This window comes from Mustelus asterias, chromosome X (genome assembly GCF_964213995.1).
Source record: "Mustelus asterias chromosome X, sMusAst1.hap1.1, whole genome shotgun sequence".
Taxonomy (NCBI): Eukaryota; Metazoa; Chordata; class Chondrichthyes; order Carcharhiniformes; family Triakidae; genus Mustelus; species Mustelus asterias.
In genome coordinates, this window is record NC_135834.1 from 4,422,999 (window position 1) to 4,544,894 (window position 121,896).

The window sequence follows — 121,896 nt, forward strand, 5'->3', positions numbered from 1 at the left end:
CCGGTTCCCCTCTGTCAACCGCACTAGTGACATCTCCATAAAAGTCCAGTAGATTCGTCAAACACGACTTTCCCTTCATGAATCCATGCTGCGTCTGCTTGATCGAACCATTCTTATTCAGGTGCTCTGTTATTTCCTCTTTAATAATGGACTCTCGCATCTTCCCAACTACGGACGTTAAGCTAACTGGCCTGTAGTTACCCGCCTTTTGTCTACTTCCTTTTTTAAACAGCGGCGTAATAGTAGCTGTTTTCCAGTCAGCCGGCACTACCCCAGAGTCCAGCGAATTTTGATAAATTACTACTAACGCATCTGCTATTACCTCAGCCATTTCTTTCAGTACCCTGGGATGCATTCCATCCGGGCCCGGGGACTTGTCTACCTTCAGTCCTATTAGTCTACCAAGCACCACCTCCTTAGTAACAGTAATTGTATTAAGGACCTTCCCTCCCGCCAACTCTCGATCTCTAATATTCGGCAAACTATTTGTGTCTTCCACCGTGAAGACCGACACAAAGAACTTATTTAAAGTCTCAGCCATTTCCTCGTTTTCCACTATTAAATTCCCCCCTCTCATCTTCCAAGGGTCCAACATTCACTCTAGCCACTCTATTCCTTTTTATATACTTGTAAAAACTTGTACTATCATTTTTTATATTTTGAGCTAGTTTAGTTTCATAATCTATCTTTCCTTTCTTAATCGCTTTCTTAGTTGTTCTTTGTTTTTCTTTAAAGCTTTCCCACTCCACTAATTCTCCACTATTTTTGGCCACTCTGTACGCATCTGATTTTCTTTTAATACTCTCCTTTATTTCCTTCGTTATCCACGTCCGGTTATCCTTTTTCTTACAGTCCTTCTTTATCACCGGAATATATGTTTGCTGAATACTTTAAAAAATCTCCTTAAAAATCCTCCACTGTTCCTCAGCTGTCCTACCTACCAGTCTGCTCGCCCAGTCTACATTAGCCAATTCCACCCTCATCCTATCGTACTCCCCTCTGTTCAAGCAGAGGACACTGGTTTGGGACCCTACTTTCTCACCCTCCATCTGTATCAGAAATTCCACCATATTATGATCACTCATCCCAAGAGGATCCTTCACAAGAAGATCTTTAATCCTACCTGTCTCATTGCACAGAACCAGATCCAAGATAGCTCGCTCTCTCGTAGGTTCTGTAACATACAGTTCAATGAAACAATCCTGACAGCATTCCAAGAACTCTTCCTCAAGCCCTCCACGTCCAATTTGAGTCGACCAATCAATATGTAGGTTAAAATCCCCCATGATTATTGCCGTTCCACTTTTGCACGCATCCATTATTTGCTTGTTCATAGCCCTCCCCACCTCTAAGTTATTATTTGGGGGCCTATAGACCACGCCTACCAGTGTCTTTCTCCCCCTACTATTCCTTATCTCCACCCACAACGATTCCACGTTTTGCTCCTTAGAGCCTATGTCGTCTCTCACTACCGTCCTGATATTATCCTTTATTAACAAAGCTACCCCACCTCCTTTTTCTACCTGTCTATCCTTCCTAAATGCCTGGTAACCCTGTATATTCAGTTCCCAGTCCCGGTCACCCTGCAACCACGTTTCTGTGATGGACACTAGATCATATTCATTTGCATGGATTTGTGCCATCAACTCATTTACTTTGTTTCGAATGCTTCGTGCATTCAGGCAAAGTGTCTTCATGCCAGCCTTTATCTGGACCCGGTTTGTTGAAGCGCTACTAACATCTCCCAAGCCCTCTCCTCCTTTAGCTAGTTGTTTATTCACTATACTCCTGGCATTAGAGTAGACACCTCTCAATCCTATGGTCTGACCTCTCCCCTTCTCTGTTCCCAGTCCACCTGCCCTCTTGCACTGCCTATAACCCTTCTCTGTTTGCGAGCTACCTTCCTCACTCTCAGTCATGTCGCATTGATCCCCTCCCCCCAACCTATCTAGTTTAAACTCTCCCCAGTAGCCTTAGCCAACCTTCCTGCCAGGATATTGGTCCCCCTGGGATTCAAGTGCCACCCGTTTTTAGTATACAGGTCACACCTGCCCCTAAAGAGGTCCCAATGGTCCAGAAACCTGAATCCCTGCCCCCTGCACCATTCCCTCAGCCACACATTCATCCTCCACCTCACTCCATTCCTTTCCTCACCTTCCCGTGGCACAGTCAGCAATCCCGAGATTACTACCTTTGCTTTCCTCCTTCTCAGCTGTCTCCCTAATTCCCTATACTCTTTTTTCATGTTCCCTTCCCCCTTCTTACCCACATCAGCGGTACCAATATGTACCGCTACCTCCGGCTCCTCTCCCTCCCACCTCAGGATTTCTGGGACTCGCCCAGCGACATCCTGGATCCCAGCCCCAGGGAGGCAGACCACCATGCGAGACTCCCGCCTGCCTCCGCAAAATCGCCTGTCCGTCCCCCTGACTGTCGAGACCCGATTAATACCGCCTTCCTCCTCCTTTCCTTAGCCCTCTGAGTTACAGGGCCGGACTCCACCCCGGAGACACGGCCACTGCTGCTTCCCCCAGATGGGCTGTCCCCCCCAACAGGACAAGTGACGGAAGTGTGTGTAGGGGAACACTTTGGTTCCAGTGATCATAATGCCATTAGTTTCAACTTGCTCATGGATAAAGATAGATCTGGTCCTCGGGTTGAGGTTCTAAACTGGAAAAGGCCAAATTTGAAGAAATGAGAAAGGATCTAAAAAACGTGGATTGGGACAGGCTGTTCCCTGGCAAGGATGTGAATGGTGAGTGGGAGGCCTTCAAAGGAGAAATTTTGAGAGTGCAGAGTTTGTATGTTCCTGTCAGGATTAAAGGCAAAGTGAATAAGAATAAGGAACCTTGGTTCTTGAGGGATATTGGAACTCTGATAAAGAAGAAGAGAGAGATGTATGACATGTATAGGCAACAGGGAGCAAATAAGATGCTCGAGGAGTATAAAAAGTGCAAGAAACTACTTAAGAAAGAAATCAGGAGGGCTAAAAGAAGACATGAGGTTGCTTTGGCAGACAAGGTGAAGGATAATCCTAAGAGCTTCTACAGGTATATTAAGAGCAAAAGGATAGTAAGGGATAAAATTGGTCCTCTTGAAGATCAGAGTGGTTGGCTATGTACGGAACCAAAAGAGATGGGGGAGATATTAAATGGGTTTTTTGCATCCGTATTTACTAAGGAAACTGGCATGGAGTCTATGGAAATAAGGCAAACAAGTAGGGAGGTCATGGAACCTATACAGATTAAAGGGGAGGAGGTGCTTGCTGTCTTGAGGCAAATCAGAGTAGATAAATCCCCAGGACCGGACAGGGTATTCCCTTGGACCTTGACAGAGACGAGTGTTGAAATTGCAGGGGCCCTGGCAGATATATTTAAAATGTCGGTATCCACGGGTGAGGTGCCGGATGATTGGAGGATAGCTCATGTTGTTCCGTTGTTTAAAAAAGGCTCAAAAAGTAATGCGGGAAATTATAGGCCGGTAAGTTTGACGTCAGTAGTAGGTAAATTATTGGAAGGAGTACTAAGAGATAGGGTCTACAAATATTTGGATAGACAGGGACTTATTAGTGAGAGTCAACATGGCTTTGTGCGTGGTAGGTCATGTTTAACCAATCTATTAGAGTTTTTCGAGGAGGTTACCAGGAAAGTGGATGAAGGGAAGGCAGTGGATGTTGTCTACGTGGACTTCAGTCAGGTCTTTGACAAGGTCCCGCATGGGAGGTTAGTTAGGAAGGTTCAGTCGCTGGGTATACATGGGGAGGTAGTAAATTGGATTAGACATTGGCTCAGTGGAAGAACAGTAAGTCTCGCAACACCAGGTTAAAGTCCAACAGGTTTATTTGGTAGCAAATACCATAATACCATACCATAATACCATTATGGTATTTGCTACCAAATAAACCTGTTGGACTTTAACCTGGTGTTGTGAGACTTCTTACTGTGCTTACCCCAGTCCAACGCCGGCATCTCCACATCAATGGAAGAAGCCAGAGAGTGGTAGTGGAGGATTGCTTCTCTGAGTGGAGGCCTGTGACTCGTGGTGTGCCACAGGGATCAGTGCTGGGTCCATTGTTGTTTGTCATCTATATCAGTGATCTGGATGATGATGTGGTAAATTGGATCAGCAAATTTGCTGATGATACAAAGATTGGAGGTGTAGTGGACAGTGAGGTAAGTTTTCAAAGCTTGCAGAGGGATTTGGACCAGCTAGAAAAATGGGCTGAAAAATGGCAGATGGAGTTTAATGCAGACAAGTGTGAGGTACTGCACTTTGGAAGGACAAACCAAGGTAGAACATACAAGGTAAATGATAGTACACTGAAGAGTGCAGTAGAACAGAGGGATCTGGGAATACAGATACATAATTCCCTAAAAGTGGCGTCACAGGTAGACAGGGTTGTAAAGAGTGCTTTTGGTACATTGGCCTTTATAAATCAAAGTATTGAGTATAGGAGTTGGAATGTTATGGTGAGGTTGTATAAGACATTGGTGAGGCCAAATTTAGAGTATTGTGTGCAGTTTTGGTCACCTAATTACAGGAAGGATATTAATAAGGTTGAAAGAGTGCAGAGAAGGTTTACAAGGATGTTGCCGGGACTTGAGAAACTGAGTTACAGAGAAAGGTTGAATAGGTTAGGACTTTATTCCCTGGAGCGTAGAAGAATGAGGGGAGATTTGATAGAGGTGTATAAAATTATGATGGGTATAGATAGAGTGAATGCAAGCAGGCTTTTTCCGCTGAGGCTAGGGGAGAAAAAAACCAGAGGACATGGGTTAAGGGTGAAGAGGGAAAAGTTTAAAGGGAATATTAGGGGGGGCTTCTTCACGCAGAGAGTGGTGGGAGTTTGGAATGAGCTGCCAGATGAAGTGGTGAATGCTTTTAACATTTAAGAAAAACTTGGACAGGTACATGGATGAGAGAGGTGTGGAGGGATATGGTCCAAGTGCAGGTCAGTGGGACTAGGCACAAAAATGATTCGGCACAGACAAGAAGGGCCAAAAGGCCTGTTTCTGTGCTGTAATGTTCTATGGTTCTAAAAAGCATTTAGACAGTTACATGGGTAAGATGGGTATAAAGGGATATGGGCCAAATGCGGGCAATTGGAACTAGTTTAGGGGTTTCAAAAAAAATGGCGGCATGGACAAGTTGGGCCAAAGGGCCTGTTCCCATGCTGTAAACCTCTAGAACTCTATGATTCTACATGGGGCTGGCATTTATCAGGTTAATGTGTGACCACCCACACAGTGATATCAGAAGGCACCTTGGGTCAGATGTGGCGTTCTGACCAGAGATGTGTTAAGACCTAGTTACAAGGTGTTAAGGATCAGATCAGAATATTGTGAAGTTAGCCTGGACCCTAAGTTTTACATTTGATTTTGGCATTAGGGTGAGCACAAGGTGTTTCACTCCAGGCATGGTTCAAGTGACCCACTAGGGAGCTTTTATCAAACAAAGTGTATTTAAGAACACAGTTAGAATATAACAAAAGTATTTTCCAATTTAAATACTTAAACATGACAAAATATAATTCTTAGCAGCTAGCTATCTTTATTGTTCTAATTTAGCAGCATCCTCATGAACATAAATCCCTTCTTTAGAATCAGATAACATAGAAACAAAAAATGCCGATGCAGGTTCTAGATTTCCAGCCTTTTGAGAGTGATCCAGACAGATACCTGCCTTCTAATTCTAATACAGCAACTTTCAGAAAAAGCTCCACCCCCGAACAGTAGAATCTCAAAGAAACTCAGAGAGGGGAGGCGATGGCCGAGTGGTATTATCACTAGGCTATTAATCCAGAAACTCAGCTAATGTTCTGGGGACCCAGATTCAAATCCCGCCACGGCAGTTGGACCACCATCCCATCTGAATTCAATTAAAAAAAAATTAGTATTAAGAACCTACTGATGACCATGAAACCATTGTCGGAAAAACCCATCTGGTTTCCTTTAGGGAAGGAAATCTGCCGTCCTTACCCGGTCTGGCCTGCATGTGACTCCAGAGCCGCAGCAATGTGGTTGACTCTCAACGGCCCTTGGGCAAATAGGGATGGGCAATAAATGCCAGCCAGCCAGAGATGCCCATGTCCCATGAATGACTGAAAGCTTATTTCTTGGCAGATTCCAGTCTCCACTTCAGACAGAGCAAGAGATGCAACTGCTCTCCAAAAATCCCTATAGCAGACAGCCTTGAGTTCTCTGTGAAAACCTAGCTGTACCCGGTCACATGACCTCACCTGTCAATCAACATAATCAAGCCCCTCTCTGCAATATCCCAGGAGAAAACACAAACCAACAGAACCCTGCATTAGTTCAGATTAAAACAATCATTGTATCAATTGAGATCAATTATACTGCTGCAATAACAACACACTGCTGCTGGATGCAGACAAAATGGCTCCCATAAAATGGAAGGGACTGGTAAACACATACAGCACAGAAACATGAATAAAATACATTACTTAAAGGTACAGTGGCATCAGACAACTTGATGATAAAAATTTGCTGTCACTGTTAGATTGGCCATGTTAAATTGCCCCTTAATGTCCAAAGATGTGTAGGTTAGGGGGATTGGCCAGGCTAAATTGCCCCTTAGTGTCCAAAGATGTGCAGATTAGGTGGATTGGCCATGCTAAATTGCCCCTTAGTGTCCAAAGATGTGTAGGTTAGGTGGATTGGCCATGCTAAATTGCCCCTTAGTGTCCAAAGATGTGCAGGTTAGGTGGATTGGCCGTGCTAAATTGCCCCTTAGTGTCCAAAGATGTGCAGGTTAGGTGGATTGGCCATGCTAAATTGCCCCTTCGTGTCCAAAGATGTGCGGGTTAGGTGGATTGGCCATGCTAAATTGCCCCTTAGTGTCCAAAGATGTGTAGGTTAGGTGGATTGGCCATGCTAAATTGTCCCTTAGTGTCCAAAGATGTGTAGGTTAGGTGGATTGGCCATGCTAAATTGTCCCCTAGTGTCCAAAGATGTGTAGGTTAGGAGGATTGGCCATGCTAAATTGCCCCTTAGTGTCCAAAGATGTGTAGGTTAGGAGGATTGGCCATGCTAAATTGCCCCTTAGTGTCCAAAGATGTGTAGGTTAGGAGGATTGGCCATGCTAAATTGCCCCTTAGTGTCCAAAGATGTGTAGGTTAGGAGGATTGGCCATGCTAAATTGCCCCTTAGTGTCCAAAGATGTGTAGGTTAGGAGGATTGGCCATGCTAAATTGTCTCTTAGTATCGGTCGGATTAGCATACGTGGGGTTTGTTAAATACATGGGGTTACAGGGTTGGGTCCTGGGTGGGATTGATGTTGGAGCAGGCTTGATGGGCTGAATGGTCTCCTTCTGCACTGGAGGGATTCTATGATAACGATAGAGAAAATTATTTATAGTTGATATAAATAAGTTTATTTATTTACTAGTCACAAGTAGGCTTACATTAACACTGCAATGAAGTCACTGTGAAAATCCCCCAGTCGCCACACTCCTGTTCGGGTACACAGAGGGAGAATTTAGCATGGCCAATCCAGCTAACCAGCACGTCTGTCGGAATGTGAGCGGAAACTGGAGCACCCGGAGGAAACCCACGCAGACACGGGGAGAACGCGCAGACTCCACACAGACAGTGACCCGAGCCGGGAATCGAACCCGGGTTCCTGGAGCTGTGAGGCATCAGTGCTAACCACTGCGCCGCCCCATCCGATTACCTGGAGTGTTGTGTTCATTTCTGGGTGCTATCCTTCTTTGAGATCTTCAGATTCATTTCAGCAAAGCGGTCTCACATGTGCTGACAGCCACTGCCAGGCTAATGACTGTTCAAGCGTTTCAGAACTGCAGGTTTGTGGGTGGAGAAAGGCACTCATTGCTCTATGATAACCATCATTTTTGTTTTGAGTGTTTGACTTAGATTACATTTTAAACTCATTGAAAGGAATTGGTCTTTCAGTGCAGAAATCCTTCTTAAAAGAGAATATATCTGATTGTAAACAAGATTGAGATATGAAATTGACTGTCCGTACTCAACATTCACTGGCTGGCTCTGGTCCAATGGGCCTTGATGAGTCTATTGCAAGAGTTCACCAGAAAACTGTAGGCACAATGATTCTGATTTTCTTTTGATTTGATTTGCCTTATTTTTGTCACATGTATTGGGATACAGTGGAAGGAATTGTTTCATAGAGTCTCCCTACAGTGCAGGAGGAGGTCATTTGGCCCCTCGAGGCCACACCGACCACAATCCCACCCAGCCCCATATCCCCAAACATTTACCCTAGCTAGTCAACTTGACACTAAGGGGCAATTTAGCATGGCCAATCCACCTAACCCGCACATCGTTGGAGGAAACCGGAGCACCTGGAGGAAACCCACGCAGACACGGGGAGAATGTGCAAACTCCACCCAGACAGTGACCCAAGCCGGGAATCGAACCCAGGTCCCTGGCGCTGTAAGGCAGCAGTGCTAACCACTGTGCCACCTGTTTCTTGCACACTACACATACAAAGCATACTGCTCAAAGAGTACATAGGGGAGAAGGGAAGGAGAGGGTGCAGAATGTAGTGTTACAGTCATAACTAGGGCGTAGAGAAAGATGAGCTAAATATTTGATTTTGTTTATTATTGTCACATGTATTGGGATACAGTGAAAAGTATTGTTTCTTGCGCGCTTAGAATCATAGAAACCCTACAGTGCAGAAAGAGGCCATTCGGCCCATCAAGTCTGCACCGACCACAATTCCACCCAGGCCCTACTCCCATATCCCGACACATTTACCCGCTAATCTCTCTAACCTACGCACCTCAGGACACTAAGGGGCAATTTTAGCATAGCCAATCCACCTAACCCACACATCTTTGGACTGTGGGAGGAAACCGGAGCACCCGGAGGAAACCCACGCAGACACGGGGAGAACGTGCAAACTCCACACAGACAGTGACCCAAGCCGGGAATCGAACCCAGGTCCCTGGAGCTGTGAAGCAGCAGTGCTAACCACTATGCTACTGTGCCGCCCTATACAGGCAAAACATACCATTCATAGAGTACATAGGGGAGAAGGAAAGGAGAGGGTGCAGAATATAGCGTTACAGTCATAGCTAGGGTGTAGAGAAAGATCAGCTTAATACTTGATTTATTATTGTCACATGTATTGGGATACAGTGAAAAGTATTGTTTCTTGTGCGCTATACAGACAAAGCATACCGTTCATAGAGTACATAGGGGAGAAGGAAAGGAGAGGGTGCAGAATATAGTGTTACAGTTACAGATAGGGTGTAGAGAAAGATCAACTTAATATTTGATTTGATTTTTTATTGTCACATGTATTGGGATACAGTGAAAAGTATTGTTTCTTGCGCGCTATACAGACAAAGCATACCGTTCACAGAGTACACAGGGGAGAAGGAAAGGAGAGGGTGCAGAATGTAGTGTTACAATTGCAGATAGGGTGTAGAGAAAGATCAACTTAATATTTGATTTGATTTATTATTGTCACATGTATTGGGATACAGTGAAAAGTATTGTTTCTTGCGCGCTATACAGACAAAACATACTGTTCATAGAGTACATAGGGGAGAAGGAAAGGAGAGGGTGCAGAATATAGTGTTACAGTCACAGACAGGGTGCAGAATCTGATCCAAGCTCAGGGAATTCTATCCTGTCGAATAAGGTTCCCCACAATCAGGCCCCCATCCCACTGTCCCAGGGCAAAATCTTCCATTTTCCACTTGTATCCTTGCTGCACAAGGTTGGCATTTAAAGAAAGAAAAAGTGTTTATTTAGAGCCTATCTCTCAGGATATCCCAAAGTGTGTTTCATGACCAATGATATAATTGGCAAGTTCAGTCACATTGCATGGCAGCCAGCATAAAAAAAAACACATTTTTCAACTAATAACTATGGGGTGGAGCACTTGTCTGTTTAGTTCATGCTTTTGATAGAGAGCAGCAAGTGGACTGGAGAAGCTATTTGCAGAGCAGAGTCATGACAAGAATGCACTGCATTATGGTGTTTTTCTAAAAATGGCAACCTTCCATCCCAGTCTGTTCCATGGCACAAGCCAGCTTTTCAATAGCTTGACCTTAAGTACCACACCCATGCTCTCATCTCCTGGGGCCGTATCTAAAAATCAACACTCACAGCAATGTGGACAAAGATCCTGTTGACCGAACTGTACTTGCTGCCCTGTAAATTAATAATCAAAATCTTGCATCCCTTTGCATGCCGCACAGCTCCTGTGACCTCATTTGGTGCCCCTGTTTGGAAGAGTGAGGGTGATCTCAGAGAAACTTATAAAATTCTAACAGGGTAGATTCAGACAGAATGTTCCCGATGGTGGGGGGAGTCCAGAACTAGGGGTCATAGTTTGAGGATAAGGGGTAAACTTATAAAATTCTAACAGGGTTAGACAGGGTAGATTCAGAAAGAATGTTCCCAATGGTGGGGGAGTCCAGAACTAGGAGTCATAGTTTGAGGATCAGGGGTAAACCTTTTAGGACTGAGGTGAGGAGAAATTTCTTCACCCAGAGGGTGGTGAATGTGTGGAATTCACTACCACAGAAAGTAGTTGAGGCCAAAACGTTGTGTGATTTCAAGAAGAAATTAGATATCGCTCTTGGGGCTAAAGGGATCGAGGGATATGGGGGGGAAGGGGGGGAATCAGGATATTGAATTTGATGATCAGCCATGATCAATATGAATGGCGGAGCAGGCTTGAAGGGCCGAATGGCCTCCTCCTGCTTCTAGTTTCTATGTTTCAATGTTTCTGGATGTCATGCTTGGCATTTTTTATATTTATTTCAGGTTTCCAGCATCCGCAGTGACATTGACATCGCATGTGATGGTAAATTTCTGGCTGATTCTTCCAACATGGTGAATCTGGGATAGGCACGGTTTGTGGATGCCGAAGGTAACACTCCAGGGTTAGCTTGGAGTCTCTTGGAATTCCCAGGACATAGCAGTGTACAACCCTGGAGAAAAATCATCCGGACATTAAAATCAAAGTCATTTTCTGGAAACTTCTGTTTATCGGATATAAAAGTATTGGAAATTGAGAGAAAAATGGCTGTTTGGCTTCATCCAAATGGGTAATGAGTCTTTTTGCTTTCCAATTAGTGTAGGAAGGTCAGTACATCACGAGGATGGATGTGTTGGCCGACCAGTGGCTGGAGTGGGGGAATGTCATATTATAAGACCTCCAGGAATACATTTCATCACATCTAGCAACTCTGGAGGCAACTGCATCAACAGCACCGGTTAAAACACCCCACAAGGAAGCCACAACTGTGCTTCGCACCACACTGATAATTGTGAGTTCTGCTGAAAAATGGCTGTACGGGCACTATGTTCTTGAGCTATCAGGTCAGTACATCGATGCACAGGTTAGGTGGATTAGCCATGCTAAATTGCCCCTTAGTGTCCAAAGATGTGCAGTTTAGGTGGATTGGCCATGCTAAATTGCCCCTCAGTGTCCAAAGATGTGCAGGTTAGGTGGATTGGCCAAGCTAAATTGCCCCTTAGTGTCCAAAGATGTGTAGGTTAGGGGGATTGGCCATGCTAAATTGTTCCTTACTGTCCAAAGATGTGTAGGTTAGGTGGATTGGCCATCCTAAATTGTCCTTTAGTGTCCAAAGATGTGCAGGTTAGGTGGATTGGCCATGCTAAATTGCCCCTTAGTGTCCAAATATGTGCAGGTTAGGTGGATTGGCCAAGCTAAATTGCCCCTTAGTGTCCAAAGATGTGCAGGTTAGGTGGATTGGCCATGCTAAATTGCCCCTCAGTGTCCAAAGATGTGCAGGTTAGGTGGATTGGCCATGCTAAATTGTCCCTTAGTGTCCAAAGATGTGCAGGTTAGGTGGATTGGCCATGCTAAATTGTCCCTTAGTGTCCAAAGATGTGGAGGTTAGGTGGATTGGCCATGGTAAATTCAGAGAATTCCAGAGATTCACCACCCTCTGCGAGAAGAAATTTCTACACACCTCAGTTTTAAATGACTGGCCCTTTATCGTGTAGCTATGTCCCTTGTTCGAGACTCTCCCATTAGTGAAAACATCTCACCATCTACCCTGTTAAGTCCCCTTAGGATCTTATATGTTTGAATAAGGTCACCCCCTCCTAACTCCAATACAAACCCAGACAATTGAGTCTCTCTTGATAGGACAACCCTCTCATCCCAGAAATTGGCCTGGTGAATCTCCTTTGCACTGCCTCCAATGTTACTGTATCTTTTTTTAAGTAAGGGGACCAAAACTGTACGCAGTATTCCCGGTGAGGCCTCACTAACACCCTGTACAATTGCAACAAAACTTACATATTTTTAAACTCCAACCCTTTTGCAACAAAGGCCAAAATGCCATTTGCCTCCTTAACTACTTGTTGGACCTACCTGCTAGCTTATTGTGATTCATGCACTAGAACATCCAGATCCCTCTGCACTTCACTCACCCGCAGTGTCCCTCCATTTAGATAATAATCTACCTTTTGATCCCTCCTACCGAAATGCATGACCTCACACTTCCCCACATTAAACTCCATTTTCACTCAGTCACCCAATCTATCCATATCCCATTTCAGAATCCCAATATCCTCAATACAAGCTGCTTTCCTACCTATACAATAGAATCATAGAATTCATACAGTGCAGAAGGAGGCCATTCGGCCCATCGAGTCTACACCGACCACAATCCCACCCGTAGCCCCATGTTTTACCCTGCTAGTTCCCCTGACATTAAGAGGCAATTTAGCATGGCCAATCCACCTAACCTACACATCTTTGAACATTAAGGGGAAATTTAGCATGGCCAATCCACCTAACCTACACACCTTTGGACACTAAGGGGCAATTTAGCATGGCCAATCCACCTAACCTACACATGTTTGGACACGAAGGGACAATTTAGCATGGCCAATGCACCTAACCTACACATCTTTGAACACTAAGGGGCAATTTAGCATGGCCAATCCACCTAACCTACACATCTTTGGACACTCAGGGGCAATTTAGCATGGCCAATCCACCTAACCTACACACCTTTGGACACTAAGGGGCAATTTAGCATAGCCAATCCACCTAACCTACACATCTTTGGACACTAAGGAGCAATTTAGCATGGCCAATCCACCTAACCTACACATCTTTGGACACTAAGGGGCAATTTAGCATGGCCAATCCACCTAACCTACACATCTTTGGACACTAAGGGACAATTTAGCATGGCCAATCCACCTAACCTACACATCTTTGGACACTAAGGAGCAATTTAGCATGGCCAATCCACCTAACCTACACACCTTTGGACACTAAGGGGCAATTTAGCATGGCCAATCCACCTAACCCGCACATCTTTGGACACTAAGGGGCAATTTAGCATGGCCAATCCACCTAACCTACACACCTTTGGGCACTAAGGGGCAATTTAGCATGGCCAATCTACCTAACCCACAGATCTTTGGACTGTGGGAGGAAACCGGATCACCCGGAGGAAACCCATGTAGACACGGGGAGAACGTGCAGACTCTACACAGACAATGGCCCAAGCCAGGAATCGAACCCGGGTCCCTGGTGCTGTGAAGTAGCAGTGCGAACCCACTGTGCCACCGTGCCACCCACCTATCTTCGTATTGTTGGCAAATTCGGAAACCTTACATTCAGTTACTTTCTCCAGGTCATTAATATAAATAGTAAACCAGTTAATAAGATCATGGCTGATCTAACGCCCAGGTAGTCACTCAGCCTTCTCTTCATAACCCTTAATTTCCCTCCTGATTAAAGAACTATTGATCTCAACTTTGAAAATGTTCCAGGATTCAGCCTCCAGAGCTTCTTGGGGTAACGATTTCCAAAGATTCATTGTATGAGAGAAGAAATTGTTCCTCAAATCTGTGTTAAATGAGCCCCCCTCTTAATCTTCAACTCTGTCTTAAATGAGCCTCCCTCTTAATCGTCAACTCTGTCTTAAATGAGCCTCCCTCTTAATCTTCAACTCTGCCCTCTGGTCCGACACTCTCCCATGAGTTTTTGATTTGATTTGATTTATTATTGTCACGTGTATTGGGATACAGTGAAAAGTATTGTTTCTTGCGCGCTACACAAACAAAGCATACCGTTCATAGAGAAGAAAAGGAGAGCAGAATGTAGTGTTACAGTCATAGCTAGGGTGCAGAGAAAGATCAGCTTAATATATGGTAGGTCCATTCAAAAGTCTGACAGCAGCAGGAAAGAAGCTGTTCTTGAGTAGGTTTGTACATGACCTCAGACTTTTGTATCTTTTTCCCAAAGGAAGGAGATGGAAGGGAGAATGTCTGGGGTGCGTGGGGTCCTTAATTATGCTGGCTGCTTTGCCAAGGCAGCGGGAAGTGTAGACAGAGTCAATGGATGGGAGGCTGGTTTGCGTGATGGACTGGGCTTCATTCACAACCCTTTGTAGTTCCTTGCGGTCTTGGGCAGAGCAGGAGCCATACCAAGCTGTGATACAACCAGAAAGAATGCTTTCTATGGAGCATCTGTAAAAGTTGGCGAGAGTCATAGCGGACATGCCAAATTTCCTTATCCTCCTGAGAAAGTAGAGGCTTTCTTAACTATAGTGTCGGCGTGGATGGACCAGGACAGGTTGTTGGTGATCTGGACACCTAGAAACTTACAGCTCGGAAACATCCTCCCAACATTGACCCAGTCTAAACCCCTAAGAATCTTTAGGTTTATGTGACCAATGCACCTTGAAAAGACTTTAAGCCACAAAGCTTTTAATCTAGCACGATGAGTGGAGGAAGTGTGTTTATTGCATACAACTTGCTCACTATAGGGCTAATAATAGAAATGTATCAAACTGGAGATGGAATGGTACAGCACAGAGTCCATTCAGCCCACTCTGCCTGTGCTAGCTTTCCCCTGCCTTTACCCCACAGTCTTGCAAATTCTCCTCTTCAAATGGGCAAACTGCTCCTTGGAAAGCTAGCCGAGACACAGCGGGCCGAGTGTCCTCCTTTTGTACTGGAACCACTCTGTTTTTATCCAGTCCAGCTGCAATTCACCACTGAATCTCCCCCACTATCCTTTGAGACAGCGCATTCCATATCATTGCAACTCCATTCATACTTAGAAAAAAAATTCTCCTCATCTTTTGCTAATTACATTTAATCTGTGTCTTCTGGCACTGACTCCACTGAGACCAAACTCCAAATAGACTATCAAAAGCTTTTTCATGGTGTGGGGAACATACTGACTTGATTGTGGAATTAGAATAGGGAAATAAAAAGCATAAGTATTGACTACAATCACTCTACTCTGGAAAATCAATTTATTATCGTTTCTTAAATCATACAATCCCTACAGTGCAGAATGAGGCCATTCAGCCCATCAAGTCTACTCTGACAGCATGGCCGGAACATTATCGGCAGGTCTGTCCCAGAAACGGGCCGGGCGAGGCTCGCAGAACGGAACTCTCCATTGGCCTCGGGCGAGATTTTACGAGCCTCGCCCGAGCAATGTCGTAAAATCCCGGCCCGTATCTCTGCCCCGCCCGATCCCCATCACCCCACACACATTTAACATGGCCAATCCACCCAACCTACACATCTTTGGACACTAAGGGGCAATTTAGCATGGCCAATCCACCCAACCTACACATCTTTGGACACTAAGGGGCAATTTAGCATGGCCAATCCACCTAACCTACACATCTTTGGACACTAAGGGGCAATTTAGCATGGCCAGTCCCCCTAACCTGCACATCTTTGGACACTAAGGGGCAATTTAGCAGGGCCAATCCACCTAACCTACACATCTTTGGACACTAAGGGGCAATTTCGCATGGCCAATTCACCTAACCTACACATCTTTGAACACTAAGGGGCAATTTAGCATGGCCAATCCACCTAACCTGCACATCTTTGGACACTAAGGGGCAATTTAGCCTGGCCAATTCACCTAACCTGCACATCTTTTGACTGTGGGAGGAAATCCACACAGACACGGGGAGAACGTGCAAACTCCACACAGACAGTCATCCGAGGCCGAAATCGAATTCGGGTCCCTGGCGCTGTGAGGCAGCAGTGCTAACCACTGTGCTGCCTGCATTGTGATGCACTAATTAATTAGTGGAGTGCACATTTCAGATGGATTTGAGGACAAATTTGTTCTCTGAAACAGTGAATTTTTTATTTATTTCATTAATTGTCACATGCATTGGGATACAGTGAAAAGTATTGTTTCTTGTGCATTATACAGACAAAGCATACCGTTCATAGAGTACATAGGGGAGAAGGAAAGGAGCGGGTGCAGAATATAGTGTTACAGTAACAGCGAGGGTGTAGAGAAAGATCAACTTAATATTTGATTTGATTTATTCTTGTCACATGTATTGGGATACAGTGAAAAGTATTGTTTCTTGCGCGCTATAACAGACAAAGCATACTGTTCATAGAGTACATAGGGGAGAAGGAAAGGAGAGGGTGCAGAATTGATGTTACAGCCACCAATAGCGTATAGAGAAAGATCAGTTTAATATTTGATTTGATTTATTCTTGCCACATGTATTGGGATACAGTGAAAAGTATTGTTTCTTGCGTGTTATACAGACAAAGCAGACCGTTCATAGAGTACATAGGGGAGAAGGAAAGGAGAGGGTGCAGAATATAGTGTTACAGTCACAGCTAGGGTGACGAGAAAGATCAGCTTAATATTAGATTTATTATTATCACATACTGGGATGCAGTGAAAAACATTGTTTCTTGTGCATTATACAGACAAAGCATACCGTTCATAGAGTACATAGGGGAGAAGGAAAGGAAAGGATGCAGAATATAGTGTTACAGTCATAGCTAGGTTGTAGAGAAAGATCAACTTAATATTTGATTTGATTTATTATTGTCACATGTATTGGGATACAGTGAAAAGTATTGTTTCTTGCGCTATACAGACAAAACATACCGTTCATAGAGTACATAGGGGAGAAGGAAAGGAGAGGATGCAGAATGTCGTGTTGCCGTTACAGAGAGGGAGAAGTAAAAGATCACAGCTTAACTATATATATATATAGAATCTTTCGAAATCTTTACCCCAAGAAGTTGTGGAGGCTGACCCCTTGAACATGACATGAAAGTCAGTCGCTAATTAATAAGAGTTTCAAGTCATGAACTGGCATTTGGGTTCTCCTGTACCGTATTATTGGGCTGCATGGGTGCATTCCTCTCTCTCTCTGTCTCTCCACCCACCCCGGCTCCTATGCTGTTCTGCAGCCATCCCACTGGAGGGAGTGAATTCGAGGTCTCGGCAGCAAGCCGCTCTACCATCGACCAGGGAAGCGGCGCAGATATCAGAATGTGGAACGCATCCGTCCATTCCCACAAAGAGAGGATGCATGTAAATGCCTAACAGGTAGGACAAGTCTTGCGTTCGCCAGCTGATTGTAAACAGCCCCCCCCTCCCCCTTTTCCTTTTTTAAATGCCATCTTTCTGGAGAAGGAATCCTTTGGAAATCCGCCCCCTTTCTGGCGTTGTTATTTTTTCCTGTCTCTTGCAGAATGATTTGTACGGTGGGACAATAGAATTTAACAAAAAAAATAACACACGTTCGACTATTTTATTTTTGGTGCATGTATGGCCATTATATTCCGAGGTGGGGAGGGATAGATCCCAGTATTGGACATTTCATTTAGTGATTCTGGAAAGGTAAGTGACAATCTGTCCACACAACCTTCATCCCAAATGTTCTTTGTGATTTTTAATCTATTGTGAAATTGCACTGCAGTGTGTGTGTATATTTCTCACTGGTTCGGGTTGCGTCCTGTGTCTTCATAGGTTATTTAGAAAGATATGATTATTTAAAATTCTGGCACAGCTCACATTTCTCATATATAATGTTTGTTTTTTTATTTGGGGGGGGGGGGGAGTGGACTGCAATATCATCACGTGGTAACGTGATGGCTTTGCATGTTGAGAATGGGGAGTGAGAGATTCTTGTGATTTGCATTCAGACTCTTCGCTGGAATATAACACTGGTCAGGAACTACAAATAGTCAAAAGCTTCTTTCTGGGGCAAGGGAAGGGAGGGGGGGGGGAAATCCCCAGCTCTCTCCAAAGATATTTGCATTTAAACAGCACCTTTAATGTGTCACCGGAGTAATTGGGAAGAATTTGACACCGAAAAATCTCTGACGAAGGGTCATCCAGACTCGAAACGTTGGCCCGATTCTCCCTCCACAGATGCTGTCAGACCTGCTGAGATTTTCGAGCACTTTCTGTTTTTGTGTGGATTAATTAAAATTGGTGAACCTCAAGATGTTGGAATTGGAACGGTGCAGAGATCTTGTGGACGGCACAGTGGTTAGCACTGCTGCCCCTCAGCGCCAGGGATCCGCGTTCGATTCCGGCCTTGGGTCACTGTCTGTGTGGAGTCTGCACGTTCTCCCCGTGTCTGCGTGGGTTTCCACCGGGTGCTCCGGTTTCCTCCCACAGTCCAAAGATGTACAGGTTAGTGGATTAGCTATGCTAAATTGCCCCTTAGTGTCTAAAGATGTGTGGGCTAGGTGGATTGGCCATGCTAAATTGCCCCTTAGTGTCCAAAGATTTGCAGGTTTGGTGGATTGGCCATGCTAAATTGTCCCTTAGTGTCCAAAGATGTGTGGGCTAGGTGGATTGGCCATGCTAAATTGCCCCTTAGTGTCCAAAGATGTGTAGGTTAGGTGGATTGGCCATGCTAAATTGCCCCTTAGTGTCCAAAGATTTGCAGGTTAGGTGGATTGGCCATGCTAAATTGCCCCTTAGTGTCCAAAGATTTGCAGGTTTGGTGGGTTGGCCATGCTAAATTGTCCCTTAGTGTCCAAAGATGTGTAGGTTAGGTGGATTGGCCATGCTAAATTGCCCCTTAGTGTCCAAAGATTTGCAGGTTTGGTGGGTTGGCCATGCTAAATTGTCCCTTAGTGTCCAAAGATGTGTAGGTTAGGTGGATTGGCCATGCTAAATTGCCCCTTAGTGTCCAAAGATGTGCAGGTTAGGTGGATTGGCCATGCTAAATTGCCCCTTAGTGTCCAAAGATTTGCAGGTTTGGTGGGTTGGCCATGCTAAATTGTCCCTTAGTGTCCAAAGATGTGTAGGTTAGGTGGATTGGCCATGCTAAATTGCCCCTTAGTGTCCAAAGATTTGCAGGTTTGGTGGGTTGGCCATGCTAAATTGCCCCTTAGTGTCCAAAGATGTGCAGGTTAGGTGGATTGGCCATGCTAAATTGCCCCTTAGTCATGGGGATTAGTAGGGTAAAAACATGTGGTTACGGGGATAGGGCCAGGTTGGGACTGTTGTCAGTGCAGGCTCGATGGGCTGAATAGCCTCTTTCTGCCTCCACAGATGCTGCCGGACCTGCCGAGTTTGTCCAGCAGTTTCTGTTTTTGTGTGGATTAATTAAAATTGGGGATGCTTGAGATGCTGGCATTGGAAGAGTGCAGAGATCTGTGGGTGGCACAGTGGTTAGCACTGCTGCCTCACAGTGCCAGGGACCTGGGTTCGATTCCAGCCTCGGGTCACTGTCTGTGTGGAGTCTGCACGTTCTCCCTGTGTCTGCGTGGGTTTCCTCCGGGTGCTCTGGTTTCCTCCCACACTCCAAACATGTGTAGGTTAGGTGCATCACCCATGCTAAATTGCTCCTTAGTGTCCAAAGATGTGCAGGTTAGGTGGATTGGCCGTGCTAAATTGACTCTTAGTGTCAGAGAGACTTGTGGGGTAAATACTTGAGTAATAGTTTTAAGGTTTGTCAGTGTCACAAGTAGGCTTACATTAACACTGCAATGAAGTCACTGTGAAAATCCCCAAGTCGCCACACTCCTGTTCGGGTACACTGAGGGAGAATTTAGCACGGCCAGTGCACCTAACCAGCACGTCTTTCGGACTGTGGGAGGAAACCGGAGCACCCGGAGGAAACCCACGCAGACACTGGGGAGAACGTGCAGACTCCACACAGACAGTGACCCGAGGCTGGAATTGAACCCAGGTCCCTGGCGCTGTGAGGCAGCAGTGCCAACCACTGTGCAAAATGTGACAGAATGGGTGAGAGAGGAGGAGCAGCGTAAGAAAGGCTTGCATTTGTGTAGCCCCTTTCATGACCTTGGGATGCCCCAAAGCACTTGCAGCCAGTGAAGTACTCTGGAAGTATAGTCAGCGGCACGGTAGCACAGTGGTTAGCACTGCTGCTTCACAGCTCCAGGGTCCCGGGTTCGATTCCCGGCTCGGGTCACTGTCTGTGTGGAGTTTGCACATTCTCCTCGTGTCTGCGTGGGTTTCCTCCGGGTGCTCCGGTTTCCTCCCACAGTCCAAAGATGTGCGGGTTAGGTTGATTGGCCAGGTTAAAAATTGCCCCTTAGAGTCCTGAGATGCGTAGGTTAGAGGGATTAGCGGGTAAATATGTGGGGATAGGGCCTGGGTGGGATTGTGGTCGGTGCAGACTCGATGGACCGAATGGCCTCCTTCTGCACTGTAGGGATTCTATGATTCTATGTTGCAATGTCGGCGACAGAGCGGTCTGTGTAGCTCTCTCGAGCAGCAATTTATGTTTGCGATGTTAATGCCTGTGCTGAACTCTGTTGCTTGTCTGCACAGCAAATGAGAATTGAGGTTGATGTTGATTGAGAGAGGTATTGGCCATGGCATGGGGGAACGCTCCGCCATTCAAAATGCAGGGTGCCTTCACGTCCTCTTCAGGAAGGCTGACGGGCTGCGTCTTAAAGATGGCATCTCGGACAATGCTGCATTTCCTTCACGCTGCAGACGACACAAAGATAAGTGGAAAAGTGAATCGTGTGGAGGACGGAGAAGATCTGCAGAGAGATTTGGACAGGCTGAGTGAGTGGGCGAGGATATGGCAAATGGAGTATAACGTTGAGAAATGCGAGGTTATACACTTTGGAGGAAATAATAACAAATGGGATTACTATCTCAATGGAAACAAATTAAAACATGCTACCGTGCAAAGGGACCTGGGGGTCCTTGTGCATGAGACGCAAAAGCCCAGTCTGCAGGTACAACAGGTGATCAAGAAGGCAAATGGGATGTTGGCCTATATTGCGAGGGGGATAGAATATAAAAGCAGGGATGTCTTGATGCACCTGTACAGGGCATTGGTGAGGCCGCAGCTGGAATACTGTGTGCAGTATTGGTCCCCTTATATGAGGAAGGATATATTGGCATTGGAGGGAGTGCAGAGAAGGTTCACCAGGTTGATACCGGAGATGAGGGGTTTGGATTATGAGGAGAGGCTGAGGAGATTGGGTTTGTACTCGTTGGAGTTTAGAAGGATGAGGGGGGATCTTATGGAGACTTATAAGATAATGCGGGGGCTGGATAGGGTGGAGGCGGAGAGATTCTTTCCACTTAGTAAGGAAGTTAAAACTAGAGGACACAGCCTCAAAATAAAGGGGGGTCGGTTTAAGACAGAGTTGAGGAGGAACTTCTTCTCCCAGAGGGTGGTGAATCTCTGGAATTCTCTGCCCACTGAGGTGGTGGAGGCTACCTCGCTGAATATGTTTAAAGCGCGGATGGATGGATTCCTGAGCGGTAAGGGAATTAAGGGTTATGGGGATCAGGCGGGTAAGTGGTACTGATCCACGTCAGATCAGCCATGATCTTATTGAATGGCGGGGCAGGCTCGAGGGGCTAGATGGCCTACTCCTGCTCCTATTTCTTATGTTCTTATTATGTTCTTATGGAGCTGCGTCCAAGCTTTGTGTGCTCTAAGCTGCTGGAGTTGAAATTGAACCCTGAACCTACTGAGACAGGAACTCTGTCCACCGAGCCAAGGCTACTACTGGAACTTTGGTAAAAGAGGAAACAGCTGCTTCCAGCGTGAACTCACTGGCTGAGGATTTGATTTGATTTGATTTATTGTTGTCACATAGGAACTAGAAGCAGGAGGAGGCCATTTGGCCCTTCGATCCTGCTCTGTCATTCATTTTGATCATGGCTGATCATCGAATTCAATATCCTGATCCCACCTCCCCCCATATCCCTTGAACTCCTTAGCCCCAATAAATGGGTAATTTAAATCTCAATCAACAACAGTTAAACAGTTGAGGCCAAAACGTTGTGTGATTTCTTCTTGAAATCTCACAACGTTTTGGCCTCAACTACTTTCTGTGGGAGTGAATTCCACACATTCACCACCCTCTGGGTGAAGAAATTTCTCCTCATCTCAGTTCTAAAAGGTTTACCCCCTTATCCTCAAACTATGACCCCTAGTTCTGGACTCCCCCCACCATCGGGAACATTCTTTCTGAATCTACCCTGTCTAACCCTGTTAGAATTTTATAAGTTTCTATGAGATCCCCTCTCACTCTTCTAAACTCCAGTGAATATAATCCTAACCGACTTAGTCTCTCCTCATTTGACAGACCTGCCATCCCAGGAATCAGCCTGGTAAACCTTCGCTGTACTCCCTCTATAGCAAGGACATCCTTCCTCAGATAAGGACACCAAAACTGCACACAATAAACCAAAACTGCACACAATACTCCAGGTGTGGCCTCACCAATGCCCTAAGCAATTGGGATACTGTGAAAAACATTGTTTCTTGCACACTATGAACATACCGTTCATAGAGTACATAGGGGAGAGGGTGCAGGATATAGTGTTGCAGTTACATGCAGGGTGAAGAGAAAGATCAGCTTAATATGTGATAGGACCATTCAAAAGTCTTACAGCAGCAGGGAAGAAGCTGTTCTTCAGTCAGTTGGTACATGAACTCAGACCTTTGCATCTTTTTCCCGACGAAAGAAGGTGGAAGAGAGAATGTCCTGGGTTCGTGGGGTCCTTGATTATGTTGGCTGCTTTTCTGAGGCAGCAGGAAGTGTAGACAGAGTCAATGGATGGGAGGCTGGTTTGAGTGATGGATTGGGCTATGTTCACAACACTTTGTAGTTCCTTGTGGTCTTGGGCAGAGCAGGAGCCATACCAAGCTGTGATACAACCAGAAAGGATGCTTTCTATGGTGCATCTGTAAAAGTTGGTGAGAGTCGAAGCGGACATGCCAAATTTCCTTAGTCTTCTGAGAAAGTAGAGGCGTTGGTGGGCTTTCTTAACTATAGTGTCGGCATGGGGGGACCAGGACAGGTTGTTGGTGATCTGGACACCTAAAAACTTGAAGCTTTCGACCATCTTCATTTCATCCCCATTGATGTAGACAGGGGCATGTTCTCCTTTACGCTTCCTGAAGTCGATGACAATCTCCTTCGTTTTGTTGACATTGAGGGAGAGATTATTGTTGCCGCACCAGTTCACCAGATTCTTTATCTCATTCCTATACTCTGTCTCGTATGGTGGTGTCATCAGCAAACTTGAAAATCGAATTGGAGGGGAATTTGGCCACACAGTCATAGGTGTATAAGGAGTATAGTAGGGAGCTGAGGGCAGAGCCTTGTGGGGCACCGGTGTTGAGGATGATCGTGGAGGAGGTGGTGTTGCCTATCCTTACTGATTGTGATCTGTGGGTTCGGAAGTTCAGGATCCAGCCGCAGAGGGAGGAGCCGAGGCCCAGGCCACGGAGTTTGGAGCAGAGTTTCGTAGGAATCGTGATGTTGAAGGCTGAGCTGTAGTCAATAAATAGGAGTCTGACATGGTGTTCTTGTTATCTAGGTGTTCCAGGGTTGAGTGCAGGGCCAGGGAAATGGCGTCTGCTGTGGACCTGTTGCGGCGGTGGGCGAACTGTAGTGGATCCAGGTAGTCCGGGAGGCTGGAATTGATTCATGTCATGACTAACCTTTCGAAGCACTTCATAATGATGGATGCCAGAACCACCGGGCGGTGGTCATTAAGGCACGCTGCCTGGCTTTTCTTTGGTACTGGGATGATGGTTGTCTTCTTCACAGAAACCCTACAGTGCAGAAGGAGGCCATTTGGCCCATCGAGTCTGCACTGACAGCAATCCCATTCAGGCCCTATCCCTGAAACCCCACATATTTACCCTGCTAATCCTTTTGACGTACATCCCTGGACACTAAGGGGTAATTTAGTATGGCCAATCAACCTGACCTGCACATCTTTGGACTGTTGGAGGAAACCCACGCAGACACGGGGAGAACGTGCAGATTCCGCTCAGACAGTGACCCAAGCTGAGAATCGAACCCGGGTCCCTGGCGCTGTGAGGCAGCAGTGCTAACCACTGTGCCGCCCTATCTTGAAGCAGATAGGAGGAGAAGCCATTCAGGGAGATGAGTGGGACTAACAAAATTGTTGTTGATGGAGATTTAAATTACCCATTTATTGATCAGGACAGGGAAGGAGCAAATGTCTCCTGGACTGCTTCCCCGAGCAATCTGTTCATTTGATTTGATTTATTATTGTCACATGTATTAACAGACAGTAAAAAGTATTGTTTCTTGCGCACTATACAGACAAAGCATACCATTCATAGAGAAGGAAACGAGAGAGTGCAGAATGTAGTGTTACAGTCATGGCTAGGGTGTAGAGAAAGATCAACTTAATGCAAGGCAAGTCCATTCAGAAGTCTGACAGCAGCAGGGAAGAAGCTGTTCTTGAGTCGGTTGGTACGTGACTTCAGACTTTTGTATCTTTTTCCCGACGGAAGAAGGTGGAAGAGAGTATGTCCGGGGTGTGTGGAGTCCTTAATTATGCTGGCTGCTTTCCCGAGGCAGCAGGAAGTGTAGACAGAGTCAATGGATGGGAGGCTGGTTTGTGTGATGGACTGGGCTGCATTCACAACCTTTTGTAGTTTCTTGCGGTCTTGGGCAGAGCAGGAGCCATACCAAACTGTGATACAACCAGAAAGAATGCTTTCTGCGGTGCATCTGTAAAAGTTGGTGAGAGTTGTAGCTGACATGCCAAATTTCCTTAGTCTTCTGAGAAAGTAAAGACGTTGGTGGGTTTTCTTAACTATAGTGCTGGCATGGGGGGGACCAGGACAGGTTGTTGGTGATCTGGACACCTAAAAACCTGAAGCTCTCGACCCTTTCTACTTCGTCCCCGTTGAGGTAGACAGGGGCATGTTCTCCTTTACACTTCTTGAAGTCGATGACTATCTCCTTCGTTTTGTGGACATTGAGGGAGAGATTATTGTTGCCGCACCAGTTCACCAGATTCTCTATCTCATTCCTGTACTCTTATGCTTGCAAAGGAAGAGTTTTAGTTGTGACTTATCAGTTTAATGTTTAACTGTAGGTGAAGACCCAGCAGCTATAAGATTTACAAAAAACAAACAAGTTCATACAACGCCAAGTGCACCAGATTGGAAGAGGGCAGATTTTACGAAGACGAGGAGTGGGTTGGCTACGGTCCGATGATAACTTGGTACCTGGGAGTGCAAATTGATAGGGGGATTGGGTAAAGAGTGAGTGAATGACATTGTAGATTTTCTTTTGTGTGGTTTGAAAAGGCGAGTTATTCTATGCTTCTAAATTCCATGAATGAATAAAGAGATTCAAAAGTAAATTAAACTTGAATAAGCGTGCGTATAGATATAGAAACATAGAACATAGAAAAGCTACAGCACAAACAGGCCCTTCGGCCCACAAGTTGCGCCGAACATGTCCCTACCTACTAGGCTTACCTATAACCCTCTATCTTACTAACTTCCATCAACTTATCCAAAAGTCTCTGAAAAGACCTTATCAAATCCGCCTCCACCACCACTACCGGCAGCCAATTCCACGCTCTGAGTGAAAAACTTACCCCTAACATCTCCTCTGTACCTACTCCCCAGCACCCTAAACCTGTGACCTCTTGTGGCAACCATTTCAGCCCTGGGTAAAAGCCTCTGAGAATCCACTCTATCAATACCTCTCAACATCTTATACACCTCTATCAGGTCACCTCTCATCCTTCGCTTCTCCAAGGAGAAAAGACCGAGCTCTCTCAACCTATCCTCATAAGGCATGCCACCTAATCCAGGCAACATCCTTGTAAATCTCCTCTGCACCCTTTCTATGGCTTCCACATCCTTTCTGTAATGAGGTGACCAGAACTGGGCACATACTATTCCTCTCCAGATGTTCATAAATCCTGCCTCTCAGGATCTTCTCCATCAACTTACCAACCACTGAGGTTAGACTCACTGGTCTATAATTTCCTGGACTATCTCTTCTCCCCTTCTTGAATAGCGGAACCACATCCGCAATCCTCCAATCCTCCGGAACCTCTCCCGTCTCCATTGATGATGCAATGATCATCGCCAGAGGCACAGCAATCTCTTCCCTCGCCTCCCACAGTAACCTGGGGTACATCCCATCCGGTCCCGGCGATTTATCTAACTTGATGGTTTTCAAAAGCTCCAACACATCCTCTTTCCTAATGTCCACATACTCAATCTTCTCAGTCCACTGCAAGTTTGCACTGCAACTACCAAGATCCTTTTCCACTGTGAATACTGAAGCAAAGTATTCATTGAGTACCTCTGCCATTTCTACCGGTTCTATACAGACTTTCCCACCGTCACATTTGATAGGTCCTACTCCTTCACATCTTATCTTCTTGCTCTTAACATACTTGTAGAATGCCTTGGGGTTTTCCTTTATCCTGTCTGCCAAGGCCTTCTCATGACCACTTCTTGCTCTTCTAATTTCCCTCTTAAGTTCCTTCCTACTAGTCGTATACTCTTCTAGATTTCTAACATTACCTAGCTCCCTGAACCTTTTGTAAGCTTTTCTTTTCTTGACTAAATTCGTTACAGCTTTTGTGCACCATGGTTCCTGTAACCTACCATAACTCCCCTGTCTCATTGGAACGTTGCAGAGCTCCAGACAAATTCCTTGAAAATTTGCCACATTTCTTCTGTACATTTCCCTGAGAAAACCTCCTTCCAATTTATGCCTCTAATTTCCTGCCTAATAGCCTCATAATTGCCCTTACTCCAAATAAACACTTTCCAAGCTTGACTGATCCTATCTCTCGCCAATGCTAATGTAAAGGAGATAGAGTTATGATCACTATCCCCAAAATGCTCTCTCACTGAGAGATCTGACACCTGCCCAGGTTCATTCCCTAATACCAAATCAAGTACAGCCTCTCCTCTTGTAGGCTTATCCACATACTGTGTCAGGAAGCCCTCCTGAACACACCTAACAAACTCCTCCCCATCTAAACCCCTTATCCTAGGGATATTCCAATTGATATTTGGGAAATTAAAATCTCCCATCACGACCACTCTGTTATTATCACATCTCTCCAGGATCTGCTTCCCAATCTGCTCCTCCACATCCCTGCTACTATTGGGCGGCCTATAGAAAACACCCAGTAAAGTTACTGACCCCTTCCTGTTTTGAACCTCCACCCACAGAGATTCTGTAGACAATCCCTCTGTGGCGTCCATCTTTTCTACAGCTGTGACACTATCCCTGATCAACAGTGCCACTCCCCCACCCCTTTTGCCTCCTTCCCTGTCCCTCCTGAAACATCTGAAACCCGGCACTTGAAGTATCCAGTCCTGTCCCTGAGATAACCAAGTCTCTGTAATGGCCGCCACATCACACTTCCAAGTAGTGATCCACGCTCGAAGCTCATCCATTTTGTTCACTATACTCCTTGCGTTAAAATAAACACATCTCAACCCTTCGGTCTGAGCGCTCCCCTTCTCCGTCACCTGCCTATCCTCCCTCTCACACTGTCTTCAAGCCCCTTTTATTTTTAAGCTAACCTCCTCTCTCTCAGTCACCTCATTTTGATTCCCACCCCCCAACCATTCTAGTTTAAACACTCCCCAGTAGCCTTAGCAAACCTTCCCGCCAGGATATTGGTCCCCCTGGGATTTAAGTGAAACCCGTCCTTTTTGTACAGGTCGCACTTGCCCCTAAAGAGGTCCCAATGATCCAGGAACCTGAATCCCTGACCCCTGCTCCAATCCCTCAGCCACGCATTTATCCTCCACCTTATTCCGTTCCTTCCCTCACTGTCTCGTGGCACAGGCAGCAATCCCGAGATTACTACCTTTGCGTGAGCACAATCTTCTCGAGAGAGAAGTGAAAGCCACTTCACAAAATATCTAACTTTCTCATTTATCAGGTGCCAAAGTGCCCCTGATGCCTCCCATAACCTCGATTGAAAATGGATAAAATTTGTCCCTGTTATCACACATGCTCGTAGTCTTGTTGTATGGATGGCTCACTCCATGCTGTATCTTGCTAGCGTGGAGCAGGATGGTACGGTGGTACAAGTGGTTAGCACTGCTGCCTCACAGCGCCAGGGACCCAGGTTCGATTCCCGGCTTGGGTCGCTGTCTGTGCGGAGTCTGCACATTCTCCCCGTGTCTGCGTGGGTTTCCTCCGGGTGCTCCGGTTTCAAATAACAGTACAGCACAGGAACAGACCCTTCGGCCCTCCAAGCCTGTGCCCATCACATTGTCCTATCTAGACCAACCGCCTGTATCCTTCTATTCCCTGTCTGTTCATGTGTCTATCCAGATAAGTCTTAACTGTCGCTAACGTAACTGCCTCATCCACCTCACTTGGGAGTGCATTCCAGGCCCCCACCACCCTCTGTGTAAAAAAAACTTCCCCCGCACATCCCCACTGAACCTTTCTCCCCTTATCTTGAACTTGTGCCCCCTTGTAATTGTCATTTCTGCCCTGGGAAGAAGCTTCCAACTGTTCACCCTATCCATACCCCTCATAATTTTATAAACTTCTATCGGGTCACCCCTCAGCCTCCGTCTTTCCAGGGGGAACAATCCCAGTTTATTCAATCTCTCCTCCCACAGTCCGAAAGACATGCAGGTTAAGTGCGTTGGCCATGCTAAATTGTCCCTTAGTATCTAAAGATGTGAAGGTTAGGTGGATTGGTCATGCTAACTTGTCCCTTAGTATCCAAAGATGTGTAGGTTAGGTGGATTGGTCATGCTAACTTGTCCCTTAGTATCCAAAGATGTGCAGGTTAGGTGGATTGGCCATGCTAAATTGTCCCTTAGTGTCCAAAGATGTGCAGGTTAGGTGGATTGGCCATGCTAAATTGCCCCTTAGTGTCCAAAGATGTGCAGGTTAGGTGGATTGGTCATGCTAACTTGTCCCTTAGTATCCAAAGATGTGTAGGTTAGGTGGATTGGTCATGCTAACTTGTCCCTTAGTATCCAAAGATGTGCAGGTTAGGTGGATTGGCCATGCTAAATTGCCCCTTAGTGTCCAAAGATGTGCAGGTTAGGTGCATTGGCCGTGCTAAATTCTCCCTCAGTGTACCCGAACAAGCGCCGGAGTGTGGCGACTAGGGGATTTTCACAGTAACTTCGTTGCGGTGTTAATGTAAGCCTACTTGTGACAGTGATAAATAAATTTAAAACATGAGATGGACCCTTCTTTTGTACCCTTTAGCCTGAAAAATGTTTTGTGGAACGATTTACTTTTAAGTGTGAGTTAATAACGGTGCTTTAGGGAAGGAAATCTACCGTCCTTACCTGGTCTGGCCTACATGTGACTCCAGAGCCACAGCAATGTGGCTGACTCTCAACTGCCCTCGGGCAACTAGGGATGGGCAATAAATGCTGGCCCAGCCAGCGACGCCCATGTCCCACACCCATGTCCCACGAACGAATAATAAAACAATGTCGCTGAGAACAGATAGTATAATATGGGACAAAAATGCGCTGTGATCTCAAAGAGCCACGATCCACTATTGAAAGAGACTTGAGCTAATTACACTGCTGTAAATCACAGAGTGTTTTTGGCTCAGACTTTCCCTGACTGTTTTGAAGTTATTTTTCTATTGCTTTCCTCTTTTTTACTTCACTTTTTATGATTTGTTCTTGGGGTGTGGGTGTCGCTGGCTGGGCCAGCATTTATTGCCCATCTCTGAGGGCATTTAAGACTCAACCACATTGCAGGGGCCTGTAGAGTGGCAGCGCCCACCACTGCCCGGTGGGCAGCGACAAGGTGTCAGACTGGCAGTGCCAAGGTGCCAGGTTGGCACTGCCCACGGGGCACCACCCCCCCTTGCCCTCAGCCTCCCCGGGAAGCCTCCGGTTCTGCCATCGGGGGCAACATGGCTGTTCCCCGTTTGTGGGGGGGGGGGGGGGGGGCTGGTGTTTTCCGCGCCGGAGAGAACCTCTCCCGGTGAGGCAATCAAGGCAGGCGGGCCCAGATGAATGAGCGCCAGGCTCGCTAATCACATTGAAATGAACATTATACGGAATTTAAATAAATTAACCAGCTTCTCGCCGGAAACGTGCGAGAGGCTGACCGCGCCGGATATCCGGTTCTGGTAAGATCGCGAGAGCCGCGAAATTGGGCGCGATCCTGATTTAAGCATGGAAACATAGAAGATAGGAGCAGGAGGAGGCCATTCGGCCCTTCGAGCCTGCTCCACCAATCATCACCATCATAGCTGATCATCCAACTCAATAGCCTAATCCTGCTTTCTCCCCATAACCTTTAACCCCATTCACCCCAAGTGCTATATCCAGCCGCCTCTTGAATACATTCAATGCTTTGGCATCAACTACTTCCTGTGGTAATGAATTCCACAGGTTCACCGGGTGAAGAAATGTCTCCTCACCTCCGTCCTAAATGGTCTACCCCCAATCCTCAGACTGTGACCCCTGGTTCTGGACTCCCCCACCATCGGGAACATCCTCCCTGCATCTACCCTGTCTAGTCCTGTTAGAATTTTATAAATCTCTATGAGATTCCCCCTCATTCGTCTGAACTCCAGTGAAAACAATCCTAACTGAGTCAATCTGTCCTCATACATCAGTCCCGCCTTTTCCCCCCATCACTCGGCTCTTGCAGGGTTGTACCGGCTTGCGGCCGATATGTTTTTATGTCAAGAGATATTCCCACATTTTTTCATTATTCGGAGTCAAAACAAGAGTCTGCGTGAGGATGAAAGCACCTAACAATTCATTTGTCTAATTAATGAGCTCCGGCAGAGGCTGTTATTAGTTTAAAAAGAGTGGGCGCCATCAGGATTTTTTTTAAAGTAAAGATTGAAACAGAAACACAAAATCCTCTTGGGATTTAAAAAAAAAACATCAGGGAAATGACAGCTTGCAAGGAATCCGATCACATCAACGTGGATATACCTAACTCACCAATGAACAAGGGATGCACGGCAAGGATGAGATGGAATAAAAGCAGACGCCAAGTGGTTAGGTTGGGAGTGCTGTTAGATTTAATCGTTTAAAGTTTAAAGTCAGCACGGTAGCACAGTGGTTAGCACTGCTGCCTCACAGTGCCGGGGACCCGGGTTCGATTCCAGCCTCAGGTCACTGTCTGTGCGAAGTCTGCACGTTCTCCCCGTGTCTGCGTGGGTTTCCTCCGGGTGCTCCGGTTTCCTCCCACACTCCAAAGATGTGCGTGTTTGGTGGATTGGCCATGCTAAATTGTCCCTTAGTGTCCAAAGATGTGCAGGTTAGGTGGATTGGCCATGCTTAATTGCCCCTTTGTCAGGGGGGACTAGCAGGGTAAATATGTGGGGTTACGGGGATAGGGGCTGGGTGGGATTGTTGTCAGTGCAGGCTCGATGGGCTGAATGGCCGCCTCCTGCACTGGACGGATTCTATGACTATTTATTAGTGTCACAAGTCGGCTTATATTAACACTGCAATTAAGTTACTGTGAAAATCCCCCAGTCATAACACTCCGACTCCTGTTCAGGTCCACTAAGGGACAATTTAGCATGGCCAATCCACCGAACCTACACATCTTTGGACACTAAGGGACAATTTAGCATGGCCAATCCACCTAACCCGCACATCTTTCGGCGTGTGGGAGGAAACCGGAGCACCCGGGGGAAACCCACGCAGACACGGGGAGAATGTGCAGACTCCACACAGACAGTCACCCAAGCTGGGAATCGAACCCGGGTCCCTGGCGCTGTGAGGCAGCAGTGCTAACCCATTGTGTAATCGTGGCTATCAAAGGGGAATTGGATGATTCATCCCAAGAGGAAGACAGTTGCAGGGCTTCAGGGAAAGGGCAGGAGTGGGGAGTTGCTTTCGCAGAGAACCGGCTTGGAGATGATGGGCCAAATGGCCACCTCCTGTGCTGTACCCATGTTATGAATCGAAATGCACCAAGATCCTCAAAACCGCTAAGATATGGAATTTGCACAGTTATTGATTCTTTGTGTCATTACTGCATGGGATTTGCATAATGTTGTTTTCTGTTCCTTTTCTGTGCACAGCCTGCACTCTCTGAATAGACAATAAGAGTAATACCAAGTGGGATACATCAGTAAAATGTGTGATCCACTTGTTCACTGTCGAACAATATGTTCCTTTGTTCTTGGGCTAAGCAGAGACATTTTTAACAACAGTTTTTGGCTTGTTGAGAAACATCAACAACAGGGCCTGCGCCCCATAATGGAGGCCAGTGTCAAGGGCCAATGAGAGTTGGGAGAGATGATGAGGTAAGTTGTGGCTGGTTGAGCCACTTTTCAGTCGCTGGTGGTTGGGAATGAAGCCTGTGGGAAGGTGAAGGCTTGCACAGATTGGCAGCCCCTGGGAAAGAATTGGAGGTGGCAATGGTGTGATGAGACTAGATTCCAACACTGTGAGGGAAATATTTGGTTTATTCTTGTCACATGTATTGGGATACAGTGAAAAGTATTGTTTCTTGTGCGTTATACAGACAAAGCATACCATTCATAGAGTACATCGGGGAGAAGGAAAGGAGAGGGTGTAGAATGTAGTGTCACAGTCATAGCTAGGGTGTAGAGAAAGATCAGCTTAATATTTGATTTGATTTATTATTGTCACATGTATTGGGATACAGTGAAAACTATTGTTTCTTGCGTGTTATTCCGGCAAAGCATACTGTTCATAGAGTACATAGGGGAGAAGGAAAGGAGAAGGTGCAGAATATAGTCTTACCGTCTTACATAGAACATAGAACAGTACAGCACAGAACAGGCCCTTCGGCCCACGATGTTGTGCCGAGCTTTATCTGAAACCAAGATCAAGCTATCCCACTCCCTATCATCCTGGAGTGCTCCATGTGCCTATCCAATAACCGCTTAAATGTTCCTAAAGTGTCTGACTCCACTATCACTGCAGGCAGTCCATTCCACACCCCAACCACTCTCTGCGTAAAGAACCTACCTCTGATATCCTTCCTGTATCTCCCACCACGAACCCTATAGTTATGCCCCCTTGTAATAGCTCCATCCACCCGAGGAAATAGTCTTTGAACGTTCGCTCTATCTATCCCCTTCATCATTTTATAAACCTCTATTAAGTCTCCCCTCAGCCTCCTCCGCTCCAGAGAGAACAGCCCTAGCTCCCTCAACCTTTCCTCATAAGACCTACCCTCCAAACCAGGCAGCATCCTGGTAAATCTCCTCTGCACTCTTTCCAGCGCTTCCACATGACCAGAACTGCACACAATATTCCAAATGTGGTCTCACCAAGGTCCTGTACAGTTGCAACATAACCCCACGGCTCTTAAACTCCAACCCCCTGTTAATAAAAGCTAACACACTATAGGCCTTCTTCACAGCTCTATCCACTTGAGTGGCAACCTTTAGAGATCTGTGGATATGAACCCCAAGATCTCTCTGTTCCTCCACAGTCTTCAGAACCCTACCTTTGACCCTGTAATCCACATTTAAATTAGTCCTACCAAAATGAATCACCTCACATTTATCAGGGTTAAACTCCATTTGCCATTTTTCAGCCCAGCTTTGCATCCTATCTATGTCTCTTTGCAGCCTACAACAGCCCTCCACCTCATCCACTACTCCACCAATCTTGGTGTCATCAGCAAATTTATTGATCCACCCTTCAGCCCCCTCCTCCAAGTCATTAATAAAAATCACAAAGAGCAGAGGACCAAGCACTGATCTCTGCGGCACTCCGCTAGCAACCTGCCTCCAATCCGAAAATTTTCCATCCACCACCACCCTCTGTCTTCGATCAGACAGCCAGTTACCTATCCAATCGGCCAACTTTCCCTCTATCCCACACCACCTCACTTTCATCATAAGCCGACCATGGGGGACCTTATCAAACGCCTTACTAAAATCCATGTATATGACATCAACTGCCCTACCTTCATCAACACACTTAGTTACCTCCTCAAAAAATTCAATCAAATTTGTGAGGCACGACTTGCCCTTCACGAATCCGTGCTGACTATCCCGGATTAATCCGCATCTTTCTAAATGGTCGTAAATCCCATCTCGAAGGACCTTTTCCATCAATTTACCAACCACCGAAGTAAGACTAACCGGTCTATAATTACCAGGGTCATTTCTATTCCCTTTCTTAAACAGAGGAACAACATTCGCCATTCTCCAGTCCTCTGGCACCATCCCCGTGGACAGCGAGGACCCAAAGATCAAAGCCAAAGGCTCTGCAATCTCATCCCTTGCCTCCCAAAGAATCCTAGGATACATTTCATCAGGCCCAGGGGACTTATCGACCTTCAGTTTATTCAAAACTGCCAGGACATCCTCCCTCCGAACATCTATTTCCTCCAGCCTATTAGCCTGTAATACCTTCTCTTCCTCAAAAACATGGCCCCTCTCCTTGGTGAACACTGAAGAAAAGTATTCATTCATCACCTCGCCTATCTCTACTGACTCCATACACAAGTTCCCACTACTGTCCTTGACCGGCCCTAACCTCACCCTGGTCATTCTTTTATTCCTCACATAAGAGTAAAAAGCCTTGGGGTTTTCCTTGATCCGACCCGCCAAAGACTTCTCGTGTCCCCTCCTAGCTCTCCTAAGCCCCTTTTTCAGCTCATTCCTTGCTAACTTGTAACCCTCAATCAAGCCATCTGAACCTTGTTTCCTCATCCCTACATAAGCTTCCCTCTTCCTTTTCACAAGACATTCCACCTCTTTCGTGAACCATGGTTCCCTCACTCGGCCATTTCCTCCCTGCCTGACAGGGACATACCTATCAAGGACATCCAGTATTTGTTCCTTGAAAAAGTTCCACTTTTCATTAGTTCCTTTCTCTGACAGTTTCTGTTCCCAACTTATGCCCCCTAATTCTTGCCTAATCGCATCATAATTACCTCTCCCCCAATTGTAAACCTAGTCTTGGCTAGGGTGTAGAGAAAGATCAGCTTAATATATGGTAGGTCCATTCAAAAGTCTGATGGCAGCAGGGAAGAAGCTGTTCTTGAGTCGGTTGCTCAGACTTTTGTATCTTTTTCCTGACGGAAGAAGGTGGAAGAGAGTCTGTCCGGGGTGCGTGGGGTCCTTGATTATGTCGGATGCTTTCCTGAGGCAGCGGGAAGTGTAGACGGAGTCAATGGATGGGAGGCTGGTTTGCGTGATGGATTGGGCTACGTTCTCAACCCATCGTAGTTTCTTGCAGTCTTGGGCAGAGCAGGAGCCATTCCAAGCTGTGATACAACCAGAAAGGATGCTTTCTATGGTGCATCTGCGCCATGGATCTGCATGGATGTTAGGGAACTTGGGGAAATAAATAATGATGTCTTGAGGAATGGACATATTACAGAGAAGGAGGTGCTGGAAGTCTTAAAGCGCATCAAGGTAGATCAATCCCCGGGACCTGATGAAGTGCATCCCAGGACACTGTGGGAGGCTAGGGAGGAAATTGCGGGTCCCCTAGCTGAGATATTTGAATCATCGATAGTCACAGGTGAGACCTGAAGATTGGAGGGTGGCAAATGTGGTGCCTTGGTTTAAAAAGGGCTGCAGGGAAAAGCCTGAGAACTACAGGCTGGTGAGCCTCACATCTGTGGTGACTCAGTTGTTGGAAGGTATTTTGAGAGACAGGATCTACAGGTATTTAGAGATGCAAGGACTGACTAGGGACAGTCAGCATGGCTTTGTGAGTGGAAAATCATGTCTCACAAATTTGATTGAGTTTTCTGAAGGGGTAACCAAGAAGGTAGATGAGGGCAGTGCAGTTGATGTTGTCTACATAGACTTTAGCAAGGCCTTTGACAAGGTACCGCATGGTAGGTTGTTGCATAAGGTTAAACCTCACGGGACCCAGGGTGAGGTATCTAAATGGATACAAAATTGGCTTGACGACAGAAGCCAGAGGGTGGTTGTAGAGGGTTGTATTTCAAATTGGAGACCTGTGACCAGCGGTGTGCCTCAGGGATCAGTGCTGGGTCCACTGTCCCAGTCCCAGTCTATCCAGCCTCTCCTTATAACTCAAACCATTGATGGTTTGAGTTATAAGGAGAGGCTGGATAGACTGGGACTTTTTTCTCTGGAGCGTAGAAGGCTGAGGGGTGATCTCATAGAGGTCTATAAAATAATGAAGGGCACAGATCAGCTGGATAGTCCATATCTTGTCCCAAAGGTAGGGGAGTCTAAAACTAGAGGGCATAGGTTTAAGGTGAGAGGGGAGAGATACAAAAGGGTCCAGAGGGGCAATTTTTTCACACAGAGGGAGGTGAGTGTCTGGAACGAGCTGCCAGAGGTAGTAGTAGAGGCGGGTACAATTTTGTCTTTTAAAAAGCATTAAGACAGTTGTGGTGAACCATTGTTGGTTCCCACCAGGTAGTGCTGAGCCAGGGTCTGGCCAGTACTATGAGTCTGTATATATGTTACTGTTGGGGTTAGGGTTGGGCTGTTCTACATGTTACTGTTGGGGTTAGGGTTGGGCTGTTCTACATGTTACTGTTGGGGTTAGGGTTGGGCTGTTCTACCTGTAATATAGTTATTATGGTACATCCCAGTCTGGCTCCGCCTCCTGGGAGAGGTATAAAGGTCACTGCTCTGTCTGGGACCCTTTAGTCTGGGATCGTGTATTATATATGGTAGCTCTATTGTTGTAGTCAATAAAAGCCTTTATTTCCCCGAGTACCTCTAGCCTCGTGAGTTATATCGCGCATCAACAGTTAAATGGGTAAGATGGGTATAGAGGGATATGGGCCAAATACGGGCAATTGGGACTAGCTTAGGGGTTTTTTAAAAAAAGGGTGGCATGGATTAGTTGGGCCGAGGGGCCTGTTTCCATGCTGTAAACCTCTGTGACTCTATCTGTAATAATTGGTGAGAGTCGTAGCGGACATGCCAAATTTCCTTAGCCTCCTGAGAAAGTAGAGGCGTTGATGGGCTTTCTTAACTATAGCGTCGGCGTGAAGGGACCAGGACAGGTTGTTGGTGATCTGGACACCTAGAAACTTGAAGCTGTTGATGGCGTTACATGAAGAAGAGGTGGGAGGAGGCTTGTGTGGAGCATAAACACTGACGGAGGCCTGTTAGTTCAAATAGCCTGTTTCTAGGTCACAGATGTGATTTAAGGGAAGCAATGGCCTCATGGTAATACCGATAGATTATTAATCAAGATACTCAGCTAATGTTCTGGGTTCGAATCCCGCCACGGCAGATGGTGGAATTTGAATTCAGTATAAAATATCTGGAATTAAGAATCTACTGATGAAACCATTGTCGGAAAAACCCATCTGGGTCACTAATGTCTTTCAGGGAAGGAAATCTGCTGTCCTTACCCGGTCTGGCCTACATGTGACTCACAGCTAGGGATGGGCAATAAAGTTGGCCCTGCCAGTGACGCCCTTTTCCCGCCAATGAATAATAAAAATAAATTTGTGTGCAGGATGGGTTTTTTGGAGTTGAGGGACAAGAAGAGGGAAGTTTGGACAAGCACTGACCATACTGGTGTATGAAAAGAGAAAGTGAAAGAGGTTTCTGCTAGCTGAGGGGTCAATTAGAATTTTAGGTGATTGGTAGAAGGATTAAAGAGTTCATGAGGAAAAACCTTTTCACCAGAGGCCGCTCAGTGTCTGGAATTCACGGCCTAAGGTGGCGGTTGAGAATGAAACGCTCAAATCGTTGAAAAGGTACCTGGATCTCCGTTTGTAGAATCGCTACGGTGCAGAAGGAGGCCACTTGGCCCATCGAGCCTGCACTAACAATAATCCCACAAAGACCCTATCCCCGTAACCCCACGTATTTACCCTACTAATCCCCCTGACACTAAGCGGCAATTTAGCATGGCCAATCCCCCTAACCTACACATCTTTGGACACTAAGGGACAATTTAGCATGGCCAATCCACCTAACCCACACATCTTTGGACACTAAGGGGCAATTTAGCATGGCCAATCCACCTAACCTGCACATCTTTGGACACTAAGGGGCAATTTAGCATGGCCAATCCACCTAACCTACACATCTTTGGACACTAAGGGGCAATTTAGCATGGCCAATCCCCCTAACCTGCACATCTTTGGACACTAAGGGGCAATTTAGCATGGCCAATCCCCCCTAACCTACACATCTTTGGACACTAAGGGACAATTTAGCATGGCCAATCCACCTAACCTACACATCTTTGGACACTAAGGGGCAATTTAGCATGGCCAATCCACCTAACCTGCACATCTTTGGACACTAAGGGACAATTTAGCATGGCCAATCCACCTAACCTGCACATCTTTGGACACTAAGGGGCAATTTAGCATGGCCAATCTACCTAACCTACACATCTTTCGACAGTAAGGGCAATTTAGCATGGCCAATCCACCTAACCTGCACTTCTTTGGAGTGTGGGAGGAAACCCGGGACACCCGGAGGAAACCCACGCAGACACGGGGAGAACGTGCAAACTCCACACAGACAGTGACCCAAGCCGGGAATCGAACCCGGGTCCCTGGCGCTGTGAGGCAGCAGTGCTAACCACTGCGCCACCGTGCCGCCCCGAATGTGTGGAATTCACTCCCACAGAAAGTAGTTGAGACCAAAACGTTGTGTGATTTCAAGAAGAAATTAGATATCGCTCTTGGGGCGAAAGGGACCAAGGGATATGGGGGGGAAAGGGGAATCAGGATATTGAATTTGATGATCAGCCATGATCATAATGAATGGCGGAGCAGGCTTGATGGGCCAAATGGCCTCCTCCTGCTTCCAGTTTCTATGTTCCTATGGTGTGCTGACTTGGATGTGCCAAGTATGCGTGCATGGGTGTGCCACGTGTTTGTGTGGACATGTCGCGCTGTGCCAGTGTCCGGCCATGCAGGGGTGGACATAGACGGTGTACACTGAGTGGTCGGGTCAATTCTAACATGTGGATGGACGGGGAGGGAATTGGGACTGGCGTGGCAGTGGGATTTTAGTGGAGCCAGGATTATCTGCAATCTCTTGAACGGATTGAAAAATCTCTCCCTGCAGTGAGAGTACTGCAGCACAATTACTCTGTGTTTATTGGCTTGCCTGGGTTTGTATTTCTTTTGCATTTTGGAAACTTCTCGTGTTAAGATTGATCTCCTGGGTACTTCTGCAAGCTCAGCAACTTTCAGATCTTGGCTCTACCAGTTATGACTGAATGTTTATTAACAACAGTAACAGTGGCACGGTGGCACAGTGGTTAGCACCGCTGCCTCACAGCGCCAGGGACCCGGGTTCGATTCCCGGCCTCGGGTCACTGTCTGTGTGGACACTGCACATTCTTCCCGTGTCTGTGTGGGTTTCCTCCGGGTGCCCCGGTTTCCTCCCACACTCCAAAGATGTGCAGGTTAGGTACAAAGAACCGTACAGAACAGGCCCTTCGGCCCTCCAAGCCTGCACCGACCATGTTTACCTATCTAGATCAACCGCCTGTATCCCTCTATTCCCTGTCATGTGTCTATCCAGATAAGTCTTAAATATCGCTAACGTATCTGCCTCAACCACCTCACTTGGCAGCGCATTCCAGGCCCCCACCACCCTCTGTGTAAAAAACTTCCCCCGCACATCTCCACTGAACCTTTCCCCCCTTATCTTCAACTTGTGCCCCCTTGTAATTGTCATTTCTGTCCTGGGAAAAAGCTTCCAACTGTTCACCCTATCCATATCCCTCATAATTTTCTAAACTTCTGTCAGGTCGCCCCCTCAGCCTCCGTCTTTGCAGGGAGAACAATCCCAGTTTATTCAATCTCTCCTCATAGCTAATACCCTCCATACCAGGCAACATCCTGGTAAATCTTTTCTGTACCCCCTCCAAAGCCTCCATGTCCTTCTGGTAGTGTGACGACCAGAATTGGACACAGTATTCCAAATGTGGCCTAACCAACATTTTATACAACTGTAACATAATTTGCCAACTCGATGCCCCGTCCGATGAAGGCAAGCATGCCATATGGTTTCTGCACCACCTTTTCCACCTGTGCTGCCACTTTTAAGGATCTGTGGACCTGTACTCCCAGATCTCTCTGTGTGTCTATACTCCTGATGGTTCTGCCATTTATTTTATAGCTCCCACCTGGATTGGATCTACCAAAATGCAACACCTTGCATTTATCCGGATTAAATTCCATCTGCCATTTCTCCGCCCAATTTTCCAGCCTAACTATATCCTGCTGTATTCTCTGACAATCTTCGTCACTATCCGTAACTCTGCCAATCTTGGTATCATCCGCAAACTCGCTAATCAGACCAGCTACGTTTTCTTCCAAGTCATTATATATATTACAAACAGCAGAGGTCCCAGCACTGATCCCTGCGGAACACCACGCGTTACAGACCTCCATTCAGAAAAACACCCTTCCACCGCTACCCTCTGTCTTCTATGGCCGAGCCAGTTCTGAATCCATCTAGCTAGTTCATCCCTGATGCTGTGAGATTTAATCTTCTGCACCAACCTGTCATGAGGGACCTTGTCAAATACCTTACTAAAGTCCATGTAGACAACATCCACAAGTAGATTGGCCATGTTAAATTGTCCCTTAGTGTCCAAAGATGTGTAGGTTAGGTGTATTGGCCATGTTAAATTGTCCCTTAGTGTCCAAAGATGTGTAGGTTAGGTGGATTGGCCATGTTAAATTGTCCCTTAGTGTCCAACAATGTGTAGGTTAGGTGGATTGGCCATGCTAAATTGTCCCTTAGTGTCAGGGGGATTAGCAATGTAAATAGGTGGGGTTACGGGGTTAGGGTTTGGGTGGGATTGTTGTCAGTGCAGGCTCGATGGGCCTAATGGCCTTTTTCTGCACTGCAGGGATTTTATAATTCTATGCATGAAGTAAAAATTAAAAGAAAAATCATCTTCCTGTCTACAGGCACTATGTTGCCCCAGGCAAAGTGGGATTTTACAGTTTTTCCTTGGCCCCCAACTCTTGAATCGCCACTATCTGGTGCCTGGTCTGCTGGAGGATCCGCAAACTAAGAATACTCCTCTGACACTATGAGGTGGGACCTGTACAAACTGGATGGGCTACACCTGGGCAGGATCGGGACTGACGTCCTTGGGTTGGTACTTGCTAGAGTGGTTGGGGAGGGTTTAAACTAATATGGCAGGGGGATGGGAACCTTTGCAAGGATTTAGAATAGGGGGAATTAAGAACTAGAGGAAAAGACAGTAAGGAGAATAAGGAAAGTGATGGGCAGAGAAATCAAGGGCTAGACTCAGATCAGGACTAAGTAAAAAATAGTAGGAAAGGGAAAAGAAATTTTAGAAGTGCCCACCTTAAGGTTTAGTACCTGAATGCTCGGAACATTCGAAACAAAATGGTTGAATCAGTTGCACAGAGAGATGCAAAGGGGGATGTGGTTCCTATTTTCAAGAAGGGGAATAGGGATATCCCAGGAAATTACCGACCGGTGAATCTAAGCTCAGTGGTTGGTAAACTGATGGAGAAGACCCTGAGGGACAAGATTTATGAGCATTTAGAGAGGTCTAGTATGCTCACGAATACTCAGCATGGCTTTGTCAAAGGCAGATCGTGCCTTACGAGCCTGGTGGAGTTCTTCGAAAATGTGACGAAATACATTGACGAAGGGAAGGCGGTAGATGTGGTTTATATGGATTTTTAGCAAGGCATTCGATAAGGTCCCCCCATGCAAGGCTTCGAGAAAAAATGAGAGGGCATGGGATCCAAGGTGCTGCTGCCCTGTGGATCCAGAACTGGCTTGCCCAAAGGAGGCAGAGAGTGTGTATAGATGGGTCTTTTTCTAATTGGAGGTCGGTCACCAGTGGTGTGCCCCAGGGATCTGTTCTGGGACCCTTGCTGTTTGTCATTTTCATAAATGACCTGGATGAGGAAGTGGAGGGATGGGTTGGTAAGTTTGCCGACGACACGAAGGTTGGTGGGGTTGTGGATAGTCTGGAGGGATGTCAGAAGTTACAGAGGGACATAGATAGGATGCAAGACTGGGCGTACAAGTGGCAGATGGACTTCAACCCAGATAAATGCGTAGTGGTCCATTTTGGCAGGTCAAATGGGATGAAGGAGTACAATATAAAGGGAAAGACTCTTAGTACTGTAGAGGATCAGAAGGACCTTGGGGTCCGGGTCCATAGGACTCTAAAATCGGCCCCGCAGGTGGAGGAGGTGGTTAAGAAGGCGTATGGTGTGCTGGCCTTTATCAATCGAGGGACTGAGTTTCGGAGTCCGGGGATAATGATGCAGCTATATAAGACCCTCGTCAGACCCCACCTGGAGTACAGTGCTCAATTCTGGTCGCCTCACTCTCAGAAGGATGTGGAAAAGATTGAAAGGGTGCAGAGGAGATTTACAAGGATGTTGCCTGGATTGAGTGGCATGCCTTATGAGGATAGGCTGAGGGAGCTCGGTCTTTTCTCCTTGGAGAGACGTAGGATGAGAGGAGACCTAATAGAGGTATATAAGATGTTGAGAGGCATAGATCGGGTGGACTCTCAGAGGCTTTTTCCCAGGATGGAAATGGCTGCTACGAGAGGACACAGGTTTAAGGTGCTGGGGGGTAGGTACAGGGGAGATGTTAGGGGTAAGATTTTCACACAGAGGGCAGTGGGCGAGTGGAATCGGCTGCCGTCAGTGGTGGTGGAGGCAAACTCAATAGGGTCTTTTAAGAGACTCCTGGATGAGTACATGGGACTTAATAGGATGGAGGGTTATCGGTAGGCCTAAAAGGTAGGGATATGTTTGGCAGAACTTGTGGGGCCGAAGGGCCTGTTTTGTGCTGTAGCTTTTCTATGTTTCTATATGGTGACATTACGGAAATGTGGCTCCAAGGTGAGCAAGGATGGGAACTAAACATTGAGGGCGAGTCAGTGTTTAGGAAGGACAGACTGAAAGGAAAAGGTGGTGGAGTTGCATTGTTGATTAACGATGATATTGATACGATATTGAGGAAGGATATTAGCATAGATGATGTGGAATCTGTATGGGTCGAGTTGAGAAACACCAAGGGACAAAAAACATTGGTGTGGGTGGTATACAGACCACCAAACTGTTGTGGTAATGTTGGGAAAAGCATTAGACAGGAAATCAGATGCATGTGTTAAAGAAACATCTGTGATTATGGGTGACTTTAATCTGCATATAGATTGGGAGAGTCAAATTAGTCACAGTACAAAAGAAGAGGAATTTCTGGAGTGGATACGGGATGGTTTTCTGGAGCAATATGTTGAGGAACCAACAAGGGAGCCGGCCATCTTGGACTGGGTGCTGTGCAATGAGAAAGGATTAGTTGGCGATCTAGTTGTGAGAGAACCCTTGGGGACGAGTGACCATAGTATGGTAGAATTCATTGTCAAGGTGGATAATGATGTAGTTGATTCTGAGTCCAGGGTCCTGAATCTCAGTAAAGGTAACTATGATGGTATGAGGGATGAATTGGCCATGATGGAGTGGGAAACATTACTGAAAGGAAAGACAGTGGACAGGCAATGGCAGGCATTTAAAGAACGAATAGGTCTTAACGGGGAATAAAGAAATGGCCGAAGAATTAAATTCATACTTTGCTTCAGCCTTCACAAAGCAAGACAAGAACAATGTACCAGAGGTGCTGAGAGAAACATGTCTTAGTGAAGGAAATCAGCATGAGTAGAGAAATGGTTTTGGGGAAATTGATGGGATTGAAGGTGGATAAATTTCCAGGTCCTGATAATCTTCATCCCAGAGTACTTAAGGAAGTGGTCCTGGAAATAGTAGATCCATTGGTGGTTATTTTCCAAAATTCTTTGGACTCTGGAATCGAACTCCAGAAGGTGTTTATTCCTATTTGGCGCAAGAGCGCTAAGGGAATTGTGGCCTAACTATGGCTTCCAAGGGAAATTAGAGATAGTATCAGATTCGAGGAAGAAGCATAGAAATTGGCAAGAAAAAGAATAAGCCTGAGGATTGGGAGCAGTTCAAAATTCAGCAAAGGAGAACCAAAGGATTGATTAAGAAGGGAAAAATAGAGTATGAAAGTAAGCTCGTCGGGAACATAAAAACTGACTGTAAAGGTTTCCATAGATATGTAAAGAGAAAAAGATTGACAAAAACAAATGTAGGCCCCTTACAGTCAGAAACGGGAGAATTCATAACGGGAAATAAAGAAAGGGCCGAGGAATTAAATTCATACTTTGCTTCAGTCTCACAAAGGAAGATATGAATAATGTACCAGAGGTGTTGAGAGAAACATGTCTTAGTGAGGAACTGAAGGAAATCAGCATTAATAGAGAAATGGTTTTGGGGAAATTGATGGGATTGAAGGTGGATAAATCTCCAGGTCCTGATAATCTTCATCCCAGAGGACTTAAGGAAGTGGCCCTGGAAATAGTAGATCCATTGGTGGTTATTTTCCAAAATTCTTTGGACTCTGGAATAGTTCCTACAGATTGGAGGGTGGCTAATGTAAGCCCGCTGTTCAAAAAGAGAGGTAGAGAGAAAACAGGGAACTATAGACCAGTGAGCCTAACATCGGGACTGGGGAAGTTGCTGGAATCTATTATTAAGGATTTCATAACTCAGCATTTGGAAGGCAGTGGTATAATCAGACAAAGTCAGCATGGATTTACAAAAGGAAAATCATGCTTGACGAATCGATTGGATTTTTTTGAGGATGTAACTAGCAGAGTTGATCAAGGAGAACCAGTAGATGTGGTTTATCTAGACTTTCAGAAGGCTTTCGACAAGGTCTCACAGAACTGACTACTATGTAAAGTTAAAGCACATGGGATTGCAGGTAATATCTTGAGATGGATAGAAAGCTGGTTAGCAGATAGGAAGCAAAGAGTTGGCATAAATGGGTATTTTTTCTGATTGGCAGTCAGTGACTAGTGGGGTTCTGCAGGGATCTGTGCTAGGACCCCAACTGTTCACATTATATATTAATGATTTGGAAGAGGGAACTGAATGTATTATCTCTAAATTTACAGATGATACAAAGTTGGGTGGGAGGGTGAGCTGTGAGGAGGATGCAGAGATGCTTCAGCGTGATTTGGACAGGCTGAGTGTGTGGGCATCTGCATGGCAGATGCAGTATAATGTGGATAAATGTGAGGTTATCCACTTTGGTAGCAATAATAGGAAGACAGATTATTAGTTGAATGGGTGTAAATTGAGAGAGGCGGATACTCAGCGAGACCTTGGAGTCCTCGTGCATCAGTCGCTGAAAGTAAGCGCGCAGGTACAGCAGGCAGTAAAGAAGGCAAATGGTATGTTGGCCTTCACAGCGAGAGGATTTGAGTACAGGGATAGGGATGTTTTGCTGCAATTGTACAGGGCGTTGGTGAGGCCACACCTGGAGTATTGTGTGCAGTTTTGGTGTCCTTATCTGAGGAAGGATGTCCTTGCTATAGAGGGAGCGCAGCGAAGGTTTACCAGGCTGATTCCTGGGATGGCAGGTCTGTCATATGAGGAGAGACTAAGCCGGTTAGGATTATATTCACTGGAGTTTAGAAGAGTGAGAGGGGATCTCATAGAAATTTATAAAATTCTAACAGGATTAGACAGGGTAGATTCAGAAAGAATGTTCCTGATGGTGGGGGAATCCAGAACTAGGGGTCATAGTTTGAGGATAAGGGGTAAACTTATAAAATTCTAACAGGGTTAGACAGGGTAGATTCAGAAAGAATGTTCCCGATGGTGGGGGAGTCCAGAACTAGGGGTCATAGTTTGAGGATAAGGGGTAAACCTTTTAGAACTGAGGTGAGGAGAAATTTCTTCACCCAGAGGGTGGTGAATGTGTGGAATTCACTCCCACAGAAAGTAGTTGAGGCCAAAACCTTGTTTGATTTCAAGAAGAAATTAGATATCGCTCTTGGGGCTAAAGGGATCGAGGGATATGGGGGGGGGGGGGGGATCAGGATATTGAATTTGATGATCAGCCATGATCATAATGAATGGACGGAGCAGGATCGAAGGGCCGAATGGCCTCCTCCTGCTTCTAGTTTCTATGAGTCAGAATGGGACATTGGGAAGCAGATTTGTCATGTGAGCCTGAATGTGGAAGTGGACAAAGCTGCCTCAGAGGGCGCCTGTCCTCCTCTGATAGTGTCCCATCTGTAAATCCATCTTGACAGCTGTTAACTGAAGTGACATGATCCTTGGGTTTTTACATTTGAAGCTTAGCAATTAAAAATGAAGACAAGTCATTGCTCACGGCATGGCCATCACTGAGCAGTGAATTACGCTGCAGTTGTTGTGAGGTGCAGCAATATATAGGAACATCGGTTACTCAATCATCTCAGCTGACACAACATCTGGACACTTCAACAAGTAACCCAAGGGTTGGTGGTGACTGTGGGGCCATTTATAACTAAGCTTAAAGTTAAAATTTAAATTATTAGTAGGCTGACATTAACACTGCAATGAAGTTGCTGTGAAAATTCGCTAGTCACCATACTATTCAGGTACACTTTGGGAGAATTTATCATGGCCAATCCACCTAACCTGCACATCTTTGGACACTAAGGGACAATTTAGCATGGCCAATCCACCTAACCTACACATCTTTGGACACTAAGGGACAATTTAGCATGGCCAATCCACCTAACCTGCGCATCTTTGGACACTAAGGGACAATTTAGCATGGCCAATCCACCTAACCTGCACATCTTTGGACACTAAGGGACAATTTAGCATGGCCAATCCACCTAACCTGCACATCTTTGGACACTAAGGGACAATTTAGCATGGCCAATCCACCTAACCTACACATCTTTGGACACGAAGGGAGAATTTAGCATGGCGAATCCACTTAACCTGCACATCTTTGGACACTAAGGGACAATTTAGCACGGCCAATCCACCTAACCTGCACATCTTTGGACACTAAGGAGCAATTTAGCATGGCCAATCCACCTAACCTGCACATCTTTGGACACTAGGGGACAATTTAGCATGGCGAATCCACCGAACCTGCACATCTTTGGACACTAAGGGGCAATTTAGCATGGCCAATCCACCTAACCTGCACATCTTTGGACACTAAGGAGCAATTTAGCATGGCCAATCCACCTAACCTGCACATCTTTGGACACTAGGGGACAATTTAGCATGGCGAATCCACCGAACCTGCACATCTTTGGACACTAAGGGGCAATTTAGCATGGCCAATCCACCTAACCTGCACATCTTTGGACACTAAGGGGCAATTTAGCATGGCCAATCCACCTAACCTACACATCTTTGGAGTGTGGGAGGAAACCGGAGCACCCAGAGGAAACCCACGCAGACACGGGGAGAATGTGCAGACTCCGCACAGACAGTGACCCAAGCCGGGAATCGAACCCAGGTCCCTGGTGCTGTGAGGCAGCAGTGCTAACCACTGTGCCACTGTGTCACCCACACTAATAAATATAGAAACAGTTAGAACCTTCAGGTGAGAAAGGGGAGATAGGTATATTCTGTAATTTATATGGACTTTATAACAAAGTCAGTTTAAGAGACAGCATTGAAAAGTTTGAAAGGTTTACTGCATGAATGGTTTTTTAATCTCTCGGTCCTGGTCCCCCCCATGCCGACACTATAGTTAAGAAAGCCCACCAACGCCTCTACTTTCTCAGAAGACTAAGGAAATTTGGCATGTCCGCTACGACTCTCACCAACTTTTACAGATGCTCCATAGAAAGCATTCTTTCTGGTTGTATCACAGCTTGGTATGGCTCCTGCTCTGCCGCCAGGAACTACAAAGGGTTGTGAATGTAGCCCAATCCATCACGCAAACCAGCCTCCCATCCATTGACTCTGTCTACACTTCCCGCTGCCTCGGAAAAGCAGCCAGCAGAATTAAGGACCCCACGCACCCCAGACATTCTCTCTTCCACCTTCTTCCGTCGGGAAAAAGATACAAAAGTCTAAGATCACGTACCAACCGATTCGAGAACAGCTTCTTCCCTGCTGCCATCAGACTTTTGAATGGATCTACCATATATTAAGCTGATCTTTCTCTACACCCAAGCTGTGACTGTAACACTATTCTGCACTCCCTCCTTTCCGTCTCCCCTATGTACTCTATGAACGGTATGCTTTGTATAACACGCAAGAAACAATACTTTTCACTGTATCTCAATACATGTGACAATAATAAATCAAATCTAATATTAAGCTGATCTTTCTCTACACCCTATCTGTAACTGTAACACTATATTCTGATATCGTGTTACAGGTGACATAATGATTATAGCATTGGGTCTCCTTTCAATAAAATGAGTAGTTGACAGCAGTAGTTTTAATGCTGTAAGTGCTTTATTTTGTAAGACTCATCACCCATAAACCCTGAGTATAGTAAGCGGACACCAGGATGTTGCCTGGTCTCGAGGGTGTTGACCATGAGGAGAGGTTGAATCAACTAGGATTGTTTTCACTGGAAAGACGGAGGCTGTGGGGAGACCTGGTCTACAAAATGATGAGAGGCACAGACAGGGTGGATAGTCAGAGGCTTTTTCCCCCGGGTGGAAGTGTCAATTACAAGGGGGCACAGGTTCAAGGTGAGAGGGGGAAAGTTTAAGGGAGATGTGAAGGATCCTCTTGGGATGAGTGATCATAATATGGTGGAATTTCTGATACAGATGGAGGGTGAGAAAGTAGGGTCCCAAACCAGTGTCCTCTGCTTGAACAGAGGGGAGTACGATAGGATGAGGGCGGAATTGGCTAATGTAGACTGGGCGAGCAGACTGGTAGGTAGGACAGCTGAGCAACAGTGGAGGATTGTTAAGGAGATTTTTTTAAGTACTCAGCAAACATATATTCCGGTGATAAAGAAGGACTGTAAGAAAAAGGATAACCGGACGTGGATAACGAAGGAAATAAAGGAGAGTACTAAAATAAAATCAGATGCGTACAGAGTGGCCAAAAATAGTGGAGAATTAGTGGAGTGGGAAAGCTTTAAAGAAAAACAAAGAACGACTAAGAAAGCGATTAAGAAAGGAAAGATAGATTATGAAACTAAACTAGCTCAAAATATAAAAAATGATAGTAAAAGTTTTTACAAGTATATAAAAAGGAATAGAGTGGCTAGAGTGAATGTTGGACCCTTGGAAGATGAGAGGGGGGGATTTAATAGTGGGAAACGAGGAAATGGCTGAGACTTTAAATAAGTTCTTTGTGTCGGTCTTCACGGTGGAAGACACAAATAGTTTGCCGAATATTAGAGATTGAGAGTTGGTGGGAGGGGAGGTCCTTAATACAATTACTGTTACTAAGGAGGTGGTGCTTGGTAGACTAATAGGACTGAAGGTAGACAAGTCCCCGGGCCCGGATGGAATGCATCCCAGGGTACTGAAAGAAATGGCTGAGGTAATAGCAGATGTGTTAGTAGTAATTTATCAAAATTCGCTGGACTCTGGGGTAGTGCCGGCTGACTGGAAAACAGCTACTGTTACGCCGCTGTTTAAAAAAGGAAGTAGACAAAAGGCGGGTAACTACAGGCCGGTTAGCTTAACGTCCGTAGTTGGGAAGATGCTAGAGTCCATTATTAAAGAGGAAATAACAGAGCACCTGAATAAGAATGGTTCGATCAAGCAGACGCAGCATGGATTCATGAAGGGAAAGTCGTGTTTGACGAATCTACTGGACTTTTATGGAGATGTCACTAGTGCGGTTGACAGAGGGGAACCGGTGGATGTGGTGTTTTTAGATTTCCAGAAGGCGTTCGATAAGGTGCCTCACAAAAGGTTGCTGCAGAAGATTGGGGTACACGGAGTTAGGGGTAAGGTGTTGGCGTGGATTGGGGATTGGCTATCTAACAGGAAGCAGAGAGTTGGGATAAATGGGTGCTTTTCTGGTTGGCAGTTGGTGACCAGTGGCGTGCCGCAGGGATCGGTGCTGGGGCCTCAATTGTTTACCATTTACATAGATGATCTGGAGGAGGGGACTGAATATAGGGTATTCAAGTTTGCTGATGACACGAAGGTGAGTGGGAAAGCGAATTGCGTGGAGGACGCGGAAAGTCTGCAGAGAGATTTGGATAGGCTGAGCGAGTGGGCGAGGATCTGGCAGATGGAATATAACGTTAGCAAATGTGAGGTTATCCACTTTGGAAGAAATAATAGTAAATTGGAATATTATTTAAATGGAGAAAAATTACATCGTGCGACTGTGCAGAGGGACCTGGGGGTCCTTGTGCACGAATCGCAAAAACTCAGTCTGCAGGTGCAGCAGGTGATCAAGAAGGCGAATGGAATGTTGGCCTTTATCGCGAGGGGGATAGAATATAAAAGCAGGGAGGTCTTGCTGTAACTGTACAAGGCACTGGTGAGCCGCAACTGGAGTACTGTGTGCAGTTTTGGTCCCCTTATTTGCGAAAGGATATATTGGCCTTGGAGGGAGTGCAGAGAAGGTTCACCAGGTTGATACCAGAGATGAGGGGTGTAGTTTATGAGGAGAGATTAAACAGATTGGGTCTGTACTCATTGGAGTTTAGAAGGATGAGGGGTGATCTTATAGAGACATATAAGATAATGAAGGGGCTGGATAGGGTAGAGGTGGAGAGATTCTTTCCACTTAGAAGGGAAACCAGAACTAGAGGGCACAGCCTCAAAATAAGGGGGGGGCCGGTTCAGAACTGAGTTGAGGAGGAACTTCTTCTCTCAGAGGGTAGTGAATCTCTGGAATTCTCTGCCCATTGAAGTGGTGGAGGCTTCCTCGTTGAATATGTTTAAATCACGGGTAGATAGTTTTCTGATCGATAAGGGAGTTAGGGGATATGGGGAGCAGGCGGGTAAGTGGAACTGATTCGCTTCAGATCAGCCATGATCTTGTTGAATGGCGGGGCAGGCTCGAAGGGCCAGATGGCCTACTCCTGCTCCTATTTCTTATGTTCTTATGTGCGGGGGGGAAGTTTTTCACGCAGAGAGTGGTGGGTGCCTGGAACGCGCTGCCAGAGGAGGTGGTGGAAGCAGGAACATTAGCAATGTTCAAGGTGTATTCTGATAGACACATGAACAGGAGTGCATTATTGGTCCCCTTATTTGCGGAAGGATATATTGGCCTTGGAGGGAGTGCAGAGAAGGTTCACCAGGTTGATACCAGAGATGAGGGGTGTTGATTATGAGGAGAGACTGAGCAGATTGGGTTTGTACTCGTTGGAATTTAGAAGGCTGAGGGGGGATCTTATAGAGACCTATAAGATAATGAAGGGGCTGGATCGGGTAGAGGTGGAGAGATTCTTTCCACTTTGAAAGGAAGCTAGAACTCGAGGGCACAGCCTCAAAATAAAGGGGGGTCAGTTTAGGACAGAGTTGAGGAGGAACTTCTTCTCTCAGAGGGTGGTGAATCTCTGGAATTCTCTGCCCACTGAAGTGGTGGAGGCTACCTCGTTGAATATGTTTAAATCACGGATAGATGGGTTCCTGATCGGTAAGGGAATTAGGGGTTATGGGGATCAGGCGGGTAAGTGGAACTGATCCACTTCAGATCAGCCATGATCTTATTGAATGGCGGGGCAGGCTCGAGGGGCTAGATGGCCCACTCCTGCTCCTATTTCTTATGTTCTTGGGAGGCGAACAGAGGGTTAGAAATCCCGCAGGCTTGGTGGGCCAAAGGGCCTGTTCCTGTGCTATATTGTTCTTTGAGTCTCGGGTGCTGTGGGAATCATAGAATCCTACAGTGCAGAAGGAGGCCATTTGGCCCATCGAATCTGCACCAACCACAATCCCACCCAGGTCCTATCCCAACCCTATGCATCCATCCTAGTTAGTCTCCCTGACACTAAGGGGTAATTTAGCATGGCCAATCCACCTAACCTGCACACCTTTGGAGTCTGGGATGTAACTGGAGTACCCGGAGGAAACCCACGCATACACAGGGAGAAAGTGGAGACTCCACAAATACAGTGACCCGTGGCCGGAATCGAACCCAGGTCCCTGGCGCTGTGAGGCAGCAGTGCTAACCACTGTGCCACCATGTGGAATGAATCCGACAACATCAAATTTTATTTATGTAATGCGGTGAAGCATCCGAACGTGCTTCGATCAAAATATAACATTGAGCCACAAAACAATGACGAGACAGAGTACAGGAATGAGATAGAGAATCTGGTGAACTGGTGCGGCAACAATAATCTCTCCCTCAATGTCAACAAAACAAAGGAGATTGTCATCGACTTCAGGAAGCGTAAAGGAGAACATGCCCCTGTCTACATCAACGGGGATGAAGGAGAAATGGTCGAAAGCTTCAGGTTTTTAGGTGTCCAGATCACCAACAACCTGTCCTGGTTCCCCCATTCCGACACTATAGTTAAGAAAGCCCACCAACGCCTCTACTTTCTCAGGCATGTCCGCTATGACTCTCACCAACTTTTACAGATGCACCATAGAAAGCATCCTTTCCGTATGCATCACAGCTTGGTATGGCTCCTGCTCTGCCCAAGACCGCAAGGAACTACAAAAGGTCGTGAATGTAGCCCAGTCCATCACGCAAACCAGCCTCCCATCCATTGACTCTGTCTACACTTCCCGCTGCCTCGGAAAAGCAGCCAGCATAATTAAGGACCCCACGTACCCCGGACATTCTCTCTTCCACCTTCCTCCGTCGGGAAAAAGATACAAAAGTCTGAGGTCACGCACCAACCGACTCAAGAACAGCTTCTTCCCTGCTGCTGTCAGACCTTTGAATGGACCTTTCATATATTAAGTTGATCTTTCTCTACACCCTAGCTATGACTGTAACACTACATTCTGCACCCTCTCCTTTCCTTCTCCCCTATGTACTCTATGAATGGTATGCTTTGCCTGTATAGTGCGCAAGAAACAATACTTTTCACTGTATCCCAATACATGTGACAATAATAAATCAAATCCAATCGGAAGGAGGTATTGAGAAAGGGGACCAAAATGGTGGCGAGTGATGAGGTATTGTGCTCTGATTCTCCCACAGCTGAACCGAATGGGGATCAATCCTCATCGATGCTTGAACTGAATAGTTTAGTCCTCCACAAACAAGTCACTGGGCGACACCATGGCTGCCTCAGTGCGCCAGGGACCCGGGTTCGATTCCCGGCTTGGGTCACTGTGCGGAGTCTGTACCCCGTGTCTGCGTGGGTTTCCACCGGGTGTTCCGGTTTCCTCCCACAGTCCGAAAGATGCGCTGTTTAGGTGCTAAATTCTCCCTCAGTGTCCCCGAACAGGAGTGTGGCGACTGGGGGATTTTCATAGTAACTTCATTGCAGTGTTAAGGTAAGCCTACTTGTGACACTAATATATCAACTTACAAAACGCTGGTGGAGTTTTTCTCAGTTTCCCCTCAATAATCTACACAAACCTCTACTGAGCAACTGGCTAATAACTGCTGATATTGCAATACAAAGCATAATTGTTCCCGAGACTTTGTCAATTGAATTCGGAAAACAAGAAATAGCTGATTAAAGGTATAAAAAAGATGTATTTCTTTTTTCTTCTTGCTTCTAGCATGCGTCCAGTCAGGAAGCCCCTCTGCTGCCTTTTGCTTGTGACTTTGCCTCTGGGCATTTTCTTCCTTTGTCTCTGGACGCTGAAGCCTTACCGTGTGGTGGATGTCAAGTATCGGATGCCCGGTATTTCAGAGAACCTTCTGGAACATGGACTTTGGGAGCCGTCTGAGAAATATGCCCACATCTCCTTCAAAGTCAAAGAGATAGTGGCTGGGTAAGTCTCCTCTTTTCCTGCTTCAACGAGAGATGCCGTGTACCTTTTTTCCTCAGCAACCCACTCACTAACTAGAGTCTCCTTGGTAGTACTTTTTGTTTATTCATTTGTGGGACATGGGCATCGCTGGCTGGGCCAGCATTTATTGCCCATCCCTAGTTGCCCGAGGGCAGTTGAGAGTCAACCACATTGCTGTGGCTCTGGAGTCACATGTAGGCCAGACCGGGTAAGGACGGCAGATTTCCTTCCCTAAAGGACATTAGTGAACCAGATGGGTTTTTCCGACAATGGTTTCATGGTCATAGGCCGGGATTCTCCCAAAACAAAACTAAGTGCTCAACAGGCGGGAAAACGGGAGAATTTCCCGCCCATTTTTTGGGTGCACTTACCTGAATGAATCTCCGACACTGTGCATCACAGAGTGTCTCGGAGAGATTCATGCCGGAAAAGTGGGACCTCATCCCACCCGAGAGGCTGACAGGATAATCAGCATAGTGCTGAGGGGGCCATTGCGTGTGCACCCATCTGTCAGAGCGGAGATCGGCGCATGTGCATTAACCGCACCCCCCCCATCATGGCCTCCCGATCACTGGCCTCTGATCGATGGCCTTGCCTGGAATCCCAATGATCGCTGTCCTACATGACCCCCCCCGCCCCCAATTGCTGGCCTACTAAACCACACCCCTGGGCCAGCCCTAATCTACCTCTCTCCCCACTGCCCCCCCGCCCACCTTCCTGATGGCGCAGCCCGATCCCGTGCCCCCAACCATGGCCATCCCTAATCCTCATTCCCTCCCCCACTGTTCCCACTTGCAGAGTGGCAGCGGGTGCCTCCCCAGCGATCGCCCCCAGTCGGCCCTGCCCCCTTGGCACTGCCCGGTGGGCGGTGCCAGGCTGGCAGTGCCGGGCTGCCCAAGGGGCACCCCTCCCTTGCCCCCGACCTCCCGGGGGAGGGGGTGGGGGCCTCAATGGCCTCTGACCCCACTAGCAGGCCGAGGACACGTGATCCCCATTAGTGGGGAGCAGTTGTAAATCCCGCTGGTGGGAACCACTCACGGCGGGGGAGGGCGGGGGATAGAGACGCTCGGCAAATACCATCCCGGGCCCGCTAATCATATGGAAATGCAAATTTCCATAACACTTCCAGATGATAATCAGCTCCAGCCTATTTCTGGCGCGGAGCTGAACACGTGAGAGAAAAGCGCCTCAGAGACTCGCGATTGGCCTGACACGAGTTGCGAATCTCGCGAAAAGATCCCCGCTGTCGTCAGAACATTCATCATCTTTCCTGGGACCATGACAATCCACTCGATAAAAGAGAGCCTCCTTGCAGTAACTGTGGGAGGGGTAGCGAGTTGTTAAGTTTCCGAATAATTAATTTTGGGCCCTTGCGCAAAGGAGTCCAAAATGTGAATTCTGACATGTCCGAGTCGCCACTTTGGTAACGCCAGACTCTTTCCCCTAGGTTACTTGCCACGAATGGCTGCCGATGTGAGAAAGAGGAGCCCATGATCAAACTGCCATTCACCAAACACCTCTTCCATCAGGTGTCTGTCCATCAGTTTGAGCAGGTCTTCAAAGAGGCAGAACGCGAGGAGTTGAAGAAAAGGAGGGAACAGGAGTACCAGCATTTTCTACAGAGGTACGTACTCCTGAAGGTACAGACACCTCTGAAGTCATTGACCTCGCGTGTAACGTTGGCCTAAATGTCTGTTCTGGCCAGTAGACAACGCACAGAGTGCACATTCTGACCTGCCCTTAGTAATAGGCTCCAGTATAGGCATCCAGGGTCCGTGGCCTAAAACAGGCACTGGGTCCCTGGCTAGTATAGATAAAGAGTTGACACTGGGCGACATAGTGGCACAGTGGTTAGCACTGCTGACTCACGGCGCCAGGGACCCGGGTTCAATTCCCGGCTTGGGTCACTGTCTGCGTGGAGTCTGCACGTTCTCCCCGTGTCTGCGTGGGTTTCCTCCGGGTGCTCCGGTTTTCTCCCAGTCGGAAGGACATGCTGGTTAGGTGGATTGGCCGTACAAAATTCTCCCTCAGTGTACCCGAACAGGAGTGTGGTGACTAGGGGATTTTCACAGTAACTTCATTGCAGTGTTAATTTAAGCCTACTTGCGACACTAATAAACTTTATTCCCCATTGAGCATTATTGTCACATGTATTGGGATACAGTGAAAAGTATTGTTTCTTGCACGCTATACAGAGAAAGCATACCGTTCATAGAGTACATGGGAGAGAAGGAAAGGAGAGGGTGCAGAATGTAGTGTTACAGTTACAGATAGGGTGTAGAGAAAGATCAACTTAATGCAAGGTAGGTCCATTCAAAAATCTGACAGCAGCAGGGAAGAAGCTGTTCTTGAGTCGGTTGGTACGTGACCTCAGACTTTGTATCTTTTTCCCGATGGAAGAAGGTGGAAGAGAGAATGTCCGGGGTGTGTGGGGTCCTTAATTATGCTGGCTGCTTTTCTGAGGCCTGCTGTGTTCAAGATAACTAAATTGACATGCGGCCTAACTGAAAGGGGTCCTTTTAAAGGAACTGCTGGAGGTCACCCCCACCCCAAATAAAGTAGGCTTTAAGGGGGAGAGAGAGGCAGCGAATTGGCTCGGGAATTGTAGAGTTAAGGAGACTTGTTGGCTGAAGTCATGGCCGCCAATGGTGGAGCAACCCCTGTAGTCCAGTGATGTGCCATCCCAGTCAATGGGCCGTTCCACATCTTCCAGCCACCAGGGGTCAGTCCAGAGGCATGCAGCTGCAGTTGCACATCGCCAGTTGAGAATTGTGATGAACTCATGGCCTGAGAGAGGCACAGTTGTCCTCCGCTGCGCCCATCATTGTTGCAGAGATGTAACACTCGATCACTCAAACACCAGCTGGTCCTCTGGGTTTATCTTGTCCACAGCTGCACCTAAATTGGGCAACAAATAAAGCGAGTTTTCTTTTTTTCTGAATGTCTCTCGTTTTGTTGTCCGCTTTGATCTTTGTTCAGGTCACATTCTCCTGCTGATGTTATGATCGTTGCCAAAGCTAATACACCTTTAGAGTACCCCACGCAAGGACTACAAGTGCGGCCCCTAAAAACCATCCTGATCCCAGGTCAGAAACCAATGCAAACCGTTACTAGAGATGTATAATATTTGATTTATTATTGTCACATGTATTGGGATACAGTGAAAAGTATTGTTTCTTGCGCGCTGTACAGACAAAGCATACTGTTCATAGAGTACATAGGGGAGAAGGAAAGGAGAGGGTGCAGAATGTAGTGTTACAGTCATAGCTAGGGTGGAGAGAAAGATCAACTTAATGCGAGGTAGGTCCATTCTAAAGTCTGACAGCAGCAGGGAAGAAGCTGTTGAGTCGGTTGGTACGTGACCTCAGACTTTTGTATCTTTTTCCCGATGGAAGAAGGTGGAAGAGAGAATGCGTGGGGTCCTTGATTATGCTGGCTGCTTTTCCGAGGCAGTGGGAAGTGTAGACAGAGTCAATGGATGGGAGGCTGGTTTGCGTGATGGACTGGGGTTCGTTCACAACCCTTTGTAGTTCTTTGCAGTCTTGGGCAGAGCAGGTGCCGTACCAAGCTGTGATACATCCAGAAAGAATGCTTTCTATGGTGCAGCTGTAAAGGCTGGTGAGAGTCGTAGGGGACATGCCAAATTTCCTTAGTCTTCTGAAAAAGTAGAGGTGTTGGTGGGCTTTCTTAACTATAGCGTCGGCATGGGGGGACCAGGACAGGTTGTGGAAGACAGATCTGGAAACTTCAAAGTTGAAGCTCTCGACCATTTCTACTTCCTGTTCCTGTTTAACAGATGCATAGGGGGCTGAATGGCCTCCTCCTGTCCCTGTGTAACAGACGCACAAGGGGCTGAATGGCCTCCTCCTGTCCCTGTGCAACAGACGCACAAGGGGCTGAATGGCCTCCTCCTGTTCCTGTGCAACAGATGCACAAGGGGCTGAATGGCCTCCTCCTGTCCCTGTGTAACAGACGCACAAGGGGCTGAATGGCCTCCTCCTGTTCCTGTGTAACAGACGCACAAGGGGCTGAATGGCCTCCTCCTGTCCCTGTGTAACAGACGCACAAGGGGCTGAATGGCCTCCTCCTGTTCCTGTGTAACAGACGCACAAGGGGCTGAATGGCCTCCTCCTGTCCCTGTGTAACAGACGCACAAGGGGCTGAATGGCCTCCTCCTGTCCCTGTGTAACAGACGCACAAGGGGCTGAATGGCCTCCTCCTGTTCCTGTGCAACAGATGCACAAGGGGCTGAATGGCCTCCTCCTGTCCCTGTGTAACAGACGCACAAGGGGCTGAATGGCCTCCTCCTGTCCCTGTGCAACAGACGCACAAGGGGCTGAATGGCCTCCTCCTGTCCCTGTGTAACAGACGCACAAGGGGCTGAATGGCCTCCTCCTGTCCCTGTGCAACAGACGCACAAGGGGCTGAATGGCCTCCTCCTGTTCCTGTGTAACAGACGCACAAGGGGCTGAATGGCCTCCTCCTGTTCCTGTGTAACAGACGCACAAGGGACTGAATGGCCTCCTCCTGTTCCTGTGTAACAGACGCACAAGGGGCTGAATGGCCTCCTCCTGTCCCTGTGTAACAGACGCACAAGGGGCTGAATGGCCTCCTCCTGTCCCTGTGTAACAGACGCACAAGGGGCTGAATGGCCTCCTCCTGTCCCTGTGTAACAGACGCACAAGGGGCTGAATGGCCTCCTCCTGTTCATATGTGACGGGCCCAGACAGCTTCTCAATGCCAAGGCCGCGATTCTCCCATCCTGCTACGCTAATGTTTGAGCGCAGCGGGCCGGTAGATTCTCGCGTCGGCCGGTTCGTGGCGTTTATGGGTGCATTCGCGCCCCACTTGCGTCCCCTAGCGCCGATCTCCGGCGGAGTCAGGTCCACGCCAGAAATTGGCGTGAAGGCGCAAAGACCATTTAAATGGTAATTTTAATTATCATTTGAATATGATTAGTGGGCACAGGACTGAAGTCTCCGGGCTCGCTAGCATTTCTCGACCCCCAGGAGTGTTTCACTCCAGCGGGGATGACAGTAGATGACAGTAGCCCCCCACTTTCGGGGAGCTGGTGGACCGACTCTGCTGGAGTGAAGGGGGGCAATTGAGGCCCCCCCAGAGGGCCGGGCGCTGGGGGGGAGTGCCCCCTGGGCATTGGCACCCTGACAGTGCCAGCCTGGGCCCCCTGACAGAAAGAATGTTCCTGATGGTGGGGGGAGTCCAGAACTAGGGGTCATAGTTTGAGGATAAGGGGTAAACTTATAAAATTCTAACAGGGTTAGACAGGGTAGATTCAGAAAGAATGTTCCCGATGGTGGGGGGAGTCCAGAACTAGGGGTCATAGTTTGAGGATAAGGGGTAAACCTTTTAGGACTGAGGTGAGGAGAAATTTCTTCACCCAGAGGGTGGTGAATGTGTGGAATTCACTCCCACAGAAAGTAGCTGAGGCCAAAACGTTGTGTTCAGGAAGAAATTAGATATCGCTCTTGGGGCTAAAGGGATCGAGGGATATGGGGGGAAGGGGGGGGGGATCAGGATATTGAATTCGATGATCAGCCATGATCATAATGAATGGCGGAGCAGGCTCGAAGGGCCGAATGGCCTCCTCCTGCTTCTAGTTTCTATGTTTCTATTAGCAAGTGAATGCTTTGGCAATTACATTGTTAAGCTAATTGCCTTATTAAAGACAATTAATGGTTATCAGTTTAACCTACAAGAGTATCAATGGACATAGTTGGTGTCGGGGAACCATCAGGAGTTTGTGTCGTTACTGACGAGGTGCAGACTAAACCTGTTGAAGGTAAAAGGCAAAGTATTGCTGGCCTTATCCAGTCTGACTGCATGTAACTCCAGACTGATACCCACATGATTGCCTCTTCACGCCCTCAATAATACCCTCCTGGATTCACTGGGATGCTACCGGGACTTGATGGTTTGAGTTATAAGGAGGGGCTGGATAGACTGGGACTTTTTTCCCTAGAGCGTAGGAGGCTGAGGGATGATCTTACAGCGGTCTATAAAATAATGAGGGGCACAGATCAGCTAGATAGTCAATATCTTTTCCCAAAGGTAGGGGAGTCTAAAACTAGAGGGCATAGGTTTAAGGTGAGGGGAGATACACAAAAGGGTCCAGAGGGGCAATTTTTTCATGCAGAGGGTGGTGAGTGTCTGGAACAAGCTGCCAGAGGTAGTAGTAGAGGCGGGTACAATTTTGTCTTTTAAAAAGCATTTGGACAGTTACATGGGTATAGAGGGATATGGGCCAAATGCGGACAATTGGGACTAGCTTAGTCGTTTAAAAAAAAGGGGCAGCATGGACAAGTTGGGCCAAAGGGCCTGTTTCCATGCTATAAACCTCGATGACCCTCAATAAGATGGCTCTTGATGCCCTCAATAAGGAATGAGCAATAACTATAGCCTTGCTAGGAGTCGCCCACTTCTTGAGATCAACTGTTTAAGAAATAAATGTGACCTTAACATTTTTGCTGTTTTTTTGCAGGTTTAAGTTTGCAAGCTCCATCGAGAAAACTGTATCGGGTAAGATGTTTCCAACCAATCACTAGAACGAGTAGAACATGTTCTGATTTGACACTCTGCCTGGAGGCCAGTGCTTAGGTCCCATCACATGTAACTCGAACAGTTGAATAATGTGCTCAAACGTGTAACCTACTTGACCTGTGTTATTTGAGGAACGCAATAGCACCCATGTGCTGTTCATGAGGCACAGTTGGACACTAAGGGACAATTTAGCATGGCCAATCCACCTAACCTACACATCTTTGGACACAAAGGGGCAATTTAGCATGGTCAATCCACCTAACCTACACATCTTTGGACACTAAGGGACAATTTAGCATGGCCAATCCACCTAACCTACACATCTTTGGACACTGAGGGACAATTTACCATGGCCAATCCACCTAACCTGCACATCTTTGGACACTAAGGGGCAATTTAACATGGTCAATCCACCTAATCTACACATCTTTGGACACTAAGGGGCAATTTAGCATGGCCAATCCACCTAACCTGCACATCTTTGGACACCTAAGGGGCAATTTAGCATGGCCAATCCACCGAACCTGCACATCTTTGGACACTAAGGGACAATTTAGCATGGCCAATCCACCTAATCTACACATCTTTGGACAGTAAGGGGCAATTTAGCATGGCCAATCCCCCTAACCTACACATCTTTGGGCACTCAGGGGCAATTAGGAAACCGGAGGAAACCCACGCAGACATGGGGAGAACGTGCAAACTCCACCCAGACAGTGAGCCAAGCCGGGAATCGAATCCGGGTCCCCGGCGCTTTGAGGCAGCAGTGCTAACCACTGTGCCACCATGCCGCCCCTGTTCTGAAGATGGGAACAGCACTGTATAAATGCCAAGTCTTTCTTCATTCTGAGTACTTGATGCTGATACTTGGGCTTAGTTTGTTTTTGTTTGGGTAAGCAAAAGAATGACGGAAGGGGCCAAGGGTGATTTTTTTTTGTGGGGGGTGGGCGGGGGGGTGGTCGTCATCAGGAATGACCATCATTGATAGTTTGACATTATTGGGCACAGAATACATGGGTAACGAGGTTGCTTGGGGGACACCTGGCCACTCGCCCTATAACTGCTGAGAGCTTGGGAAATGTAACCGTTCTGTAAAGGTGTCCCACGGAGGTGATGGCCGAGTGGTATTATCACTGGACTATTAACCCAGAAACTCAGCTAATGTTCTGGGGACCCGGGTTCGAATCCCGCCAGGGCAGCTGGTGGAATTTGAATGCAATAAAAAATATCTGGAATTTAGAATCTACTGATGAAACCATTGTCAGAAAAACCCATCTGGGTCACTAATGTCCTTTAGGGAAGGAAATCTGCCGTCCTTACCCGGTCTGGCCTACATGTGACTCCAGAGCCACAGCAATGTGGTTGACTCTCAACTGCCCTCAGGCAACTAGGGATGGGCAATAAATACTGGCCCAGCCAGCGACGCCCATGTCCCATGAACGAATTTTTAAAAATGTTACTGAATGGGGGCCCCGCAGCAGAACACGCACACGCACACACACGCCAATGGATTGTCAGCTATGAAATGAACTTTCTCTGGATATTCCCAGAACAGCTAATGGGGCACCTCTAAATCAGTGGCTGCCTCACAATACAAAAACAGTGGGCACGGCTCCAGCATTATGGATCCATGCCCCTTCCTACCCACCAGATCCAGTGGACCAATCCGAGTTGCCCAGGACCTTACAATTGGTTACAAGCAGAACTGAGATGTGATGTCTGTCAGGGAAGATTGAACATGCAAAATTGCCCCTTGGTGTCCAAAGATGTGCAGATTAGGGGAATTGGCCATGGTAAATTGCCCCTTAGTGTCCAAAGATGTGTAGGTTAGGTGGATTGGCCATGCTAAATTGCCCCTTAGTATCCAAAGACGTGCAGGTTAGGTGGATTGGCCATGCTAAATTGCCCCTTAGTACGCAAAGACGTGCAGGTTAGGTGGATTGGCCATGGTAAATTGCCCCTTAGTGCCCAAAGATGTGCAGGTTAGGTAGATTGGCCATGGTAAATTGCCCCTTAGTGCCCAAAGATGTGCAGGTTAGGTGGATTGGCCATGGTAAATTGCCCCTTAGTGCCCAAAGATGTGCAGGTTAGGTGGATTGGCCTTACTAAATTGCCACTTAGTATCCAAAGATGTGCAGGTGAGGTGGATTGGCCATGCTAAATTACCCCTTAGTGTCCAAAGATGTGCAGATTAGGGGGATTGGCCATGCTAAATTGCCCCTTCGTGTCCAAAGATGAGCAGGTTAGGGGGAATGAGTGGGGTAAATGCGTGAAGTTACGGGAATGGGGGGGCGGGGGGGCTGCTGGTGGGATGCTCTGTCGGAGAGTCAGTGCAGACTCAATGGGTCGAATGGCCCCCTTCTGCATTGTAGGGAGTCTATGAAGTCAGAAAGATGCAGAAACATCTCTCGAGTTCTCCTGCGGAGGCCTGTTTACAATGGGCATCCAGCTTTGCTGGGGACAGAGAGGTTTCTGATTTGTGCAGGCCTATAAGGAGATCTTTGAGTTTGATTCAGCGTCTCCGTCTCAGTCCAGCAGGCCCTGTGATTTCTCATTCCAGGAGTGTGCAGGCGAGATGTAGCACTCTGCTGTTACAGTAGAGGATGCTCAAGATCAGTGTCAATCGAAGTCATTCGAGGCCAGATAAGTAACAGATGATGGGGCCTAATTCCCGGCCTTCGGAACAGGCTGTTAGTGTGCTAAATATGTGGGCTACACAGTATCTGCCGCATTCCAGCTGACACTGTTTCCGTAGGGGTCGCGACACACCAGGAGCCTTGTGGGCAACATCGGAAGCTGAGGCAGCTTTTTCAGTGCCAATGCATGGGCTGATGCATCCTTCATGCTCTGCCCAGTGGCACTGGGCAAGAAAGGCCAGACTGGCAGTCCCTTGACAGGCCGGTTCAAACGCACCCCCCCCCGCCTCCCCGTCACCTCGACTCCGCTAATTCATTCAAATGATATTCCCCAATGCTGAAATGCACACGGCGGGAGGGGAATCTTGTCACCCGCTCGCGTCAACGTGACACGCAATTTGGCTGTTCTCGTGAGGTTTTCCAGTCCCGTCACGGAACCCGCCCAACGCGATAGGCAACGGAAAGTCCCGACCAAATCATCTCCTTATGTGTGTCGCTGACCATTTTAAAAATGTTATGTTCAAAGCATCTCTTGGATGTGTTACGACGTTAAAGATGCTCGATAAATCAAAGTTGTTGCAATGTTTTGGTCAAACAATCCCGACAGTGCAGAAGGAGACCATTCACCCCATCGAATCTGCACCAACCACAATCCCACCCTATTCCCGTAACCCCACGTATTTCCCCTAATAATTTAGCCTGACACGAAGGGGCAATTTAGCATGGCCAATCCACCTAACCTGCACATCTTTGGACACGAAGGAGCAATTTAGCATGGCCAATCCACCTAACCTACACATCTTTGGACACTAAGGGACAATTTAGCACGGCCAATCCACCTAACCTGCACATCTTTGGACACTAAGGGACAATTTAGCACGGCCAATCCACCTAACCTACACATCTTTGGACACTAAGGGACAATTTAGCACGGCCAATCCACCTAACCTACACATCTTTGGACACTAAGGGACAATTTAGCACGGCCAATCCACCTAACCTACACATCTTTGGACACTAAGGGACAATTTAGCACGGCCAATCCACCTAACCTGCACATCTTTGGACACTAAGGGACAATTTAGCATGGCCAATCCACCTAACCTGCACATCTTTGGATACTAAGGAGCAATTTAGCATGGCCAATCCACCTAACCTACACATCTTTGGATACTAAGCGGCAATTTACCATGGCCAATCCACCTAACCTGCACATCTTTGGATACTAAGGGGCAATTTAGCATGGCCAATCCACCAAACCTACACATCTTTGGACCCTAAGGAGCAATTTAGTATGGCCAATCCCCCTAACCTGCACATCTTTGGATACTAAGGGGCAATTTAGCATGGCCAATCCACCTAACCTGCACATCTTTGGACACTAAGGGGCAATTTAGCATGGCCAATCCACCTAACCCGCACATCTTTGGACACTAAGGGGCAATTTAGCATGGCCAATCCACCTAACCCGCACATCTTTGGACACTAAGGGGCAATTTAGCATGGCCAATCCACCTAACCTGCACATCTTTGGATACTAAGGGGCAATTTAGCATGGCCAATCCACCTAACCTACACATCTTTGGACACTAAGGGGCAATTTAGCATGGCCAATCCACCTAACCTGCACATCTTTGGATACTAAGGGGCAATTTAGCATGGCCAATCCACCTAACCTACACATCTTTTGACACTAAGGGGCAATTTAGCATGGCCAATCCACCTAACCTACACATCTTTGGACACTAAGGGGCAATTTAGCATGGCCAATCCACCTAACCTGCACATCTTTGGATACTAAGGGGCAATTTAGCATGGCCAATCCACCAAACCTACACATCTTTGGACCCTAAGGAGCAATTTAGTATGGCCAATCCCCCTAACCTGCACATCTTTGGATACTAAGGGGCAATTTAGCATGGCCAATCCACCTAACCTGCACATCTTTGGACACTAAGGGGCAATTTAGCATGGCCAATCCACCTAACCCGCACATCTTTGGACACTAAGGGGCAATTTAGCACGGCCAATCCACCTAACCTGCACATCTTTGGACACTAAGGGACAATTTAGCATGGCCAATCCACCTAACCAGCACATCTTTGGACACTAAGGGGTAATTTAGCATGGCCAATCCACCTAACCTACACATCTTTGGACACTAAGGGGCAATTTAGCATGGCCAATCCACCTAACCTACACATCTTTGGACACTAAGGGGCAATTTAGCATGGCCAATCCACCTAACCTACACATCTTTGGACACTAAGGGACAATTTAGCATGGCCAATCCACCTAACCTACACATCTTTGGACACTAAGGGGTAATTTGGCAATTTGTAAAGAACATAATGGGGCTTAACCTGTGGCAAATCACGGGATTTGACCCCACAGGATGCCAGGTTGTTCAGTTGCTCCCTGCCTCAGTCTCCGCATTATCCAGCTGGCCTCTTATTTTACAGGTCAATCTCACGGCAACTTTGGGAACCTTTGACGTGGCAGCAGAGGTCGACGAGGTGACGATCGAAGGCGAGGGGGAGATGCGTCTGTCTCTCTCGAGCTCTCACGCGGACAACCTGAACCGCCAACTCCAGTTTGTCACGTACACCAACACTGTCTTCAACCCCAACACGGCCGACACAGGTACATCATTTTGATCACACCGTCACGTGCCGGGGGAGTTAAGGAACGATTCCACAGAAATAAAAGCACAGAGGAGAATGTAGGACCAGTGAGATGATCATGAATTTTAGTAAAGACCACAATGAACTGGGTCTGTACTCGATGGAGTTTAGAAGGATGAGGGGGGAATCTCATTGAAACTTACAGAATACAGAAAGGCCCTGGATAGAGTGGACGTGGGGAAGATGTTCCCATTAGTCGGAGAGACTGGGATCCGAGGGCACAGCCTCAGAATAAAGGGACGACCCTTTAGAACCGAGATGAGGAGGAATTTCTTCAGCCAGAGGGTGGTGAATCTGTGGAATTCATTGGCACAGAGGAGGCCGGGTCACTGAGTGTATTTAAGACAGAGATAGATAGGTTCTTGATTGGTAAGGGGGTCAAAGGTTATGGGGAAAAGGCGGAAGAATGAGGTTGAGAAACGTATCAGCCATGGCGGTGCACTCGATGGGCCGAATGGCCTAATTCTGCTCCGATATCTTATGGTCTAACTACAGTCTGGAGCATGCTATAACTGCTGTGTCTAATATGGCCTGCCTCTTTAAGGAACTGCTTAGGTGGGGGATGTGATTTAAGTAGGCATATTCTGGGCATGGAGAAGATTGTTATGGCTTATACATCGTTTCCTCCTGCCCTTGGGGAGAGGCCAGCGTACTGAGGTTCAAAAAGTACAAATGGACGACGTTTCACTCCTTTTGATACCTTTGTGTTGCAGTGTCTGAGGTGTACAGGGTGCATGCTAGCTTTGTTTCTGCTTTCTAAAGTGATTCGGGGACAGTTGGACAGTCTGTGCATTTTGTGTCACTTATGGCATGGAAAAAAATCATTTGCTGCTCATCTAGGGTGGCACGGTGGCACAGTGGTTAGCGCTGCTGCCTCACAGTGCCAGGGACCTGGGTTCGATTCCCAGCTTGGGTCACTGTCTGTGCGGAGTCTGCACCTTCTCCCCGTGTCTGCGTGGGTTTCCTCCGGGTGCTCTGGTTTCCTCCCACAGTCCAAAGATGTGCAGGTTAGGCGGATTGGCCATGCTAAATTGTCCCCTTAGTGTCCAAAGATGTGCAGGTTAGGTGGATTGGCCATGCTAAATTGTCTCTTAGTGTCCAAAGATGTGCAGGTTAGGTGGATTGGCCGTGCTAAATTGTCCCTTAATGTCCAAAGATGTGCAGATTAGGTGGATTGGCCATGCTAAATTGTCCCTTCGTGTCAGGGGGACTAGCAGGATGAATGCATGGGGTTACGGGGATAGGGCCTGGGTGGGATTGTTGTCGGTGCAGGCTCGATGGGCCGAATGGCCTCTTTCTGCACTGGAGGGATTCTATGATCACTCCTCATTCTACTTTACCATATCCTTCAATTCCTTCCCCCTTTGTCTACTTAGCTGGCTACCCTTCAAGCACATCTGTGCTATCCACCTCAACTACTCCGTGTGGTAGCAAATTCCACTTTCAAACTACATCGCGTAAAAGGGTTTTTTCCTGAATTTCCTGTTGAATTTATTCATGTCTGTCTTATTTCTCTGACCTCGTTTTGGAAAGATCATTTCGACCAAAAAAACCCTACATTCTGGCTACTTTCACTGCACTCCAAGAATGGTTTCCCTGGAGAGATTTCTCAGTGACTTTTCACTGTGGTGCAGGAGGCAGGATGTTCTTATATTAGAAAAAAACACGTTATGGCCCACATTATGAATAGTCTTTCTGTCAGTCTTGAAGACCCGGTGGCCCAGTGCTTAGCACTGCTGCCTCACGGCACCAGGAACCCAGGTTCGATTCCCAGCTTGGGTCACTGTCTGTGCGGAGTCTGACATTCTCCCCGTGTCTGCGTGGGTTTCCTCCCACAGTCTGAAAGACGTGCTGGTCAGGTGGATTGGCCGTGCTAAATTCTCCCTCAGTGTACCCAAACAGGAGTGTCGCGACCAGGGGATTTTCACAGTAACGTCATTGCAGTGTTAATGTCAGCCTTACTTGTCACACTAGTCAATAAAATTTTAATGGGTGGTGCAGTGGTTAGCACTGCTGCCTCACAGTGCCAGGGTCCCGGGTTCGATTCCCAGCTTGGGTCACTGTGTGTGTGGAGTTTGCACGTTCTCCCTGTGTCTGCGTGGGTTTTCTCCGGGTGCTCCGGTTTCCTCTCACACTCTATTGATGTGTCGGTTAGGTGGATTGGCCATGCTAAATTGCCCTTAGTGTCCAAAGATGTGCAGGTTCGGTGGATTGGCCATGCTAAATTGCCCCTTAGGATCCAAAGATGTGTGGGTTTGAGGGACTAGCAGGGTAAGTATGTGGGGTTTGGGATAGGACCTGTTGTTCGTGCAGGCTCGATAGGCCGAATGGCCTCCTTTTGCACTGTAGGGATTCTATGATTCTATTCTATGATTCTCTGTATGCGCAAGTGCATGCTGGGAAAAGTAGTCTGCTGCCTTTCTCAGCTGACCATGATGGAGGTTAGCAAACCACGTGGAATCCAGATTGTGGGTTCCCAGAACAGTCCCCACTGGAAAACAGGCGGATACTGTTTTCGGTTATTGAGGTAAGTTTTTATTATTTCGAGTAAATCATGTTTCATTGCCTTTATATTCGGACATTTCCACGAATAAAGGTGGGCAGAGAATCCCTCACCAGGGAATGGTCACCATAAGGATTTGCAGAATATATATTCTCAGTGATTCAGTTGAAAGTCCTTTATTGATGAGTGGTACTATTTGTCAACACACGGTTACTCGTTTTAGTGCGTCCTTTGTAGTTCGTTGTTGGAAGGTTATCTAGCTGCTGTTGTCATGTCTTATTGGTCCATTCCCTACTTGTTGGTTTGTGCTTTATCGCTGCTTTATGCGTAAGGAATTTGAGCCAAGTGTTGTCTAATTGTGATTCCTTCTCCGGAGGTGGTGGGCATTGGCGTGGGATTGACCTATACTCCAACAGACCAAAAACTGTGCTTCATGGGCTAGGAGGTGCATGCTTGGAATGTGTATCTCTGCAAATAAATGCTCACAAAAGTGCGTAAAGGATTGGGAACCCACGTGGCTTTCGGGAAAAAAAGAAAACATGGTGGCAGCAGAGGGTTGTCTCAGGGTGAATGTTGGAAACTAAGACATCTTTCTTCTGACAGCTGAAACCCTAGTGGCCATTGTGGAAAATGGTCGAAAGTCAGGGTAAATTGTTGGGGTCTGATTACCCTCCGAAGTTCTCAGAGTCTGAAGCATATGACAGTGGGGGAATGAAGTGGAGATGCGGGTTTATACTCCCACCAAAGAGGAGAGAAGGTAATGTCGCTTTCTGCCCGTCCAAAGTAAATAGTTTTTGTCAGCTGGATGCTTGACAGTTGGATATAGATGAAGATTTTTACATTCCAATCTTGGATCAGATTTGCAGGAAAGGTGATTTGTTCAATGTCAAAATGAGTCCGGGTTAGATCCGTTTTGGAGATGGTTGCTAATTGCGTAGCAGGATATGTCACGGACTTTTAAATGGTTGACGATTCAATTTTGGGATCCCCCAACTTGATACTAGCCTTTCAAGTTACTGGATGGCACGAAGGTGTTTTGTGTGGACCAGCAAATAGTTCTAACTTTTATTGCATTTATTGCCCATCCCTAGTTGCCCCTTGAGAAGGTGGTGGTGAGCCGCCATCTTGAATCACTGCTGTCCATGTTCTGTGGGTTGACCCACAATGCCGTTAGGGAGGGAATTCCAGGATTTTGACCCAGCGACAGTGAAGGAATGGCCGATATATTTCCAAGTCAGGATGGTGAGTGGCTTGGAGGGGAATCTCCAGGTGGGGGTGTTCCCATATATCTGCTGCCCTTGTCCTTCTAGATGGTAGAGGTTGTGGGTTTGGAAGGTGCTGTCTAAGGAGCCTTGGCGAGTTGCTGCAGTGCATCTTGTAGATGGTACACACTGCTGCTACTGAGCGTCGGTGGTGGAGGGAGTGAATGTTTGTGGATGGGGGGCCAATCAAGCGGGGCTGCTTTGTCCTGGATGCTGTCGAGCTCTCGGAGAGGGTACCCTATAGAGCAGATATCTGCCGCCATAGAATTCCTAAGGATACAGTCATTTATTTCCACCTTTGTCAAGCAAATGAGACATTTCTGCCGCACATAAAGAAAAGAAGACTCGATGATTCCCAGATTTTGAAACAGATGCAGGTGTCAACAGAACAGAAGGATTAAATTCGGGGATGAAAGCACCTTCAGCAGCTCTGGCAATTGCAGCAGACGATAGAATTCTAACAGCAATAATTTGGCGAACGAACCCCAGGAACCACCCAAGGAATGTGGTTAACTGCCCAAAGTGAAGAGGGTCCTCGACCTGACATATGACAAAAGAGAATCCTGAGGGAGAGGTTGAAGATAATGATGATTCTGAACTGTACTGGTCACCCCTGGTGAACGCGTTAGCCGCTGACTTCTTTAACTGTGTGGTACCATGCATGCGGTGTACTTCGGCAGTACGCGGTGCAACTTTTGTTAACATATTGGGCTGAATTTTCCCGTCCTGCACGCCACTGGAATCGTGGCAGGCAGGACACTGTTGTACCTGTTAATTCTCAGATACTTTCTACCAGTTTGCTTACTCCAAGGTTTTACCCCGGTGCCCTTATTTGCAAGATGGACAAAGGACAAACACAAGTAAAGGTTCAATAAGTTTATTAATAATAACACTATTAACCCTTAAATTACCCACATAAAACAAGAGGATACCCCAGATTCAAGTATACTACCCATAAAGATGGTTTGGTTAAACTGCAGGCCCGATTCTCTGAGTCCCTCTGGTCCGTCGTCACGAAGGTGAGTCTCGATGGCAGCTTCTTCCTTCCTTCCTTCTCTGGTCAGTCTTCCAAATGGTCCAAGTCGCCTCCCTCGTCGAGTCTTCGCTGCTGGTGTGTCTGAGATGTGTACCTTTATCCCCCTGCCTGTCTGCCTTTCCAGAAACTTCTCTGGCTTCCAGCCAATGACGTCTCGGGAGTGGGGGGGTCCCAACACCCAGTGGGTTTCTTGATGTCTGCCTGACAGGACACCGGGGCCCGCCCCCAGGTGTCCATCTCCATGCAGGGGTAACCTGTTGCCAGATAGGTAACTGCAGGAACGCTAGGTGACAAAGTCTGGCCTGATCTGGGCTTCTAACAATAGGCCGGTGTAGTTCAATGGGGTGCAATGATCTCCTGCTGGGTCTCAGTGGAGTGTAATGAATTTTGATGGGTGATTGATAGGCCAGACCCAGACATCTTCCTGTGTCTTTATATATTTGATCATAGTCAAGTCTGGCCTACCCGAGGTTTGACTGTTTGATTTTAATATGCCCAATTCTTTAATTTAGGATATCCAATTTAATCAGCCTTAAAACTAGGCCCTGTCTATATTACCACAACACGGACCTCACAAAGGTCTTTTGACTTTGGGCGGGGATTTCCAGTCTTGGTGGGGCGAGCGTGGCTGGAAGGTTCCGCCCATTATCTTAATCCGTGAAGCAGAAATGATCACTGGAAAGTTGAGGAGTATAAAAATTCTACTTGGTGATGACACAACACTGAGACGAAAGAGATTTGTAATATTCCTCCTCAATGGAGTAAGCCATTTTGATTTGATTTATTATTGTCACATGTATTGGGATACAGTGAAAAGTATTGTTTCTTGCACGCTATACAGACAAAGCATACCGTTCATAGAGTACACAACGGAGACGGAAAGGAGAGGGTGCAGAATGTAGTGTTACAGTTACAGATAGGGTGTAGAGAAAGATCAGCTTAATGTTTGATTTATTATTGTCACATGTATTGGGATACAGTGAAAAGTATTGTTTCTTGCGCACTATACAGACAAAGCATACCGTTCATAGAGTACATAGGGGAGAAGGAAAGGAGAGGGTGCAGAATATAGTGTTACAGTTACAGATAGGGTGTAGAGAAAGATCAACTTAATATATGATAAGTCCATTCAAAAGTCTGACAGCAGCAGGGAAGAAGCTGTTCTTGAGCCGATTGGTACATGTTCTCAGACTTTTGTATCTTTTTCCTGACAGAAGAAGGTGGAAGAGAGAATGTCCGGGGTGCGTGGGGGGGTCCTTGATTACGGTGGCTGTTTTTCCGAGGCAGCGGGAAGTGTAGACAGAGTCAATGGATGGGAGGCTGGTTTGAGTGATGGACTGGGCTATGTTCACGACTCTTTGTAGTTCCTTGCAGTCTTGGGAGAGCAGGAGCCAGACCGAGCTGTGATACATCCGGAAAGAATGCTTTCTATGGTGCATCTGTAAAAGTTGGTGAGAGTCGTAGCTGACATGCCAAATTTCCTTAGCCTCCTGAGAAAGTAGAGGCGTTGGTGGGGCTTTCTTAACTATAGTGTCGGCGTGGGGGGACCAGGACAGGTTGTTGGTGATCTTAACACCTAGAAACTTGAAGCTCTCAACCATTTCCACTTCGTCCCCGTTGACATAAACAGGTGCATGTTCTCCACTATGCTTCCTGAGGTCGATGATTATCCCTTTCATTTTATTAACATTGAGGGAGAGATTATTGTCATCGCACTGGCTTACCAGATTCTGTATCTCTTTCCTGGACTCTGTCTCGTCATTGTTTGAGTTCTGACCCACTATGGTGGTGTCATCAGCAAACTTGTGCATCCAACGCTTATGTATTTTGTGATAAACGTCCTGAAGGACAGAATATGGAAGATTAATGGCTGGATAGTGAGAATATGGGTGTTCATGAGACATGGGGCTATCGCATCCACAGGCCAAATACCCAGAGTGGGTATGGGATTGATATACTTCAGAAGGGCTGGATGAATGGAGGACTGTGGCAACTGAGACCTGCAGGAAAAGCAATTGGCAATTGGTTGAATATTGATGAAACGTTCGGGATGTTGTCTAAGAAGGAAAGTTCACAGACTGGTGAAATGGGGTGAAAGCTTCGAGTAAGAATGCACAGTGCAAATACAGAACCAGAAGTGACCCTTGTGTCAGTAAACACTCCCATACCAGAGAAAGTACCTCCAATCGTGGAAGAAGAGATTCCTGCAGTAGTATTACCAATTGTTATGTTGTGGAACTCTTAAGCGTCGTCAAGAGACTTCAGGCTTTGTTAGGAATAAAAGGAATTTATTTAATAAGAGAAACTAGCCACAGGGTTTTGCATTTAGCATGGCCAATCCCCCTAACCTGCACATCTTTGGACAGTAAGAGACAAATTAGCATGGCCAATCCACCTAACCTACACATCTTTGGACACTAAGGGGCAATTTAGCATGGCCAATCCACCTAACCTACACATCTTTGGACAGTAAGAGACAAATTAGCATGGCCAACCCACCTAACCTGCACATCTTTGGACAGTAAGGGGTAATTTAGCATGGCCAATCCACCTAACCTGCACATCTTTGGACACTGAGGGGCAATTTAGCATGGCCAATCCACCTAACCTGCACATCTTTGGACACTAAGGAGCAATTTAGCATGGTCAATCCACCTAACCTGCACATCTTTGGACACTAAGGGACAATTTAGCATGGCCAATCTACCTAACCTGCACATCTTTGGACACTAAGGGACAATTTAGCATGGCCAATCCACCTAACCTGCACATCTTTGGACACGAAGGGGCAATTTAGGATGGCCAATCCACCTAACCTACACATCTTTGGACACTAAGGGACAATTTAGCATGGCCAATCCACCTAACCTGCACATCTTTGGACACTAAGGGACAATTTAGCATGGCCAATCTACCTAACCTGCACATCTTTGGACACTAAGGGACAATTTAGCATGGCCAATCCACCTAACCTGCACATCTTTGGACACTAAGGGACAATTTAGCATGGCCAATCCACCTAACCTGCACATCTTTGGACACTAAGGGACAATTTAGTATGGCCAATCCACCTAACCTGCACATCTTTGGACACGAAGGGGCAATTTAGCATGGCCAATCCACCTAACCTGCACATCTTTGGACACGAAGGGGCAATTTAGCATGGCCAATCCACCTAACCTGCTCCTGCAGCTGGGATTCTCCAGTCTGTGGTGAATGGACTTTTGGCTGAGCGCCAAATTCTCCGTTCTCGCTGGCAGCGGTTGTGGGGCCTACGAGATCGGAGAATTCCATCTCTAAACTTTTATTCAAAGAGCGAGAATTGTGTGAGCATTAGCTGGGATTCACTTGTGTTGCTATATATGGGAACAGACTGAAACTGCGAGTGTTGAACGAGGAGGGGCGTGTTTAGACTGTGTATCACTGTAAATAAATAGAAGTGTGTAAAGATTGGTTCCAGTTCTATCCTTCACAAACTGGATTGCTGAGAAACAACTAATGTTACACACAAATTTGTGTTAGACACTCTTTTGCATGAATACAGAATGTTTATTTCCTTATTAGCGGAAGGATATATTGGCCTTGGAGGGAGTGCAGAGAAGGTTCACCAGGTTGATACCAGAGATGAGGGGTATTGACTATGAGGAGAGACTGAGCAGATTGGGTTTGTACTCGTTGGAATTTAGAAGGCTGAGGGGGGATCTTATAGAGACCTATAAGATAATGAAGGGGCTGGATAGGGTAGAGGTGGAGAGATTCTTTCCACTTAGAAAGGAAACTAGAACTAGAGGGCACAGCCTCAAAATAAAGGGGGGTCAGTTTAGGATAGAGTTGAGGAGGAACTTCTTCTCTCAGAGGGTGGTGAATCTCTGGAATTCTCTGCCCACTGAAGTGGTGGAGGCTACCTCGTTGAATATGTTTAAATCACGGATAGATGGATTCCTGATCGGTAAGGGAATTAGGGGTTATAGGGATCAGGTGGGTAAGTGGAACTGATCCACTTCAGATCAGCCATGATCTTATTGAATGGCGGGGCAGGCTCGAGGGGCGAGATGGCCTACTCCTGCTCCTATTTCTTATGTTCTTATGTTTTATATGGGACCCTTCAGACTTGCTTTCAGCAGCCGAGGTTTGACCTCCCTAAACAGCTCCACCTCTCTGCCTGTCTTTTTACACACTCCTTAAAATCGACCTCTTTGACCAAGCTTTTGATCTTCTCATATCTCCTCTACGTGACTTTAGATCAAATTTTGTCAGGTAATTCTCCTGTGCAGTACCTTGGGATGATGAAGATGCTCTGTTAACACTAATTGTTACATCCATCCATGTCTTGAGTCTGGGAACGTGCTATTTTTTTAAGCAAGGTCAAAATAGCTTGCATTCTTTCGAGCAAAGAGGTGTCATCGATTGCTTGAGGTGAACAGCAGAGATTGCACCGCGTTTGAAGATTGCTTTACATCTGGAAACATGGCTGAGTGTGAGAGGTGGACCTGGTACGGCACGGTGGCACAGTGGTTAGCACTGCTGCCTCGCAGCGCCAGGGACCCAGGTTCGATTCCTGGCTTGGGTCACTGTCATAGAGTCATAGAGGTTTACAGCATGGGAACAGGCCCTTTGGCCCAACTTGTCCATGCCGCCACACTGTCTGTGTGGAGTTTGCACATTCTCCCCGTGTCTGCGTGGGTTTCCTCCGGGTGCTCCAGTTTCCTCCCACAGTCCAAAGATGTGCAGGTTCGGTGGATTGGCCATGCTAAATTGTCCCTTAGTATCCAAAGATGTGCAGGTTAGCTGGATTGTCCATGCTAAATTGCCCCTTAGTGTCAGGAGGACTAACAGGATAATATGTGGGGTTACGGGGATAGGGCCTGGGTGGGATTGTGGTCAGTACAGCCTCGATGGGCCAAATGGCCTTCTGCACTGTAGGGATTCTAGGTAAATGATCGGATTTGTTAGACGTGCTGATTAACAATTTGCCCCAAATTGAGTTTCTTCATTTGCTATTGAGAAGCTTGCTCAAAGCATCCAGATGTGGATAATGGAAACAGAGGGCTCGGGGAGCTGGAATTAGTCCAAAGTGTGGGAGAATAAATTTGCCTATGATTGGCAGGGACACAAAATGATCAAAAGTGTGTGGTAGTGCATGCTGTATAGATGAAACTTAATATGTCAACCAGTGCATATCCTGTGGCATTGGTTCACATTGTGGCATGCAGTGCCTTGTAAGGTAACAGCACTGTGGGTGTACCTACACCACACGGACTGACTGATGTCCAATAACAATCCTGGAACTCCCTCCCTAACAGCACTGTGGGTGTACCTACACCACATGGACTGACTGATGTCCAATAACAAACCTGGAACTCCTTCCCTAACAGCACTGTGGGTGTACCTACACCACATGGACTGACTGATGTCCAATAACAATCCTGGAACTCTCTCCCTAACAGCACTGTGGGTGTACCTACACCACATGGACTGACTGATGTCCAGTAACAATCCTGGAACTCCCTCCCTAACAGCACTGTGGGTGTACCTACACCACCTGGACTGACTGATGTCCAATAACAATCCTGGAACTCCCTCCCTAACAGCACTGTGGGTGTACCTACACCACATGGACTGACATGTCCAATAACAATCCTGGAACTCCCTCTCTAACAGCACTGTGGGTGTACCTACACCACATGGACTGACTGATGTCCAATAACAATCCTGGAACTCCCTCCCTAACAGCACTGTGGGTGCACCTACACCACATGGACTGACTGATGTCCAATAACAATCCTGGAACTCTCTCCCTAACAGCACTGTGGGTGTACCTACACCACATGGACTGACTGATGTCCAGTAACAATCCTGGAACTCCCTCCCTAACAGCACTGTGGGTGTACCTACACCACCTGGACTGACTGATGTCCAATAACAATCCTGGAACTCCCTCCCTAACAGCACTGTGGGTGTACCTACACCACATGGACTGACATGTCCAATAACAATCCTGGAACTCCCTCCCTAACAGCACTGTGGGTGTACCTACACCACCTGGACTGACTGATGTCCAATAACAATCCTGGAACTCCCTCCCTAACAGCACTGTGGGTGTACCTACACCACATGGACTGACTGATGTCCAATAACAATCCTGGAACTCCCTCCCTAACAGCACTGTGGGTGTACCTACACCACATGGATTGATTGATGTCCAATAATAATCCTGGAACTCCCTAATTGTCGCTGGCTGGGCCAGCATTTATTGACCATCCCTAATTGCCCCTTGAGAAGGTGGTGGTGAGCTGCCTTCTTGAACCCACTGCAGTCCATGTGGTGTAGGTACACCCACAGTGCTGTTAGGGAGGGAGTTCCAGGATTGTTATTGGGCATCAGTCTGTCCATGTGGTGTAGGTACAACCACAGTGCTGTTAGGGAGGGAGTTCCAGGATTGTTATTGGACATCAGTCAGTCCATGTGGTGTAGGTACACCCACAGTGCTGTTAGGGAAAGAGTTCCAGGACTGTTATTGGACATCAGTCAGTCCATGTGGTGTAGGTACACCCACAGTTCTGTTAGGGAGGGGGTTCCAGGATTGTTATTGGACATCATTCAGCCCATGTGGTGTAGGTACATCCACAGTGCAGTTAGGGAGGGAGTTCCAGGATTGTTATTGGACATCAGTCAGTCTGTGGTGTAGGTACACCCACAGTGCTGTTAGGGAGGGAGTTCCAGGATTTTGACCCAGCCACTGTGAAGAAATGGCCGATATATTTCCAAGTCAGGATGGTGAGTGGCTTGGAGGGGAATCTCCAGGTGGTGGTGTTTCCAGGTATCTGCTGCCCTTGTCCTTCTAGATGGAAGTGGTCGTGTGTTTGGAAGGTGCTGTCTAAAGAGCCTTAGTGTGCCCCTGCAGTGCGTCTTGTAGATGGTACACACTGCTGCTACTGAGCGTCGGTGGTGGAGGGAGTGGATCATAGAATCCATAGAATCCCTACAGTGCAGAAGGAGGCCATTTGGCCCATTGAGTCTGCACCGACCACAATCCCACCCAGCCCCTATCCCTATAACCTATGCATTTACCCTAGCTAGCCCCCTGACACTAAGGGGCAATTTAGCATGGCCGATCCACCTAACCTGCACATCTTTGGATGTTTGTAGATGTGGTGCCAATCAAGCGGGGCTGCTTTGTCCTGGATGGTGTTGAGCTTCTTGAGTGTTGTTGGAACTGCACCCATCCAGGCAAGTGGGGAGTATTCCATCACACTCCTGACTTGTGCCTTGTAGATGGTGGACAGGCTTTGGGGAGTCAGGAGGTGAGTTACTCACCGCAGGATTCCCAGTCTCTGACCTGCTCTTGTAGCCACAGTGTTTATATGGCTGGGTCCAGTTGAGTTTCTGGTCAATGGTAACCCCCAGGATGTTGACAGTGGGGGATTCAGTGGTGGTAACACCATTGAACGTCAAGGGGCGATGGTTAGATTCTCTCTTGTTGGTGATGGTCATTGCCTGGCACTTGTGTGGTGTGAATGTTACTCACCACTTGTCAGCCCAAGCCTGGATATTTTCCAGGTCTTGCTGCATTTAGACATGGAGTAAGTGGCACGGTGGTACAGTGGTTAGCACTGCTGCCTCACAGCACCAGGGACTCAGGTTCGATTCCTGGCTTGGGTCACTGTCTGTGTGGAGGTTGCTCCCCGTGTCTGCGTGGGTTTCCTCCGGGTGCTCCGGTTTCCTCCCACAGTCCGAAAGACGTGCTGGTTAGGGTGCATTGGCCGTGCTAAATTCTCCCTCAGTGTTACCCAAACAGGTGCCAGAGTGTGGCAACTGGGGGATTTTCATAGTAACTTCATTGCAGTGTTAATGTAAGCCCACTTGTGACTAATAAATAAACTTTACTTTACATTACCCTAATTTTGGACTCCCCCACCATTGGGAACATTCCTTCAGAATCTACCCTGTCTAACCTTTCTTATAGTATGGCTACCAGAATTGTCCGCAGCGCTCCAAATGTGGCCTTACCAGTGTCTTGTACAGTTGTAGTTGGGTGGCACAGTGGTTAGCATTGCTGCCTCACAGCGGGTTCGATTCCCGGCTTGGGTCACTGTCTGTGCGGAGTCTGCACGTTCTCCCCGTGTCTGCGTGGGTTTCCTCCGGGTGCTCCGGTTTCCTCCCACAGTCCAAAAGACGTGCTGGTTAGGGTGCATTGGCCGTGCTAAATCCTCCCTCAATCTACCCGAACAGGAGTGTGGCGACGAGGGGAATTACACAGTAACTTCATTGCAGTGTTAATGTAAGCCTACTTGTGACTAATAAATAAACTTTAAGGTGTTGCTGACGTGTTTGCGATTCTGAGGGCTCAAATTGTGTGATTATTGCATGAAGCGGCCTACTTCAGATATGTGCGTTGCCAACGTTTAGGTTGCCACTTGGATATGTTGCCTGGCACACCAGCCTCCATTGCTAATTCCTCATTGGCATCTCGCTGCGCTGTCGCTTTTCCACCTTGGCTGTTGGCAATGTCTCTTTGAGGGTGCAGCCAATGCAGCAAGCAATTATTCCAGAAACGCGGGAGCTGTCAAGACATGCAAAGTCCATCTTTGATCTCCTCCTCTTTTGGTCAGTTGCACCTCCCACCAGTTCTGACACACAATGTATTGAAGGGAACTTGTTTGAGTTTGACTTTCGAACCGCATTCTCAGGCACAGCACAATGCACTATCCATTGGGATAACCCTCCCTGTTGCAGGCTCCTGAAACTGTGCTTGGTGGGAAAGAATAAGGGTGAAATGGGGTGAAGCGTGAATCTGAAGGAAGAAGCCATGGGGACAGAGTTTTCTCAGGCAAGCGAAGCGGTCTGTAGCTCGCCAGCTGCAGAAATGACTTTTCTCATCATATTGCCCAGCACTTAGGAGAAAGAAATCCTGGAGACACGTCCCACGCTGGTGATTAGATTTGATTTATTATTGTCACATGTACTGGGATACAGTGAAAAGTATTGTTTCTTGCACGCTATACAGACAAAGCATACCGTTCATAGACTACATAGGGGAGAAGGAAAGGAGAGGGTGCAGAATGTAGTGTTACAGTTACAGATAGGGTGTAGAGAAAGATCAACTTAATATTTGATTTGATTTATTATTGTCACATGTATTGGGACACAGTGAAAAGTATTGTTTCTTGGGCGCTATACAGACAAAGCATACTGTTCATAGAGTACATAGGGGAGAAGGAAAGGAGAGGGTGCAGAATGTAGTGTTACAGTCATAGCTAGGGTGTAGAGAAAGATCAGTTTAATACATGGTTGGTCCATTCAAAAGTCTGACAGCAGCAGGGAAGAAGCTGTTCTTGAGTCGGTTGGTACGTGACCTCAGAATTTTGTATCTTTTTCCCGACGGGAGAAGGTGGAAGAGAGAATGTCCGGGGTGCATGGGGGTCATTAATTAAGCTGGCTGCTTTTCCGAGGCAGCGGGAAATGTAGACAGAGTCAATGGATGGGAGGCTGGTTTGCCTGATGGATTGGGCTACATTCACGACCTTTTGTAGTTCCTTGCGGCCTTGGGCAGAGCAGGAGCCATACCAAGCTGTGATACATCCGGAAAGGATGCTTTCTATGGTGCATGTGTAAAAATTGGTGAGAGTCGTAGCGGACATGCCAAATTTCCTTAGCCTCCTGAGAAAATAGAGGTGTTGGTGGGCTCGTTCCGCAGTGCCGTATGCTGGAGGAGCAACAGACCGCAAATGTCTTGTAAATCCTCTCTTTCATCTTGAGTATTGACACCTCTTGCACCTGCAAGTTGCACTGTGGGTACAACAATGGCCTTACCCACCTGCACCAGTCATGGAAGCCCGACTGAATTAGGGGTTGATCCGGCAGTTAACTGCCCCCGCTCATGGCTTCCATTTGGGGGGATGTCCTGCCCTCCCCAAGAGCTGCCAGCCAATTGGAGGAAGAGGTTGCCATTGCTGGAAATGATGGAGAACGCCCAGAGTGCAGGTAAATGGGCTCAGGACCTATCTCATGCATGTCCTGCGCAGAGTGTGGGGGCTGTTCTAGCAGGACTGGCACTTGCTGCTGGCGGGGGGGGGGGAATCCTCTGGAGGCAATATGGTGCCCGGTCAGGGAACCCCCTCCCAGTCAGGAGGGCAGCCACCAGGGTATACCTGGCAGCCTCCCCATGTGGCAGGCTGCCCACTTGCTACTGGCAAAGTAGTGGTCAAGGGAGGTGGCCATTGAGGACCTGGATTAACCTAAATTACCCGCCATCTACCCTGCCACTGTTTAAAAAATCCCAATGGTGGCAGAAAGATGGTGGGCACAGCATCCCTCACCATCCAGTTTTACGCCTTACCACCCAGCCCGCTACCCGTTTGAAATCTGGGCCGGAGTCTCTCTAACCTCCAGCAAACAGAGATCTCCTGACCAAAACTATGGCAAACCCTCCGGATAAAAGCAGGATTATTCCTCTGGGAAAAAATGCAGTGCGTGATGGGTAGTTGTAAAATACAATGGACGTGCGTAAAGTAAAAATCTGTTCACTTGGCAGCATTCCAGTCTCAGGGGAATTACCCAAACACCTCTGCTCTGGCTGGGAATAGTAGAGTCACAGAATTCAGCCTTAGATTTACAAGATGGCTGTCTTGTTCGCTCAGTTAAGGATGGGGCTAACTTTGACAGACGGCCCTCTGAGACCCTTTCCAGCAACCACTTTGAACCCGACACTCTCTCGGAAGTTTTGGCTGAACTTCCACTCGAGATTATCGGGACACGCCCTGGGAAATTCTCCCAGGTCCAAGAACTCAGGACGATCCCAGGTTTTCTCCCCCCAGGCTGTGCTGAGTTAGCTGATCTCCACTTCGGAAAATAAATGGATGGCAAGTGATGTGGGAAGCATCGAAACGTAGAAACTAGAAGCAGGAGGAGGCCATTCGGCCCTTCGATCCTGCTCCGCCATTCATTTTGATCATGGCTGATCATCAAATTCAATATCCCCCCCCCTTCCCCCCATATCTCTCGATCCCTTTATCCCCAAGAGCGATATCTAATTTCTTCCTGAAATCACACAACATTTTGGCCTCAACTACTTTCTGTGGGAGTGAATTCCACACATTCACCACCCTCTGGGTGAAGAAATTTCTCCTCACCTCAGTCCTAAAAGGTTTACCCCTTATCCTCAAACTATGACCCCTAGTTCTGGACTCCCTCACCATCGGGAACATTCTTTCTGACTCTACCCTGTCTAATCCTGTTAGAATTTTATAAGTTTACCCCTTATCCTCAAACTATGACCCCTAGTTCTGGACTCCCTCACCATCGGGAACATTCTTTCTGAATCTACCCTGTCTAATCCTGTTAGAATTTTATAAGTTTCTATGAGATCCCCTCTCACTCTTCTAAACTCCAGTGAATATAATCCTAACCGACTTAGTCTCTCCTCATATGACAGACCTGCCATCCCAGGAATCAGCCTGGTAAACCTTCGCTGCACTCCCTCTATAGCAAGGACATCCTTCCTCAGATAAGGACACCAAAACTGCACACAATACTCCAGGTGCGGCCTCACCAACGCCCTGTACAATTGCAGCAAAACATCCCTATCCCTATACTCAAATCCTCTCGCTATGAAGGCCCACATACCATTTGCCCTCTTTACTGCCCGAGGCCCCCGCGTGCTCCCTGTCCGAGGCCCCCGCGTGCTCCCTGCCCGCGGCCCCCTGCGAAGGTGGGAGGATTGAGGTTCAGTTGCCCACCTCTTCAATCAGAGGTTGGGGACTGGTGGGGGAGGTGGCTCACTTCAGTTAAGATCAGATACCCCTGGGTCTGGGTTACAGTTCCAAATGTTGACCCCTGTCTAGTGACCATAGAATCCCTACAGTGCACAAGGAGGCCATTCGGCCCATCGAGTCTGCACTGACAATAATCCCACCCAGGCCCTGTCCCCGTAACCCCATGTATTTACCTTGCTAGTCCCCCTGACACCAAGGGGCAATTTAGCATGGCCAATCCACCTAGCCCGCACATCTTTCAGACTGTGGGAGGAAACCGGAGCACCCGGAGGAAGCCCACACAGACACGGGGAGAATGTGCAGACTCCACACAGACAGTGACCCGAGGCCGGAATCGAACCCGGGTCCCTGGCGCTGTGAGGGAGCAGTGCTAACTGCTGTGCCACCGTGCCGCCTGCACCCCTCCGCTGCCTGGGCGGCTTTTTGGATAAAGGCATGACAGGGGGGTTGGCCGTGCCTCCTCCTGTGGGTGAACAGTACAGGTACATGAGTGAAGAAGCTCTCCTTGATGACGCAACTAGAGGGTGATTGGATGCCATGGACCCCCAGCTAGGGTCAAAGGTTAAAATGTTGAATGGGGGGAGCGGTGGAAAAAGTGTGCGATATCCAAACTGGTTGATTACGAGAGTGTGGGGCCTACAGTGCAGTTGCCAGGGCCAGCCAGTGTGTAATATGTTAACTCCTGCCATTCTCAGTGTGTGTATTTTACATCTTGCAGTGCAGCTCGAAACAGACGGACACCAGGCTTATTTTGTCATCAAAATCCGACATGCCACCATCCCAAAACTGTACAGCTCCGGGGATCAGCCAGGTCAGTGCTCTCAATCCGGGATTCATGGAGATCTCCGCTAGAAATCCCACCGACTGATCCAGCCACGAAAGTACCTTCTGTAGACTCGAGGTGCCTCTAGCAGTGAGGTCAGGCAGTTAACATCCTGCCTGAATGATGTGCCATCCCCGTGGTTTCGCAAGGGCGCGAGCGATTTATTATTTTGGGAATTCCTGCAGCGTTCCTGTGTTGTTCTTTCAGTTGGTTCTGCACCAGACGCTGTGATGATTCCCGTGCTCCAGGCTGGGAAGTAACTTCACGCAACTGCGCCAATCGTAAACCAGCGCACAAAAAGGGAAAACAAAATTGCAATCTTCGCTCTCGCTGCGGCGGCATTTGAATTTGTGAATCGCATTTCATTCTCCCCCGCCCCCCCCCCCCAGCTATCTCATAATCGCTAGGATTCTCCAACCTCGCCCGCATCTCCAGTCCTGCTGCGGCGAAGGGGGTTTCGGCTGAGCGCCAGATTCTCCAGTGTCGCCGGCAATGCGGCACGGATACGATCGGAGAATCCCGCCCGATTTGTGCCGCTCCTCGACTCGCGGCAGCGTGTCCCTTTTCCAGCGCTCTAGTGCCACCCCCGCCACCCCCCCCCTCCGCCCCCGGGCCGGCTTCTGTAACCAGCCGGCACTGGCCAGCCAGTGGCGCCTCTGCTCTTCACACCTGCCTTCGTGCTGGCACCAGCGGAGTGTGTGTGTGTCCCCCGCGGGCTCGGGAAACGTTACCCCCTGTGTTGAGCCTCAACAAAACCGTGCAGACCCTGCGACACGTTACGGAGGCACGCACCGTCGTTTCGTAGGCAGGTCCGGCAGCCCTCTTGAGCAGAGCAAGATCCCACAGGCGGCAATGCGATAAATGGCCGCTCCGTCTGTTTGTTTGGCAGTGCTTGTTGAAGGAGAAATGTTGGCGAGACACCAGGAGGGCTCCTTTGATTCTTAAACTCCACCCGGTCCAGAAGGTAGGACCCGGGGTGGCAGCCGAGATTAGGTGCTGAACGTTGGGCCTGGAATCCAGAACCCTTCTGAATCAGGGGCCCCCTCAGCCTGCCCCAATCAGCGCAGGAAAATCTACCTTGTGGCTTTATCAGAGCTTTGATTCCTTGAGCAAGGAAAGCAGGCACGCGCTAATCGACAGGAAAATCCATGTAGTTCAGCTGCGATCCATGAACAAGCTGCAAAGGTCCTCTGAAGTGGCATCCAATGAACAGAAGTCAACTCTTGGCTACCGATTTTGGCTGAGAGTTGCCAACCTTCCAGGATTCTCCAGAAATTCAAGATTAATCTCCAGGATTAAGGGGGAGGTGATGGCCTGGTGGTATTATCGCTAGGCTATTAATCCGGAAACTCAGCTTGGGACCCGGGTTCGAATCCCGCCACGGCAGATGGTGGAATTTGAATTCAATTTTAAAAAATCTGGAATTAAGAATCTACTGATGACCATGAAACCATTGTCAGAAAAACCCATCTGGTTCACTCATGTCCCTTTAGGGAAGGAAATCTGCCGTCCTTACCCGGTCTGGCCTACATGTTTAGTATAGTTTAGTTTATTTCTTGGTGTCACAAGTAGGCACCACAATGAAGTTACTGTGAAAATCCCCCAGCCGCCACACTCCTGTTCGGGCACACTGAGGGAGAATTTAGCACGGCCAATCCACCCTAACCTGCACATCTTTCAGACTGTGGGAGGAAACTGGAGCACCCGGAGGAAGCCCACACAGACATGGGGAGAACATGCAGACTCCGCACAGACAGTGACCCAAGCCAGGAATCGAACCCCGGTCCCTGGCGCTGTGAGGCAGCAGTGCTAACCCACTGTGCCAACCCAAGTGACTCCAGTGTCACAGCAATTAGAATCATAGAATCCCTCCAGTGCAGAAGGAAGCCATTCGGCCCATCAAGCCTGCACCGACAACAACCCACCCAGGCTGTATCCCTGTAACCCCACAGATTTGCCCTACTAATCCCCTTCTCATCCCCCTGACACTAAGGGGCAATTTAGCACGGCCAATGCACCAAACCCACACATCTTTGGAGTGTGGGAGGAAACCGGAGAACCCGGAGGAAACCCACGCAGACACGGGGAGAAAATGCAGACTCCGCACAGACAGTGACCCGAGCCGGGAATCGAACCCAGGTCCCTGACGCTGTGAGGCAGCAGCGCCAACCCACTGTGCCACCCCATATGGTTTACTGACAACTGCCCTCCAAGGGCAATTAGGAATGGGCAATAAATGCTGGCCAACCAGCGACGCCCATGTCCCACGAATGAATAAACAAAAACACCACCAGAGCAAAAACCCGGGGGAAAATTGGAGGGGCATTGAAATAATTCCACCCCTCCCCCGCCCACCCGCCATTTTCTTTCAACATTTTTGTTTGGCTAGAAATCAAGGAGATGGCAAGGAGAGACTGAGCTAGGCAGCTAAAGGCCGGAGGTCGTGCGAACAAGCCTCCAGGGATACGTAGTCCAATAATCGTGTCTTCAAAACGCAGCTTGTCGAAAGGAAAATGGAGGCCCCTTCTGATTGTACAGCCATCACTTGATGCGCAAAAGCTGTTGTAAAACGTAAAGTTGAGTGACATTTTCGCAATTCTTCGCAACATAGGGGCAGATTTGAGCCCTGTGTGATTGTGTAAAATGGGCAATGAGTCAGTCGGCTGTTTTACACCTTTCCCCAATTTTTATTTCCAATAAAGTTACCTGAAGTAGCGTCTGTGTGCATAGAAACATAGAAACTAGAAGCAGGAGGAGGCCATTTGGCCCTTCGACCCTGCTCCACCATTGATTATGGTCATGGCTGATCATCGAATTCAATATCCTGATCCCCACCTCCTTCGCCCTCCCATATCCCTTGATCCCTTTAGCCCCAAGAGCGATATCTAATTGGCGGCACAGTGGTTAGCACTGCTGCCTCACAGCGCCAAGGACCCGGGTTCAATTCCGGCCTCGGGTCACTGTCTGCGTGGAGTTTGCACGTTCTCCCCGTGTCTGCGTGGGTTTCCTCTGGGGGCTCCAGTTTCCTCCCACACTCCAAAGATGTGTAGGTTAGGTGAATTGGCCGTGCTAAATTGACCCCAGTGTCAGGGGATTAGCAGGGTAGCAGACACGATGGGCCAACTGGCCTTCTTTTGCACTGTAGGAACTCTATGAAAAATTCTTCAATGATAATTTCTTCTTGAAATCTCACAACGTTTTGGCCTCAACTACTTTCTGTGGGAGTGAATTCCACACATTCACCACCCTCTGGGTGAAGAAATTTCTCCTCACCTCAGTTCTAAAAGGTTTACCCCTTATCCTCAAACTATGACCTCTAGTTCTGGACTCCCCCACCGTCGGGAACATTCTTTCTGAATCTACCCTGTCTAACCCTGTTAGAATTTTATAAGTTTCTATGAGATCCCTTCTCACTCTCCTAACCGACTTAGTCTCTCCTCATATGACAGGCCTGCCATCCCAGGAATCAGCCTGGTAAACCTTCGCTGTACTCCCTCTATAGCAAGGACATCCTTCCTCAGATAAGGACACCAAAACTGCACACAATACTCCAGGTGTGGCCTCACCAACACCCTGTACAATTGCAGTAAAACATCCCTATCCCTGTACTCAAATCCTCTCGCTATGAAGGCCAACATACCATTTGCCTTCTTTACTGCCTGCTGTACCTGCGCGCTTACTTTCAGCGACTGATGCACGAGGACTCCAAGGTCTCGCTGAGTATCCACCTCTCTCAATTTACACCCATTGAAGTAATAATCTGTCTCCCTATTATTGCTACCAAGGTGGATAACCTCACATTTATCCACATTATACTGCATCTGCCATGCAGATGCCCACACACTCAGCCTGTCCAAATCACACTGAAGCATCTCTGCATCCTCCGCACAGCTCACCCTCCCACCCAACTTTGTATCATCTGTAAATTTGGAGATAATACATTCAGTTCCCCCTTCCAAATCATTAATATATAATGTGAACAGTTGGGGTCCTAGCGCAGATCCCTGCGGAACCCCACTAGTCACTGACTGCCAATCAGAAAAAGACCCATTTATGCCAACTCTTTGCTTCCTATCTACTAACCAGCTTTCTATCCATCTCAAGATATTACCGGCATTCCCATGTGCTTTACATAGTGGTCTGTTATGTGAGATCTTGTCAAAAGCCTTCTGAAAGTCGAAATAAACCACATCCAATGGTTCTCCTTGATCAACTCTGCTAGTTACATCCTCAAAAATTCCAATCGATTCGTCAAGCATGATTTTCCTTTTGTAAATCCATGCTGACTTTGTCTGATTATATCACAGCCTTCCAAATGCCGAGTTATGAAATCCTTGATAATAGATTCTAGCAACTTCCCCAGTCCCGACGTTAGGCTCACTGTCTATAGTTCCCTGTTTTCTCTCTACCTCCCTTTTTGAACAGTGGGCTTACACTAGCCACCCTCCAATCTGTAGGAACTATTCCAGAATCCAAAGAATTTTGGAAAATAACCACCAATGGATCTACTATTTCCAGGGTAATTTCCTTAAGTCCTCTGGGATGAAGATTATCAGGACCTGGAGATTTATCCACCTTCAATCCCATCAATTTCCCCAAAACCATTTCTCTATTAATGCTGATTTCCTTCAGTTCCTCACTAAGACATGTTTCTCTCAACACCTCTGGTACATTATTCATATCTTCCTTTGTGAGACTGAAGCAAAGTATGAATTTAATTCCTCAGCCCTTTCTTTATTCCCCGTTATGAATTCTCCCGTTTCTGACTGTAAGGGGCCTACATTTGTTTTTGTCAATCTTTTTCTCTTTACATATCTTTAGAAACGTCTACAGTTAGTTTTTATGTTCCCTACGAGCTTACTTTCATGATAGACCTTCCTCCATCTTCTTCTAATTCTGTGGAACAATCTCTGAATACATTATTAACATTTTTTTCTTCGATTGTGGACATCACTAGCAAAGCCAGCAATTATTGCCCCGTGAGAAAATGGCGGTGAGCGCCTCCTTGAGCCGTTGCAGTCTGTGTGGGGTAGGTACACCCACTGTGCAGTTAGGGAGGGAGTTCCAGGATTGTTATTGGACATCAGTCAGTCCATGTGGTGTAGGTACACCCACAGTGCTGTTAGGGAGGGATTTCCAGGATTGTTATTGGACATCATTCAGTCCATGTGGTGTAGGTACACCCACAGTGCAGTTAGGGAGGGAGTTCCAGGATTGTTATTGGACATCAGTCAGTCCATGTGGTGTAGGTACACCCACAGTGCAGTTAGGGAGGGATTTCCAGGATTGTTATTGGACATCATTCAGTCCATGTGGTGTAGGTACACCCACAGTGCAGTTAGGGAGGGAGTTCCAGGATTTTGACCCAGAATGCACTTGCAGTAACTGATGTTAAATGACCACCATTCATGCAAGTTATCGGTATCTTTTATAAATAGTTGTTGAGAGATTTTATGATGTCTGATGTGTCACATTTAGTTCCTGCAGATTATTAAATTTGAACTCCACCCTTCAAGGATATCAACTCTGCGATCTCCTCATTGAAGCTCCTGAACAGTTAAACACTCCATCTGAAGCTCAGTACCTCTCTCAATTGTCCTGTACCAAATCATGGGCTGGGGTTCAACTGGGAAAGAGAGACTCTTTCAACCTCAGGCTGCCCCAAGTACCTCTCAGCCAAGCGATTATTGATTGTGGTGTGGTCACTGTTGTAATGTAGGCAACATGGCACCAAATTGGTGCATAGCAAGATCCCACAAACAGCAATATGAACACTGATTTTGCCACGCGGATTGAGGGATATATGTTGGCTGTGATGCCAGGGAGAATTGCCCCAACTCTTCGCTTATCAAGTTGCGCGGAAGCTTTTACGTCCACTTTAGGCACGTCCTCCGTTTAATGTCCCATCCAAAATAGGGCACTTCTGGCTGTGCAGCACTCCCTCAGTTTGGGTGGCACAGTGGTTAGCACCGCTGCCTCACAGTACCAGGGACCCGGGTTCGATTCCCGGCTTGGGTCACTGTCTGTGCAGAGTCTGCACGTTCTCCCCGTGTCTGCGTGGGTTTCCTCCGGGTGCTCCGGTTTCCTCCCACACTCCAAAGATGTGCAGGTTAGGTGGGTTGGCCGTGCTAAATTGCCCCTTAGTGTCCAAAGATGTGTAGATTAGGTGGATTGGCCATGCTAAATTGTGCCCTTTGTGTCCAAAGATGTGTAGGTTAGGTGGATTGGCCATGCTAAATTGCCCCTTAGTGTCCAAAGGTTAGGTGGATTGGGTGGCACAGTGGTTAGCACTGCAGCCTCATAGCACCAGGGACCCAGGTTCGATTCCCGGCTTGGGTTGCTGTCTGTGTGGAGTTTGCATATTCTCCCCGTGTCTGCATGGGTTTCCTCCAGGTGCTCCAGTTTCCTTCTACAGTCCAAAGATGTGCGGGCCAGGTTGATTGGCCGGGCTAAATTGCCCCTTAGTGCCAGGGGGACTAGCTAGGGTAAATACATGGGGTTATGGGGATAGGGCCTGGGTGGGATTGTGGTCGGTGCAGACTCGATGGGCTGAATGGCCCCCTTCTGCGCTGTAGGGATTCTATGATTCTACGAATACCGGGAAGAACCTAGATGGGAAAGAAGAAAGAGAGATTTGAAGAGGAAAATCGGGGGGAAAAAGGTCATGATGAATGGATACCTGGCCTGAGGCCTTCCATTGTCCTGTGCCCTTTCTACTTTTAGACTGAACAGAGAGACGCCAGTAATTATACGGAGATCTCCTCTCTCAGGATCAGGGTATGGAATAGTCATGATCGAGTTGAATGCTGCAACTGGCCCAGGGGGTTGAAAGGCCTGTTCCTACGGTTAGGATTGTGGCGATGATCAGGAGTTTCGAGTCCTCCTTGATGCAAAGAGTGGAACATGAATAAATAAGTCACAAGATGGAAAGGAAAGGTGGCTTCAAACTGTTCTCTGTGTTTCAGGGTACAACATCAGTGCCTTGGTGACCATTGCAACGAAAACGTTCCTAAGGTATGACAAGCTGAGGGAGCTGATATCGAGCGTGAGGAAGTATTACCCAAATGTCACCATCATTATCGCAGACGACAGCGACAAGCCACAGAAGATTGAAGGAGCGTTTATTGAGCAATATTTCATGCCATTTGGGAAGGTGGAGTATGATCTCTCCTATTTTAAATGAGGGAGGAACCAAATGAGACAATCGGTAGCATTTGTATGTACCACGTGGTGATAGTGACTGGAATTTTCCCACTCCGCCTGCCATGGGAATTGAGCAAGAGGGGCGGTGGGCAGCCCATGCAAATGTCCATTGACCTAGGGTGGGATTTTCCAGTTTTGTGGGCAAGCGCGGCCCGGCGAATAACTTAGGAAGACATGACTTTTGTGCTGAGTTTCCTCATCTCAGAGTCCTGACATGCTAAGAGACAAAGAGACAAAGAACAAAGAACGAAGAACAATACAGCACAGGAACAGGCCCTTCGGCCCTCCAAGCCCGCGCCGCTCCCCGGTCCAGGATTGAATCCTGAATCCAGGATCCCCGCCCAATTTTCCAGCCTATCTACATACCAATATCCTATCCACCGAGCTGTCCCTCACAGCTACGATGCTTTGTTCATCACAACCTATTAACTCACCCCCACCCCCCCATTCCAGACCATGTGATCTCCAGGGAGAGGCGAAAACCCAGAGTGAAAAACCCCAGGGCCAATATGGGGGAACAAAAATCTGGGAAATTCCTCTCCGACCCCCTGAGGCGATCGAAACGAGTCCAGGAGATCACAATGGAGTCCAGGAGATCACAATGGTGTCACCTAGACTCCCAAAGGTCAGTTCCATATCCCTGGGAGGCGATTTCCTCCCTGTCAGCTTGGGTTGGGAAATGGTACAGGGGAGAAAGGAGAAGGATCCTAAATGGGGATGAAGTGTAAGAACACTGGTTAGCACTGCTGCCTCACAGCGCCAGGGACCCGGGTTCAATTCCGGCCTCGGGTGACTGTCTATGAAGTTTGCATGTTCTCCCTATGTCTGCGTGGGGTTCCTCCGGGTGTTCCGGTTTCCTCCCACACTTCAAAGATGTGTAAGTTAGGTGGATTGGCCATGCTAAATTGTCCCTTAGTGTTCAAAGATGTGTAGGTTAGGTGGATTGGCCATGCTAAATTGCCCTTAGTGTCCAAAGATGTGCAGGCTTAGGTGGATTGGTCATGCTAAATTGCCCTTAGTGTCCAAAGATGTGCAGGGTTAGGTGGATTGGTCATGCTAAATTGCCCCTTAGTGTCCAAAGATGTGTAGGTTAGGTGGATTGGCCATGCTAAATTGCCCCTTGGTGTCGAAAGATGTGCAGGTTAGGGGGATTGGCCATGCTAAATTGTCCCTTAGTGTCCAAAGATGTGTGGGTTAGGTGGATTGGCCATGCTAAATTGCCCCTTAGTGTCTAAAGATGTGTAGGTTAGGTGGATTGGCCATGCTAAATTGCCCCTTAGTGTCTAAAGATGTGTGGGTTAGGGGGATTGGCCATGCTAAATTGCCCCTTAGTGTCTAAAGATGTGTAGGTTAGGGGGATTGGCCAAGGTAAATGCGTGAGGTTACGGGGATAGGGTGGAGGAGAGGCCCTGGGTAAGATATTCGTGATGTGGAGATGCCGGCGTTGGACTGGGGTAAGCACAGTAAGAAGTCTCACAACACCAGGTTAAAGTCCAACAGGTTTATTTGGTAGCAAATACCATAAGCTTTCGGAGCGCTGCCCCTTCGTCAGATGGAGTGAATGTTGGAGAACAGATTTTCACTCCATCTGATGAAGGAGCAGCGCTCCGAAAGCTTATGGTATTTGCTACCAAATAAACCTGTTGGACTTTAACCTGGTGTTGTGAGACTTCTTACTAAGATATTCGTCCAGTGAGTTAGTGCCGGCTCGTTGTGCCGAATGGTCGCCTTCTGCACTGTATGATTCTACAGTAAAAAAAGATGAAGTGGGAAAAACAGTTTATGAAGGAAGCATATTATTAAAATTATAAGGAAACCATTCAATAGAGTTTGCACTCTTTTCCCTGTGGTGGGGAGGAGTGTGTGGCCTTTGCTACCAAATAAACCTGTTGGACTTTAACCTGGTGTTGTTAAAACTCTTACTGTGGGGAGGAGTGTCACAGTTTCATCAGAATTACAATCCACGCCTGGCCCAAATCTAGATAATGTACTCCTACTCAAAATTCAAAACTAACGTTTGGAAGAACCACAAAGTGGCAGTTCTGAGTATATCCATCTGGAAACACACCAGTGAGCTGCATTGTTTTAAAGTCTATTTATTTATTAGTGTCACAAGTAGGCTTACATTAATACTGCAATGAAGTTACTGTGAAAATCCCCGAGTCGCCACACTCCTCTTCAGGTACACTGAGGGAGAATGGCCAATTCACCTAACCAGCACATCCTTTGGACTGTGGGAGGAAACTGGAGCACCCGGAGGAAACCCACGCAGACACCAGGAGAATGTGCAGACTCCCACACTGACAGTGACCCAAGCCGGGGATCGAACCTGGGCCCCTGGCGCTGTGAGGGCCATGATGTGGAGAGGCCGGCGTTGGACTGGAGTAAACACAGTAAGAAGTCTCACAACACCACGTTAAAATCCAACAGGTTTATTTGGTAGCACAAGCCACTAGCTTTTGGAGCGCTGCCCCTTCATCAGGTGAGTGGGAGTTGTGTTCACAAACAGGGCGTATAAAGACACAAACTCAATTTACAATTTACATTCCGAGCATTATTCTGTACATTGAGTTTGTGTCTTTATACGCCCTGTTTGTGAACACAACTCCCACTCACCTGATGAAGGGGCAGCGCTCCGAAAGGGAGTGGCTTGTGCTGCCAAATAAACCTGTTGGACTTAAACCTGGTGTTGTGAGACTTCTTACTGGGAGGGCAGCAGTGCTAACCACTGTTCCACCATGTCGCCACTGGATTCTGCAACTATGCCGGAACCGGGTATTACTGTTTCATGCAAACAGATCTGTGAATTTTTTCAATGTGACTCATTCAGAAATAACGTCATTCTTTCCGAGATTATGCATCTGACCCTGTTTATAGAGATTTAATTTTCATTAATTGAGAAATAAATTGAAAAAAAAATTAGGAGTGACAGGATAAATGGCTTTCTGTACAGGCCCCCATGTCAAAATATACTCCCTTTCTCAAGATAAGGTACAATTATCACCAGTACATTTATTGGTGGGACGCCTACACATTGTTTTCCTAAACGGAGGTATTTAACTGTTAAGTTGGAATGTGACTTTGAGGCATTCCTGTGAGGGGAAGTGCCCAAAATTGGTACCTGCCTAGAATTACAGCAGAGTATTGTGTCCAAGGAGGCCATTCAGCCCATCAGGTGTGCACTGGTTCCGTCAAAGACAAATACAGTTAATCCCATTCCCTCGCTTTTTCTCCCCCCTACATCCTGTCAATTAATTTTTCCTTGCAAGTAGTTGTCCGATTCCCTTTCTTTTTAAATTTAAAGTTTATTTATTCGTGTCACAAGTCGGCTTACATTAACACTGCAATGAAGTTGTTGTGAAAATCCCATAGTCGCCACACTCCGGCGCCTCTTCGGATACACTGAGGGAGAATTTAGCATAGACAATGCACCTAATCAGCACGTCTTTGGACACTAAGGGGCAATTTAGCATGGCCAATCCACCTAACCTACACATCTTTGGACACTAAGGGGCAATTTAGCATGGCCAATCCACCTAACCTACACATCTTTGGACACTAAGGGGCAATTTAGCATGGCCAATCCACCTAACCTACACATCTTTGGACACTAAGGGGCAATTTAGCATGGCCAATCCACCTAACCTACACATCTTTGGACACTAAGGGGCAATTTAGCATGGCCAATCCACCTAACCTACACATCTTTGGACACTAAGGGGCAATTTAGCATGGCCAATCCACCTAACCTGCACATCTTTGGACACTAAGGGGCAATTTAAAATTCCCAATCCATCTAACCTATACATCTTTGGACACTAAGGGGTAATTTAGCTTGGCCAATCTACCTGATCTACACATCTTTGGACACGAAGGGGCAATTTTGCAATTTAACGATCCACTTCATCTGCACATCTTTCGGACTGTGGGAGGAAACCTGAGCACCTGGAGGAAACCCACGCAGACATGGGGAGAACGTGCAGACTCCACACAGACAGTGACCCAAGCCAGGAATTGAACCTGGGTCCCTGGCGCTATGATGCAGCAGTGCTAACCACTGTGCTGTCCTCTCGGATCTTGTTTCCAGGCTGTGCAGTCCAGTGTTAAACGACTTGTTGCATTGTTTGTCCTGGTGATGCTTTTGGCTGTATTACTAATCACCTTCCAGTTTTTACCACTAAGGAATTGGGACTAGCTTAGTGGTAAAAATTGGGCAGCATGGACAGGTTGGGCCGAAGGGCCTGTTTCCATGCTGTAAACCTGCGTCTCCTGGCTATTGACCCTTCAGCCTTTGGAAATCGATTCTGCCCCGTCGTACTTCTTCACGCATTAGCGCACTTCTATCAAATCTCCTAACCTTCTGGAGAACAAACCCAGTTTTGCCACAGAATTGTAATCGCTCATCCCTAGAACCTTTCTAGTAAATCTCCCTGTTCCCTCTCCAAACCGTTGACGACCTTGCCAAACTGTGGTGCCCATAACTGGATACAGCGGGTGGCAACTTGTAACTATGGGTGCCCCGCGTGCCAGTTGGAGAGCTGGCGAGAGACTTCCTCTTTCAGGGAAGGCCCACCAGACTAAGTCCCCTTTAACTGGGCAGTGGTGGGAATTGCCCCAGGATCGAAGACTCCAGAAGTGTACTGGCCAATCAGAGGCTGGCATCTCTATTGAATGGCAGCGCCACTGGGAAAGCGGTGGCTGCTGCCAGTACTACACCCAACCCAGGCTCAGAAGAGGTGATTGATAGCAGGAGGGATGTTGCGGGGTTTGGGTGGGGTGGTGGGATTGGCAGGTTCCTCGATCACATACTGAGTGTCTTTGGGCAAGGGACCCCCTTGCCCGAGAGTCCATGAGCAATCCTGCCCTGGTTTCGTTGCCATGCTCTCCGTATGGCAAGCAGCCTTGCCCATAGTTGGGTTAATGCCACCCGTAGCGGGATGCAGCCCATTATTGCCCACTTACAGGCCTTCAATTGGCACCAGGATGGGATGTTCTTTTTAAATGTAGGTTTAGCGTAACTTCCTTATTTTTGTACTCTATGCTTCTATTTCTAAAGCCCAAGATCTTAGATCTTGGGCGGCACGGTAGCACAGTGGTTAGCACTGCTGCCTCGCAGCACCAGGGACCCGGGTTCAATTCCAGCCTTGGGTCACTGGCTGTGTGGAGTTTATACATTCTCCCTTGTGTCTGCGTGGGTTTCCTCCCACACTCCAAAGCTGTGTAGGTTATGTGGATTGGCCATGCTAAATTGCCCCCTAGGTGTCCAACGATATGTAGGTTAGATGGATTGGCCATGCTAAATTGCCCCTTAGTGTGCAAAGATGTGTAGGTTAGATGGATTGGCCATGCTAAATTGCCCCTTAGTGTCCAAAGATGTGTAGCTTAGATGGATTGGCCATGCTAAATTGCCCCTTTGTGTCCAAAGATATGCACGTTGGGTGGATTAGCCATGGTAAATTGTCCCTTAGTGTCCAAAGATGTGTAGGTTAGATGGATTGGCCATGCTAAATTGTCCCTTTGTGTCCAAAGATGAGTAGGTTAGGTGGATTGACCATGCTAAATTGTCCCTTAGGTGTCCAACGATGTGTAGGTTAGATGGATTGGCCATGCTAAATTGTCCCTTTGTGTCCAAAGATGAGTAGGTTAGGTGGATTGGCCATGCTAAATTGTCCCTTAGGTGTCCAAAGATGTGCAGGTTAGGTGGATTGGCCATGCTAAATTGTCCCTTAGTGTCCAAAGATGTGTAGGTTAGGTGGATTGGCCATGCTAAATTGCCCTTTAGTGTCCAAAGATGTGTAGCTTAGATGGATTGGCCATGCTAAATTGCCCCTTTGTGTCCAAAGATATGCAGGTTGGGTGGATTAGCCATGCTAAATTGCCCCTTAGTGTCCAAAGATGTGCAGGTTAGGTGGATTGGCCATGCTAAGTTGCCCCTCAGTGTCCAAAGGTGTGCTGGTTAGGTGGATTGGCCATGCTAAATTGCCCCTTAGTGTCCAAAGATATGCAGGTTGGGTGGATTAGCCATGCTAAATTGCCCCTTTGTGTCCAAAGATATGCAGGTTGGGTGGATTGGCCATGCTAAATTTCCCCTCAGTGTCAGGATTAATATGTGGGGTTATGGGGAGTAGGGCCTGGGTGGGATTGTTGTCGGTGCAGGCTCGATGGGCTGAATGGCCTCTTTCTGCACTGTAGGGATTCTAGGAACTTTCTGGTTGCATGGAAAATTCAGAATTGTGTTCTGTACCCCAAGTTGGAGTTATTAATTTATATCAGAAACAGCAGTGGTCTGAGGATTGAAGAGTAATGTATACCTCCCTCCAGTGTGAAAAACAGCCAGTCCCTGCAGTGCTCTGTTTTCCATCCCTTTGCCTTTCGATGCTGCTGCCCTTTTCATCCCACGGGCTTCCGCTTTGCTAACAAACCCATGATGCGTATTAATCGACCGGAGGTTAATTAAAATCGAAATAATCTGATCACTCGTTTCTCATGGTGCTGCTTAATTTTATCCTGGGAGGAATGCCACAAATATATAACATTCCTATCTCCAGAGTTTTATCAATTTGCTTCAGTTTTACCCTGTTCCAGTCTTGCACAATCTCTCAAAGAATTATGCAAAGAGAGGAGGACAGTCCAGTATTTCCTGTTGTGTTTTGGCTCTCCAAGTCGGTCAAAGAGTCATAGAGATATACAGCACGGAAACAGGCCCTTCGGCCCAACTCGTCCATGCCGGCCAGGTTTCCGAGCCAGATTCACCAGCCACCCAGCCTGTGTGTTTCCCGATGGCGGGATGTGGCCTGCTCTGTGCTCGTGGCGGGATTCTCCAGTCCCGCCGCTGTCAATGGGAATTCCCCCTGACCCTCACCCCCACGGGCGGGGGTGCGCTGCCGGCGGGACTGGAGGATCCCGGCAGAGTCAACGGCCGGAGAATTCCGACCAACTCGTCCCGTTTTCCTGCATTTGGCCCATATCCCTCTTCCCATGCCTGTCCAAATACCTGTTAAATGTTGTCATTGTACCCACCTGTACCACCTCCTCATTCCATACACACACCACCCTCTCTGTGAAAAAATTGCCTTCCCTCAAGTGCATTAGTGAACCAGATGGGTTTTTCCGACAATGGTTTCATGGTAATCAGTAGATTCTTAATTCCAGATTTTTTTTATTGAATTCAAATTCCACCATCTGCCGTGGCGGGATTCGAACCCGGGTCCTCAGAACATGAACTGAGTATTTTGACTAATAGTCTAGCGATAATACCACTACGCTATCGCCTCCCCTGAAGTGTTGGATGCTGCAGTGGAGAACAATACTTCCAATTTCAGTTGAGAGTCAACCACATTGCTGTGGCTCTGGAGTCACATGTAGGCCAGACCGGGTAAGGACGGCAGATTTCCTTCCCTAAATGACATTAGTGAACCAGATGGGTTTTTCCAACAATGGTTTCATGGTCATCAGTAGATTCTTAATTCCAGATATTTTTTATTGAATTCCAATTCCACCATCTGCCGTTGCGGGATTTGAACTCAGGTCCCCCAGAACACGAGAGATTAATATTCTAGCGATAATACCACTAGGCCATTGCCTCCCCTTATAATTCAAACCTTCTAGTCCTGGTAACATCCTTGCAACGGACAAGTCTTGCTGGTGATCGCAGAGTGCGAAACCTCAGTGAACAGGCATAAAGACTTGCATTTATATAGCGCTTTTTACCAAACACCTCCAAAGTGCTTTATAGCCAATTAAGTACATTCTGATGTTTGTCATTTCTCTCATATCGGAAATGCATGCTATCTGTAAATGGACGGGTTAAATACATCATCTCGATGCTCGGATGGAATCTGGTCCTCCCATCCCAATCCGAGTGAGAGTTGAATTCAATCTCTGAACCTGTGAAGTGATGAACTGTTTTACTACCACAGAGTTCCTCCAATTCTGGCCCCCAGCACATTCCCTGGTTTTCATTGAACCCAGTAAGAAGTCTAACAACACCAGGTTAAAGTCCGACAGGTTTATTTGGCAGCAAAACCTGTTGGACTTTAACCTGGTGTTGTTAGACTTCTTATTGTGTTTACCCCAGTCCAACGCCGGCATCTCCACATCATCTCATTGAACCGCCATTGGTGGCCATGTCTTCAGCTGTCCAGCTCCTCACCTCTGGAATTCTCGCCCCTGCTTCCTTCCTTCTTTTAAAATCACCGGTGGCACAGTGGTTAGCACCGCTGCCTCACAGCGCCAGGGGCCCGGGTTCAATTACGGCCTCAGGTCACTGTCTGTGTGGAGTTTGCACACTCTCCCCGTGTCTGCGTGGGTTTCCTCCGGGTGCTCCGGTTTCCTCCCACACTCCAAAGATGTGCGGGTTAGGTTGATTGGCCGTGCTAAATTGAGCCTTGGTTGTGTAAATATGTGGGGTTACGGGAATGAGGCCTGGGTGGGATAGTGGTCGGTACAGACTCGATGGGCTGAATGGCCTCCTGTACTGTAGGGATTCTGTTGCGGTGTTGATGTAAGCTTACTTGTGACACTAATAAATAAACTTAAAAGAAAAATTAAGGGGAGGCGATGGGCTAGTGGTATTATCACTAGACTATTCATCCAGAAACTCAGCTAATGTTCTGGGGACCCGGGTTCGAATCCCACCATGGCAGGTGGTGGAATTTAAATATAATTTTTTTTTAAATCTGAAATTAAGAATCGACTAATGACCCTGAAACCATTGTTAATTGTTGCATAAACCCATCTGGTTCATTAATGTTCTTCAAGGAAGGAAATCTGCTGTCCTTACCCAGTCTGGCCTACATGTTTAGTTTAATTTAATTTAGTTGTTAGTGTCACAATTCGGCTTACGTTAACACTGCAATGAAGTTACTGTGAAAAACACACTCCGGCGCCTGTTCGGGTACACTGAGGGAGAATTTTGCACGGCCAATGCACCTAACCAGCACGTCTTTCAGAATGTGGGAGGAAATCGGAGCACCCGGAGGAAACCCACGCGGACACGGGGAGAATGTGCAGACGGCGCATAAACAGTGACCCAAGCCGGGAATCGAACCCGGGTCCCTGGCGCTGTGAGGCAGCAGTGCTAACCACTGTGCCAATCCGAGTGATTGCAGAGCCGTAGCAATATGGATCAGCGAATCACTATAGTGCAGGAGCCCATTCAGCCCATCAAGCCAGCACCGATGACCATTCCACCCAGGCCTTGTCCCCGTAACCCCACATATTTATCCTGTTAATCCCGCTGACATCCCTCTGAGGAGACACAGCAATGTGGTTGACTCTCAGCTGCCCTCTGAAATGGCCGAGAGAGCCACTCCGTTCAAGGGCGACTAGGGATGGGCAATAAATGCTGGGCCAGCCAGCGACACCCATGTCCCACAAAGGAATAAAAGAAAAATGCATCGATAAAGTTCAAGTCAACCGGAGTGAGGCTTGACAAGCCATCAAATTCACCATACTGACCCCCATAACAATGATGTGCCATCCATTCCTTACTGGTAACCAAAATACAACCTTCGACTCCCACCGCACAAGCTTTCTGTTATCAAATATAAACCAATTCAAAATAAGTCTCAGAGGGAGAAATGGAGAACAAACCTTTTTACAAAGGTGGGCATTTTATAGAGGGAAGGCAATGAGATGTCCTTGCTATAGAGGGAGTGCAGTGAAGGTTTCCCAGGCTGATTCCTGGGATGGCAGGTCTGTCATATGAGGAGAGACTAAGTCGGTTAGGATTATATTCGCTGGAGTTTAGAAGAGTGAGAGGGGATCTCAGAGAAACTTATAAAATTCCACCAGGATTAGACAGGGTAGATTCAGAAAGAATGTTCCCGATGGTGGAGGAATCCAGAACTAGGGGTCATAGGGTAAGTTTTTCACTCAGAGGGTGGTGGGTGAGTGGAATCGGCTGACGTCGGTGGTGGTGGAGGCAAACTCGTTGGGGTCTTTTAAGAGACTTCTGGATGAGTACATGGGATTTAATGGGATTGAGGGCTATAGATAGGCCTAGAGGTAGAGATATGATCAGCGCAACTTGTGGGCCGAAGGGCCTGTTTGTGCTGTGGCTTTCTATGTTCTATGTTCTATAGTTTGAGGATAAGGGATAAACTTATAAAATTCCAACAGGATTAGACAGGGTAGATTCAGAAAGAATGTTCCCGATGGTGGGGGAATCCAGAACTAGGGGTCATAGTTTGAGGATAAGGGGTAAACTTATAAAATTCTAACAGGATTAGACAGGGTAGATTCAGAAAGAATGTTCCCGATGGTGGGGGAATCCAGAACTAGGGGTCATAGTTTGAGGATAAGGGGTAAACCTTTTAGGACTGAGGTGAGGAGAAATTTCTTCACCCAGAGGGTGGTGAATGTGTGGAATTCACTCCCACAGAAAGTAGTTGAGGCCAAAATGTTGTGTGATTTCAGGAAGAAATTAGATATCGCTCTTGGGGCTAAAGGGATCGAAGCATATGGAGAGAAGGCGGGATCAGGATTCGATGATCAGCCATGATCAAAATGAATGGCGGAGCAGGATCGAAGGGCCGAATGGCCTCCTCCTGCTTCTAGTTTCTATGTTTCCACATGGAATGAGTTTGTTGAGAACTAACTGGATTTCTGATCTCGGCAGGGCTGGTTTGCCGGGCGGAACTTGGCTATTTCCCAAGTCACGACAAAATATCTGCTCTGGGTTGATGACGACTTCATCTTCACTGCAAACACCAAGGTCGAAAAGCTGGTGAATATTCTGGAGAAAACAACGCTGGATTTGGTAAGATGGCAGCGTGGATGGCAGGATGTTTCCTGGGCTGGAGAGTTTTGGTCATGAAGAGAGATTGGGTAGACTGGGATTGATTTCCTTGGAGACTGAGGGAGGACATGATTGAGGTGGAGAAGAGGGAAATGGATAGAATAGACAGGAATAAACTTTTCCGCTTGGTGGAGGGATCAATGACCGGGGGCAGAGATTTAAGCTAAGGGGCAGGAGATGTAGAGGGGATTTGAGGAAAAACCTTTTCACCCAGAGGGTGGTGGGAGTCTGGGACTCATTTCCTGAAAGGGTGGTGGAGACGGGAACCCTCAGAACATTGAAGAACTACTTAGATGTACACTTGTGATGCTATTTCTTTTGGCAGACCAATTCAGCACTTCGATGTCAAGGCATACAAGTGCTGGAAAATGGAATTAGAATAGTTAGGTGGCTGTTCTTGACTGATTTGATTTGAGGGGCGGCGCAGTGGTTAGCACTGCTGCCTCACAGCAGCAGGGACCTGGGTTCGATTCCGGGCTCGGGACACTGTCTGTATGGAGTTTGCACGTTCTCCCCGTGTCTGTGTGGGTTTCCTCCGGGTGCTCCAGTTTCCTCCCACGCTCCAAAGATGTGCGGGTTAGGTGGATTAGCCACGCTAAATTGTCTCTTAGTGTCCAAAGATGTGTAGGTTAGGTGGATTGGCCATGCTAAATTGTCCCTTAGTGTCCAAAGATGTGCGGGTTTGGTGGATTAGCCATGCTAAATTGCCCTTTAGTGTCCAAAGATGTGCGGGTTAGGTTGATTGGCCATGCTAAATTACCCCTTAGTGTCCAAAGATGTGAGGGTTTGGTGGATTAGCCATGCTAAATTGCCCTTTAGTGTCCAAAGATGTGCAGGTTAGGTTGATTGGCCATGCTAAATTACCCCTTAGTGTCCAAAGATGTGCGGGTTTGGTGGATTAGCCATGCTAAATTCCCCTTTCGTGTCCAAAGATGTGCAGGTTAGGTTGATTGGCCATGCTAAATTACCCCTTAGTGTCCAAAGATGTGCGGGTTTGGTGGATTAGCCATGCTAAATTGCCCTTTAGTGTCCAAAGATGTGTAGGTTAGGTGGATTGGCCATGCTAAATTGTCCCTTAATGTCAGGTTAGTCGGGTTAATAAGTAGAGTTATGGGGATAGGAGCTGGTTGAGATTGTGGTCGGTGCAGACTCGATGGGCCAAATGGCCAGGGTGGCACGGTAGCACAGTGGTTAGCACTGCTGCTTCACAGCTCCAGTGACCTGGGTTCGATTCCCGGCTTGGGTCACTGTCTGTGTGGAGTTTGCACATTCTCCTCGCGTCGGCGTGGGTTTCCTCCGGGTGCTCCGGTTTCCTCCCACAGTCCAAAGATGTGCGGGTTAGGTTGATTGGCCATGCTAAAATTGCCCCTTAGTGTCCTGGGATGCGTAGATTAGAGGGATTAGCGGGTAAAATATGTAGAGATATGGGGGTAGGGCCTGGGTGGGATTGTGGTTGGTGCAGACTCGATGGGCCGAATGGCCTCTTTCTGTACTGTAGGGTTTCTATGATTTCGATGAAATGGCCTCCTTCTGCACTGTAGAGATTCTGTGATTCTATGATTTATAATTGACACATGTATTGGGGTGCAGTGTCGCAATGGGCCGAAGGGCCTTCATTCTGTGATGTATACCTCTGTGTCTCTCTGACAGTGTCACTTAGCAGAAATGTTTGGAGCTCACTCTTGATTGATAGTAAAATACCCCTGTTACCCTGTATTGCTTACTCGTTTGGTAGACTTACTGCTTCCAAAACAGCTTCACTCCCAGAATCACAATTACACTGATGGTGAAGTCAGAATCTTCGCCTTGTCATCCAAGTGCCATTTACTAGTGATCTCCCATTTTCTGTCCATCTGGGGACTTTCTGACCGAATGTTTTAGGACCATTTAGTAATCACTACACCGTTAACAAAAACTCTCTGGATATAAATACCTACTGTTGCAGTCATAGAATCATACAGGAGGAGGCCATTTGGCCCATCAAGTTTGCACTGATTCTCTGACAGAGCACCGTACCCAGGCCTTACCTCTATAACGCCACAAATTTACCCCACTAATCCCCTTAACCTACACATCTTTGGACACTAAGGGGCAATTTACCATGGCCAATCCACCTAACCCGCACATCTTTGGACTGTGGGAAGAAACCCACGCAGACACGGGGAGAACGTGCAAACCCCACACAAACAGTCACCAAGGCGGGAATTGAATTCAGGTCTCTGGTGTTGTGAGGCAGCAGTGCTCAACGTGCCACCCATCCAATCAGATCATGGCTGATCTCTCCCTGTTCTCAACTCCACCTCCCCACCTGTTCCCCATATCCCCTTATCGCTTTTTCTACTGGAAATATATCCATCTCCTTCCTGAAACCAGTTAATGATTCAGACTCCACCGGGCTATGGGGCAGCGAGTTCCACAAATTCACCCCCCTCTGCGAGAAGTAGTTCCTCCTCATCTCAGTTTTAAATCTACCGCCTCTCGACCTATACCCGTGACCTCGTGTTCGAGATTGCCCCACAAGAGGAAACATTTGGTCCACATTTACTTCATCAATCCCATATCCCTCGATCAGATCCCCTCTCGTCCTTCTAAACTCCAGCGAGTACAAACCCAAACTGTTTAATCTCTCCTCATACGTCAACCCTTTCATCCCCGGAATCAATCTGGTGAACCTCCTCTGAACGGCCTCCAATCCCACCCACATCCTTCCTCAGATAAGGGGACCACAACTGGACACAATACTCCAGATGTGGCCTCACCAACACCCTGTACAATTGCAACAACACTTCTCTACTTTTATACTCCAGTCCCTTCGCAATAAATGCCAACATCCCATTTGCTATTTTATTACATGCTGCACCTGCATACCGACTTTCTGAGATTCATGAACAAGGACACCCAGATCCCTCTGCCCCGTACGCATTTTGAATCTGCTTTCCATTTGGGTAATAAGTTGCCTTTCTCTTCTTTCGGTCAAAATTGCTGTGAGGCACAGTGGTTAGCACTGCCTCCTCACAGCGCCTTGGACCCGGGTTCGATTCCCAGCCTCAAGTCACTGTCTGTGCGGAGTTTGCACGTCCTCCCCATCTCTGCGTGGGTTTCCTCCGAGTGCTCCGGTTTCCTCCCACACTCCAAAGATGTGTAGGTTCGGTGGATTGGCCATGCTAAATTGCCCCTTAGTGTCCAAAGATGTGTGGGTTAAGTGGATTGGCCATGCTAAATTGCCCCTTAGTGTCCAAAGATGTGCAGGTTAGGTGGATTGGCCATGCTAAATTGCCCCTTAGTGTCCAAAGATGTGCAGGTTAGGTTGATTGGCCATGCTAAATTGCCCCTTAGTGTCCAAAGATGTGCGAGTTAAGTGGATTGGCCATGCTAAATTGCTACTTAGTGTCCAAAGATGTGCAGGTTAGGGGGATTGGCCATGCTAAATTGCCCCTTAGTGTCCAAAGATGTGCAGGTTCGGTGGATTGGCCATGCTAAATTGCCCCTTAGTGTCCAAAGATGTGCAGGTTAGGTTGATTGGCCATGCTAAATTGCCCCTTAGTGTCCAAAGATGTGCAGGTTAGGTGGATTGGCCATGCTAAATTGTCCCTTAGTGTCCAAAGATGTGCAGGTTAGGTTGATTGGCCATGCTAAATTGCCCCTTAGTGTCCAAAGATGTGCAGGTTAGGTTGATTGGCCATGCTAAATTGCCCCTTAGTGTCCAAAGATGTGCGAGTTAAGTGGATTGGCCATGCTAAATTGCTACTTAGTGTCCAAAGATGTGCAGGTTAGGGGGATTGGCCATGCTAAATTGTCCCTTAGTGTCAGGGGGACTAGCTAGGGTAAATGCATGGGGTTATGGTGGGATTGAGTTCGGTGCAGACCCGATGGGCCGAATAGCCTCCTGCACTGTAGGATTCTATGAAAATGGATAACCTCACACTTATCCACATTAAACTCCATCTGCCAAATTTTGGCCCATTCTCCTAGCCTATCTATATCCATCTGTAAAGCCATCATGTCCTCTTCACTGCCTGCTTTCCCACCTATTTTCGTGTCATCCGCAATTTTTGCTACGTTCCACTCTGTCCCTGCTTGCATCATTTCCACTGCACCAGGTTTGACCAGCTAAAGTGTCTCACTTGCGATCTGTGACTTTTCTCACAAATACAGACTCCGGCCCCTCAGAAATATGTTCCCCACTCCCCTCGCTCCGCCTTTGCTCCAAGTGACTTCTCATCCTTGGCACTTGGATCTGTCTCTGAGGTCCTGCCACGTGTCTCCAATTTCACAATCTCCACGTAAACATCTTCGCTGAGATGTACAACCATCTTTCATTTTCACTTTTCAACCTCAACTAATTACCTTGGGTTCTGTTCACTAACGAGACTGTCCCTCGCACCCTCACTAATTTTATCTCGCGAAAGTATTGTGTAGAAGTTACGACATTCGTAAGCCACTGGACAAAAGCAAATCCAGTAAGAAGTTTAACAACACCAGGTTAAAGTCCAACAGGTTTATTTGGTAGCAAAAGCCACACAAGCTTTCGGAGCTGCAAGCCCCTTCTTCAGGTGAGTGGGAATTCTGTTCACAAACAGAGCATATAAAGACACAAACTCAATTTACATGAATAATGGTTGGAATGCGAATACTTACAACTAATCCAGTCTTTAAGAAACAAAACAACGTGAGTGGAGAGAGCATCAAGACAGGCTAAAAAGATGTGTATTGTCTCCAGACAAGACAGCCAGTGAAACTCTGTGGGAGTTACAAATAGTGTGACATGAACCCAATATCCCGGTTGAGGCCGTCCTCGTGTGTGCGGAACTTGGCTATCAGTTTCTGCTCAGCGACTCTGCGCCGTCGTGTGTCACGAAGGCTGCCTTGGAGAACGCTTACCCGAATATCAGAGGCCGAATGCCCGTGAACCTCTGATATTCGGGTAAGCGTTCTCCAAGGCGGCCTTCGCGACACACGACGGCGCAGAGTCGCTGAGCAGAAACTGATAGCCAAGTTCCGCACACACGAGGACGGCCTCAACCGGGATATTGGGTTCATGTCACACTATTTGTAACTCCCACAGAGTTTCACTGGCTGTCTTGTCTGGAGACAATACACATCTTTTTAGCCTGTCTTGATGCTCTCTCCACTCACATTGTTTTGTTTCTTAAAGACTGGATTAGTTGTAAGTATTCGCATTATTCATGTAAATTGAGTTTGTGTCTTTATATGCTCTGTTTGTGAACAGAATTCCCACTCACCTGAAGAAGGGGCTTGCAGCTCCGAAAGCTTGTGTGGCTTTTGCTACCAAATAAACCTGTTGGACTTTAACCTGGTGTTGTTAAACTTCTTACTGTGTTTACCCCAGTCCAACGCCGGCATCTCCACATCAAAAGCAAATCCACAGATCTCTAAAGGTTGCCACTCAAGTGGATAGAGCTGTGAAGAAGGCATATAGTGTGTTAGCTTTTATTAACAGGGGGTTGGAGTTTAAGAGCCGTGGGGTTATGCTGCAACTGTACAGGACCTTGGTGAGACCACATTTGGAATATTGTGTGCAGTTCTGGTCACCTCACTATAAGAAGGATGTGGAAGCGCTGGAAAGAGTGCAGAGGAGATTTACCAGGATGCTGCCTGGTTTGGAGGGTAGGTCTTATGAGGAAAGGTTGAGGGAGCTAGGGCTGTTCTCTCTGGAGCGGAGGAGGCTGAGGGGAGACTTAATAGAGGTTTATAAAATGATGAAGGGGATAGATAGAGTGAACGTCCAAAGACTATTTCCTCGGGTGGATGGAGCTATTACAAGGGGGCATAACTATAGGGTTCGTGGTGGGAGATACAGGAAGGATATCAGAGGTAGGTTCTTTACGCAGAGAGTGGTTGGGGTGTGGAATGGACTGCCTGCAGTGATAGTGGAGTCAGACACTTTAGGAACATTTAAGCGGTTATTGGATAGGCACATGGAGCACTCCAGGATGATAGGGAGTGGGATAGCTTGATCTTGGTTTCAGATAAAGCTCGGCACAACATCGTGGGCCGAAGGGCCTGTTCTGTGCTGTACTGTTCTATGTTCTATGTTCTAAATTACTGCGGGTGCTGGAATCTGAAATAAAGACAGAAAATTTTGGAAAATCTCAGCAGGTCTGGCAGCATCGAGAAGGAGAGGAAAGAGCTGACGTTTCGAGTCCAGATGACCCTTTGTCAAAGCTAAAAGGCAGAGAAAGTGGGAGATATTTATACTGCAGGGGGAAGGAATGAAAGATGAATCATAGCCTCAAACTCAAGGGGAAAGGCTAAGAGGTGCTGATGCTGTTGCTTGCCGTTTTAACACATGATCCTGCTCCCATGCCCGCATGTCTGTCCTTGACCTGTCGCAATGTAAGGAGTCTAACAACACTTTCGGAGCGCTGCTCCTTTGTCAGATGGAGTGGAAATCTGATTTCCACTCCATCTGACGAAGGAGCAGTGCTCCGAAAGCTCGTGGCGTTTGCTACCAAATAAACCTGTTGGACTTTAACCTGGTGTTGTTAGACTCCTTACGGTGTTTACCCCAGTCCAACGCCGGCATCTCCACATCATGACGGTAGCACAGTGGTTAGCACTGCTGCTTCACAGCTCCAGGGTCCTGGGTTCGATTCCCGGCTCGGGTCACTGTCTGTGTGGAGTTTGCACATTCTCCTCGTGTCTGCGTGGGTTTCCTCCGGGTGCTCCGGTTTCCTCCCACAGTCCAAAGATGTGCGGGTTAGGTTGATTGGCCAGGTTAAAAAATTGCCCCTTAGAGTCCTGGGATGTGTAGGTTAGAGGGATTAGCAGGTAAAATATGTGGGGATAGGGCCTGGGTGGGATAGTGGTCGGTGCAGACCCGATGGGCCGAATGGCCTCCTTCTGCACTGTAGGGTTTCTATGATGATGATGATCTATGATGACTACCATCGATGTCGCAATGTTCCAGTGAAGCTCAACGCAAACTGGAGGAACAACATCTCATCTTCCGGCACTTTACAGCCTTCCAGTTTCAACATCGAATTCAACAACTTCAGATGAATCGCTCCACCCCACCTCCACCCCTTTGTTTCCATTCCATCGTATTTAATTTTTAACTGTTCTCCACCTTTTATTTCTTTATTGGCTTTCTTTACTTTTCTTCCCCCCCCCCCCCCACTCTTTCCCCCATTTTATTCCCCCTTTTTCTCAATTTTACCTCTCTCCCACCCATCTCCCCCCTCCCCCCAACATCTTCATCTGTCACAGTTTACCCTCTGATTTCAGCTTCTCTGCCGTTTGGCCATTCACACCTTCTATTCTCTCTATGGACGGCCATTAGCAGCCTTTCCCCTGGCTATGACTCATCTTTCATCCCCTCCCCCTGCAGTATAAATATCTCCCACTTTCTCTGCCTTTGAGCTTTGACAAAGGGTCATCTGGACTCGAAACGTCAGCTCTTTTCTCTCCTTACAGATGCTGCCAGACCTGCTGAGATTTTCCAGTATTTTCCCCTTTGGTTCAGATTAACCAGTTGCATTGGTGCGAACCTCCATACAAGGAATGGTCCTAATCCCATCGACCTAGGCTGTCCTCATTCCCGAGTTAACCGACTGAAATATTGACCTGGTTTTTGCCTCAATTATTATTTCAGATGGTGAATTCCATAGCCTCGTGTTATAACTCTCGCTTCTAAATCCCTTGGGGGAGAACTCACCAAAAAGATTGCAAGTGCCGAATGAGCGTGAAAAAGGGAGAGTGTTGTGCCCACTTTTTCGGGCGAGCCCCCTGACGCTATCTTATGGCACTTCGAGGAAAGAAATGACCCCAATTGTGATTCTTGCCAGTAGGGGGAGTGGGCGGAGCCTATTCTCGTCAGGAGGCTCCCCACCCCCGCAAATCACCACACCCTCTCCCGGACATCATTCCCACCCCCACCACCCCCCCCACCACCCCCCCACCCCACCACCCCCCCACCACCACCGCCCCCCCCCCCCCCCCCACCACCACCCCCCCCCCCCCCGCCCCTCGCCTCAGCTGATGGCTGCCCCAATGTCCAACCAATCTGAAGAACTGCCCTTAAGTCTGTTTTGACCCTTCTATCCAGTTCGTGAATCCAAATTGCTAACTGCCTCCCTATTTCCGTAGGGAGGTTGTCTCCTGTACCCTGTTGAAGACTTTCTCACGTGCGCCACACAAAGTTTTTATAGTTTATGTATTAGTCACAAGTAGGCTTACATTAACACTGCAATGAAGTTACTGTGAAAATCTCCTAGTCGCCACACCCCGGCGCCTAATCGGGTACACTGAGGGAGAATTTAGCACGGCCAATGCACCCTAACCAGCACGTCTTTTGGATTTGTGGGAGGAAACCGGAGGAAACCCACGCAGACACGGGGAGAACATGCAGACTCCACACAGACAGTGACCCAAGCTGGGAATCAAACCCGGGTCCCTGGCGCTGTGAGGCAGCAGTGCTAACCACTGTGCCGCCCATAGGATTCTAGTGTCACAAGTAGGTTTACATTAACACTGCACTGAAGTTACTGTGAAAATCCCCTAGTCGCCACACTCCTGTTCAGGTACACTGAGGGGGAATTTAGCACGGCCAATGCACCCTAACCAGCACGTCTTTCGGACTGTGGGAGGAAACCGGAGCACCCGGAGGAAACCCACGGGGAGAACGTGCAGACTCCGCACAGTGACCCAAGCCGGGAATCGAACCTGGGTCCCTGGCGCAGTGAGGCAGCAGTGCTAACCTCTGTGTCGCTCCATCCGCCACCTCCTCAAAGAATCTGTCGGGTTTGTTGAGCTTGACCCTCCTGAGAGAAATCCATCCTCGCTGCTTCTAATTATTGTCTCCGCATCGTTATATTTTGTAATTTTATTCTTAATTAAAGATTGCAAGTTGTTCCAGACTGCTGACGCTAAGCTAACGGGTCTGTAAAGACCTGAGTTTGTTTTATCTTCCTTTCTGATGTTGGATATTATATTAGTCATCCTCCAGCACTCATCTACTCTGAGCTGAACCCTGCAATATCATTTCTCAAGCTCCCTTTGCCTCAGGGTCCTTCTATATATTCCACCAGCTGAACAAGTTTATTATGATGTCTATCATCTTGTTTCCATCAAATTTAGGATCTGCTTTTCTCCCCAATATCTTTCTCTTTTGCAACACTGAAGTGAAGGATTTTTAAATGTGAAATATCCCTCTCAATTTCCACTTCTCCTGGACAAATTCACTTTTTTATTCATTCACGGGATGAGAACTTCGCTGGCTAGGTCAGTATTTATTGCCCATCCCTAATTGCCCCTTGAGAAGGTGGTGGTGAGACGCCATCTTGAACCCAGTGCAGTCCCTGTGGTGTAGGTACACCCACAGTGCTGTTAGGGAGGGAGTTCCAGGATTGTTATTGGACATCAGTTAGTAAATGTGGTGTAGGTACACCCACAGTGCTGTTAGGGAGGGAGTTCCAGGATTGTTATTGGACGTCAGTCAGTCCATGTGGTGTAGGTACACCCACAGTGCTGTTAGGGAGGGAGTTCCAGGATTGTTATTGGACATCAGTTAGTAAATGTGGTGTAGGTACACCCACAGTGCTGTTAGGGAGGGAGCTCCAGGATTGTTATTGGACATCAGTCAGTTCATGTGGTGTAGGTACACCCACAGTGCTGTTAGGGAGAGAGTTCTAGGATTGTTATTGGGCATCAGTCAGTCCATGTGGTGTAGGTACATCCACAGTGCTGTTAGGGAGGGAGTTCCAGGATTGTTATTGGGCATCAGTCAGTCCATGTGGTGCAGGTACACCCACAGTGCTGTTAGGGAGGGAGTTCCAGGATTGTTATTGGACATCAGTCAGCCCATGTGGTGTAGGTACACCCACAGTGCTGTTAGGGAGGGAGTTCCAGGATTGTTCGTGGATATCAGTCAGTCCATGTAGTGTAGGTACACCCACAGTGCTGTTAGGGAGGGAGTTCCAGGATTGTTATTGGACATCAGTCAGTCCATGTGGTGCAGGTACACCCACAGTGCTGTTAGGGAGGGAGTTCCAGGATTGTTATTGGACATCAGTCAGTCCATGTGGTGTAGGTACACCCACAGTGCTGTTAGGGAGGGAGTTCCAGGATTTTGACCCAGCGACAGTGAAGGAACGGCGATATATTTCCAAGTCAGGATGGTGAGTGACTTAGAGGGGAACTTGCAGGTGGTGGTGTTCCCATGTATCTGCTGCCCTTGTCCTTCTAGATGGTAGAGGTCATGGGTTTGGAAGGTGCTGCCATCGGAGCCTTGGTGAGTTGCTGCTGTGCATCTTGTAGATGGTACACTTGCCCATCTATCTATCTCAGCCTTAATTATACACAATGACTCTGCCCCTACAGCAAAGATTCACCACCCCCTCTGGGAGAAGAAATTCCTTTCCATCTCAGTCTTAAATTTGTGCCCCTTTATTCTGAGTGTCCACATCAAACTCGACTCCTTCATGAGGCCCAATAATGATTCTCTCAAACTCGTTTTCCAATCTTCCAAACTAGCTCCCTACTATCCACCTTCTTGGCCCCGTGATCCCGCAGCAGTCTCTCCGCATCCTCTGACTAGCCCTTTTCAAAACCAGCACCCTCCAATTAAAGAAAAACTCCTCCATCTTATCAAAGAACCGGCCTCGTTCTAACCTCAGCAACAAACAAAAACAGAAAATCTCAGCAGGTCTGACAGCATCTGTGGAGTCAGAATAGAGCCAACGTTTCGAGTCTGGATGACCCTTCGTCAGAGCTAGTTCTAACTTCTCTGCAAGTTTTTTTTGGCCAGCATTTATTGCCCATCCCTCGTTGCCCTTGGAGGGCAGTTGAGAGTCAACCACATTGCTGTGGCTCTGGAGTCACATGTAGGCCAGACCGGGTAAGGACGGCAGATTTCCTTCCCTAAAGGACATTAGTGAACCAGATGGGTTTTTCCGACAATGGTTTCATGGTAGATTCTTAATTCCAGATTTTTAAAAATTGAATTCAAATTCCACCATCTGCCATGGCGGGATTCGAACCTGGGTCCCCAGAACATTAGCTGAGTTTCTGGATTAATAATCTAGCGATAATACCACTAGGCCATCACCTCCCCGTGTGCTTGACGACATTGTGAACACTAATGTCCACCTGTCATCCATCTTCCGACTGGTAACCCATGACAACCATGGGGCAACAGCCATTGCTCTATGCCCTGCCATGCCCCTTGACCTTACGTTCCCCCTCTTCTCCATCAACTGCCACTCATGGTGCCACTCCATTGCTGAAATCCAAATCTTCAAGAGACAACTTCGTGAATGCCCTTTGAATGGTAGAATCATAGAAATTGACAACACGTGAGGCCATTCAACCCATTGTGTCTGCGCCAGCCCTCCTCGACTTAAAAAGAAATCCAGCTAGCCAAGACTTTGTTGCTTTAGCCCCCTCCTGTGCTAAGTTGGACATACCCATCATGCCACATCCATTTCAAACGCTTCCACAGCTTTGGTTCACAATGTTTTCGCTGCCTCTGAATCTCAATTCCTGTTTCTTTCCTGATCCTTCCACCCCTCTCCCCCTTTACAGGGCTCATTTCACCCCCTTTCCTGGGCCCACTTCAGTTTAGTTTAAGTTTATTTCATTAGTGTCACAAATAGGCTAACACTGCAATGAAGTTACTGTGAAAATCCCCTAGTCGCCCCACTCCTGTTCGGGTGACACTGAGGGAGAATTTAGCACGGCCAATCCACCTAACCTGCACGTCTTTGGAGTGTGGGAGGAAACCGGAGCACCCGGAGGAAACCCACACAGACATGGGGAGAATGTGCAAACTCCACACAGACAGTGATCCAAGCCAGGAATTGAACCTGGGTCCCTGGCGCTGTGAGGCAGCGGTGCTAACCACTGTGCCACCGTGCCGCCCCTTTGTGTCAATACTGCAGCCTTTTCCAGCCCAGCATCAGTGACTACCTTTTTTGAGTTGAGCAACCCAAGTTTTTATTGGAATTATCTATTGTCCTTTCCATTTACTGGCCTTTGGCTTAGCTTTGCCTTTGACCTTTGACCCTTGACCCTGTTGCTCTTGTCTTCCGCTGCAGGTTGGAGGGGCAGTGCGGGAGAAAACTGGCTTCGCCACCACCTTCCGTCACCAAATTAGCGTGGAGCAAGGAGGAGAACAGGGTGACTGTCTGCACACACGCATGGGCCACTACCACGTGCTCCAGGGCTTTCCGAATTGTGTGGTCACCGATGGCGTTGTCAACTTTTTTCTGGCCCGTACAGACAAGGTTCAGAGCGTGGGGTTTGACCCCCGACTGACCCGGGTAGCGCATTCAGGTGAGCAAACGAATGAATAGAACGGCTCAGTCATGGATAATGCACATTTGAAGCCATATCTTAACCCATTCGCCCATCACCAAACCCATTCACCCATCGCCAAACCCATTCACCCATCACCGAACCCATTCACCCATCACCAAACCCATTCACCCATCACCAAACCCATTCACCCATCACCAAACCCATTCACCCATCGCCAAACCCATTCACCCATCACCGAACCCATTCACCCATCACCAAACCCATTCACCCATCACCAAACCCATTCACCCATCACCAAACCCATTCACCCATCGCCTAACCCATTCACCCATCACCGAACCCATTCATCCATCACCAAACCCATTCACCCATCGCCTAACCCATTCACCCATCACCTAACCCATTCACCCATCACCTAACCCATTCACCCATCACCTAACCCATTCACCCATCACCGAATCCATCCACCCATCGCCTAACCCATTCACCCATCACTGAATCCATCCACCCATCACCTAACCCATTCACCCATCACCTAACCCATTCACCCATCACCTAACCCATTCACCCATCATCAAACCCATTCACCCATCGCCTAACCCATCCACCCATCGCCTAACCCATTCACCCATCACCAAACCCATTCACCCATCGCCTAACCCATTCACCCATCACCGAATCCATCCACCCATCACCAAACCCATTCACCCATCACCGAATCCATCCACCCATCGCCGAACCCATTCACCCATCACCGAACCCATTCACCCATCACCGAATCCATCCACCCATCACCAAACCCATTCACCCATCACCTAACCCATTCACCCATCACCGAACCCATTCACCCATCACCGAATCCATCCACCCATCACCAAACCCATTCACCCATCACCTAACCCATTCACCCATCACCTAACCCATTCACCCATCGCCTAACCCATTCACCCATCACCGAACCCATTCACCCATCGCCTAACCCATCCACCCATCACCGAACCCATCCACCCATCGCCTAACCCATTCACCCATCGCCGAACCCATCCACCCATCGCCTAACCCATTCGCCCATCACCGAATCCATCCACCCATCACCGAATCCATCCACCCATCGCCTAACCCATCCACCCATCGCCTAACCCATCCACCCATCACCGAACCCATTCACCCATCATCGAACCCATTCACCCATCACCGAACCCATTCACCCATCACCAAACCCATTCACCCATCGCCAAACCCATCCACCCATCGCCTAACCCATTCACCCATCACCGAATCCATCCACCCATCGCCTAGCCCATTCACCCATCGCCTAACCCATCCACCCATCACCGAACCCATTCACCCATCACCGAACCCATTCACCCATCACCGAACCCATTCACCCATCACCGAACCCATTCACCCATCGCCTAACCCATCCACCCATCGCCAAACCCATCCACCCATCACCGAACCCATCCACCCATCACCGAACCCATCCACCCATCACCGAACCCATCCACCCATCGCCGAACCCATTCACCCATCGCTGAACCCATCCACCCATCGCCTAACCCATTCACCCATCGCCTAACCCATCCACCCATCACCGAACCCATCCACCCATCACCGAACCCATCCACCCATCACCGAACCCATCCACCCATCACCTAACCCATTCACCCATCGCTGAACCCATCCACTCATCACCTAACCCATTCGCTCATCGCCGAACCCATTTGCCCATCACCGAACCCATTCACCCATCGCCGAACCCATTCACCCATCACCGAATCCATCCACCCATCGATATTGTGTGCAGTTTTAGTCTCCTTTTCTGAGGAAGGATGTTCTTGCTCTCGAGGGAGTGCAGAGAAGGTTTACCAGGCTGATTCCGGGGATGGCGGGACTGATGTATGAGGAGAGATTGACTCAGGCGGCATAGTGGTTAGCACTGCTGCCTCACAGCTTCAGGGACCCGGGTTCGATTCCCGGCTTGGTCACTGTCTGTGTGGAGTCTGCACATTCTCCCCGTGTCTGCGTGGGTTTCCTCTGGATGCCTCCCACAGTCCAAAGATGTGTGGGTTAGGTGTATTGACCTGCACAGGCGCCGGAGTGTGGCAACTAGGGGAATTTCATGGTAACTTCATTGCAGTGTTAATATAAGCCTACTTGTGACTAATAAATAAACTTTAACGTTAGGTTAGGATTGTTTTCGCTGGAGTTCAGACGAATGAGGGGGGATCTCATAGAGACTGATAAAATTCTAACAGGACTAGACAGGGTAGATGCAGGGAGGATGTTCCCGATGGTGGGGGGAGTCCAGAACCAGGGGTCACAGTCTGAGGATTCGGGGTAGACCATTTAGGATGGAGGTGAGGAGACATTTCTTCACCCGGTGAGCCTGTGGAATTCATTACCACAGGAAGTAGTTGATGCCAAAACATTGAATGTATTCAAGAGGCGGCTGGATGGAGCACTTGGGGCGAATGGGGTTAAAGGTTACGGGGAGAAAGCAGGATTAGGCTCTTGAGTTGGATGATCAGCCATGATCGTGATGAATGGGGGAGCAGGATCGAAGGGCCGAATGGCCTCCTCCTGCTCCTATCTTCCATGTTTCTAACCCACTCACCTCTGTCCTTGCTGTCTGACATTCGCTCGTAATCTGGCAATGCCTCCATTTTTAAATTCTTACCCTTGTTCACAACTTTAAAATTTTTAAACTTTATTCATTAGTGTCACAAGTAGGCTTACATTAACACTGCAATGAAGTCACTGTGGAAATCCCCTAGTCGCCACACTCCTGTTCGGGTTCACCGAGGGAGAATTTAGCACGGCCAATGCACCCTAACCTGCACGGACTGTGAGAGGAAACCGGAGCACCCGGAGGAAACCCACGCAGACACGGGGAGAATGTGCAGACTCCACACAGACAGTGACCCAAGCCGAGAATTGAACCCAGGTCCCTGGCGCTGTGAGGCAGCAGTGCTGACCACCGTGCCACCTATCCTCTCCTGGCATGCACTCGCATGCATCTTCATGCAGGCGTCACTAGATTATGATCAGGTGTTGATAACACGGGTAATATCTTCTGCCAGAGGTAGTAGTAGAGGTGGGTACAATTTTATCTTTTAAAAAGCATTTAGACAGTTACATGGGTAAGATGGGTATAGAGGGATATGGGCCAAACGTGGGCAATTGGGACTAGCTTAGTGGTAAAAAAGGGGTGGCATGGACAAGTTGGGCTGAATGGCCTGTTTCCATGCTGTAAACCTCTGACTCTAAGCTAGCGAGGAATCTGTACAGCCAATGACAGGAGTTTTACCGGCATGCCCGCCCCAATTCCGGGGGGGCGGGCGAGGCTCGGAGAACGGCATTCTCCGCTGGCCTCGGGCTGGATCATACGAACCTCGGGCGCACGTTCCGGTAACATTCCAGCCGGTGAGTTATTCAAAGTACATCAAAAGGAAGAGACAAGTAAAAGAATTGCATTGGCTTCTTGGAGAATGAAACTGGGGAAGTAATTACGGGGAACAAGGAAATCCCGCCCAGTGAGAGATAGACCAGCCGCGATCTTTGAAATGGCGGGGCAGGCTCGAAGGGCTGAATGGCCTCCCTATTTCTTCTGGTGCTCGGATCAGGCTAACAGCTGGATCTTGTACTCTCTTTTGGCAGAGTTCTTTATCGACGGACTGGGTATTCTCCACGTTGGGTCCTGTGATGATGTCAGTGTGGACCACGCCACCAAAATCAAACTGCCCTGGAGCACTGTAAACAAAAATGAGAAGACGTACAAGGAATTCCGCTACCCCAAGTCAGGAGAGGCAAATGTCCATCTACAACACGGCCTGTTCTACTTGAAAAACCGGTTCAAGTGTATGGTAAAGGATTAAGGTCTGCACTGGAAAAAAAAAGGGGGAAGAAGTGAAACTCCAAATCGGATGTTGTGCTCGAGAGAACTGAACTCGTTAAGCAAAAAATGTGTAGGATTAGGGCCTGAATTTTACATAACAGTGGGAGCTGCCGTCACCTCAAGGGGATTAGCTGAGTGTAAAATAATCTTTACCCATAAAAGTTGCTCAAAGTGGAATTCTAGGGATGGGCAACTGAGAAATCTCTTTTTAAAAAGCATTTGCATTCCTTTTAGGGTTCAGATAATTGGAATAACCTGCCCCAAGCAAGCAGCAGTTCCGTTCTGCCATGTGAATCGCTTCCGTTACCTCAAAACAGACTCTACCTGTCCCGGACTCATCTGCAATGAAAAAGAAAGCCTGCCTCCCTTGTGCAAACCCGGCCACACAATCGGTAATCTTGGCTCTCACCCCACGTATGATACAACGACAGTTCATTGCAAATCGAGCTGCCTTTTCATACTGTGATGATTAAGGGCAGTTGCGACTGTAACCAAGGGTTCGACATCCCCGTATTAAGTGACTCATACACTGAGTCATCAACTCATTGCCTCCTTGAGACTAACCTGGCCCTAAGGCTTCCCAACCCAAGGTTAAACCTATCGAGACAGAATGTGTTGGATGTGAAATATTTGCGTGACTTAACAGGGGTGTATTTCATAGAAATCATAGAAACCCTACAGTACAGAAAGAGGCCATTCGGCCCATCGAGTCTGCACCGACCACAATCCCACCCAGGCCCTACCCCCATATCCCTACATATTTTACCCGCTAATCCCTCTAATCTATGCATCCCAGGACACTAAAGGGCAATTTTAACATGGCCAATCAACCTAACCCGCACATCTTTGGACTGTGGGAGGAAACCGGAGCACCCGGAGGAAACCCACGCAGACACGAGGAGAATGTGCAAATTCCACACAGACAGTGACCCAAGCCGGGAATCGAACCCAGGTCCCTGGAGCTGTGAAGCAGCAGTGCTAACCACTGTGCTACTGTGCTAGAATCCCTACAGTGCAGGAGGAGGCCATTCGGCCCATCAAGTCTGCACTGGTAATAATCCCACCCAGGCCCTATCCCCATAACCCCACATTTTTTACCTTGCTATTCCCCCTGACACTAAGGGGCAATTTAGCATGGTCAATCCACCTAACCTGCACATCTTTGGACACTAAGGGGCAATTTAGCATGGTCAATCCACCTAACCTGCACATCTTTGGATGCTAAGGGGCAATTTAGCATGGTCAATCCACCTAACCTACACATCTTTGGATACTAAGAGGCAATTTAGCATGGTCAATCCACCTAACCTGCACATCTTTGGATACTAAGGGGCAATTGAGCATGGCCAATCCACCTAACCTACACATCTTTGGATACTAAGGGGCAATTTAGCATGGCCAATCCACCTAACCTGCACATCTTTGGATACTAAGGGGCAATTTACCATGGCCAATCCACCTAACCTGCACATCTTTGGACACTAAGGGGCAATTTAGCATGGCCAATCCACCTAACCTGCACATCTTTGGACACTAAGGGGCAATTTAACATGGCCAGTCCACCTAACCTACACATCTTTGGAGTTTGGGAGGAAACCGGAGCACCCGGAGGAAACCCACGCAGACACGGGGAGAATGTGCCAATTCCACACAGACAGTGACCCAAGCCGGGAATTGAACCCGGGTCACTGGTGCTGTGAGGCAGCAGTGCTAACCCACTGTGCCACCCTCTTAAAAGGAGGCCATTCGGCCCATCGAGCCCGCACCGACATCAATCCTACCCAGGCCTTATCCCGGTAACCCTATGTATTTACCATGCTAATCTCCCTGACACTTGGGGGCAATTTAGCACGGCCAATCTATCTAACCTGCACATCTTTGGAGTGCGGGAGGAAACTGGAGTACCCGGAGGAAACCCACGCGGACACAGGGAGAGCGAGAAATATTGCATGACTCAACAGGGGTGTATTTGCGAAACACATTGTCTGCCTTGCTTTGGAAGGTGTCTGTGACAGAACTGGACCAGAAAGGCTGTCGGTGCTGGAATAGAAAGTCTGGAAAGCCTTTCAGTTCTTCAAAGCTGAGACCCAAAACTTGGACAACAGGGTGCACTGTGGAGCAAGCACTTACTGACCTGTCTGTCACCTTCTCCAGAGACACCTCTCCAATTCGCTTCCAGACATTCTGACAAAGGATCATCCAGACTCGAAACGTTGGCTCTATTCTCGCTCCACAGATGCCGTCAGACCCGCTGAGATTTTCCAGCATTTTCTGTTTGTGTTTCAGATTCCGGCATCCGCAGTAATTTGCCTTCACCCCAATTCACCTCAGTGGGCACACAAGGTACCCAGTGTGCCCACCTCTTGCTCTCCACATTCGATTCACCAATAACTATGACTTGGACCAGTTTATACCCAGTTCACCTCTTATTTATCCTCAGTTACTCAGGCCATCCCTCAACTTGGGGCTTTTAAAAAATATTTTGCTGCAAACATTATTTTTCCTTTCACCAGGCCAGAGTCAGAGTCGGAATGCATCATATCTTAAATGTACTGGGAGTAGGCTGGGGAAGGGAGATGGTTGCAGGCTCTGGTTGGGACCATTAAACAACGATAAATTGTATTTATCTAAAACCTTTAGGGCACTTCACGAGAGCACTGTGCGTTTGACGTTGTCTTCTTGGACTTACATAATCCCTACAATGCAAAATAAGGCCATTCGGCCCATTGAGCCTACGCTGACAACAATCTCACCCTATCCCCGTAACCCCACGTATTTACCCGACTAATCCCCCTGACACTAAGGGGCAATTTAGCATGGCCAATCCACCGAACCTGCACATCTTTGGACACTAAGGGACAATTTAGCATGGCCAATCCACCGAACCTGCACATCTTTGGACACTAAGGGACAATTTAGCATGGCCAATCCACCTAACCTGCACATCTTTGGACACGAAGGAGCAATTTAGCATGGCCAATCCACCTAACCTACACATCTTTGGACATTAAGGGGCAATTTAGCATGGCCAATCCACCGAACCTACACATCTTTGGACACTAAGAGACAATTTAGCATGGCCAATCCACCTCACCTACACATCTTTGGACACTAAGGAGCAATTTAGCATGGCCAATCCACCTAACCTACACATCTTTGGACACTAAGGGACAATTTAGCATGGCAATCCACCTAACCCGCACATCTTTGGACATTAAGGGGCAATTTAGCATAGCCAATCCACCTAATCTGCACATCTTTGGACACGAAGGAGCAATTTAGCATGGCCAATCCACCTAACCTACACATCTTTGGACACTAAGGGGCAATTTAGCATGGCCAATGCACCTAACCTACACATCTTTGGACATTAAGGGGCAATTTAGCATGGCCAATCCACCCAACCTACACATCTTTGGACACTAAGGGGCAATTTAGCATGGCCAATTAGCAGGTAAATACGTGGGGTTACGGGGATAGGGCCTGGGTAGGATTGTTGTCAGTGTGGACTCGATGGGCTGAATGGCCTCCTTCTGCACTGTAGGATTCTATGATTCTAAATGCTGGTTTAATACCTCGATCCTGTGAATGAATTTTCAAAAAGAGTTACTAATGGATGTGAGCCGAAGATGTAAACTGTCCCTGTTTTAACAATCAAATTCTGGAAGGGCTCAGGGAAGATTGCTGTGGGATATGGAAAGGTCACAGTGGAAAGGTCACAGTGGAAAGGTCCTTGTGTCATTCAGTGGATATTGGGCAGCTAATTACACAATTCTCCATCCCACATGTGACCGAGGAAGGTTGAGTACTGACGGTGGAAAAGTTCTGCCTTACCTTGACGGGTACGAAAGCTCACTGAGCAAGCCTCAATAAAGGTTCTTTGCTCTCTATTATGGGGTAACAATTGAAAATAAATGATGGCAATAATATTGGTAAAGAAGTGAGCACGAGAATTTCATCTGAACATCTTCACCATTGCGCTGGGTAATTACCCAACCTTGCTTCCATTAATTCAATTATCTTTGCTGAACGGCCTAGCTGATGCTCAGAGGCATGGTGAGCAGCAGCAAGTTAGAAAGGGACAGTGATAGATTAAGATAGGGCAGCACGGTAGCACAGTGATTAGCACTGCTGCCTTAGAGCGCCAGAGACCCAGGTTCGATTCCCGGCTTGGGTCACTGTCTGTGTGGAGTCTGCACGTCCTCCCTGTGTCTGCGTGGGTTTCCTCCGGGTGCTCCGGTTTCCTCCCACACTCCAAAGATGTGCTAGTTAGGTGCATTGGCCATGCTAAATTGTCCCTTAGTGTCCAAAGGTGTGCAGGTTACGTGGATTGGCCATGCTAAATTGTCCCTTAGTCTCCAAAGGTGTGCAGGTTTGGTGGATTGGCCATGCGAAATTGCCCCTTGGTGTCCAAAGATGTGCAGGTTAGGTGGATTGGCTATGCTAAATTGTCCCTTAGTGTCCAAAGGTGTGCAGGTTTGGTGGATTGGCCATGCGAAATTGCCCCTTGGTGTCCAAAGATGTGCTAGTTAGGTGCATTGGCCATGTTAAATTGTCCCTTAGTGTCCAAAGATGTGCAGGTTTGGTGGATTGGCCATGCGAAATTGCCCCTTGGTGTCCAAAGATGTGCAAGTTAGGTGCATTGGCCATGTTAAATTGTCCCTTAGTGTCCAAAGATGTGCAGGTTAGGTGGATTGGCCATGCTATATTGCCCCTTAGCATCCAGAGATGTGTAGGTTAGGTAGATTGGCCATGTTAAATTGTCCCTTAGTGTCTAAAGATGTGTAGG

The 121,896-nt window shown here is 47.6% G+C and overlaps 1 protein-coding gene across 3 annotated transcripts; it reads left to right on the top strand.

The window, feature by feature from the left end:
- Positions 1 to 17,223: 17,223 nt before the first annotated feature.
- Positions 17,224 to 117,777, top strand: LOC144481890 (beta-1,4 N-acetylgalactosaminyltransferase 1-like). Of its 3 annotated transcripts, XM_078201050.1 has the most exons (11): positions 17,263 to 17,352; positions 53,417 to 53,632; positions 55,098 to 55,274; positions 56,630 to 56,736; positions 60,150 to 60,187; positions 65,307 to 65,487; positions 82,822 to 82,914; positions 89,892 to 90,079; positions 100,751 to 100,891; positions 112,987 to 113,224; positions 116,870 to 117,777. In XM_078201050.1, the coding sequence occupies exons 1-11, from the start codon at positions 17,342 to 17,344 to the stop codon at positions 117,085 to 117,087; spliced, it is 1,608 nt and encodes a 535-aa protein (XP_078057176.1). In that variant the 5' UTR covers positions 17,263 to 17,341; the 3' UTR covers positions 117,088 to 117,777. The 3 variants fall into 3 exon arrangements, with proteins under 3 accessions (XP_078057177.1, XP_078057176.1, XP_078057178.1); XM_078201051.1 differs by lacking the exon at positions 82,822 to 82,914 and having other exon boundaries at positions 17,224 to 17,352; XM_078201052.1 differs by lacking the exons at positions 17,263 to 17,352; positions 53,417 to 53,632; positions 55,098 to 55,274; ... (2 more) ...; positions 65,307 to 65,487; positions 82,822 to 82,914 and adding an exon at positions 85,341 to 85,502.
- The last annotated feature ends 4,119 nt before the right edge of the window (positions 117,778 to 121,896 follow it).

What these genes read in the sequence shown, in the direction of transcription:
- LOC144481890 (XM_078201050.1), top strand. An exon ending in GTCAAAGAGATAGTGGCTGG is followed by an intron (nt 53,633 to 55,097) that starts GTAAGTCTCCTC and finishes TCTTTCCCCTAG; the next exon opens with GTTACTTGCCACGAATGGCT. An exon ending in CAGCTCCGGGGATCAGCCAG is followed by an intron (nt 82,915 to 89,891) that starts GTCAGTGCTCTC and finishes TCTGTGTTTCAG; the next exon opens with GGTACAACATCAGTGCCTTG.